General features: G+C 47.8%; 1 protein-coding gene across 1 annotated transcript; it reads right to left on the bottom strand.

Annotated features, from left to right (window-relative positions):
• Positions 1–23,485: 23,485 nt before the first annotated feature.
• LOC132816244 (vasoactive intestinal polypeptide receptor 1-like) lies at positions 23,486–85,094 on the bottom strand. Its single transcript, XM_060825740.1, has 12 exons — positions 85,009–85,094; positions 82,980–83,062; positions 82,377–82,495; positions 73,377–73,474; positions 73,160–73,292; positions 60,284–60,437; positions 52,759–52,819; positions 50,577–50,646; positions 44,217–44,308; positions 43,533–43,662; positions 32,855–32,896; positions 23,486–23,677 (listed from the first exon to the last, which is right to left on the bottom strand). Exons 1-12 carry the CDS (start codon positions 85,092–85,094, stop codon positions 23,486–23,488), a joined length of 1,260 nt encoding a protein of 419 aa, XP_060681723.1.
• Positions 85,095–144,179: the final 59,085 nt, after the last annotated feature.

Raw genomic sequence — 144,179 nt, 5'->3', positions numbered from 1 at the left:
CACTCCCTCATTGCTGACCCCCTGACAGTGCGACACTCCCTCAGCACTGACCCTCCGATAGCGTAACACTTGCTCAGCACTGACCTTCTGACAGTGTAGCACTCCCTCAGTCCTCACCCTCTGACAGTACGGCATTCCCTCAGCACTGACCCTCCAACAGTGCAGCACTCCTTCAGTACTGACACTCTGACAGTGCAACACATCCTTAGCACTGACCCTCTGACAATGTGGCACTCCCTTAGTACTGTCCCTCCAACAGCACCTGCACCCTCAGCACTGGCCCTCTGACAGTGCTGCACTCCCTCAGAACTGACCCTCTGATAGTTTGGCACTCCCTTAGTATTGTCCCTCCGATAGCGCCTGCTCCCTCAGCACTGACCCTCCAACAGTGCTGCGTTCCCTCAGCACTGACCCTCTGACAGTGCGGCACTCCCTCAGTACTGACCCCCTGATAGTGCGGCACTCCCTCAGTACTGACCCTCTGACAGTGCGGCACTCCCTCAGTACTGACCCTCTGATGATATGGCACTCCCTCAGCACTGACCCTCCAACAGTGCAGCACTCCCTCAGCACTGACCCTCCGACAGTGCGGTGCTCCTTCAGCACTGACCCTCCCACAGTGAGGTGCTCCCTCAGCACTGATCCTCTGACAGTGCGACACTCCCTCAGTACCGACCCTCTGACAATGCGACACTCCCTCAGCACTGACCCTCTGACAGTGCGACACTCCCTCAGTACCAACCCTCTGACAGTGCGACACTCCCTCAGCACTGCACTGGTGCCTCCCTTCACGGGGGATTTGTATGTGGAACCTTGCAGTTCCAAGGTAACATCAGATAAGCCCCAAGATGGCACCCTGTTAGATAGCATGTGGACAGCTGGATAACCATGGGGATAAGATTTAGCTTCAGGGAATGGACGCCAACTCTGTCTCCCACCCTCTTGAGGGGAAACCCAGTCCCAGATCTCTGGGAGTCTGAGCCTTAACTCTCTATCTGAACAGGCAAAAGCCCTGCCATAAATGTTTAATGCAAGTAAATGCAACTTTCTGATGAGCCCAGCAGAAATAAGAAAGGCTTATTATCTGGATATTAAAAGACAGTTACTGAAGAGGCTTTCAACACTCTGTTTGCAGCCCAGTGACTCAGTACACAGATAGCACTTAGCATTTCATTGTATAAACAGTGCTACCTTATAAATAATACTGTTTAGTCAGAACATGCAAGGTTTTCTTTAACTTTTTAAGCTGTCTCCAACCTGCTGCCAAAGTTCTCTAAATGGAACTTGGGAGATAAATCTCTGGTGATTATGGCAAACCAAGTCTATTTTCTTTAAAAGGTCAGCTGAAAGTGAGTGATTCGGGATGGTCCTCTAAATTCATCTTCTGATGGAACTAGAGCATTTTTTTTGTCTTTCCCCTCCCTCTATGCTTATTCTGGTGAAGTACGCCCCCTTCAGACAAACCCAGAAAGGACGGTCTTCAAATTAAACATCAAATTTCTCTGCAACTGAACCTCGGGAGTCTGACCATTTTTAGCCTCATCCATGAGGAGTCTGGATAGGGTGAATAGTCAAGGTCTCTTTTTTTTTCCCCCACACAGGTTAGGGGTGTCCAGAACTAGAGGGGCATCGGTTTAAGGTGAAAGGGGGGGGAGGTTTAAAAGGGACCTAAGGGGCACACAGAGGGTAGTATGTGCATGGAATGAGCTACAAGAAGATATGGTGGAGGACAACATTTAAAAGGCATCTGGATGGGTATATGAACAGGAAGGGTTTGGAGGGATATGGGCCAACTGCTGGCAAATGGGACTAGATTGGGTGAGATATCTGAGCGGCGTGGAAGAGTTGGACCAAAGGGTCTGTTTCCATCCCATCTGACTCTATGACTCGATGAGTTTAGTGCTCACTGCCTGTAAATGGTGTAGAGGCAGAAATCCTCACAATATTTAAGAAGTACGGTCAGCATGGACAAGTTGGACTGAAGGGTCTGTTTCCGTGCTGTACACCTCTCTGACTCTATGACTCGAAGTATTTAGATGGGCCATGGTACATTGGGATTTGAATAGTTAAGTGGTTGCTTTTGACCAGCACATACTTGATGGGCCAAAGGTCCTTTCTTTGTGCTGTAGGCCTCTCTGACTCTACAACACCATCTATAATTAAGGGGAAAGTGGGCAGGAGGCTCATGCTAGTGGTGAGCCCAATTTTTGCCAAAGCCCAGTTGAGTGAGTTAGGTCAGAATTGATCCCTCAGAATCCTGTGTTAATGGGGATCAAAGAATCCTACAGGACAGAGGAGGCTCTTCAGGCTATGAGTCTGTCCCACCAAACGTACGTGCCTACCTGCACTAGCCCCACTTTCCCACATTAAGCATATAGCCCTGAATGTTTTGGCACCTCAAGTGCTCATCTCAAGTACTTTTTGTACAGTTTCCCTCCCCAACTCCCCTCCCGGGCCGTGCATTCCACCCTCTTGGTGAAAAACTTTCTCCTTCTTAACCTCCTGCCTTTCATTTTAAAATTATAACCCCCTCCTCAACTAAGCTGCTTTCTATCCACCCTGTCCAAGTTACTCATGATCTTGCACACCTCTCTACCAGGGCCCCCCATCCTCAACCTTCTCTGCTCTGTAGAAAACATCCCAAGCTTATCCAGCCTCTGTTCATCGCTGAAATGCTCCATCCCAGGCAGCATCCTGGTGAATCCCCCCTGTACCCCCTCCAGTACACTCACATCCTTCCTACTGTGTGGGGACCAGAACTGCACACAGTCTTCCAGCCATAGCCTCACCAGAGTCCTGTACAGCCCCAACATACCTTCCCAGCTCTGACAGTCAATGCTACACCTTCAGGGATCTGTGGACCAACACCCCAAGGTCCCTTTGTCTCTGTGAGCTTCCTCATGTCTTGCCCTTCATTGAATATTCAGAGAGGTGCTTCATTTCAGTATTAACCCAGAATGCCCATGAACCTTTATATTCAATCCTCTGTCCTTACCAAACTCATTAAGGTTAAGTTGTGGAGTATGAGGTCAATTGTCACGACAGCAAGGCTAGCCTGCCCTCTTTCTCCTCTGGGTAGCAGTCACCCCAACGTGACATTCGTAAAGAACATCCGAGTGACTGGACATGGCACTCTCTATGAAGTTGGCAGCATTTAATTGAGGTGGGGGAGGGGGCAAGGACAGGTGGTGACAAAGCTGGCCCTGAACGTTGATGGGTTGCATCTCTCCCAGACCCCAAAGGGGAGTATTAATGGGAAGCACTCACTTGTGAATCCTCTCTCTCTGTCCCTTCTTGACAATCAGTATGAAATTTTGTACAAATTCGGGTCCAGACAGAAACCGTTGTCGGAGGATGAGTTATTCGGAATCCTACTCATCACATTCCCTGTTGAGTCGCTAAATGGCTGTTGGTGTCCTGTCCTTTCTCTTGGTCCTAAGGTCTGAGTAACAAAGTTATTTTTTTACACCTGAAGGTTTATAACACAAATACATAAGTGTTGCAGTGGTTATTCTATATGAAATCCAGTCTCTTTACAGAAAAGCCAACATGAGCTGAAGTGATTAAATGTAATGTGTATGTAGAGCCTGTTTATTAGCCCTTAACTATTCTCAGTGTGTTAGCTATGCTAATGATGTAAATGTGACTCTCAAAGTGCTATCAATCTATGAAGCCAAATGATGCCTTGGAATGAGTGGGCAGGCATTAATGGGGGTGGATTATGTATCAGAGGTGATCTGTTGCATTGATTATTGAGTGAAAAAAGAACACCAAAGGCCTTTGAGGGGCCAGAGGGATTGACGGGGGTGGATGCTGAGAGACTGCTTCCTGTCTCTGGACAGTCTAGAGCTTGGGCTTGCAGTCTCAGGATTAGGGGTCAGCCATCTTGGGACGAGGCAAGGGCCGGTTCCTCCAAGTCTTTCCAATTCCCATTCCCACCAAGCTCAGCTTTTGGGGAGTGATATTGGTCGATTTTTAAGAGATGGGAGAGAGAAGGCAGCAAGATGATGCCAAGACAGGACATATTTTTTTTCTCTCGCATTCACGCGACTTGGGCGTCGCTGGCTAGGGGCCAGAATTTGTCAGCCGTCCCTAGTTGCCCCCTTGAGAAGATGGTGGTGAGCTGTCTTCTTGAACCGCTGCAGTTCACCCACTGTGGGGTAGACCCACAATGCCCTGAGGGAGGGAATTCCAGGATTCTGATCCAGCGAAGGGAGACAATCATCAGTGATCTTGCAAAAATGTAGAATGGATGGCTTGGGGGGGCTGAATGGCCTCATTTATGTCCTCTCTCTTGCGTTCGTATGAAATATGATCGCTTTAAAACTGAACCATCCACTGACTAGGCCGGGTAACAGACCATCAAGATTACAATGAGGTGGGGTCATGTATGGTTAGGTGACAACAAACATGAGTTTCCTAAGGCTGTAGGTTCGAAGAGGTAGGGAACTTGGGAGGAGGTTATTAACAGCACCTTCTGTAGGGTTGAAGCCTTGTGAAGGGAAGAATGAAGGATTTCTTGGTTTCCTCACCCACACCCCCTAACTTAACCCAGGGGTACATTTGGGCATATTTCACACTCCGAGGGGAGAATGAGGACTGCAGATGCTGGAGATCAGAGTCAAGAGAGTGGTGCTGGAAAAGCACAGCAGATCAGGTAGCGTTTGAGGACCAGGAGAATCATCATTTTGGGCATAAGCCCTTCATCAGGAATGGTGTATGAATGTCCTGATGAAAGGCTTACACCCAAAATGTTGATTCTCCTGCTCCTCGGACACTGCCTGACCGGCTGTGTTTTTCCAGCGCCACACCCTAAACATTTCACCCTCCTGTTCAGATACAGGTCCACACACCACCAGATGGATAGTCTCTGATTAGCCTACTCAGTATGGTGTTGACCCAACTCAGGAGCAGGGGAGACTTGAAGCCGGTCTCCTGGCTCAGAGACTGGGACACTGCCACTGCATGGCAAGAAACCTCAAACCACCAAACCTATCGGGATTGAATTGTATACCTTGGAATGATGACATTGAAATTTCAAGTTGGATTTAAATAGCAGCATGTTCAGTAGAAATTTCAGATAGTTGTCCAAAAGAGAGGGGGAGGGAAAGGGTGTTGTGGAGGCGAAATGTTTGCACAGGGAATTCTTGTGAAATCACACTTTCTAAAACAGGCAGTGGATATAAGTTCAACAACAGCAGCCAAACCAACTTTGTGTTTGTATAGTGCCTTTCAGACAATGACATTATCTTTCATTATTGATTCATAAGATGAGGATGTCACTGGCTAGGCCAGCATTTATTTATTGGCCGTCCCCAGTTGCCCCTTAAGTGACTTTTAGATCTTTCCCCTCTCACCTTTAACCCAAGGCATATGTTCTGCTGTTGGTCTAACAATGCTCTAAATTGAGCTGCAGGAATCGACTTTTGAATCCTGAGAAAATCCTTGCAAATACAAGAGTTTGCTAAGAATCTTTTTTATTTGCTCACAGGATGAGGACATCGCTGGCTAGACCCAGCATTTATTGCCCCATCCCTAATTACCCAGAGGGCAGTTTGAGTCAATATGGCTGTGCATCTGAAGTCACATGTAGGCCCGACCTGGTAAAGATGGCAGTTTCCATCCCTCAAGGACATGAGTGAACCAGATGGGTTTTTCCCACAATGGATTCATGGTCATCGTGAGATCCTTAATTCCAGATTTTTATTGAATTCCAATTCCAGGCAGGATTTGAACCCCAGTTCCCAGAACATTGCCCGAGTCTCTAGATTAACAGTCCAGTGATAATAACGCAAGGCCATTGTGTATCCCAAGGTGCTTCATAGAGACATTATGAAACAAGGTATGATAGCAAGCCACGCAAGGAGACATTAGGCACAAGCACATTAGATTAGGTTACTTACAGTGTTGAAACAGGCCCTTCGGCCCAACAAGTCCACACCAACCTGCTGAAGCTTAACCCACCCAGACCCGTCCTCCTACATTTACTCCTTTACCCTAACACTACTGGCAATTTATCACGGTCAATCCACCTAACCTGCACGTTTTTTTGGATCGTGGGAGGAAACCAGAGCACCCGGAGGAAACCCACGCAGACACGGAGAGAATGTGCAAACTCCACACAGAGAGTCACCTGAGGTGGGAATTGAACCCGGGTCTCATGGCGCTGTGAGGCAGCAGTGCTAACCACTGTGCCACCGTCAAGAGTGTGTTGTAAAGGAAGTGAGGGAATTCTGGGTAGTACAGCCACTAATGGCATAACAACCAAAATCAGAAATAAGAGGCCAGGTTTAAGGCAGTTTCGATGTCTCTGAGGGCTATGGGACAGGTTGTGACTTCCTAGATAAGGATGAAGAGAAGGGCGAGGGTTTTATGAGTAAGTCATGGTTTGACTGGAAGCCTACATCTATCCACATCCCGGTATGCAATGGAAGAGTCCAGGCCTTGCTGTGCATTCAAACACGGGCAGCAGAGTTTCGGTGAACCTCGAGTTCATGAAGGTTAGGAACCCGAGAGCAAATTTCAGGAAGGAATCCGACAGATTGGAAAGGGAAAAGCGATGGGCGGGTGGGACATCCAATCAGAATGCTTTTTTCAAAGACAGGCAATGTGAGTGGAACTGTGCTATACACTCAATGGGAACCACCAACTCTGCGAGGTGCTCATTGTGATGGGCAATGAAAAGAGGCTATATAGATTGATACTCATGGTAATGATATTGTTCTGTGATGTGGACAGTGGTCCTGATTACTCCTGAGGGAAATGGTGACTCTCAGGGTAATGAAGACCACCGTGAACTCTGTTGTTGTGATATTCTTAACTATCGGGAACTTTTTTAAGCTGTTAGTTATTTGCTGTTTACAAGGGGGTGGGACATAATCAATGTGCATAGATGTACATATTAGAGTTTTTTTAATGGTGATGAGATGATGTGCTGAAATTCATTAAACATTCTCTGTGTTGATGTATTTGGCTGTTGCATGTAATTCCTGATGAAGGGCTTATGCCCGAAGCATTGACACTCCTGCTCCTCGGATGCTGCCCGTCCTGCTGTGCTTTTCCAGCATCCGCACTCTTGACTGTTGATTGACCAACAAGAGGGTCATCTCCAGGCGGTCAGTCAGCACAGTTATCCTGGGATGACATTGCGAATCATCGCTGTAATGATCTGAACAGCTCAATCATTCACCCCCGCACTCCCGCAGCTGAAACATCACCCCAGCTTTGGAACATTCCGAAACAAACAAAGAGGAAACCACGTCTTTATCCCTTTTTTCCTTTTTCATTTGTGGGAAGTGGACATCGCTGGTGGAACCAGTGTTCATTCCACATAATTGCCCAGAGGGCAGTTAAGAGCCTTTGCTGTGGGTCTGGAGTCATATATAGAGTCATAGAATCCCTATGGTGCAGAAGTTGGCCATTCAGCCCATCCCCAGTCTGCACTGAAACTCTGAAGTGCGTCCCGACTATACCCATAACCCGACATGGGTTTTGTTTTTCACAGCCATGGCTACTACCATCCCAGGGCAACTCTTAGCATTTCACAGAGTTTCTCAAGAAGGCTTAAGATCATATCCTAGAATCCCTGCAGTGTGGAAACAGGCCATTCGGCCCATATTCACCCCCCCCCCAAAACCCCATCCCTGTACCACCGCATTTCCCACGGCCAATCCAGCCAAACCTGGACCTTGAGATGGGGGTACTCAGAATGTGCAGACTCTACACAGACAGTCGCTGGAGGGGGGGGATTCGAACCCAGATCCCTGGCGCTGTGAGTCCCAGTGTGCTGCCCATAGCCCAGACCAGGTAAAGATGGCAGCTTCATCCCCTGAGGGACATTTGTGAACCAGGTGGGTTATTCTGACAATCATCAATGGTTTCATGGTCATCATTAGACTCTTAATTCCAGAGTTCTCTCCTTCACTTGATGCTCACAGTGTATTTTTAAAATTTTATTAAACAATACACATTTTTTAAAACAATTAGCATTAGCAGCTGTATCTGGAGAAACAGCAATTCTACACGGGAGAGGAAGGGCAAAGTCAAGCCCCAAACCCTCACCTTCAACCAGCTTTCAGGGAAATGAAGACAAACCTCAAATCCCAGTTTCAATCGTTACAAAACAGTAAGTACATATAAGACAGTCCAATTACATTAAAAAGTGCATAAAATATAGACCCCTAGCAACCCAGAAAACCCCCTGTCCCTCCCACCTTCCGGCTACTCTAAGGCAGCTCACCCCAGCACCCCTTCCATCTCTCGGTCCACCCCATGCCCCTGTCAGTTCTCAGTCCACCCTGACACACCTTCCGACCACCTGCAGGACAGCCCATCCTGCTTCACTCACAGGGCATTTTTTTTCTCTTTTTTTTTGTTCCCTTTAATTTTACCCCCACATTACCGCCTACTTGCTTATTTTTCCCCTGCACCCAGGCTGTGTGTGTGTGCAGGTGTGAGACACAGAGAAAGACACAAGGTGCACAAATCTTTATTCAGTTTCGGATTTGGAGGTGCCGGTGTTGGACTGAGGTGTGCAAAGGTAAAAATCACACAACACCAGGTTATAGTCCAACAGGTTTAATTGGAAGCATAGCTTTCGGAGTGATGCTCCTTCATCCCCCTGATGAAGGGGCAGGACTCCGAAAGCTAGTGTGCTTCCAATTAAACCTGTTGGACTATAACCTGGTGTTGTGTGATTTTTAACTTTACTCAGTTTCCACCACCAGGAAGAAAGGAAACACCCGAGTGGCCAGGGACAAGCAGTACCCTTCACATCAAAGGGCAATGCTGTGTGATCAAAACAGTGAAGGGGAGGGCAGGGATTAAATAGAGTTGGAGGGGGAAATGATGCACTCCACTCCCTGCGGCCTCCAGTGTATTGCACATCTTTGTCCGACTCTGATTGGCCACCCCTCTTGTTGGTCAATCGTGTTCAGCTTAAATTGATGTTTCCAAATCTATTCTGAAGTTGCTGTTTTATTCTCAATCCTTCAGTCTGCATCCTGGAGTTGAACCAGATTCTAGTACTGCAGCAATAATATCTCAAGGGCCCCTTTTGAGCTTTATCCCTCTAAGTTAATCGAGAGCTTAATTGCAATAAAATAACTTTTGCTAGCTCTGATTTCCTTTTGACTTTGACAGGGCTGTCCAATTTATACATGCCCCCCTGTTCAAACAGATCTGCAGTCCCAATGAGTCAGACCTTTTCCATCAAAATTCGATCCCAGGCAGCCAATATCTCACTGCATTCATCATCCTGAGGGATTGTGATCATTGTCTCTTTAATCCAATTATCCTGCTTGTTTTATTGACCTGTCATGATAATAATTCCATAACTGTTAATTAGAGTATAAATGTCCCAATTGAATTTGTATGCCAGATATTTGAGCCCTTTGGCTTGTAAAATTAGATTACTTCATCAGCCACTGTGAAACTGCAAACAGATTTCAGAAATCTATCTGAATCCCTCGTACAAATACTCAGCTTGCTGCTGGGTCATGGGCTGGATATTTTGTCGCACTTAACTCCGAACTGACTCTAGCCTCTTGCAAGAGTGTGACGGAATACCCCCCCCCTTGCCTGTCTGAGGGCAGCCCCAACAACACTCAAGAAGCTCAAACCCATCCAAGGCAAGCAGTCCAGTTGATTGGCACCCCGATCCATTCCCTCCAATACCCACCCCCTCCACCACTGATGATCAGGAGCAGCGTGGCAGACCAAAGAAACTCACCAAAGACCCTCCGATAGCACCTTCTAAACCCACGACCACTTCTGTCTGGAAGGACAAGGGCAGCAGATATAATTTCCCCTCCAAGCCACTCACCATCCTGACTTGGAAATATCCCCACCCCTCCCCTCCCACCCTATATTCCAAGACCTACCACGAAGGCCTGAAATCAGGGATAGTTGAGGATCCTATCATTCAAATGGGAAATTTACCACCCGGCCGCCCCCTGGAGTTATTTCTGGAATGTTCCATGTAATACTTTCGCTAATCCACGGATAACTGAAGCTGCAGAAACCGCATCCGTGGATATGGGGTTTCTACTGTATATCACCGTTCCGTCCCTGTCGCTGGGTCACAATCCTGGAATTCCCTCCCTCAGGGCATCGTGGGTCAACCCACAGCAGGTGGACTGCAGCGGTTCAAGAAGGCAGCTCACCCTCACCTTCTCAAGGAGGCAACTAGGGACAGGCAATAAATGCTGGGCTCAGCCAGTGACATCTGTATCCCACAGAAGAATAAGAAAAAATTAAAATTTCCCTTTTCTCATCTAAACAACTTCAAGATCAAAGACACAAATGAATCTTCAATTAGCGTCATAGAGTCATAGAGATATACAGCATGGAAACAGACCCTTCAGTCCAACTTGTCCATGCTGACCAGATATCCCAACCCAATCTAGTCCCATTTGCCAGCACCCGGTCTATATCCCTCTAAATCCTTTCTATTCATAAACCCATCCAGATGTCTTTTAAATATTATAATTATACCAGCCTCCACCAGTTCCTCCATATACGTACCACTCTCTACATGAAACAGTTGTCCCTTAGGTCCCTTTTAAATCTTTCCCCTTTCACCTTAAACCTATGCCCTCTAGTTCTGAACTCCCCCACCCCAGGGAAAAGACCTTGTCCATTCCTGATGAAGGGCTTTTGCCCAAAACGTTGACTCTCCTGCTCCTCAGATGCTGTCTGACCTGCTGTGGTTTTCCAGCACCACACTCTTGACTCTAATCTTCAACATCTGCAGTCCTCACTTTCCCCTTGTCTATTTCCCCTATCCGTGTCCCTCATGAATTTATAAACCTCTATGAGGTCACGCCTCAGCCTCCGATGTTCCAGGGAAAACAGCCCCAGCCTGTTCAGCCCCTCCCTTGAACTCAAACCTTCAACATCCTTGTAAATCTTTTCTGAACACTTTCAAGTTTCACAGCATCCTTCCCATAGCAGAGAGACCAGAAGTGAATGCAATATTCCAGTAGAGGCCTAACCAATGTCCTACACCACCTCCCAACATGTACTTGAGGAAAGAAGGGGTAAAAAGGAACTGATTTATCTGCAAAGGTTAGCATTATAAGGAAAGTACTTTAGTCAATAGGTTATTCTTGAAGATAAATGGAGAAAAGCAGAGGAAATTCTTTTTATTGTGTTCTGGCTTGTGTGTCCCTGTTAGAATTCTCACACCATTGTTCCTAAAGTCTTGCAAACGCAGCTGGCTCGGCAAAACAATCCTGAGCTGTTTCTTTAATCAATCGCTCTTCCAAGAGGACATATAAGTTTCATCCTGGGACAGAGGTAGAAGGTTTTACATTCAGACACTGGAGGCTCCAGAGGACAGCTCCTCCCCAGCAGGCTTTCCTCTGACTGAACTAAACTAAATCTTCAAAGCCCACGGTAAACGTACCGTGACCTCTTTTTAAATAGGAGAAAGTGAGGTCTGCAGATGCTGGAGATCAGAGCTGAAAATGTGTTGCTGGAAAAGCGCAGCAGGTCAGGCAGCATCCGAGGATCAGGAAATTTGATGTTTCGGGCATAAGCCCTTCATCAAGAATCCTGAAGAAGGGCTTATGCCCGAAACGTCGAATTTCCTGTTCCTTGGATGCTGCCTGACCTGCTGCGCTTTTCCAGCAACACATTTTCACCTCTTATTAAATAAACTACTTCAAGTATTTCTGCAAAACTCAAAATAAATTCCCTTTTTCCACAGCCCTTCAAAAGTTAAGGCCTCCAGACAATATGGAGTGTAACGTGTCATCATAATCAAGAAGGCTCATGGGATGTTGGCCTGTATTCCAAGGGGGTTGGAGTATGAGAAGTACAAGGTGCTGGGGAGACCACATCTGGAGCAGCTTTGTTCCCTTATTTAAGGAAAGATATCATTTCATTGGATGCAGGAGGTTCACTAAGATGGTCCCAGTTTGGAGGGATTGTCTTATGAACAAAAGCTGAACAGTTTGGGATTCTATACACTGCGGTTTAGAAGAATGAGAGAGGTGATCTCCTTGAAACATATCGGATTCTTAAAGGACTTGACAGGGTCAATGCTGAGAGAATGTTTCCCCTCGTGGGAGAGTCCAGTACCAGATGGACTCTGGTACTGGAGGATATAACAGCGCAAAGGTAAGACTGAGATGAGGGGAAGTTTCTTTGGAACATCTTGTCACTGAGAGGAGTGTGAGCAGTTCCCTGTATATTTAGGGCTGAGATGGAGAGATTCTTGATCAGTCAGGCAATCAAGGGTTTTTTTTTCATTTATTCATGGGGTGTGAGTGTCACTGTCTCGGCCAGCCATTTATTGCCCATCCCTCATTGCCCAGAGAGTAGTTAAGAGTCATCCCCATTACTGTAGGTCTGGAGTCATGTGTAGGCCAGACAAGGTAAAGATGGTGGTTTCTTCCCTAAAGGACATTAGTGAACCAGATGGGATTTTCCGACAATCGTCAATGGATTCCTGGTCATCTTTAAACCCTTTAATTCCTTTTTTTTTCATGAATTCAAATTACGGGGGAAAGGTCAGGAAAGTGGACATGAGGATTGTCAGAACAGCCATGATCCTATTGAGTGTTAGAGTAGCCCTGAGGGGCCGAATGGCCTACTCTAGTTCCTGGATCCTCAGCTTATTACTAGAATCAACTCACTGTAGCCTTTCCATTTTTTTTATTTGCCTCCATGTTACTTTAAGAATATTGAGGCACTGGAGAACATGGAGAAATTTGCAAAAATGTTAACGAGGGACAAGAGATGTGAAATATTAGAAAGAAATAAGGCAGACTGAAGTTGTTTACAGAAAAGCTGTTTGTGCAGATACCTAATTGAAGTCTCGGAAATTATGAACAGATAGATGTTTTATGTTCACTCGCTTACCAGAAGCAGTGGCAATAAACACAAAAAGGTCACGACTGCACTGAAGAAATAATTCAGGAGTAACGTCTGATCTCAGTGAGCTGGGGATTTGTCAGTATCAGCTTTTAATCACACTCAAGGTGAAAGCAGGCAAGTGTATGGGGGAGCGAGGACACAAATACACAAGTGTATGGGGGAGCGAGGACACAAATACACAAGTGTATGGGGGAAGCGAGGACACAAATGGATTTAGACTTGAGAGTAACTGCAAGGGAAATGTCAGTATTGACCAGATTAGAGCCATAGAGTCATAGAGATGTACAGCACAGAAACAGACCCTTCGGTCCAACCTGTCCATGCCGACCAGATATCCCTACCCAATCTAGTCCCACCTGCCAGCACCCGGCCCATATCCCTCCAAACCCTTCCTATTCATATACCCATCCAAATGCCTCTTAAATGTTGTAATTGTACCAGCCTCCACCACTTCCTCTGGCAACTCATTCCACACCCGTACCACCCTCCATGTGAAAAAGTTGCCCCTTGCGTACCGTTTATATCTTTCCCCTCTCACCCTAAACCTATGCCCTCTAGTTTTGGACTCCTCGATCCCCAGGAAAAGACTTTGTCTATTTATCTTATCCATGCACCTCATAATTTTTTATACTTCTATACGGTCACCTCTCAGCCTTTGACGCTCCAGGGAAAACAGCCCCAGCCTATTCAGCCTCTCCCTATAGCTCAAATCCTCCAACGCTTGTAAATCTTTTCTGAACCCTTTCAAGTTTCACATCATCTTTCTGATAGGAAGGAGACCAGAATTGCACATAATATTCCAACAGTGGCCTAACCAATGTCCAGTACAGCCGCAACATGACCTCCCAATTCCTGTACTCAATACTCTGACCAATAAAGGAAAGCATATCAAACGCCTTCTTCACTATCCTATCTACCTGCGACTCCACTTTCAAGGAGCTATCAACCTGCACTCCAAGGTCTCTTTGTCCATCAACACTCCCCAAGACCTTACCACTAAGGCCCTCCATTTTGCCAGAGCAGCGAGCAGAGAAGGAGGAGTGAAGCGAGGGCTGCCGGGAAGGTAAGGGCTTAATTTATATTTGGGCAGTGGCTAAACCCGAAATACTACACGGGTAGTATCTCCCTCCCGGCCCCCTCCTCTGAACAGAAGAAAAACTCCCTATTTCTTATCTTTCTTTTTCCTTTATGGAGTGCATTGTTTGGTTTTAGTTAGTTGATGTAAAACTAAGGCCTACAATGACAAGGGGCTGCGTGGAGTTTGCACGTTCTCCCCGTGTCTGCGTGGGTTTCCTCCGGGTGCTCCGGTTTCCTCCCACAGTCCAAAGATGTGCGGGTCAGGTGAATTGGTCATGCTAAATTGCCCGTAGTGTTAGGTAATGGGGTAAATGTAGGGGTATGGGTGGGTTGCGCTTCGGCGGGTTGGTGTGGACTTGTTGGGCCGAAGGGCTTGTTTCCACACTGTAAGTCTAACCTAAAAAACCTCAGACCGGTGACATGTGCCTCTTGCCTTATGTGGGAGCTCAGGGACGTGGCTGACGTTCCTGACTCTTACACTAGGAAGAAGTGTGTCCAGCAGCAGCTCTTGTTTGACCTCATGACGGCTCTGGAGCTGCGGACGGACTCACTGTGGAGCATCCGCGATGCTGACGAGGTCGTGGATAGTACGTCTGGCAAACTGGTCACACCGCAGGTTAGAGTTGCTGAGGGAAACAGCGAATGGGTGACCAAAAAGCAGAGATAAAGTAGGAAGGCGATGCAGGTATCCCCTGTGGTTATCTCCCTCTGAAACAGGTATACCGTTTTGGATACTATTGGGGGAGATGGCTCACCAGGGGAGGGCAGCAGTTGTCAAGATCATGGCACCGTGGTGGGCACTGCTGTTTGGAAGGGCGGGAAAAAGACTAGTAGGGCCATAATCATAGGGGATTCTATTGTGAGGGGATTCTGTTGTGAGGGGAGTAGATAGGCGGTTCTGTGGCTGAAACGGGACTCCCGGATGGTATGTTGCCTCCCAGGAGCTCAGGTCCGGGATGACACCGATTGGCTGCAGAGCATTCGAATAGGGGAGGGTGAACAGCCAGTTGTCATGGTGCTTATAGGCACCAATGATATAAGTCAAAAAGGAGATGAGGTCCTGAAGAAGACTTCAGGGAGCTAGGAAAGAAGTTAAAGGGGAGGACCTCAAAGCTGGTGATCTCAGGATGACTACCAGTGCCATGTGCTAGTCAGTGTAGAAATGAAACAAAATAGGCAGGATGAACACGTGGCTTGAGAGATGGTGTAGGAGGGAGGGGTTCAGATTTGTTGGACATTGGGACCAGTTCTGGGGAAGGTGGGGCTATTACAAAAGGGACTGTCTACATCTGAACCAGACCTGAACCAATGTCCTTGGGGGAGTTTTTGCTACTGCTGTTGGGGAGGGTTTAAAACTAATGTGGCAGGGGACTGGGAACCGGTAGAGAAAACAAGTCGGCAGCGAGTTGGAGATGGGAGACTAAGAATCATGAAGATAGCATTAATAAAGGGAAGACTAGGCAGAGAGCAGGTGAGTGCAAAAGAATTGGTGGCCTGAAATGCATCTACTTTAATGCAAGGAGTATAGTGTGTCAGGCAGATGAACTTAGGGCTTGGATTGGTGCCTGGGCGTATGATGTTATTGCCATCACAGAGACTTGATTGAAGGAAGGACATGATGATTGGCAACTGAATGTTCCAGGATATAGACACTTCAGACAGGAAAGGGAGGGAAGTAAAAGAGGGGGTGGAGTTGCATTGCTGGTCAGGGACGATATCACAGCTGTGCTAAAGGAGGACACTATGGAGGGCTGGAGCAGTGAGGCATTATGGGTGGAGCTGAGAAATAAGAAGGGTGCAGTTACATTATTGAGGCTGTATTACAGACCTCCCAACAGCGAGCATGAGGTAGAAGAACAAATAGGTAAACCGATTATGAATAGATGTAGAGGCAATAGGGAAGTGGGGATGGGAGATTTTAATTTTCCCAATATTGACTGGGATACACTTGGTGTCAGAGGTCTGGATTGAGTAGAATTTGTACGATGCGTCCAGGAGAGTTTTCTAGAGCAGCAGGTCAATAGCCCGATGAGGGAAGAGGCCATATTGGACCTGGTACTAGGAACGAGACAGGACAGGTGGTAGAAGTTGCAGTGGGGGATTTCTTTGGGAACAGTAACCACAATTCTGTAAGTTTTAGAATACTCATAAATAAAGGAGAGAGTGGTCCTAAGGGAAGAGTACTAAACTGGGCCAAGGTCAATTATATCAAAATTAGGCAGGAGCTGGGAAATGTAGATTGGACACAGCTATTTGAAGAGAAGTCCACATTTGAGATGTGGGAGGCTTTCAAAGATAGATTAAAGGTAGTGCAGGATAGGCATGTCCTGTTGAAGGCAAAGGTTAGGAAGGGCAAGATTCGTGAACCGTGGATGACAGGGAAAATTGTGTGACTAGCCAAGAGGGAAGGGAAGCATACATAAGGTCTAGGCAGCTGAGAACAGAACAGGCCCTGGAGGAATATCGGAAGAGTAAGACAAGTCTTAAACAAGGAATCAAGCGGGCTAAAAGGGGTGATGGAATAGCTTTAGTTAGCAGAATTAAGGTGAATCCCAAAGCATTTTATTTTTATATAAGAAGCGGGTAACTAGAGAAAGGATTGGTCCACTAAAGGATAATGAAGGAAGGCTGTGTGTTGAACCTGAGAGAATGAGTGAGATTCTGAACGATTACTTTGCATCAGTGTTCACGGAGGAGAGGAACATGATGAATCTTGAGATAAGGGGTGGCATGGTGACACAGTGGTTAGCACTGCTGCCTCACAGCGCCAGAGACCCGGGTTCAATTCCCAACTCAGGCAACTGACTGTGTGGAGTTTGCACATTCTCCCCGTGTCTGCGTGCTCCGGTTTCCTCCCAAAGATGTGCAGGTTAGGTGAATTGGCCATGCTAAATTGCCCGTAGTGTTGGGTGAAGGGGTAAATGTAGGGTGGTGGGTTGCTCTTTGGAGGGTTGGTGTGGACTTGTTGGGCTGAAGGGCCTGTTTCCACACTGTAACTAATCTAATTAAATGTATAAGTCCTGCCCTAATTTGATTTTCCAAAATGCAGCACCTCGCATCTATTGAAATTAAACTCCATTTGCAAATCCGACAAAGATCAATCCAATTGGAAAAGCAAAAACCACCTTGGAGCCATTCCGTATTGCTAATTAACAAAGTCACAAAACATAAGGGGTCACCCATTTAAGACTGGAAGGTGAAGTCATCAGATCAACCATGATCCTATTTGCTATAAATTCTGTGCCTTACAATTGTGTCCTCCACAACCACCTGATGAAGGAGTGGCGCTCCCAAAGCTAGTGCTTCCAATTAAACCTGTTGGACTATAACCTGCTAGTTGTGTGATTTTTTAACTTTGTCCGCCCCAGTCCAACACCGCCATCTCCAAACCAAGATCCTATTGAATAGTGGAACAGGCTTGAGGGGCTGAATGGCCTCCTAATTTGTATGTTACATGCAAAGAAGAGGAAATAAAGCAAGGCAAGGATTACTGTCTGAAATTGTTGAACTCAGTTTTGAATCCGGATGGTTGGGGAGTGTCCAATTGTGTTCGGGAACATCCCAAAAGTAGAGAGGTTACATGAAGAACGAGGTGGAGGTTTAGAATGACAGGTATTTATTTCAGATTTATGTTTATTTAGCCGCGAACAAATTAATCTTGGAAACAATTGGAATGATACAATAACAACTATTTACAGCAGGTTAAATAAACATTCACGCAGGTAGGTGTAGGCTCGACAAATACCGTTCAAAGATTCAGTGCTTGCTTTTATACACATGGCATTATTTACAGTGTCGGCATTCCCAAGCCACTCTGGCTTGTTGCTTTTCCTCACAACATTCCTGAACCACAACAGACCCTGGGATGACAGCACTCCCGAGAATGCCGCGTTGTGGGGAGTTCGCCAAAATTCGCAGCGTTGTCTGACCACAAAGGAAAGTAAAGCAGCACGCATTCCGTCGCCAAGGGCTTTTGCAGCGAGCGGAACACTACTGAGGAGCAGTCACAAAGCACAAAGAACCTTCCAGGACAGGAACAGGCCCTTCGGCCCTCCGAGCCTGTGCCGAATCAAATCCTCTATCAAAACCTGTCACCTTATTCTGAAGGATTTGTATCCCTCTGCTCCCTGTCCATTCATGTATCTGGCTAGGTACATCTTAAATGACACAAATTGTGTGTCGAACCTATTTCGGCCGATGTGACTAAGAGCCAGGGATAGAAGACATGGATACACCTCCAAACAGTATAATGTTGGAGGATATGTTATAAATGACTAAATCATAGCAGCATATAAAAGGAATAGAGTCAGGGTGACTTTAATTTTTATGTTAATTGGGTCAATCAAGTTGGAAAGGATTGGAATGAATTCATAGACAATATGAGTGATTATCACCGAGACCTCTATGACATGGAGCCAACCAGGGGAACAGGCTTACTTGGATCTGGCAAGAGGGGATGAGGTAAATTTAACCAATGAACTGACAGCAGAAGATCCGTTAGGAAGTAGTTATCATAACATAACAGGATTTAATATTCAGCTTGAGTGTGAGAAAATGCTGCTGCACAGGACATTTGTGAGGCCACGATTGGAATATTGCATGTGATTCTGGTCTCCCCCCAACAGAAAGGATGTTGTGAAACTTGAAAAGGGTTGGAGGGTTTGAGCTATAGGGAGAGGCTGAACAGGCTGGGGCTGTTTTCCCTGGAGCATCGGAGGCTGAGGCGTGACCTTACAGAGGTTTATAAAATTATGAGAGACACGGATAGGATAAATAGACAAGGTTTTTTTTTCCCCTGGATGGGGGAGTCCAGAACTAGAGGGCATAGGTTTACGGTGAGAGGGGAAAGATATAAAAGGGACCTAAGGGGCAACGTTTTCACACAGTGGGTGATACGTGTATGGAATGAGCTGCCAGAGGAAGTGGTGGAGACTGGTACAATTACAACATTTAAGAGGCATCTGGATGGGTATATGAATAGGAAGGGTTTGGAGGGATATGGGCCGGGTGCTGGCAGGTGGGACTAGACTGGGTTGAGATATCTGGTCGGTTTGGAAGGGTTGGACCAAAGGGTCTGTTTCTGTGCTGTACATCTCTATGACTCTATGACTGGGTGAGAAGCAACTGTGTTTAACTTAAACAAAAGGAATTACAGTGAAATGAGGATGGAGTTAGCGAAAGTGGTCTTGGAGGCTGGATTAGCAGGAATGACAGTAAGCAAGCAGCGAAGCACTCTCAGTGAAAATATCTCACTAAGGAGGAAAGATGCAAAGGGAGGGATAAACCAATCATGGCTCACCAAGGAAATTAAGGAAGGAGTCACATTGAAAGACAAGGCATAAGTGAGTGACAGTCCCTTGGACTGGAATAAATGCAGAATCTCAAAAAGAAGGATGGGAAAACTAATAAAGAGAGGGGAAATAAACCAAGAGACCAAACTTGTGAGGGAGATAAAAGCTGACAGTCAGAGCTTCTTTAACTACAGAGGAACCTCGATTATCTGAACACCAATTATCCAAAAATTGGATTTTCCGAAGGACATCTCGAGATCCCGACAGACACATTACATCAAAGACGTGTGTCCGACACTGATCGTGCCATTTGTTTACCGTGATTAAAAGTGTTGCTGGGACAATCCGGGGTTGGGGGCGCGGGGGCAGTGTTGGTGGGGGGGGGGGGGGCTGTGTTGGACAGGGTTAGGGGCTGTGTTGAGGGCGGGGGAGGTGTTGGACAGGGTTGGGGGGTGGGGACAGTGTTAGGGGGCAGGGGGAGGTGTTGGACAGGGTTAGGGGGTGGAGGTGGTGTTGGGGGGCAGGGGGAGGTGTTGGACAGGGTTGGGGGTGGGGACAGTGTTAGGGGGCAGGGGGAGGTGTTGGACAGGGTTAGGGGGGTGGAGGTGGTGTTGGGGGCAGGGGGAGGTGTTGGACAGGGTTGGGGGGTGGAGGTGGTGTTGGGGGGCAGGGGGAGGTGTTGGACAGGGTTGGGGAGTGGGGACAGTGTTTGGGGGCAGGGGGAGGTGTTGGACAGGGTTGGGGGGTGGGGACAGTGTTAGGGGGCAGGGGGAGGTGTTGGACAGGGTTAGGGGGGTGGAGGTGGTGTTGGGGGGCAGGGGGAGGTGTTGGACAGGGTTGGGGGGTGGGGACAGTGTTAGGGGGCAGGGGGAGGTGTTGGACAGGGTTGGGGGGTGGAGGTGGTGTTGGACAGGTTTGGGGGAGTGGGGGTGGAGTTGGGGGCAGGGGGAGGTGTTGGACATGGTTGTGGAGGTGGGGGCATGTTGGGTGGTGGGAGGAGGTGTTGGGGGTGGGGGCATTGTTGGGGACGGGGTGGTGTTGGGGCGGGGGTAGTGCTGGGGCGGGGCAGTGTTGGGGCGGGGATGGTGTTGGGGGCAGGGCGATGTTGGGGGCGGGGGCAGTGCTGGAGGCGGGGGCGGTTTTCTGGATGGGGGAGGTGTTGGGGGTGGGGGGGTGTTGGGGGGCAGTGTTGGGGTGGGGCATTGTTGGGGTGGGGGGCGGTGTTGGGGGTGGGGGAGGTGTTGGACAGGGTTGGGGGGGCGGGGGCAATGTTGGGGTTGGGGGTGGTGGTGTTGTACGGCATTGGGGGTTGGTATTGGACAGGAGTGGGGGTGGTGTTGGGGGTGTGGGGAAATGTTGGGGGCGAGGGTGCTGTGTGCTGCTGAACGGGGAACACACTTTAAAAACTCTGAGCCCCAGCATTGAATCGATCATCTAAACGAAATACTGTCCAACCATCTCCTTCAGATAACTGAGATTCCTCTGTACATCAAAAGGAAGGGAGAGGTCAAAGTGAAGATGAATCTGGGGAGATGGGGGTTTTGGGAGCAAGCAAACAGCAGAGAAATTAAACAGATATCTTCAATCAGTCTTCACAGTGGAACATACTTTGAACATCCCATTAATACAAAAGAATACAGGGGAGGAATTAATACCATCACCACCACTCTGAACCCTCCAGACCAGTGGTTATGTAAATGCTCTGTTCAGAGTACATTAATGGCTGCCACAGAGATCTGGGCTCGAGGGGATCCAGGAATTAGACAGCAAAGTACAGACAGGATCGGGTTGAATTGCTGAGTAGATCAGAGAGGGTCCTGCTCCCAACTCTTATGTAAGTCTCAAAGTGAATGTCTGCAACTCTGCCCCAGTAACACCGTCTCGCAAAGTCACTTCCAAATTGTCAACAAAGCACTGGCACACTGACAGTGCGGCACTCCCTCAGCACTGACCCTCTGACAATGCTGCACTCCCTCAGCACTGACCCTCTGACAGTGCAGCACTCCCTCAGTACTGACCCTCTGACAGTGCCGCACTCCCTCAGCACTGACTCTCTGACAGTGCCGCACTCCCTCAGCACTGACCCTATGACAATGCTGCACTCCCTCAGCACTGACCCTCTGACAGTGCGGCATTCCCTCAGCACTGATCCTCTGAATGTGCAGCACTCCCTCAGCACTAACACTCTAACAGTGCAGCACTCCCTCAGCACTGATCCTCTGACAGTGCAGCACTCCCTCAGCACTGACCCTCTGACAGTGCAGCACTCCCTCAGCACTGATCCTCTGACAGTGCAGCACTCCCTCAGCACTGACCCTCTGACAGTGCAGCACTCCCTCAGTACTGTCCCTCTGACAGTGTGGTACTCCCTCAGTACTGTCCCTCTAATAGTGCTGCATTCCCCCAGTGCTGTCCCTCTGACAGTGCAGCACGCCCTCTGCACAGACACTGTGACAGTGCAGCACTCCCTCAGCACCTACCCTGTGACAGTGCGGCACTCCCTCAGCACTCACCCTCTGACAGTGCCACACTACCTCAGCACTGACCCTCTGATAGTGCAGCACTCCCACAGCACTGACCCTCTGACAGTGTGGTACTCCCACAGTACTGTCCCTCTGACAGTGCAGCACTCCCTCAGCACTGACCCTCTGAATGTGCAGCACTCCCTCAGCACTGACCCTCTGACAGTGCAGCACTCCCTCAGCACCTACCCTGTGACAGTGCGGCATTCCCTCAGCACTGACCCTCTGACAGTGCAGCACTCCCTCAGCACTTACCCTCTGACAGTGCGGCACTCCCTCAGTAATGACCCTCTGACAGTGCGGCATTCCCTTAGCACTGACCCTCTGACAGTGCCGCACCCCCTCAGCATAGACCCTCTGACAGTGTGGTACTCCCTCAGCACTGACCCTGTGACAGTGCAGCACTCCCTCAGTACTGTCCCTCTGACAGTGTGGTACTCCCTCAGTACTGTCCCTCTGATAGTGCTGCATTCCCCCAGTGCTGTCCCTCTGACAGTGCAGCACGCCCTCTGCACAGACACTATGACAGTACAGCACTCCCTCAGCACCTACCCTGTGACAGTGCGGCACTCCCTCAGCACTCACCCTCTGACAGTGCCACACTACCCCAGCACTGACCCTCTGATAGTGCAGCACTCCCACAGCACTGACCCTCTGACAGTGTGGTACTCCCTCAGCACTGACCCTATGACAGTGCAGCACTCCCTCAGTTCTGTCCCTCTAACTGTGCGTTACTCCCACAGTGCTGTCCCTCTGACAGTGCAGCACTCCCTCTGCACTGACCCTATGACAGTGCTGCACTCCCTCAGCACCTACCCTGTGACAGTGTGGCACTCCCTCAGCACTGACCCTCTGACAGTGCCACACTACCCCAGCACTGACCCTCTGATAGTGCAGCACTCCCACAGCACTGACCCTGTGACAGTGTGGCACTCCCTCAGCACTGACCCTCTGACAGTGCTGCACTCCCTCAGCACTGACCCTCTGACAGTGTAGCACTCCCACAGCACTGACCCTCTGACAGTGCGGCACTCCTTCAGTACTGTCCCTCTAACAGTGCGGTACTCCCTCAGTACTGTCCCTCTAACAGTGCGGTACTCCCTCAGTGCTGACCCTATGACAGTGCGGTACTCCCTCAGTGCTGACCCTATGACAGTGCAGCACTCCCTCAGTACTGATCCTCTGACGGTGCTGCACTCCCTCAGCACTGACCCTCTGACAGTGCTGCACTCCCTCAGCACTGACCCTCTGACAGTGCAGCACTCCCTCAGCACTGACCTTCTGATAATGCTGCACTCCCTCAGCCCTGACCCTCTGACAGTGCAGCACTCCCTCAGCACTGACCTTCTGATAATGCTGCACTCCCTCAGCCCTGACCCTATGACAGTGCAGCACTCCCTCAGCACTGCCCTGGAACATCAACCCAAATGTGGTCCTGGGTCTCCAGAATGGGACATGACTGTTCCTACTCAGGAGAAGCTCAGTCCATTGCGACACCTTTGGAGCAACAGAAACATCTTAAGAATGGTTTGGGTATTGTCCCACTGAGACCCTTGATGGACAGACCACCTGGTACGTTACCAACAGCTTTGAAACCAGGAAGATTGAATATAAACCAAAGAAGTCACTTTACAGGAAGAAATGTAACATGCATTATTTCATCTTCATCATTTACAAATCGCTTCTCAAATGTAGCGTGTGAACCCCTCCTTTTCAGAACGGGTGGAGGCTGTTTTCCCTGTCTGATGTTTTCCGTTTTGGACTGAACCTGTCCAGCAAGGAGATCTGTGTGGCGTAGGCTATCCCACTGCTCTCTGTCGACAAGTTCCGTTTACGCCTTGTCTTGAAGGGTATTTCCCTCTCAGGCCATTGCCGTCTCCAACACTTCCTCAGCTCGGCCAGAACCTAACAGGGCAAGAAGGCAGTGGTAAGACGCATCTCCGTAACGCGAGCTCCCTGTGCTGGAGATCTAAACCACAATCAGAAATGGCTGCAGAAACACTCAACAGGTCTGGCAGCGTCTGTGGCGAAGGCGGGTTCTGCAGATGCTGGAGATCAGAGTCAAGATTAGAGTGGTGCTGGAAAAGCACAGCAGGTCAGGCAGCATCCGAGGAACAGGAAAATCGACCTTTCTGGCAAAAACCCTTCATCAAGAAGGGCTCCTGCCCAAAATGACGATTTTCCTGCTCCTCAGATGCTGCCTGACCCGCTGTGCTTTTCCAGCACCACTCTAATCCTGGCAGCATCTGTGGAGAGTCGCAGAGATGTACAGCACAGAAACAGACTCGTCGGCCCAACTCATCCATGCTGATCAGATATCCTAAATTAATCTAGTCCCATTTGCCAGCACCAGACCCATATCCCTCCAAACCCTTCCTATTCATATACCCATCCAAATGCCTCTTAAATGTTGCAATTGTACCAGCCTCCACCACTTCCTCTGGCAGCTCATTCCATACGCATACCACCCTCTGTGTGAAAAAGTTGCCCTTTAGGTCTCTTTTGTATCTTTCCCCTCTCACCCTAAACCTATGCCCTCAAGTTCTGGACTCCCCGACCCCAGGGAAAAGACCTTGCCTATTTATCCTATCCATGCCCCTCATGATTTTATAAACCTCTATAAGGTCACCCCTCAGCCTCCGACGCTCCAGGGAAAACAGCCCCAGCCTGTTCGGCCTCTCCGTATAGCTCAAACCCTCCAACCCTGGCAACATTCTTGTAAATTTTTCCTGAACCCTTTCAAGCTTCACGACACCTTTCTGATAGGAGGGAGACGAGAATTGCACGCATTAGTGCAGAAGCGTACTATCATCCATCCCACAGCGCCCCTCACTGTTGTTCTCTCTCTCTCTGGGCTCCATCTCCATCTGTCTGCTCACTCCTCCCTCCTCCCCACCACTCCTTCGCCTTCTGCCTTCAGCAGAGTTAACATTTTGAGAGAGCAAATTACTTGGATGCTGGAATCTGTACTGGAATAAAATAATACTGGAAATCTCAACAGACCGGGCAGCACCCGCGCAGACAGAGCGAGCCAATGCCTTCCGTCTAGATGAGCATTTTGCATTCACATCTTGAGTTCAGTGGCCCTTCTTCAGAGCTGATAGTTGCTAGGAAAAAGTGGGAGAGAAGCTGGAGACGATAGGTTAAGGTGTGCTGGGTTGGCAGGAGTGAGCGGACAGGCAAAGGTGGAGCCCAGAGTGAGAAAGAACGACAGTGAGACAGACAAAGGGGATGGATGAAAGTAAGCCCAAGGAGAAAGCAAAGGGGCAGATATTGGGGACCCCCATTAGTGAGAGAAAATGGATTGGCTGTGTTGAAAGCAGGTAGACAAAAGTGAGGACTGCAGATGCTGGACATCAGAGTCAAGCGGGTGGTGCTGGAAAAGCACAGCTGGTCAGGCAGCATCTGAGGAGCAGGAGAATCGACGTTTCGATGAAGGGTTTTTGCCCGGCTCGTCGATTTTCCTGCTCCTCGGATGCTGCCTGACCAGCTGTGCTTTTCCAGCGCCACTCTAATCCTGATTGTGCTGAAAGCAATCTATGTCATGTCACATGGGGTGACTAAAGGGCCTAGAGAAAGGTGTTCACATTCGAAAAGTATCGATATTGAGACCTGAAGGCTGCAGGGTCCCGGAGGGGAAATTGAGATGCTGTTCTTCCAGATTGTGCTGAGATTCACTGGAGCACTGCAGCAAGCCTAAGACAGGGAACAGGACGGGATGTGAAAGTGGTGGGCCATTGGAAGCTGAGTTTTCTTGGACAGAACTTTTTTTTGCAAGCAGAACATTTTCACCCCTTCTTTCTGTATTCAGACTGAGCTATGAATGAATTGGTTAAACCGCCAGTCATTTCCAACAATGACTTTGTTCCAGTATTGTTGATTTATTTTTGTGCTTTGTTTAAGAAAGGTTGCACATGTGGAAGCATGCATCTAAAAAAAATACAATTGCAGAGAGAATTAAATTGCCCAGGAGACAGGCAGAAGCCTGCATTGTATTTTGTCCTGATTTACGTCATAACAAACTCAACCTGACATTGAAAGTGTCCATGCCTTCCATTGAACAGCAGTACAGAACGTATTCCTGTGGTAAACAAGCGTTCCATAAACACCCCTTGCGGCACAGGAAGCAATGAGCAACAAACTGGCTCACAAATACGATTACAACAGAGGCTCAGAATTATTTACAATTTGAGCCAGGCTTTACGAGGTAGAAGCTGGAGGATAAAGGAACGCAGTGAGGGGAAAGATGAAAGAAAGCTTGAATTCTTCACACTGGGTTAAAATAAGCACAGCATCACAGCAAGAGACCCATCAGCCCATTTACACTCTACTGGCTTTGTACTGCAGCTCGTAATTAGATCAAATGGAATGACCTCACCAGAAGGTAGATTATACAACGCTGCATTATGTACAGCTTAGGTCAGAAACCTTAGCCTAACCCAAGCCCTAACCCTAACCCAAATCCTAACCGAAACCCAAACCCGAACCCAACCCTAACCCTATCCTTAACCCTAATCCTAACCCTAACCCTAAACCTAGCCCTAACCCTAACCCAAATCCAAACCCTAACCCTATCCCTAACCCTAACCCTAACCCTAACCCAACCCTAACCCTAACCCTAACACTATAATGCACGGCTTAGGTCAGAAACCTAACCCTAACCCTAACCCTAACCGAAGCCCAAACCCTAACCGCAACTCTAACCCTAACCCTAACCCTAAACCAAACCTGAACACAAACCCTAACTCCAACTCTAACCTAGACCCTAACTCTAACCCAAATCCTAACCCTAACCCTGAACCATTCCCTAACCCTAACCATGACCCCGACTGCAAACCCGATCTTGACCCTAACTCCAACCCTAACGCGACCCTAACCCAAACCTTGACCTTAACCTTAACCCTAATGCTGATCCTAATCCTAACAAGGACATTGACTCCAACCCTGACCTTAACACTAACACTAACCCTAACCCTAACCTGAACCCTAACCCTAACCTTAACCCTGATCCTGACCCTGACCATCAACCTAACCCTGACCCTAAACCTGACCCTAACCCTAACCCTGACCCTAACTCTAACCCTAACACTGATCCTAACCCTGACCCTAACCCAAACCCTAACTGGAACCCTAACCGGAACCCAAACCCTAACCCCAACTCTAAACCTAATCCTAACCTAAACCGAACCTGAACACAAACCCAACCCCAACTCTAACCTAGACCCTAACTCTAACCCAAATCCTAACCCTAACCCTGAACCATTCCCTAACCCTAACCATGACCCTGACTGCAAACCCGATCTTGACCCTAACTCCAACTCTAACGCGACCCTAACCCAAACCCTGACCTTAACCTTAACCCTAATGCTGCTCCTAATCCTAACAAGGACTTTGACTCCAACCCTGACCTTAACACTAACACTAACCCTAACCCTAACCTGAACCCTAATCCTAACCTTAACCCTGATCCTGACCCTGACCATTAACCTAACACTGACCCTAACCCTTACCCTGACCCTAACCCTAATCCTATCCCTGACCCTAACCCTCACCCTAACACTGACCCTGACCCGAACCCTTATCTTAACCTTGATCCTGACCCTGACCCTGACCCTAACCCTAACCATGACCCAAACCCTAACCCTGACCCTAACCCTAACCCTAACCCTGACCGTGACTCTAACTATAACCCTAACTCTGATCCTGACCCAAATTATAACTCTAACTCAGACCCTAACTCTAACCCTGATCCTGACCCTAACCCTAACCATGACCCTGATCCTAAATATAACCCTAACCATGATCCTGACCCTAACTATAACCCTAACCCTGGCACTAATCCTAACCTTGACCCTAACCCTAACCCTGATCCTGACCTTAACCCTGATCCTGACACTAACTATAAACCTAACCCTGACCCTAAACCTAACCCCAACCCTAACCCTGACCTTGACCCTAACATTAACCCAGATTCTGACCCTGATCATAACTCTAATTCTAACTCTGACCTTAACTCTAAACCTGTCCCTGACCCAAACCCTGACTCTAACCCTGAACCTAATCCTAACCCTGACCCTGATCCTGATGCTAACCCTAACTCTAACCCTAACCCTGACTCTGACCCTAACTATAACCCTGACCCTAACTATAAGCCTAACCCTGACACTAACAACCCTAACCCTGACCCTGACCCTAACTATAACCCTGACCAACCCTAACCCTGAACCTGACCCTAACTATAACCCTAACCCTGGCACTAATCCTAACCTTGACCCTAACCCTAACCCTGATCCGGACCCTAACCCTGATCCTGACACTGACTATAAACCTAACCCTGACCCTAAACCTAACCCCAACCCTAACCCTAACCCTAAGCCTAACCCTAACCCTGAATCTGACCCTGAAATTAACCCAGATCCTGACGCTGATCATAACTCTAATTCTAACTCTGACCTTAACTCTAAGCCTGACCCTGACCCTGACCCAAACCCTGACTCTAACCCTGAACCTAATCCTAAACCTGACCCTGACCATGACGCTAACCCTAGCACTAACCCTAAACCAAATCCTAATCCAAACACTGACCTGACCTGAACACTAACCCTAATCCTACCATAAGACTAACCCCAACCCTACACATAAGTCTGATTCTAAACCTAAACCTGACCCTAACCCTGACACTGATCTTAATATTAACCCTAACCATGACTCTGACCCTAACCTTAACCTTAACCTTGAAACTAACGCTAATCCTAACCCTGACCAAAACTCCAAAGCTGGTCCTAACCCTAATCCTGACCCTAATCCTATCCTTAAATCTATCCTGACCCTAATCCTGACCCTAACCCTGACCTAAACTCCAAAGCTGGTCCTAAACCTAACCCGGACCCTAACCCTATCCTTCAACCTATCCTGACCCTAACCCTGACATAAACTCTAACCCTAACCCTAACCCTAACCGTAATCTAAATTCTAAACCCAACCCTAACTTCAATCCTAACCCTAACCCTAAGCCTAAACCGAAACCTAACATTAAATCAAACCCTAACCCAAACCTTAATCCTATCTCTGATCCTAACTCTGACCCTCACCCCAACCCTGACCATAACCCTGACCATAACCCAAACCCTAACCCAACTCTAACCCTGACCCTAGCGCTAACCTTGACCCCAATCCTGACCCTAATCATAACCCTAATCCTGACCCTAAACCTGACCCCAACCGTGACCCTAATCATGACCCAGACATTAATGCTGACCCTGATCCTGACCCCAACCCTGACTTTTACCCTAACCCTAATTCTGACTCTAACCCTAACCCTATTGCGACCCAAACCCTGACCCCAACTGTGACCCTAATCATGACCCAGACCTTAATGCTTGACCCTGATCCTGACCCCAAACCTGGCCTTGACCTGACCTTAATCCTTAACCTAACTCTAACATGAACCTGACCCTAACCCTAATGCTGACGATATCCGAATCCTATCCCTGACCTTAACCCTAAGCTGAAAAATGATCTTAACCCTAATCCTGACCGTCACCGAAACCCTGACTCTAACTCTAACCCTGACCTTGACTCTAACCCTGGCCTAAACTCTAACCTGACCTTAACCTTAATACTGACCCTAGCTCTAATCCTGATCTTGATATTAGCCCTGATCCTAACCCTGACCCTAACCCTAACCCTAATCCCCACTCTAACTTTGAACCTAACCCTAACTCAGAATCTAACCCTAAACCTGACCCTAAACCCAACCCTAACCCTAACCCTGTCCCTAACCCAACCCTAACCCTCCCTTGACGAAGCTGTGCTGACTCTGCCCTATTTTACCACGCACTTGCAAGTACTCCACAGTCCCATCTTTAATAATGGACTCTAAACTCTAACCAACAACTAAGCTCAGGTTAACCAGCCAATAATTTCCTGTCTTCTGCCCCCTCTCCCTTCTTAAACAGGGATGTTGCATTAGCCATTTTCCATCCTCTGGGACTCTCCCTGACTCCAGTTATCCCTGGAAGATCACCACTGATGTCTCTACAATTCGTTCGCAACTCTGGGATACAGTCCATTCTCTGATCTTACAGCTTCCCCATCACCTGCTCCTTAGTGATGGCCACTACATTCACCTCTACCTCCTGACTCTCTTGAATTTCGGGTATGCTGCTGGTGTCTTTAATTGTGAAAACTGATGCAAAGTTCCACTGCCATTTCTTTGTTCCCCATTATTTCTTCGCCAATCTCAATTTCCAACAGGTCAATGACCACGCTTGCATCTCTCCTAGCATTTATATATCTAAAAATAATCCTCTTGCAATCTTTTTCGATATAATAACTAGCTTACCATCATATTTCAACTTCTCCAGCCTTAATGCTATCTTTGGTTGTCCTCTTAATTTTTGAAGGTGTTCCAATCCCCTGGCATCTCACTAATCATCACCACATTGTATGCTTTGTCGTTTGCATATTTTTGACTTTTAACAGCCATTAGGGTTGGGCAGTAAATGCTGGCCAAGCTAAGGACATCCATGTCCCGTGAGTGAACAAACAAAACACAGAATAACTGAGCTTAAAAATGTGTTGCTGGAAAAGCGCAGCAGGTCAGGCAGCATCACAGGAACAGGAGAATCGACATTTCGGGCATAAGCCCTTATCAAGAATGAGGAGGGTGTGCCAAGCAGGCTAAGATAAAAGGTAGGGAGGAGGGACTTGGGGGAAGGGCGCCAGGAATACGATAGGTAGAAGGAGGTTAAGGTGAGGGTGACAGGCCGGAGAGGGGGTGGGGGTGTGGATCTGATGAGGGAGTCATGGAGGAACTGATAGGGGTGGGGAGGGAAATATATCCTTGGTGGTGGGGTCTGTTTGGAGGAGGCAGCCATGCGCAGCTACCTACATTCATCCTTCATCATTTCCGCCACCTCCAAACAGACCCCACCACCAGGGATATATTTCCCTCCCCTCCCCATCAGCGTTCCAGAAAGACCACTCCCTCCACGACTCCCTCGTCAGATCCACACCCCCCACCAACCCAACCTCCACTCCCGGCACCTTCCCCTGCAACCACAAGAAGTTCAATACTTGCGCCCACACCTCCCTCCTCACCTCCCTCCAAGGCCGCAAGGGTTCCTTCCATATCCATCACAAATTCCCCTGCACCTCTACACACATCATTTAATGCATCCGCTGCACCCGATGTGGCCTCCTCTGTATTGGGGAGACAGGCCGCCTACTTGCGGAACGTTTCAGAGAACACCTCTGGGACACCCGCACCAACCAACCCAACCACCCCGTGGCTGAACACTTTAACTCCCCCTCCCACTCCACCAAGGACATGCAGGTCCTTGGCCTCCTCCATCGCCAGACCATGGCAACACAACGCCTGGAAGAAGAGTGCCTCATCTTCCGCCTAGGAACCCTCCAACCACAAGGGATGAATGCAGACTTCTCCAGCTTCCTCATTTCCACCCCCCTCCCCACATTATCTCAGTCCCAACCCTCAGACTCAGCACCGCCCTCTTGACCTGCAATCTTCTTCCCGACCTCTCCGCCCCCACCCCCCTCTCCGGCCTATCACCCTCACCTTAACCTCCTTCCACCTATCGTATTTCCAACGCCCCTCTCCCAAGTCCCTCCTCCCTACCTTTTATCTTAGCCTGCTTGGCATACCCTCCTCATTCCTGAAGTAGGGTTTATGACTGAAATGTCGATTCTCCTGTTTCTTTGATGCTGCCTGACCTGCTGTGCTTTTCCAGCAACACATTTTAAGCTCTGATTTGCAGTATCTGGAGTCCTCACTTCCTCCACAGAATAACTGATACAGGGACTGAGATAGAGACTGGAATCGTACCGAGGGATTCAGAATGTTTTATATTCAGAATAACAGATACAGGGACTGAGATACAGACTGGAATCGTATCAAGGGTTCAGTGTGGGTTGTATATAGAATAACAGATACCCTGAGAGTGAGTTACAGACTGGAATCTAACTGAGGGGTTCAGAGGATTTATATAATGAATAACAGATACTGGGAGTGAGTTACAAACTGGAATCGAATCAAGGGCTCAGGGTGGGTTGTACATAGATATCCTAGAGTGAGTTACAGACTGGAATTGAATTGAGGGGTTCAGAGTGTTTTATATATAGAATAACCGATACCCTAGAGTGAGTTACAGACAGGAATCGAATCGAGGGGTTCAGCGTGGGTTATATCTTGAATAACAGAGACCCTGGGATGAGTTATAGTTTGAAATCAAATAGAGGGGTTCAGGGTGGGTTGTACATAAAAAGCAGAAACCCTAGAATGAATTACAGACTGGAATCTAATCAAGTGGTTCAGAGGGGTTTACATAATGAATAACAGATACCCGAGAGTGAGTTACAAACTGGAATCTAATCGAAGGATTCAGAGTGTTGTATATATAGAATAACAGAATAACAGAGTGAGTTACAGACTGAAATCTAATTGAGGGATTCAGGATGTTGTATATATAGAATAACAGAAACAGGGAGTGAGTTACAGACTGAAATCTGATCAAGGAGTTCAGAGTGATTTATATACAGAATAACAGATACAGGGAGTGTGTTACAGACTGGAATCTAATCAAAGGTTTCAGAGTGTCTTATTTACAGAATAACAAATACCTTAGAGTGAGTTACAGATTGGAATGTAATCGTGGGATTCAGAATGTTTTATACACAGAATAACAGATACCCTAGAGCGAGTTACAGACTGGAATCTAATCGAAGGTTCAGGTTGGTTTATATATGGAATAACAGACACCCTGGAGTGAGTTACAGACTGGAATTGAATCGTGGGTTTCAGGGTGGGTTGTGTATAGAACAATAGATACCTGGGAGTGAGTTATAGGCTTGAGGTGTTTATTTGCAAAATTTGTGGTATTAACTAGAGACTGTTTTAATTAAAGTTCTTAGGGGTGCTTTTATCAACCATTTTCCTCTGCTTCCTCCTGAAGCCACTGTGGGTGAATTTTGATAGAGTCCAAGGGAAATTTCCAAACATTTCCACACCCCTTGATTATTTCCATCTCTGATACTGTCATCTAGCAGTAAATCATTCCTTACCTCTCCATTCAAGAAACAGTATAGTAAAGCCACGATAAAGCCCTGTATAAAACAGAAAGATTTAGAAACCATTAGTTAAAAGTGTGCAATTTGATTAGTTTTCAATATTAATAAGGTGCGTCTATTACCAGTAACACTGAGCTCCTTGGAGAATAAGCAGCATGCTGTCGTAGTAACAGTGAGGTGGGTGATCTGAAGGGAGATTACAGCCTTGGGCAATGCTTTGAATGTAGAAAATGGAGTAAGGAAGTTGCTGGAACTCCCTCATTAAGGGCATTGTGGGTCAATTTACAATACAGCAGTTCGAGAAGGCAGCTCACCCCCACACTCTTGAGGGGCAACTGGGGATGCTGGCCAAGCCAGTGATGCCTATGTTCCATGATTGGTTTTAATAAAGAGAGCTGCAGACTAGATACATGTTAGACTGGCCTGAAAGCTGTTGAGTTGGATTTTACAAGGGGGTGGGTTCCTCCTAATGTGGTATCACTGATGTCTTGTATAACATAGCAACAGGAGTAGGCCATTCAGCCCTTTGAGCCTGTTCCACCATTCATTGAGATTGTGGATGATCTGCGGCCTAACTCCATATATCTGCCTTTAATACCTTTGCTTAACAAAACATTATCCATTCCAGATTCAAAGTTACAACTGATACTGCCCCCATTGCCATTTGTGGAAGAGAGTCCCAAAAAGCTTCCTAACATCTCTCCTGAACGGTTTGGCCTCAATCCTGAGACTATGCCTCTCGCTCTAACCAGTGGAATGACAACTCTCCTACTAATATTAGATTTGATTAGATTCCCTACAGTGTGGGAACAGGCCCTTCAGCCCAACAAATCCACACCGACCCTCCGAAGGGCAACCCACCCAGACCCATTCCCCTACATTAACCCCTGACTAATGCATCTAACTTTCTGTTAGCTTTCCTGATTACCTCTCCCCGGCCACCTCCTCCAAGCTAAAAGCCGTGAGACCCTGACTATCCTGCAGCAATAACACACTGGGAGTGGGATGGGGCATTAATTAGACGTTGACTCTGACTGGGCCCAAGTTGCCTTGGCTGGAGGTTCAGTGGTACACCAGAGCTAGAAGAGACTAGTGGTCACTTCTGGTACTACAAGCATCCCAAAGAAGTGAGAGAAAAACCATGGATTGCAGACTTATTAAATCTGAGTTACCTCTGCACGGGTTCTACTTGGAAAGCCCAGAGGGGGGGTAGACCCAACCTCAAGGAACCATGTGCGGGGGGGAGGGGGGATGGTGTGGAGGGATAGTCACGGGCAAGGGAAAGGAGCCGTTCCCCTTGGGCGCAGGAACCCCTCACAAAGGAGGTGAGCTCCCCTTGGTGCCCACCAGCTGCCCAGGAGACGGACACTGCCTTCCTGTCAATCCCCTCCTGCAGATCGGTACGGTGTCCGATTTTGTCTATCATTTATACAAACGATTCGGATGGGAATATAGAAAACATGGTTAGTAAGTTTGCAGATGACACCAAAGTTGTTGGCACAGTGAAGAAGGTTATCTAAGATTACAAAGAGATCTTGATCAATTGAGTCAATGCGCTGAGGAGTGGCAGACAGAGTTTAATTTGGATAAACGTTAGGTATTGCATTTTAGTAAAATAACAAGGAGCAGGGCCTATACAATTAATGGTAGGGCCCTGGGTAGTGAACAGAGACACCTTGGGGATCAGGTAAGTAATTCTTTTAAATTCGTGTCACAGGTAGACAGGGTGGTTATGGCCGCATTAAGCATGCTTGCCTTCACTGCTCAACCTTTTGAATATAGGAGTTGGGACGTCATTTTTAAATTGTATAGAACATGTGAGGCTTCTTCTGGTCACCCTGTTAGAGAATGGTTATTGTTAAATTGGAGGGGTTCAGAAAAGATCTACAAGGATGTTGCCAGGAATGGAAGGTTTGAGTTATAGGCTGGGACTCTTTTCACTGGAACCTAGCAGGTTGAAGGATGACCTCAGTAAGGTTTATAAAATCATGAGGGGCACAGATAATGTGAATATCAAGGGTATTTTCTCAAAGGTGAGGGAGTTAAAAACTAGGAGCATATTTTTAAAATGACAGGAGAAAGATTTAAAAAGGACATGAGGGGTAACTTTTTACACAGAATGGTTAGTGATTGGAATAAACTGCCAGAGAAAATTGGAGACGCAGGTACAGTTAAAATGTTTAGATGACATTTGGATAATGTTGCAAAGCTAGTCCCTTTTCTTCCAAAATCTTTTCTCAAGGAGACTATGTCCTTGGTTTTTTTCAGTGGGGTCGAAAATTGCTCCCAGTTCTGATTAGACCAGTTTGGTACTGAGATTAAAGGGAATTGAGAGGCCTTTTTGTTTACATGTAATCAGACCAAAGTGGTCATGTTTTAGAAGTGACCTGTATAATGAAAGGGGAGTGGTCAGCTCTCTAGCTGAGCAGTTCAGTCCAGAACTAGTTAGGAGTTCAGCTGTGTGGAACCTCTTCCTCCCTCCTTCTGCCCTTCTAATGTCAACCTGTAAACATGTGCTCCTTTTTTTTAAGATGGTTTGCTTATTGGGGCTGTTGTGCATATTTGGAATAGCTTAATTAAGTCTAGTTTGGATAGACCAAGTTCTGAGAGGTTCTTTATTCTGTTCTTTGTGTTTCATTGTGTAATTTTGTAAATACATTTTTGTCTGTTTTAAAACATGGTAGACAACCTCCCACCCCTGAAACAAATTGCAAAGTTATGATCTGGTCTGCCTGCATAAGAATCTTTTGAGTGGTCTGGCCTAGTCCATAACAGATTGGGGGCTCTCTGTAGGATTTTAAACAGCCAGTGGTAGGTGCCAGTGTCTTTATTTCGGGTGCTAGTTTGATTGGGGAGACAAAGCTTGGGATAGTAATGGCTCTTTCAGTCACCAAAAGTTTTCTGGAAGTGGATGCAGTGACTTTGGAAGTTTTGCAAAAGGTGAATAAAACTAAGCTGCTGGAATTAGCAGACAAACAGGAATTGGAACTGCCTGCTTCCGTGAGGAAAGGAGAGATAATTACAGCAGTAGCTCAGCATTTAAACTTGCCAGAGAAACCATCAGAATCTATAGAGATGGCAAGGATTCAATTGCAAATGAAGCAGCTTCAGGTAGAGGCAAGAGATAAGGAACGAGAAGCTGAAATGCAGCAGTTACGATTAAAAGCAGAAGAGAGAGAAAAAGAGAGAGCAGCAGAACAGAGGAAAAAGAGAAAGAGCTTTTGAACTTCAGAAATTGACACTTAAAAAGGAAAGTCAGCTTAAAAGGCTGGAGATAAAGTCTGAAGGTAACCTTAGCAAGGAAGTAGTGCGAACGCATGTGGAAGAGCGAGTGTTAAAACAGCAAGGTTTGCAGCTGAGGTGGCTGATGATTATGAGCTGATCCATAAAACACGGTTTGGCGTCCAGAATCAACTTCAGTCCATGAGGGATAGAAACTGGGGCAAAAAGAATTCCTCACATAGCAAGGGAAAGGTAGATCTCAGTGAAGATCAAAAGGAGAACTTACCACAGGGTAAAAATCAAACCCTTGAGGGGGACAAAGAAGTTAAAAGCTCCAGTATTTTCATTGTAATAAAGTGAGCCACACGAAATCACAGTGGTGGTGGGCTAGGAGAAAGCCAGATGTAGGAAAACTGGACAAGCCTGGGAGTTTTGTTGGACTGAGTGTGCCTCAGAGTGTACAAGATGTTCAGAGGTTGGTTAAGGTGGAAGTGCCAGATCTGCTTAAAAGAAATGTAAATGCAAGGGTAAAGTTTATTCACATAGGCCAGGAATAGCAGGTAAAGAGGTTACAATATTAAGGGACACAGAATCCTCTTAGTCTGTGACCCTGAAGGATGAGGAGATATATACTCCTAAGGGACTATTGCCAGAAATGGTACTGGTAACAGGAATTCATGGTGAGACAAAAAGTGTTCAATTATGTAAAGTGAGGCTAGAGAGCCCAGAGAAGAATGAAGAATTTGTGGTAGAAATCTTGGACAACTCTCAGATCCAGGAATGTAATCTGTCCTTGCAAATGATATAGCTGATTTACCGGTAGGCATGCTGCCTACTCTAGTTGAAAGGAGAAAGTGAAGACTGCAGATGCTGGAGATCGGAGCTGAAAATGTGTTGCTGGAAAGGTGCAGCAGGTCAGGCAGCATCCAAGGAGCAGGAGAATCGATGTTTTGGGTATGAGCCCTTCTTCAGGAATGAGGAAAGTGTGCCAAGCAGGCTAAGATAAAAGGTAGGGAGGAGGGACTTGGGGGAGGGATGTTGGAAATGCGATAGGTGGAAGGAGGTTAAGGTGAGGGTGATAGGCTGGAGTGGGGGTGGGGACGGAGAGGTCAGGAAGAAGATTGCAGGTTAGGAAGGTGGTGCTGAGTTCGAGGGTTGGGACTGAGACAAGGTGGGGGGAGGAGAAATGAGGAAACTGGAGAAGTCTGAGTTCATCCCTTGTGGTTGGAGGGTTCCTAGGCAGAAGATGAGGCGCTCTTCCTCCAGCCATCGTGTTGCTATGGTCTGGCGATAGAGGAGTCTAAGGACCTGTCCTTGGTGGAGTGTTGAGCCACGGGGTGGTTGGGTTGGTTGGTCCGGGTGTCCCAGAGGTGTTCTCTGAAACGTTCCGCAAGTAGGCGGCCTGTCTCCCCAATATAGAGGAAGCCACATCGGGTGCAGCGGATTCAGTAAATGATGTGTGTGGAGATGCAGGTGAATTTGTGGTGGATATGGAAGGATCCCTTGGGGCCTTGGAGGGAAGAAAGGGAGGAGGTGTGGGCACAAGTTTTGCATTTCTTGTGGTTGCAGGGGAAGGTGCCGTGAGTGGAGGTTGGGTTATGGGGGGGTGTGGACCTGACGAGGGAGTCACAGAGGGAGTGATCTTTTCGAAACACTGATAGGGGAGGGGAGGGGAGGGAAATATATCCCTGGTGGTGAGATCCGTTTGGAGGTGGCGGTTGAAAAGCTAGTGGAGATGCAGGCAACTGAAGAAATGAAGGATGCTTATCCAGGAATTCTGAGCTGAAAATGTGTTGCTGGTTAAAGCGCAGCAGGTCAGGCAACATCCAAGGAACAGGAAATTCGACGTTTCGGGCATAAGCCATCCTGATGAAGGGCTTATGCCCGAAACGTCGAATTTCCTGTTCCTTGGATGCTGCCTAACCTGCTGTGCTTTAACCAGCAACACATTTTCAGCTTTGCCTGTAGTGTTAGGTAAGGGAGAAATGTAGGGGTATGGGTGGGTGGCGGGTCGGTGTGGACTTGTAGGGCCGAAGGGCCTGTTTCCACACTGTAAGTAATCCAATCTAATCTAATGGTTCATTGAATTCCTGAAGGAAGGAAATATTCATCCTTAGCTGGGCTGGCTTATGTGTGACATCAGACCCACAGCAATGTGGTTGATTCCGAACTGCTCTCTGGGCAATAAATGCTAGCCCAGCCAGTGACGCCCCCATCCTGTGAACGAATTGAAATAAAGCTGTCTAATCTTCTTTAGGGAAGGAAATCTGCCATCACGATCGAAATAGTGAGTGTTCTGGCGTGCAGAAAGATTTGGGTGCAAGAATTGCAAAACGTTAGTGTGCAGATTAAACACGTAATCAGAAAAGCTAACAGAGCGCTCTACATTGTGAGGGGACATTGCAAACAAACACGGGGAGGTTATGCTTTAATTACGCTGATCTGAGCACACATCTTAGGGTGGATATATTGGTCTTGGCAGTGTATGTTTCAGGAATGATACCTGGACTTTCAGGGGTTAAGTTATGAAGAGAGGATGAAACAAATTTGGCCTATTTTCTGTGAGAATTTAGAAGGTTATGGGAGTGATTTGCTTGAAGTCTTCAAGATATTAAGATATTCAATTTCCACTGGCTTGGGATTCCAGAGCTAGGGACATAATTAGGGCCAGACCTTGTTTGGAAGTATTTCTATACACAAAAGGGTGGGAGAGGTCTGGAGCTCTCTTCCAGGCACAGCAGTGGGTGCACCGTCAGTTGTAATTTTAAATCTACAACAGATAATTTAATGTACAGGAAAGAGATATGCAGATATATGGGGATAGGCCACTGATCAGCTATGATCTCATTTAATGGTGGAATGGGCTCAAGGGGCTGAATGGCCTACTCCTGATGGATGATCAGTGCTCCGAAAGTTAGTGCTTCCAAATAAACCTGTTGGACTATCACCTGGTGTTGTGTGATTTTTAACTCGGTCTGTCCCAGTCCAACACCAGCTCCTCCACATCATGGCTAGCTTATGCAAGGCTTCAGTGAGACCGCATCAGCAACATTATGCACTGTATTTGTCACCTTCCTAAAGGAAGGATGTAAGTGGGTGGTACACAGTTCAGAGAAGATTTATCAGACTAATACCTGGAAAGACTGGGCTGCCTTATTTGAAACATTAGACCGGCTGGATTTGTGTCCACTGGAGTTTCAAAGAGGGAATAGCAACTGGACTGGAACATGTCAGATGTGAGTGGCCTTGACAGGGTAAATATAGAAGGCTGGTTTTGGTGATGGGTGGAGTTCCCGTGTGGCTGGGAGGGAGGGGGGCGCGGTGACGAGGCAGGGAGCAGTCAGACAGGCCCACGCATCCTCAGGCCTCTGGGAGTCCCAAAGTGAGCAAGTATCTGCCATTTCCCTCAATGTTACCGTCTGCAGGAGGGGATTGAGCTTCAGCTGTGATCTCCAGACCTCATTTTTCACCCTAACACTACAGGCAATTTAGCATGGCCAATTCACCTGACCCGCACATCTTTGTGACTGTGGGAGGAAACCAGAGCACCCGGAGGAAACCCACGCAGACACAGGGAGAACGTGCAAACTCCACACAGTCAGTCGCCTGAGGTGGGAATTGAACCCGGGTCTCTAGCGCTGTGAGACAGCAGTGCTAACCACTGTGCCACCGTGCCGCTCACTGATGGGATTTTCCTTGACAATCAGCTTTGTAGCCACCATTAGACTGCTAGATATTTATTGAATTCAACTGCTATGGCAGCGTTTGAATCTAGAACATTCCCTGACTCTCTGGGTTAATGATCTAGCAGTTATTTCACCTCCTCTTAAACTGCAATGAGTGTTTGCAACAATCAATAATGGTAATATCATCACCACGGGACTGCCTTGTTTTAACTCTAGACTTAAAAAAAAATTCCGTTGCAACATTTGTGGGACCCAAATCCAAACCCCATCCCATCTGGAATGACGGGAAAGTTACTAACGTCCCATCTCATTAGAGAGAGAGAGAGCGAGAGAGAGTGAGAGACAGTGTGTGTGAGAGAGAGAGAGAGACCGAGGTGGTGATTTAACCTCAGGGTCCCCATGCCTCAGGTGAGGGGAGAGAGTGAGAAGGTGGGACCTGTATGCTGACCTGAGCCAATGTGGGATTTCAGCCAGTGCTGTTGGCACCACTCCACATTGTAAACAAACGATGTCCGGGTCGAGAATACCAGTCCAGCGGCATTCCCTGTCACCTGCTCTCCATGAAATAGTTTTAAGAATGAAATCTCATTGACAAACCCAGAAGACACAGGAGTAGAAATTAGGCCATTCAGCCCATTGTGTCTGCTCCACCATTCAATCCTGGCCGATACATTTCTCAATCCCATTCTCCTACTTTCTCCTCATAATCCTTGATCCACTTAATTCAAGAACCCATCTCAGTCTTAAATATACTCAGTGACCTGGCCTCCACAACCTTCTGTGGCAATGAATTCCATACATTTCCCACTCTCTGGCTGAAGAAGCTTCTCCTTATCTCTGTTCTAAAGGGTCTTCCCTTTACGCTAAAGGCTGGGCCCTTGGGTCTGAGGCTCTCCTACCAATAGAAACATCTTCCCAACATCCACTCTGTGCAGGCCATTCAGAATTCCGGGTGTTTCAATCAGATCCCCCTCCATCCTTCTAAACTCCATCGAATATAGACCCAGAGTCCTCAAAAATTCCTCATATGCTAAGCTGTTCATTCCTGGGACCATTCTCATGAACCTCCTCTGAGCACGCTCCGGGGTGAGTACATCCTTCCAGAGAAACGGGGCCCAAAACTGCTCACAATACTCCAAATGTGGCCTGACCAGTGCCTCAGAAGTACACCCCTGCTTTTATATTCAAGTCCTCTCAAAATAAATGCCATCATTGCATTTACCTTCTGAACTATTGACTCAACCTGCAAGGTTACCTTGAGAGAAACCTGGACCAGAACTCCCAAGTCTCTTTGCATTTCAGACTCCTGAATTTTCTCCCCATTTAGAAAATAGTCCATGCCTCTATTCTTCCTACCACAGTGCGTGACCTCACACTTTCCCACATTGTACTCCATCTGCCACTTCTTTGCCAACTCTCCTAAACTCCAAATCCTTCTGCAGCCTTCTCACCTCCTCAATGCTACCTGTCACTCTACCTATCTTTGTAGGGTCTGCAAACTTTGTCAGAACGCCCTCAGTTCCTTCATCTAGATCGTTAATGTACAATGTGAAAAGTTATGGCCACACGCTGACTCTTGTGGAACACCACTTGTCACCGGCTGCCATCCTGAGAAAGATCCTTTATCCCCACTCTGCTTTCTGCCAGACAGTCTAGTTTCTATCCATGCTAGCACCTTGCCTCTAACACCGTGGGCCTTTACCTTACTCAGTAGTCTCCTGTGCAGCACCTTGTCAAAGACCATCTGGACTCTAGGTAGATAACATCCATTGTCCTGATGAAGGGCTTTTGCCCGATATGTTGATTCTCCTGCTCCTCGGATGCTGCCTGACCTGCTGTGCTTTTCCAGCACCACTCTAATCTAGAATCTGATTTCCAGCATCTGCAGTCCTCACATTTGCCAAGATAACATCCATGGGCTCTCCTTGGTCTAATCTGCTTGTTACTTCCTCAAAGAGTTTGAGCAGATTTGTCAGGCATGACCTGCCCTTGATGAAACCATGCTGGCTTCACCCTATTTACCATTCACCTCCAAATATTCAGAAATCTCATCATTCACAATCGATTCCAGGATCTTACCCATGACTGGCAGTAGGCTAATCGGTCTGGAATTTTCCGTCTTTTGCCTTACTCCCTTTTTAAGCAGTTAGCGATTTTCCTGTCTTCTGGGACCCTCCCCAATACTAGCAATTTCTGAAAGATCACCACTAACACCTCCACTATCTTTTCAGCTATCTCCCTTAGAACTCTGGGGCGTAGTCCAGATGATTATCCACCTTCAGACCATTCAGTTTTTCCAGCACCTTCTCCTTGGTGACCACCACACTCAGCTTTGTCCCTCACTGTCTTGAATTTGTGGGATATTACTCATGTCTTCCACTGTGAAGACTGATGCGAAGTAATTAGTCAATTCCTCAGCCATTTCCTCGTTCCCCACTACTATCTTTGCAGTGCCAATTTCCAGCATCCCAATGTCCGCTTTTGCCTCTGTTTTGCTCTTTATATATCTAAAGATACTCTTACAGTCTTCCTTTATATTACTGGCTAGCTTACCCTCCTGTTTCATCTTCTCCTTCCTTATTTTTTTTTGCCCTCTTTTGGTCTTTGTAAGCTTCCCAATCCTCTGGTTTCCCACTGCCCTTTGCCACTCTCTCATTTGCTTTTATTTTATCCCTAACTTCCCTAGTGAGCAGTGATTGTCTCATCCTCCCAGTATCATGCTTTGTTTTCCTCGGGATGAATCCCTGCTGTGTCTCCTGAATTACTCCCAGAAACTCCTGCCTTTGCCATTCCACTGACTTTCCTGCTCCTCCCACAGCCAGTTCTACCCAGCTCCTCCCTCGTGTCTCAATAGTTGCCTTTATTCAGCTGTAATATCATTACCTCTGATTCTATCTTCTCCCTCTCAAATTGCAGAGTAAATTCAATCAATCAGTCTCATTGCACAACACTAAATCCAGTTTTGCCTGTTCCCTGGAGGGATCCACCACAAGCTGCTCCAAAATGCCATCTTGTAAACATGCCAAAAGATACTTTGCTTGCAGTCCACTTACATATTAAAGGTCCCCATGATCATTGTAACTTTGCCTTTCCTGCACATCTTTTCGATCTCCCGGTGTATCTTGCGCCCCAGCTCCTGACTCCTATTTGGAGGCCTTTCCTGCTCACTAACAAATACATTACGGCAAGGTGGTGTCCGAGTGGTATTATCACTGAACTGTTAATCCAGAGCCCTGATAATGTTCAGGGTAACTGGGTTTAAATCCCATCACAGCAATTGAATTCAATAAAAAAAATGGAATTAAGAGTCTAATGATGCCCATAAATCCATCCTCAATTGTCTGTAAAAACAAACCCCATCTGATTCACTAATGCCCTTTAGGGAAGGAAGCTACCATCCTTATTCAGCCTGGACTACATGTCACTCCAGACGCACAGCAACGTGGGTGACTCTTAACTGCCCTCTGGGCAATTAGGGGTGGGCAATAAATGCTGGCCTGGTCAGCGATGCCCTCTTTCTATGAATGAACAGAGAAAATCATCACTCTGGGAGCTATAATTAGCAAGGGGTGAATTGCTTGCCTGATGTTGACTCAGCATTCCAAAGGGTCAGTGAAGAGTAAGGGTTTCTTGAGTTGTGAGCTCCTGATCTTCACCCATCATAAGCCTTGCCTTTGTAAATGGCACCGATGAGCAGTCAGCTTTCGCGTGACATAGACGGCAGTGTGTGCTGAGTGTAGGTGGTGCGGTGGTGGGGTTGGTACCTGAAATGATCCGATGCCGAGTTCGATGAAGATCTTCAGATCTTCTGCAACGTTATCGGGAAAACATGCACACACTATATAATGGACCCCGAACAGCGGGATCAGCAGCAGCGTCGATTTTGTTAGTCTCCTGGAAAAGAAATTGGAAGTTTATTTTTTTTCAAAACACCTCCCTGGACGAAAGATATCAATTTGTCTTTACTTATTTGGTAGCACACAACTGAGGTGTTGCTGAAAAAAAAGACATCCATATTGACGCTTATTCAACTTGCACTGATCAGGACAGTTTACAAGAATATCAACACACAGGGGAAACAACCTTAATTTTGTACGAGAGGAGACTGTGGACTGTATATAAGAAGCTGCATGTACTGATGCACAGGGTATCATTCTTTACAAAAGAAAATACATTTTAAAACACTGAGTCTTTCTCACACAGCAAAATACATAAGAGTTATTGTTTGGTTCTGTGACCATGACGACGCCCTGGCTAATCTGAGTCAACATATCTGATTGAAACAAAGCAGTTAACTGCCAGTCGTCATTAACTGGTGAATTCTGTCTTTACTTAAAGAACACATTATGAAGGTGAATCTACATACATCATTCTCACAATGGTATTAGCCCCAATTAATAGCTTCTTCCCAAAGGGGAATCTCTAATCGTGTTCTATGTGGTACTTACATGAAATGGGAGGGGGAGTTCCCTCCAACATCTGGTGATCTCAGTTTCTGCATGAGAACACGAATGATGTTCAGGAATATTAGGAAGTTAATCTGAAATAACAACCAACAGAACATTTAGATGTGGAGGCGCCGGTGTTGGACTGGGGTGGATTTGAAGTCATACAATCGCTTGGAGCACTGCTCCTTCATCAGATGACATTCTCCATTTCATCTTCTTGCCTGGGAGAATCGTGAATTAGGAGACACAGTTGCAACTCAAATGATCAGGAGGGCAAAAATGGGACACAAAATAGCTTTGGCAAATAGGGTTAAGGAGAATCCAAAGTGATTTTATAAATACCTTAAGGACAAAAGGGTAACTAGGGAGAGAATGGGGCCTCTCAAAGATCACCAAAGCAACCTTTGGGTGGAGCTGTAGGAGATGGGGAAGACACTAAACAAGTATTTTGCATCAGTGTTTACTGTAGAAAAGGACATGGAAGATATAAACTGTAGGGAAATAGATGGTGACATCTTGCAAAATGTCCAGATTACAGAGGAGGAAGTGCTGGATGTCTTGAAATGTATAAAAGTAGATAAATCCCCAGGACCTGATCAAGTGTACCCTAGAACTCTGTGGGAAGCTAGAGAAGTGATTGCTGGGCTTCTTGCTGAGATATTTGTATCATCGATAGTCACAGGTGAGGTGGCGGAAGACTGGGAGTTGGCTAACGTGGTGCCACTGTTTAAGAAGGGTGGTAAAGACAAGCCAGGGAACTATAGACCGGTGAGCCTGACCACAATGGTGGGCAAGTTGTTGGAGGGAATCCTGAGGGACAGGATGTACATGTATTTGGAAAGGCAAGGACTTATTAGGGATAGTCAACATGGCTTTGTGCATGGGAAATCATGTCTCACAAAGTTGATCGAGTTTTTTTGAAGAAGTAACAAAGAGGATTGATGAAGGCAGAGCGGTAGCTGTGATTTATACGGACTTCAGTAAGGTGTTCGACAAGGTTCCTCACGGGAGACTGATTAGCAAGGTTAGATCTCATGGAATATATAGGGAGAACTAGCCATTTGGATACAGAACTGGCTCAAAGGTAGAAGACAGAGGGTGGTGGTGGAAGGTTGTTTTTCAGACTGGAGGCCTGTGACCAGTTGAGTGCCACAAGGATCGGTGCTGGGCCCTCTAGTTTTTGTCATTTACATAAATGATTTGGATGTGAGCATAAGAGGTACAGTTAGTAAGTTTGCAGATGGCACCAAAATTGGAGGTGTAGTGGACAGCAAAGAGGGTTACCTCAGATTACAACAGGATCTGGACCAGATGGGCTAATGGGCTGAGAAGTGGCAGATGGAGTTTAATTCAGATAAATGCGAGGTGCTGCATTTTGGGAAAGTAAATCTTAGCAGGACTTATACACTTCATGGAAAGGTCCTAGGGAGTGTTGCTGAACAAAGAGACCTTGGAGTGCAGGTTCATAGCTCCTTGAAAGTGGAGTCGCAGGTAGATAGGATAGTGAAGAAAGCATTTGGTATGCTTTCCTTTATTGGTCAGAGTATTGAGTACAGGAGTTGACAGGTTGAGGGGTGACCTTATAGAGGTTTATAAAATCATGAGGGGCATGGATAGGATAAATAGACAAAGTCTCTTCCCTGGGTGAGGGAGTCCAGAACTTGACGGCATAGGTTTAGAGTGGGAGGGGAAAAAAACCTAAGGGGCAACTTTTTCATACAGAGAGTGGTACTTGTATGGAATGAGCTTCCAGAGGAAGTGGTGGAGGCTGGTACAATTGCAACACTTAAAAGGCATCTGGATGGGTATATGAATAGGAAGAGTTTGGAGGGATATGGGCCAGGTGCTGGCAGGTGGGACTAGATTGGATTGGGATATCTGGTCGGCATGGACATGTTGGACCGAAGGGTCTGTTTCCGTGCTGTACATCTCTATGACTCTACGACTCGATATGTCAAAGCCATTCAGCAGAACACATAGCTCTGCCCGAATGTGTTAACCGAGTGATGTATGCTGTCCTTCAGGCTGTCCCCTGTTTGGTTGTCATGGTATTGACAAACATTGAAGGAGTGGAAAGTGAGGTCTGCAGATGCTGGAGATCAGAGCTGAAAATGTGTTGCTGGAAAAGCGCAGCAGGTCAGGCAGCATCCGAGGAACAGGAAATTCGAGGTTTCGTGCATAAGCCCTTCATCAGGAATCATCAGGAAACATTGCAGGATGCAATCTTTTTTAGGACGACCTTCTCTCTCACTGAAGTCAACAATCCAGCATGGCCAGCAAACTGCTCTGAAAACCCTGCCCTTATTTTGACGGCTGGGGCAAATTTTTGCTGAGGCAATCCACAACATTCTAATACAATTCTGAACATAGCAGCCCATCACCTTAACAGACACCTTAAAAATGTTGAAGCAGCAAGAAATGTAGAAACACAGAAAATTGCAGGAGGCCATTCAGCCCTTCAAGCCTGCATTTCCATTCCATCTGATCCTGGCTGACCATGCAACCTCTGTAGTTGAGAGTCCGATGCTAGAAAAGCACAGCAGGTCAGGCAGTGCCCAAGGAGCAGGAGAGTCGATATTTTGGGCATAAGCCCTTCATCAGGATTCATGATGAAAGGCTTATTCCCAAAACGTCGCTTCTCCTGCTCCTTGGATGCTGCCTGACCTGCTGCGCTTTTCCAGCATCGGACTCTCGTGCCTCGGATCTCCAACACCTACAGTCCTTACGCTCTCCATGTAGTCTCAGTGTCCCATTCCCGCCCTCTCCTCATACCCGTTGTTCCCTTTAGCTGGAACGGCCAACTCCATCTCCCACTTGAATATATTGAATGAACTGGCCCCAACAGCTTCCTGTGGGAGAGAATTCCACAGGGTCACAACTCTCGGAGTGAAGAAATTCTCCCTCATCCCGGTCCTGAAATGGCATCTCCTCTTATTCTTAGACTGTGATCCTAGTTCTGCACTTCCCCAACATTGGGAACATTCTTCCCGCATCTAGCCTGTTCAGTCCCATCAGGGTTTTCTATGTTTCTATGAGATCACCCGGACATTCCTATAAATTCCAACAGGTCCAAGCCCAGATGATCGGGTTTTTCCTCATATGTCAGTCCTGCCATCCCGGGAATCAGTCTGCTGAACCTTCGCTGGGCTCCCTCAATGTCCTTCCTCAGATGAGGAGACCAAAACTGCAGACAATACTCAAGGTGTGGCCTCACTAAGGCCCTGTATAACTGCAGCAAGAAAACCCTACTCCAATACCTGAATCCGCTCTCTATGAAGGACAGCATGCCATTAGCGTTCCTCGCTGCCTATATGGAGCCGGTCTGTCCAGGTCACCCTGCAGCTCTCTGACCACCCCCCTCTCAGCACACATGGCTAGATCTGGACTTCACCCAAAAACCGCTGACCCACCCTTCCTTGAGCTGTACACTATCTTCGTACAAAGTTTGATTGAAGATGGACCAAACATTTTGTGCAACATTGTTGTCAGGCAGACCACAGTCACACAGTGAAAAGCAATATGTGAAATATGACACTGTGCTGAGGATGGGACACCACACCCGAAACGTGAACTCTGATCACTCTCCACCTGCTGAGCATTTCAAGCCACTTCTGCATTTGTTTATAAGATATTATTTTAGATCCACATCAGTGGCAAATGTAGTAATTACAATTTGTTTTATACAGCCAATGGCTGGAGACTGACCCCAGTGGGGATGGTCAGTGGCTGGAGACTGACACGGAGTGAGGACAGTCAGTGGCTGGAGGGTCACGCAGCGCAGTGTCGGTCAGTGGCTGGAGACTGCCAGGGAGCGGGGACGGTCAGTGGCTGGAGGGTCACGCAGCGCGGTGTCGGACAGTGGCTGGAGACTGACAAGGAGCGGGGATGGTCAGTGGCTGGAGGGTCACATGGAGCGGGTACGGTCAGTGGCTGGAGACTGACATGGAGAGGGGATGGACAGTGGCTGGAGGGTCACGCAGAGCGGGGTCGGTCAGTAGCTGGAGACTGACACGGAGTGGGATGGACAGTGGCTGGAGGGTCACGCAGAGCGGGGTCGGTCAGTGGCTGGAGACTGAGACGGAGCGGGGACAGTCAGTGGCTGGAGGGTCATGCAGAGAGGGATCGGTCAGTGGCTGGAGACTGACCCAGAGCAGGGACGGTCAGTGGCTGGAGGGTCACGCAGAGAGGGATCGGTCAGTGGCTGGAGACTGACCAGGAGCGGGGACGGCCAGTGGCTGGAGATTGACACGGAGCGGGGATGGTCAGTGGCTGGAGACTGACATGGAGCGGGGATGGACAGTGGCTGGAGGGTCACATGGAGGGGGGACGGTCAGTGGCTGGAGACTGACCTGAGCAGGGACGATCAGCGGCTGGACACTGACACGGGGCGGGGATGGTCAGTGGCTGGAGACTGAGACGGAACGGGGACGGTCAGTGGCTGGAGACTGACATGGAGCGGGGATGGTCAGTGGCTGGAGACTGACTCAGAGCGGGGTCAGTCAGTGGCTGGAGCGTCACGCAGAGAGGGATCAGTCAGTGCCTGGAGACTGACCCAGAGTGGGGTCGGTCAGTGGCTGGAGACTGACACGGAGTGGGGATGGTCAGTGGCTGGAGACTGACACAGATTGGGGATGGTCAGTGGCTGGAGGGTCACACGGAGTGGGGTTGGTCAGTGGCTGGAGGGTCACACAGAGCGGTGACGGTCATTGGCTGGAGACTGACACAGAGTGGGGATGGTCAGTGGCTGGAGGGTCACATGGAGGGGGGACGGTCAGTGGCTGGAGACTGACCCGAGCAGGGACAATCAGCAGCTGGACACTGACACGGAGTGGGGATGGTCAGTGGCTGGAGGGTCACACAGAGCGGGGTCGGTCAGTGGCTGGAGACTGACACAGAGTGGGGACGGTCATTGGCTGGAGACTGACACTGAGCAGGGATGGTCAGTGGCTGGAGACTGACCCGGAGCGGGAACGGTCAGTGGCTGGAGACTGACATGGAGCAGGGACGGTCAGTGGTAGGAGGCTGGACCGGGGATGGGTGTTGGACTGGGTACCTGTGCCAGCGGTCAGCAGCCTGTGCGGCTGGTCTGACCACATGTTGAGCCCCGCCCTGCACTGATCTAATGCAGGATATCTCTGGGAATGCTGGGATGCTTGTCTTTTTAAGTTTAGTTTACGTGTTTGTCAGTTATTCTCTGAGTTACCATGAGTAATGTAACTTCTTTCCCTTCCCTTCCCTTTATTTCTCTGTCATGTGTCTGCGATCTGTACTTTGGTTGTACTCAGGATGGTACCATGTGTGATGGTATTGTAGCCTTCTCACTGTACTCCTGTACTTGAGTACAGGTAAAAAGTGAGGTCTGCAGATGCTGGAGATCTGAGCTGAAAATGTGTTGCTGGTTAAGGCGCAGCAGGTCAGGCAGGTGACAGGTGACAATAAAGGATCTTCCGTTCTATTCAGTTCTGCTCTGTTCACCCACAATATTTGGAACGCTCCTCACCGTGGGTGGCACGGTGGCACAGTGGTTAGCACTGCTGCCTCACAGCGCCAGGGACCTGGGTTCAATTCCCGCCTCAGGTGACTGACTGTGTGGAGTTTGCACGTTCTCCCCGTGTCTGCGTGGGTTTCCTCCGGGTGCTCCGGTTTCCTCCCACAGTCCAAAGATGTGCGGGTCAGGTGAATTGGCCATGCTAAATTGCCTGTAGTGTTAGGTAAGGGGTATGGGTGGGTTGCGCTTCGGCGGGTCGGTGGACTTGTTGGGCCAAAGGGCCTGTTTCCACACTGTAAGTAATCTAATCTAATCTAGTAATCTAATCTAATCTAGTCAAAACATTCCATTGAAAAACATTGAGTACATGAGCAAAATGCTGAGTATACGCAGTGTTGAGGGAGGGCTGCACGGTTGGAGATGAGATCTTCAACCAAGGCCTGACCTGCTGTCTCAAATGGGGGTAACCCCATTGGCCTGATGTTAGTTCAAGTCCTGGTATGTTGTCCCTGGAACTCTGAGCAGTAGTTGTCCTTCAACTGACCCACCAACTAGAACGGATTGTCCTGAAGGAGGCATAACATCAACCACTGTTTTATCAAAAGTGCAGGTTTATCAAAAGCTCTTTGAGATCCCTCTCCTCGCCAAAAGGCCTGCAACTATTTGTGGGATCTTTCTGGACAAGAAGGGGGCTGGTGTTTCCTACATTACAACACTGACACGATTTGATAACGGGCTTTGTGGCTCAGGGTGGTTTATCAGGAAGGTAAGCAAGGCTTCCTTTGTGCTGCATTGTGGTGTCAGACTACACCCCATTAATACGCTAGTTTGATCAGGCCTTTCGTGCATTCCACCCAATGGCTGTTACGTACCAGAACCGTGAGGAGGATGGCGCCTCTTAATATCCACCAGATGTATTCATTCGCATTGTCATCCCAACATCTAGCAGAGAATCAATCCGTTAATATTCGATAATCTTCCACAATGAATTACTGTCACTGTACAACGCTGCTTTCTACCATGAGGAGAGAGTGAGGGCTGCAGATGCTGGAGATCAGAGTCGGGAATGTGGTGCTGGGAAAGCTCAGCAGGTCAGGCAGCATCCGAGCAGCAGGAAAATCAATATTTCGGGCATTAGCCCTTCATTCCTGATGAAGGGCTTATGCCTGAAACATCGTCTCTACTATGCCTCAGATGCTGCCTGGCCTGTTGTGCTTTTCCAGCACCACCCTCTTTGACTGCAGTCCTCAGCTTCGCCCAGTCACCTTCTATCATGCACCCCATTTCGGGAATTTGCCTTTAAACTAGGTTCTATTTTGGTCAGAAAAGTGGGAAGGTGACCTATTATCTAAATAGGGAGAGACTTTGGGGTGCTCCGGTGCAGAGGGATCTGGGTGTCCTTCACCATGAGTCACAGAAATCTAGCAATGTAGGTACAGCAGATAATAAAGACAGCGAATGGAATGTTGGGTTTTATCGCTAAAGGAATAGAGTATCGAGGTAAGGATGTATTGCTGCAACTATTCAAGGCAATGTTGAGACCGCACCTGGAGTGTTGGTCCCCTTATTTGAGGAAAGATGTAAGAGGGTTGGAGACAATTCAGGGGGAGTTCACTAGATTGCTCCCAGAGATGAGGGGATTGTCGTATGAAGAGAGATTGAACAGTTTAGGCCGATACTCTCTGGAATGAGGGGAGATCAAATTGAGGTATTCAAGGTGATAAAAGGTGAGGATAAAATAGACATGGAGTGGATGCTTCCTCTTGTGGGGCATTCTGGGACAAGAAGCCATAGTCGTAGGGTAAGGGGTAGCAGATTTAATACAGAGTTATGGAGGAACTACTTCTCCCAAAGGGTTGTGAATCTGTGGAATTCGCTACCCCAGAGTGTGGTGGATGCTGGGACAGTGAGTAAATTTAAGGAGGAGTTAGACAGATTGTTAATTGGTAATGGGTTGAAGCGATACAGGGAGAATGGGGGTGAGGAGCATATCAGCCATTATTGAATGGTGGAGCAGACTCAATGGGCCGAATGGCCTAATTCTACTCCTATATTTAATGACCTCATGAGTTCAATTTTCGCCTGTATATTGTCTTGAATGGAATGGTGCAGGGTTTGAGTTGTAAAGGGAGGCTGGAGCTGTTTTCCCAGGAGCCTCAGAGACTGAGGGGTGACCTTATAGAGGCTTATAAAATCATGAGGGGCATGGATAGGGTAAATAGACAAGGTCTTTTCCCGAGGGGAGGGGAATCTGAGAGTGGAGGGCAGAGGTTTAAGGTGAAAGGGGAAAGATGTCAAAGGGACCTGAAGGGCAACTTTTTCACACAGAGAGTGGTACGTGTGTGGAATGAGCTGCCAGAGGAAGTGGTGGAGGCTGGTACAATTACAACATTTAAAAGGTATTCAGACAGGTATGTGGATATGAAAGGTTCAGAGGGGTATGGGCCAAACATTGGCAAATGGAACATATTTAGCTTGGGAAAATGGACGAAGGGTCTGACTGTATGGGAGTGCATCCGCCTCTGAGCCAGAGAGATCTGGCTTCAGTCCCCACACACCCCAGATCTGTGTAAAAATGTGTCTAGGTAGGTTGGTTAAAAATACGGGTTGGTGTGATGGCAGGATTGCTGTTGAGGGTTGGTTAGCTCAGTTGATTGGACGGCTGGTTTCCAGCAGAATGACAGTGACAGAGTGGGTTCAGCTCTGACACCAGCTGAGGTTACCATGGCGATCCCACCTTCTCGACCTCTCCCCTCACCTGAAGGATGCGGTGACCCTCAGGTTAAACCCATCACCTGCTGTTTCTCCCTCATGAGACAGCAGCTCCAGGGGTTTGGTGGGACTATGAGGATGGACGAATTCCTCAGGGAGGGAGTGAAATAAGTGACGCCTTATGGGGCAGAAATTAGGAACAGGGCACTGAGTGGGGTGATCAGCCATGAGCACATTGCGGGAGTGGGCTGAGTGGCCTCCACCAGTTCCTAATTTCTGTGTTTCTACTCACACCCTGTGCATGCAGAGTTAAAGTCAGGCCCTGGTGTGATTTTAACTTACACTCTGTTATCCACATTCAGCTTCACAATAATCCAAATCACAATTACAATGGTTGGAGCCCCTGCGAGAGATGGGACAAAATAGTGTTTACAACTCAGCTCCTCAAACGCTTTGAGGTATTAGTTAACGTGCAAGTTATTCTGATTATATATCAAATATTCAAACTTTACCTCAACGGCATTGATACTACTCGACATCGATTAAAAATCAGAGGAGGTGAGCCGATCGTGTCGGATTTTAATCGCTGCGTTGACCCAGCCCTAAGTCACACGCACCCACCACATCCCTTGCCCATCTCGTTTCCCTCTTCTCTCAACCATGCCTCCTCAAACAAATCCTAGAGAAACTCAGCAGGTCTGGCGGCAAGCAGGAGAGAGAAAAACAGTTAACATTCAAGTCTGGTATGGCACCCCTTCACATCTGAAAAGGAGTTACACCGGACTCAAAACGTTACTCCTGTTCTGAAGAGGTCACTACGTAGGTAAGACAGAAGACAGTTAAGAGTTGACCACATGGCTGTGAGTCTGGACTCACATGTCGGTCAGACCAGGTTAATTGGTATTCTTATTTATTCACTTGTGGAACACAGGTGTCGCTGGCTGAGCCCAGCATTTATTGCCCGTCCCTGGTTGCCCCCTTGAGAAGGTGGGGTTGAGCTGCCTTCTTGAACCGCTGCAGTCCACCTGCTGTGGGTTGACCCACAATGCCCTGAGGGAGGGAGTTCCAGGATTTTTGACCCAGTGACAGTGAAGGAATGGCGATATATTTCCAAGTCAGGATGGTGAGTGTCTTGGAGGGGAACTTGCAGGGGGTGGTGTTCCCATGTACCTGCTGCCCCTTGTCCTTCCAGATGGAAGTGGTCGTTGGTTTGGAAGATGCTGTCTGAGGATTTTTGATGAATTTCTTGTAGATAGTACACACTGCTGCTACTGAGTGTCGGTGGGGGAGGGAGTGGATGCTTATGCATGTGGTGGCAATCAAGTGGGAGCTGCTTTGTTCTGGATGGTGTCAAACTTCTTGAGTGTTGTTGGGGCTGCCCCTATCCAGGCAAGGGGGGAGTAATCCATCACCCTCCTGACTTGTGCCTTGTAGATGGTGGACAGGCTCTGGGAGCAGCCACAATGTTGATGTGGAAAGTCCAGTTGAGTTTTAGGTAACGTACCTTTCACTTCATTTTAAGAATGATCAATGGTAATGCTCAGTGTTGTCCATATTGAGATGAATTTTCAATCCCAGATTTATTCAATCAATGAGATCTATATTCTACCAGTCGCTGTGAGATTTGAACCCCTTCCTCCTCGGTCAGTAACCATACCACCTTTCTACCATTGCCTTTCCCACATGTTATGAGGGTTTCTGCCTTGAGTCATACAATTCCTACAGCGTGGAAGCAAGCCATTCAGTCCATCAAGACCACACTGACCCTTTGAAGAGCATCCCACCCAGACCCACCCCAGCCCTGTATTTAATTAATCAAAACCTGCATACCCATTCTAAGTGATTGAAGAGATTAGATTAGATTACTTACAGTGTGGAAACAGGCCCTTCGGCCCAACAAGTCCACACCGACCCGCCGAAGCGCAACCCACCCATACCCCTACATTTACTCCTTACCTAACACTACGGACAATTTAGCATGGCCAATTCACCTGACCCGCACATCTTTGGACTGTGGGAGGAAACCGGAGCACCCAGAGGAAACCCACGCAGACACGGGGAGAACGTGCAAACTCCACACAGTCAGTCGCCTGAGTCGGGAATTGAACCTGGGTCTCTGGCGCTGTGAGGCAGCAGTGCTAACCACTGTGCCACCGTGCCGCCCAGAGATGAAAGGTTTAGATGGATATGGGCCAAACATTGGCAAAGGGAACGAGTTTAGTTTGGGAAATGGGTTGGCATGAATGAAGGGTCTGTTTCCATGATGAATGACCCTATGGTAGTGCATTCACTTCTCAGCCAGAGAGATCCGGCATGGCACGGTGGCACAGTGGTTAGCACTGCTGCCTCACAGCGCCAGAGACCCGGGTTCAATCCCCACCTCAGGCGACTCTCTGTGTGGAGTTTGCACATTCTCCCCGTGTCTGCGTGGGTTTCCTCCGGGTGCTCCGGTTTCCTCCCACAGTCCAAAGATGTGCGGGTCAGGGTGAATTGGCCATGCTAAATTGCCCATAGTGTTAGGTGAAGGGGTAAATGTAGGGGGATGGGTCTGGGTGGGTTGCTCTTTGGTGGGTCGGTGTGGACTTGTTGGGCTGAAGGGCCTGTTTCCACACTGTAAGTAATCTAATCTAATCTGGCTTCAGTCCCCACGCACCCCGGACCGGTGTCAATATGTGTCTAGGTAGGCTGGTTAAAAATACCCATTGATGTGATGGCAGGATTGCTGTTGGGGGTTGGTTAGCTCAGTTGATTGGATGGCTGGTTTCCAATTTCTGGATCAGTGGTGCTGGAAGAGCACAGCAGTTCAGGCAGCATCCAAGGAGCAGCGAAATCGACGTTTCGGGCAAAAGTCCTTCATCAGGAATAAAGGCAGTGAGCCTGAAGCGTGGAGAGATAAGCTAGAGGAGGGTGGGGGTGGGGAGAAAGTAGCATAGAGTACAATGGGAGAGTGGGGGAGGGGATGAAGGTGATAGGTCAGGGAGGAGAGGGTGGAGTGGATAGGTGGAAAAGGAGATAGGCAGGTCGGACAAGTCCGGACAAGTCACGGGGACAGTCCTGAGCTGGAAGTTTGGAACTAGGATGAGGTGGGGGAAGGGGAAATGAGGAAACTGTTGAAGTCCACATTGATGCCTGGGGTTGAAGTGTTCTGAGGCAGAAGATGAGGCGTTCTTCCTCCAGGCGTCTGGTGGTGAGGGAGTGGTGGTGAAGGAGGCCCAGGACCTCCATGTCCTTGGCAGAGTGGGAGGGGGAGTTGAAATGTTGGGCCACGGGGCGTTGTGGTTGATTGGTGCGGGTGTCCCGGAGATGTTCCCTAAAGCACTCTGCGAGGAGGCGCCCAGTCTCCCCAATGTAGAGGAGACCGCATCGGGAGCAACGAATACAATAAATGATATTAGTGGATGTGCAGGTAAAACTTTGATGGATGTGGAAGGCTCCTTTAGGGCCTTGGATAGAGGTGAGGGAGGAGGTGTGGGCACAGGTTTTACAGTTCCTACGGGGGCAGGGGAAAGTGCCAGGATGGGAGGGTGGGTTGTAAGGTGCGTGGACCTGACCAGATAGTCATGGAGGGAACGGTCTTTGCGGAAGGTGGAAAGGGGTGGGGAGGGAAATATATCCCTGGTGGTGGGGTCTTTTTGGAGTGGCGGAAATGTCGGCGGATGATTTGGTTTATGCGAAGGTTTGTAGGGTTGAAGGTGAGCACCAGGGCCGATCTGTCCTTGTTACGGTTGGAGGGATGGGGTCTGAGGGCGGAGGTGCGGGATGTGGACGGGATGCGTTGGAGGGCATCTTTAACCACATGGGAAGGGAAATTGTGGTCTCTAAAGAAGGAGGCCATCTGGTGTGTTCTGTGGTGGAACTGGTCCTCCTGGGAGCAGATATGGTGGAGGCAGAGGAATTGGGAATACGGGATGGCATTTTTGCAAGAGGTAGGGTGGGAAGAAGTGTCATCCAGGTAGCTGTGGGAATCGGTGGGTTTGTAAAAAATGTCAGTGTCAAGTCGGTCATCATTAATGGAGATGGAAAGGTCCAGGAAGGGGAGGGAGGTGTCAGAATTGGTCCAGGTCAATTTAAGGTCAGGGTGGAATGTGTTGATGAAGTTGATGAATTGCTCAACCTCCTCGCGGGAGCATGAGGTGGCGCCAATGCAGTCATCAATGTAGCAGAGGAAGAGGTGGGGAGTGGTGCTGGTGTAACTACGGAAGATCAACTGTTCTACGTAGCCAACAAAGAGACAGGCATAGCTGGGGCCCATACGTGTGCCCATGGCTACCCCTTTGGTCTGGAGGAAGTGGGAGGACTCAAAGGAGAAATTGTTAAGGGCGAGGACCAGTTCGGCCAAACGAATGAGAGTGTCAGTGGAAGGGTACTGTTGGGGACGTCTGGAGAGGAAAAAATGGAGGGCCTGGAGGCCCTGGTCATGGCGGATGGAGGTGTAGAGGGATTGGATATCCATGGTGAAGATGAGGCGTTGGGGACCAGGGAAACAGAAGTCTTGGAGGAGGTGGAGGGCGTGGGTGGTGTCTCGAACGTATGTGGGGAGTTCCTGGACTAGGGGGGATAGGACAGTGTTGAGGTAGGTAGAGATGAGTTCAGTGGGGCAGAAGCATGCTGAGAGAATGGGTCGGCCAGGGTGGTCAGGCTTGTGGATCTTGGGAAGGAGGTAGAACCGGGCAGTGCGGGGTTCCCGGACTATGAGGTTGAAAGCTGTGGGTGGGAGATCCCCTGAGGTGATGAGGTTCTGTATGGTCTGGGAGATGATGGTTTGGTGATGGGGTGTGGGGTCATGGTCAAGGGGGCAGTAAGAAGAGGTGTCCTCGAGTTGGCGTTTGGCTTCAGTGATGTAGAGGTCAATGCGCCACACTACCATTGCGCCCCCTTTATCTGCTGGCTTGATGGTGAGGTTGGGATTGGAGCAGAGGGAGTGGAGGGCTGTGCGTTGTGAGGGTGAGAGGTTGGAGTGGGGGAAGGGGGTAGACAGGTTGAGGTGGTTAATGTCCCAGCGGCAGTTGGAAATGAAGAGGTCGAGGGTGGGTGGTCGGCCAGCGCAGGGTGTCCAGGTGGATGCAGTGTGTCGGAGGTGGGTGAAGGGGTCCTCGGAAGGTGGGCGGGAGTCCTGATTGTGAAAGTAAGCTCGGAGGCGGAGGCGACGGAAGAATTGTTCAACGTCACAGCATGTATTAAATTCATTGATGCGTGGACGGAGGGGGATGGAGGTGAGTCCTTTGCTGAGGATTGATCGTTCGTCCTCAGTGAGGGGGAGGTCTGGAGGGATGGTGAAAACTCGGCAGGGCTGGGAGCTGGGATCTGGTGTGGGTGTGGAGCTGGGAGTGGGAGCAGGCCAGGAACCGGAGTGGGTGTGGTGGGGGAGGAATGGGGGTGGAGTCATGAGCAGGGGTAGTGTTCCCCTCAGGGTTCGGGGGGTGGGTATAGTGACAGTTGGGTCTGTGGGGGGCGTGTCAGCAGAATGCAGGTGAGTGGCGCTGGTGGGAGCGGAAGTGGTGGTGACCACGGCAGTAGGGGTGGCGGAAGTCACTGTGCGTGTGGCATCAGCGATGATGTGAGGGGCGGAAGTGATGTCACGTGTGAAGCATGAGGAATTGTGAGGGGCGGAAGTGGTTGTGGAAGCGGCCATGATGGGGGGCGGAAGTGATATTATCAATCAGCGTGGGGATGGTACCTGCATCAGCCAGGTTTCCAATACTGAATGATAGTGACAGCGTGGGTTCAATTCTCATGTCAGCTGAGGTTACCAGGGAGATCCCAGCTCCCCTTGAGATTACCAGGGAGATCCCAGCTCCCCTTGAGATTACCAGGGAGATCCCAGCTCCCCTTGAGGTTACCAGGGAGATCCCAGCTCCCCTTGAGATTTCCAGGGAGATCCCAGCTCCCCTTACCTGAGGAACCTTCTAGGTTTGTTTAATATATTGTATGATACTTTGATCTCCTACTATAAATTCTGTGTCCTATGATCCTGTCCCATGAGTTACCTGATGAAGGAGCAGCGCTCTGAAAGCTAGTGCTTCCAAATAAACCTGTTGGACTGTAACCTGCTGTTGTGTGATATTTAACTTTTCCATGAAGGGCTCGCCTAACCTGAACATCCCTGCACACTACATGCAAATTCCTGCGGCCAATCCACCCTAACCTGCCCATCTTTGGATTGTGGGAGGATATGGAGAATGTGCAAACTCCACGCAGACAGTTGCCCGAGGCTAGGATCCCTGGCGCATTGAGGTAGTAGGAGAGAGTGAGGACTGCAGACGCTGGAGATCAGAGTCGAGAGCGTGGCGCTGGAAAAGCACAGCAGGTCAGGCAGCATCCGAGGAGCAGGAGAATCAACGTTTCAGGCATAAGCCCTTCTTCAGGAATGAGGCTGGTGGGCCAAGGGGGCTGAGAGACAAATAGGAGGAGGAGCGGGGTAGGGCTGAGAGGAAGGTAGCTAAGAATGTGATATGTCTATAAAGATGGCGGAGAAGGTGACAGGTCAGAGAGGAGGGTGCAGTGGATAGCTGGGAAAGTTGATGGACAGGTAGGACAAGTCAAGGCGGGGACGATGCTGAGTTGGAGGGTTGGAACTGGGATAAGGCACGGGGAGGGGAATGAGGAAACTTACCTTCCCCTGTCACTGGAGGATGTGTCAAACCTGCCCCCTCCCCTCCATCCAAGGCTCCAAGGGATCCTTCCACATCCATCAGAAATTTACCTGTACCTCTGCCAATGTCATCTCCTGCATCCGTTGTACCTGGTGTGGTGTCCTCTACATCGGGGAGACAGGATGCCTTCTTGCGGTTCGTTTCAGAGAACATCTCTGGAACACCCACACTCACCAACCCCACCGCCCTGTGGCTGAACACATCAACACGCCCCCCTCCCCACCCCAATCTGTCAAGGATATGCAGGTCCTGGGCCTCCTCCATCACCAAACTGTTACCACCCGAGGCCTGAAGGAGGAACGGTTCATATACAGCCTTGGGACCCTGCAACCACACGGAATAGATGTGGATTTCAACAGCTTCCTCATCTCCCCTCCCCCTACATTATCCCAGATCCAACCTTCCAACTCGGCACCGCCTTCTGCGCCTGTCCTTCCTGTCCATCTTCCTTCTCATCTATCAGCTCTACGCTCTTCTCTGACCTATCACCTTCTCCCTCACCTTCACCCACCTATCACATTCTCAGCTCCCTTCTCCCCCAGCCCCCGCCCATTTATCTCTCAGCCCTCGGCCCACAAGCCTCATTCCTGATGAAGGGCTTTTGCCCAAAACATTGATCCTCCTGCTCCTCGGATGCCGCCTGACCTGTTGTGCTTTTCCAGCCCCACACTGAGGTAGTAGTGCCAACCACTGGTCCAATGTGCCAACCCAAATCCTTTCAGACAAGATGTTGCACACCCTAGCCATGACTCATGGGCCGAACATCGTACCTGCTCTGAAGGAATGGCTGAGACTGAACGAAATGAGGAAAACCAGGCGACGGATGTATTATTGAAGGCTCACTCAGTCATGTAAGCTGGTCTTGAGTGAGGGAGGCTGAGTTTTATGGGGATGCAATTAACTGAAATGAAGGTCCTGCTAAACTTGTGGACTTGGACTCTGTTTGAGTGAAGTTAACATTTGGAGTCAAGGCTGGGCAGGAGAAATATCCCTTCGACCATCAGATCATCCCTCCACTCTGAGCCTCGAGCCCCTCTTCCAGAATTGCCAACAGAGTGAGCCACCAACGGTCATGCCCCGCACGCTCCACAACCCCGCTCCCCCGTCACATCCCCACACTGGCCCAACGACCGATACCAGCTCCCCACCTCCAAACCCGCTCCCCCACCACCTCAACCCAATCCCCAGCCCTCCACAAAATGTGAAATACTGACCCCAACCGATGAAACAGTACGACCAGAAGTACTTTTTGTTGGATACAAAGGCGAGGCTGAGCAGGGTCTGGAGGTACAACCCTTCGACCATCAGCCACGTGAAGTTGGCCAGGGTGCAGAAGTGGAAGAAGGTGACTGCAGCTTTACAGGTCGCCTGGGGAACGTGAAAAAGAGGAAATGAAATCGATCCACCCAGAAATAGGGAGGGTTTTAGATTAGATTATTTACAGTGTGGAAACAAGCCCTTCGGCCCAACAAGTCCACACCGACCCACAACCCACCCAGACCCCTACATTTACCCCTTACCTAACACTACGGGCAATTTAGCATAGCTGGTACATTCCCTCACGGGCTGGTACATCTTTGGACTGTGGGAGGAAACTGGAGCAAACCCACGCAGACACGGGGAGAACGTGCAAACTCCACACAGTCTGTCGCCTGAGTCGGAAACTGAACCCAGGTTTCAGGCGCTGTGAGGCAGCAGTGCTGACCACTGTGCCACCGTGCCGCCCACTTTGAGCCAAAGGGTCTCCAAACTCCACAATGAACCTCTACGTAGTCTTGAATCCTCCATCAGCCTCCCTTTTTTTCCTATTCAGCGGAAATGCATTCCCGCACTCCACTCACGCGCTGGTACATTCCCGCACTCTCCACTGACGGGCTGGTACATTCCCACACTCTCCACCCACGGGCTGGTACATTCCCTCACTCTCCACCCACGGGCTGGTACATTCCCACACTCTCCACCCACGGGCTGGTACATTCCCGCACTCTCCACCCACGGGCTGGTACATTCCCACACTCTCCACCCACGGGCTGGTACATTCCCGTACTCTCCACCCACGGGCTGATACATTCCCACACTCTCCACCCACGGGCTGGTCCATTCCCACACTCTCCACCCACGGGCTGGTACATTCCCGCACCCTCCACACACGGGCTGGTACATTCCCACACTCTCCACTCACACGCTGGAACATTCCCACACTCTCCACCCACGGGCTGGTACATTCCCGCACTCTCCACCCACGGGCTGGTACATTCCCGTACTCTCCACTGACGGGCTGGTACATTCCCTCACTCTCAACCCACGGGCTGGTACATTCCCGCACTCTCCACCCACGGGCTGGTACATTCCCGCACTCTCCACCCACGGGCTGGTACATTCCTGCACCCTCCACACACGGGCTGGTACATTCCCACACTCTCCACCCACGGGCTGGTACATTCCCACACTCTCCACCCACGGGCTGGTACATTCCCAAACTCTCCACTCACGGGCTGGTACATTCCCGTACTCTCCACCCACGGGCTGGTACATTCCCGTACTCTCCACCCACGGGCTGGTACATTCCCACACTCTCCACTCACACGCTGGTACATTCCCACACTCTCCACCCACGGGCTGGTACATTCCCGTACTCTCCACCCACGGGCTGGTACATTCCCACACTCTCCACTCACACGCTGGTTCATTCCCACACCCTCCACCCACGGGCTGGTACATTCCCGCACCCTCCACCCACGGGCTGATACATTCCCACACTCTCCACCCACGGGCTGGTACATTCCCGCACCCTCCACTCACGGGCTGGTACATTCCCACACTCTCCACCCACGGGCTGGTACATTCCCAAACTCTCCACCCACGGGCTGGTACATTCCCGCACTCTCCACTCACGGGCTGGTACATTCCCACACTCTCCACCCACGGGCTGGTACATTCCCGCACTCTCCACTCACACGCTGGTACATTCCCACACTCTCCACTCACGGGCTGGTACATTCCCACACTCTCCACCCACGGGCTGGTACATTCCCACACTCTCCACTCACACGCTGGTACATTCCCGCACTCTCCACTCACGGGCTGGTACATTCCCACACTATCCACTCACACGCTGGTACATTCCCACACTCTCCACTCACGGGCTGGTACATTCCCACACTCTCCACCCACGGGCTGGTACATTCCCACACTCTCCACCCACGGGCTGGTACATTCCCACACTCTCCACTCACGGGCTGGTACATTCCCGTACTCTCCACCCACGGGCTGGTACATTCCCACACTCTCCACCCACGGGCTGGTTCATTCCCACACTCTCCACTCACACGCTGGTACATTCCCACACTCTCCACCCACGGGCTGGTACATTCCCGCACTCTCCACTCACACGCTGGTACATTCCCACACTCTCCACCCACGGGCTGGTACATTCCCACACTCTCCACTCACACGCTGGTACATTCCCGCACTCTCCACTCACACGCTGGTACATTCCCACACTCTCCACCCACGGGCTGGTACATTCCCGCACTCTCCACTCACGGGCTGGTACATTCCCGCACTCTCCACTCACACGCTGGTACATTCCCACACTCTCCACCCACGGGCTGGTACATTCCCACACTCTCCACCCACGGGCTGGTACATTCCCACACTCTCCACCCACGGGCTGGTACATTCCCACACTCTCCACTCACATGCTGGTACATTCCCGCACTCTCCACTCACACGCTGGTACATTCCCACACTCTCCACTCACACGCTGGTACATTCCCGCACTCTCCACTCACGGGCTGGTACATTCCCACACTCTCCACCCACGGGCTGGTACATTCCCGCACTCTCCACCCACGGGCTGGTACATTCCCACACTCTCCACCCACATGCTGGTACATTCCCGCACTCTCCACCCACGGGCTGGTACATTCCCGCACTCTCCACCCACGGGCTAGTACACTCCCACACTCTCCACTCACACGCTGGTACATTCCCGCACTCTCCACTCACGGGCTGGTACATTCCCACACTCTCCACCCACGGGCTGGTACATTCCCACACTCTCCACGCACGGGCTGGTACATTCCCACACCCTCCACTCACGTGCTGGTACATTCCCACAGCCTCCAACCACGGGCTGGTACATTCCCGCACCCTCCACCCACGGGCTGATACATTCCCACACTCTCCACCCACGGGCTGGTACATTCCCGCACCCTCCACTCACGGGCTGGTACATTCCCACACTCTCCACCCACGGGCTGGTACATTCCCAAACTCTCCACCCACGGGCTGGTACATTCCCGCACTCTCCACTCACGGGCTGGTACATTCCCACACTCTCCACCCACGGGCTGGTACATTCCCGCACTCTCCACTCACACGCTGGTACATTCCCACACTCTCCACCCACGGGCTGGTACATTCCCACACTCTCCACCCACGGGCTGGTACATTCCCACACTCTCCACTCACACGCTGGTACATTCCCACACCCTCCAACCACGGGCTGGTACATTCCCACACTCTCCACCCACGGGCTGGTACATTCCCACACTCTCCACTCACGGGCTGGTACATTCCCACACTCTCCACCCACGGGCTGGTACATTCCCACACTCTCCACTCACACGCTGGTACATTCCCACACCCTCCACTCACACGCTGGTACATTCCCACACTCTCCACTCACACGCTGGTACATTCCCACACTCTCCACTCACACGCTGGTACATTCCCACACCCTCCACTCACACGCTGGTACATTCCCACACTCTCCACTCACACGCTGGTACATTCCCGCACCCTCCACTCACACGCTGGTACATTCCCGCACTCTCCACTCACACGCTGGTACATTCCCACACTCTCCACTCACACGCTGGTACATTCCCGCACTCTCCACTCACACGCTGGTACATTCCCACACTCTCCACTCACACGCTGGTACATTCCCGCACTCTCCACTCACGGGCTGGTACATTCCCACACTATCCACTCACGGGCTGGTACATTCCCGCACTCTCCACTCACGGGCTGGTACATTCCCACACTATCCACCCACGGGCTGGTACATTCCCACACTCTCCACTCACGGGCTGGTACATTCCCGCACTCTCCACTCACACGCTGGTACATTCCCACACTCTCCACTCACACGCTGGTACATTCCCGCACTCTCCACTCACGGGCTGGTACATTCCCACACTATCCACTCACGGGCTGGTACATTCCCGCACTCTCCACTCACGGGCTGGTACATTCCCACACTATCCACCCACGGGCTGGTACATTCCCACACTCTCCACTCACGGGCTGGTACATTCCCGCACTCTCCACTCACACGCTGGTACATTCCCACACTCTCCACTCACACGCTGGTACATTCCCGCACTCTCCACTCACGGGCTGGTACATTCCCACACTATCCACTCACGGGCTGGTACATTCCCGCACTCTCCACTCACGGGCTGGTACATTCCCACACTATCCACCCACGGGCTGGTACATTCCCACACTCTCCACTCACGGGCTGGTACATTCCCGCACTCTCCACTCACGGGCTGGTACATTCCCACACTCTCCACCCACGGGCTGGTACATTCCCTCACTCTCCACTCACACGCTGGTACATTCCCACACTCTCCACCCACGGGCTGGTACATTCCCACACTCTCCACTCACACGCTGGTACATTCCCGCACTCTCCACTCACACGCTGGTACATTCCCGTACTCTCCACCCACGGGCTGGTACATTCCCACACTCTCCACTCACACGCTGGTACATTCCCGCACTCTCCACTCACGGGCTGGTACATTCCCACACTATCCACTCACACGCTGGTACATTCCCACACTCTCCACTCACGGGCTGGTACATTCCCACACTCTCCACCCACGGGCTGGTACATTCCCACACTCTCCACCCACGGGCTGGTTCATTCCCACACTCTCCACTCACACGCTGGTACATTCCCACACTCTCCACCCACGGGCTGGTACATTCCCGCACTCTCCACTCACACGCTGGTACATTCCCACACTCTCCACCCACGGGCTGGTACATTCCCACACTCTCCACTCACACGCTGGTACATTCCCGCACTCTCCACTCACACGCTGGTACATTCCCACACTCTCCACCCACGGGCTGGTACATTCCCGCACTCTCCACTCACGGGCTGGTACATTCCCGCACTCTCCACTCACACGCTGGTACATTCCCGCACTCTCCACCCACGGGCTGGTACATTCCCACACTCTCCACTCACGGGCTGGTACATTCCCACACTCTCCACCCACGGGCTGGTACATTCCCACACTCTCCACTCACATGCTGGTACATTCCCGCACTCTCCACTCACACGCTGGTACATTCCCACACTCTCCACTCACACGCTGGTACATTCCCGCACTCTCCACTCACGGGCTGGTACATTCCCACACTCTCCACCCACGGGCTGGTACATTCCCGCACTCTCCACCCACGGGCTGGTACATTCCCACACTCTCCACCCACATGCTGGTACATTCCCGCACTCTCCACCCACGGGCTGGTACATTCCCGCACTCTCCACCCACGGGCTGGTACACTCCCGCACTCTCCACTCACACGCTGGTACATTCCCGCACTCTCCACTCACGGGCTAGTACATTCCCACACTCTCCACCCACGGGCTGGTACATTCCCGTACTCTCCGCGCACGGGCTGGTACATTCCCACACCCTCCACTCACGGGCTGGTACATTCCCACACCCTCCACCCACGGGCTGGTACATTCCCACACCCTCCACCTACGGGCTGGTACATTCCCGTACTCTCCAATCACGGGCTGGTCCATTCCCACACCCTCCACTCACGGGCTGGTACATTCCCGCACTCTCCAATCACGGGCTGGTCCATTCCCACACCCTCCACCCACGGGCTGGTACATTCCCACACCCTCCACCCACGGGCTGGTACATTCCCGCATTCTCCACTGACGGGCTGGTACATTCCCACACCCTCCACTCACGGGCTGGTACATTCCCACACTCTCCACGCACGGGCTGGTACATTCCCAATCTCTGAGCGAGGAATGGAGGTTTCTACTAAATCCCCCACCAGATCGATTGCTAACATGAGACCACAACAAATCGCACAAGTGCTACAGTGCAGAAAGAGGCCATTTGGCCCATTGTTCCTGTTCTGAGGGTTCTATACTATTCCCCTTTGCACCAAACAACCACCCAACCCCCCTCTTCCTTATATTGAATCTGTCCTCCACCATCTTTCCAGCCAGTACATTCCATCCTCTTACCACTCACCCAGTGAAATAAACTTCCTTATCACTTTGTTATAGAGTAATTCTTTCATGAGCTATGGTTGGGGGGGTCAAAGATAAAGCCTGTGTTTGTTGCCCATCCCTAGCTGACCCTTGAACTGAGTGTCTTGCTCAGGCCCTTACAGAGGGCAGATAGGACCCAACCACGTTGCTGTGGGTCTGGAGTCACATGGAGGGCCAGATCGGGTTTGGATGGCAGATCTCCTTCCCTGAAGGACATTAGTGACCCAGATGGAGTTTTTCCAGCAATTGATGACTATCTCGGTCATTATCAATGGACCAGCTTTTCAACTGCAGATTTATGAATAGGATTTAATTTCCACCTGATGCCACAGTGGGATTTGAACCCATGAGCCCCTTGGTTATACGAGAGAGGATTTATAGGCATCTCAAAAAGGGATTAGGGATAGTCAGCACGGTTTTGTGAAGGGTAGGTCATGCCTTACAAACCTTATTGAGCTCTTTGAGAAGGTGACCAAACAGGTAGATGAGAGTAAACCGGTCGATGTGGTGTATATGGATTTCAGCAAGGCGTTCGATAAGGTTCCCCACAGTAGGCTATTGTACAAAATGCGGAAGAATGGGATTGTGGGAGATATAGCAGTCTAGATCAATAATTGGCTTGCTGAAAGAAGACAGAGGGTGGTGGTTGATGGGAAATGTCCATCCTGGAGTCCAGTTACCAGTGGTGTACCGCAAGGGTCAGTGTTGGGTCCACTGCTGTTCGTCATTTTTATAAATGGCCTGGATGAGGGCATAGAAGGTGTGGGTTAGTAAATTTGCAGACGACACTAAGGTCGGTGGAGTTGTGGATAGTGACGAAGGATGCTGTAGGTTACAGAGAGATATAGATAAGCTGCAGAGCTGAGCTGAGAGGTGGCAAATGGAGTTTAATGTGGACAAGTGTGAGGTGATTCACTTTGGTCGGAGGAATCGGAATGCCAAGTACTGGGCTAATGGTAATATTCTTGGTAGTGTAGATGAGCAGAGAGATCTCGGTGTCCAGGTACACAGATCCTTGAAAGTTGCTATCCAGGTTGACAGGGTTGTGAAGAAAGCATACAATGCTTTAGCTTTTATTAATAGAGGGATCGAGTTCCGGAACCATGAGGTCATGCTGCAGCTGTACAAAACTCTGGTGCGGCCGCACTTGGAGTATTGTGTACAGTTCTGGTCACTGCATTATAAGAATCATGTGGAAGCTTTGAAAAGGGTGCAGAGGAGATTTACTAGGATGTTGCCTGGTATAGAGGGAAGGTCTTACAAGGAAAGGCTGAGGGACTTGAGGCTGTTTTCGTTGGAGAGAAGAAGGTTGAGAGGTGACTTAATACAGACATATAAGATAATCAGAGGGTTAGATAGGGTGGACAGGGAGAGCCTTTTTCCAAATATGGTGACAGTGAGCACGAGGGGGAATAGCTTTCAATTGAGGGGTGATAGATATAGGACAGATGTCAGAGGTAATTTCTTGACTCAGAGAGTAGTAAGGGTATGGAATGCTTTGCCTGTAACGGTAGTAGATCCGCCAACTTTAAGTACATTTAAGTCGTCATTGGACAAGCATATGGACGTACATGGAATAGTGTAGGTTAGATGGGCTTCAGGTTGGTATGACAGGTCAGTGCAACATCGAGGGCCGAAGGGCCTGTACTGCGCTGTAATGTTCGATGTTACTCGTCTAGTGACATTCACAGAAACGTAGATAATAGGAGCAGGAGTAGGCCATTCAGCCCTTCAAGCCTGCTGCACCATTCAACATGATCATCTAACTCAGTGTCCTCTTCCTGTTTTTTTTCCCCCACATCCCTTTAGCCCTGGGAGATATATCTAACTCCCTCTTGAAACCATTCAGTGCCTTGGCCTCAACCACCTTCTACGGCAGAGAATTCCACAGGCTCACCTCTCTCTAGCTGAAGGTGTTTCTCCTCATCTCGGTCCTAAACGGTCTACTCCAGTTATCCTTAGGCTGTGACTCCCTGGTTCAGGACTCTCCCCGGCCATTGGGAACATCCTTCCTGCATTTGCTCTGTCGAGCCCTGATGGAACTATTTTCCCACTTTACCTCCATTTTCCTCCACTTTCTTCATACTTGCCTCTTGTGTAAGTGTCTTCGTATCTGAGCCTTGTGCTCGCAATCCTTTCACAAGTGGGAATATGCCCTCCATATTAGTAGGAGCAGCCATTTTGACTCCTGAATCTACTGCACTGTTCAATAATGAACAAAAGAGAAGCACAGCACAGAAACAGGCCCTTCGGCCACCCAAGGCTGTGCCGACCATCATGCCCTAACTAAACTAAAAAACAAACCTTCGTCCCTTATTCGGTCCATATCTCCTTATTGCCTCCCTATTCATGTCACCATCCAGATGCCTCTGAAACCTGCCTGTTTCCACCACCTCTTCTGGTAGTGCTGTTCAGGCTCCAACCACTCTCTGTGTGAAAAATTTACTTCGCACATCTCCCTTAAATTGGCGGCACGGTGGCACAGCGGTTAGCACTGCTGCCTCACAGCGCCAGGGACCTGGGTTCAATTCCTGCCTCAGGCGACTCTCTGTGTAGAGTTTGCACATTCTCCCCGTGTCTGCGTGGGTTTCCTCCCACAATCCAAAAATGTGCAGGTTAGGGTGAATTGGCCACGATAAATTGCCCAGAGTGCTCGGTGCAATTTTCAGGGGTAAATCTAGGATAGTAGGGGAATGGGTCTGGGTGGGTTACTCTTTGGAGGGTTGGTGTGGACTTGTTGGGCCGAAGGGCCTGTTTCAATGTGTAGGGAATCTAATCTCAACACTCCCCCTGTAATTGAAACTTCAACTCTGGGGGGAAAAAGCCTCTCATAACTTTGTCAATGTCTATCAGGTCTCCTCTCAGCCGCTGTTTTCCCAGCCAGAACAATCCTCGTCTTTTTAACCTTTCCTCATAGTCAATACCCTTGAAACCCGGCAACATCCTGGTGAACCTTCCCCACACTTTCTCCAAAGCCTCCACATCCTCTGGTAGTGTGGTGACCAAAACTGCACACAATACTCCAGTATGGCTGACAGATAGAGATTCCGTTGCGCTGTACGTTCCAATATCTATCAATAATCTGATTCTGAATTGAACATGTTCTGACCCAGCCCCCAGTGCTCACTGGGAATAACAGTCCAGACCCTTGTGACCCTCTGATAGAAAATAAATCATCATCCTCTCAGTTATTAACAGCGATCTCTTATTTTTTAAGTGTCCCCTTCGTTCTACGTTCCCTCCCAAGGGGAAAATGTCTTTGCGTATCTGCTCTGTGATGCTCCCTCCGAATCAATCAGGTCACCTCTCATTCTGCTAAACTCCATTGAGTACAGAGCCAGCCTACACACCCTTAGTTCATAATATTTTCTTACATCGTTTATCTCATATTAATGTTGCTGACCAAAGGGAGGTGACCATCTCTAGCAATCCCTCTTTCATTCAGTTAGACCTTTTACGTATGACATTCAGCCCATCGAATCAGCTCCACCATGACTGATCTGATAACCCTCAACTCCACTTGCTTGCCTTTTCCCCAAAACTCTTGACTCCCTTACTGGTTAAACATCTGTCTTAGCCCTGAGCAAATTTAATGACCTTTCTCTAAAACCCTCTGAGATAAAGAATTCCAGACTCACTTCCCTCCGACAGAAGAAAGTCCTCCTCATTTCTGTCTTAAACGCACACCACCTTATTCTGAGATTGTACCCTCTGTCCCAGACTCTCCCACAAGGGGAAACAGCCTCTCTACATCTACCCTATCCAGTCTCCTAGGATTCTTGTGTGTTTCAATAAGGTCTCTTCTCATTCTGCCACACTCCGAGTCTGACCCCAGCCTATTCCGTCTCTCAAGATAAGGCAGTCCCTCCAAACTCGGAGTCAACCTGATCACGTTAATACTAATGGCACTGAAGGGACCGGGTGAAAGCTTATTCCCAATAATTCCGCTTAAACAAACCCCAGTTTGACTCGGACAATTTGAGTCGGACTTTGTGACAAGGAGTTGCATTTGTATGGCACCTTCCTTGACCTCAGAGCATCCCAAAGCTTTTCACAGAGTGTAGTACTTACTGAAATGCAACAATTTGTTGTCATGTAGGTGATAGGATGTGCACAGAATGCAGTATTGCACAATTATGTGCTTCTGAGACTTTATAAAGCTCTAGTTAGGCCCAATTTAGAATACTGTGTCCATTAATGGGCCCCACACCTCAGGAAGGACATACTGGCAGTGAAGCATGCCCAGTGGAGATTCACACGGGTGATCCCCGGAATGGTAGGCCTAACATACGATGAATGGCTGAGGATCCTGGGATTGTATTCATTAGAGTTTAGAAGGTTGAGGGGAGATCTAATAGAAACTTACAAGATAATGCACTGCTTAGAGAGGGTGGACACTGGCAAGTTGTTTCCCCGCGGGGAGACTAGGGCCCGTGGAGACAGCCTTAGAATTAGAGGGGGTCAATTAGGAACGGAAATGAGGAGACATTTCTTCATCCAGAGAGTGGTGGGCCTGTGGGATTCATTGCCACGGAGTGCAGTGGAGGCCGGGACGTTAAATGTCTTCAAGGCAGAGATTGATAAATTCTTGATCTTGCAAGGAATTAAGGCACACGGGGAGAGAGTGGGTAAGTGGAGTTGAAATACCCATCAGCCATGATTAAATGGCCTTACTTCTACCCCTCTGTCTTATGGTCTTAGGGCCCAGATGTCCAGGAGGTGGTGCTGCAGTGATAACATAACCGGGCTCATACAATCCCCTACAGTGTGGAAAGAGGCCATATGGCCCACTGAGCCAGCACCAATCCCTCCAAAGAGCAGTCCATGCAAGTCCAGCCCGACCATAAGACCATAGGAGCAGAAATTAGGCCATTCAGCCGCTCGAGTCTGCTCCACCATTCAATCCTGGGCTGATACGTTTCTCACCCCCATTCTCTTACTTTCTCCCCATAACCCTAGATCCCCTTGCTACTCAAGAACCTATCTATCTCAATCTTAAACATATCCAATGACCTGGCCTCCAGGGCCTTCTGTGCCAATGAATTACACAGATTCCCCACTCTCTGACTGAAGAAGTTTCTCCTTATCTCCATTTTGAAGGGTCTTCCCTTTACTCTAAGTTTATATCCTCAAGTCCTAGTCTCTCCTACCAATAGAAACATCTTCCCAACATCCACTCCATCCAGGCCATTCAGCATTCTGTTTGTTTCAATTACCTCCACACACCTCCACACACCTCCACACACATCATCTATTGCATCCGCTGCACCCGATGTGGCCTCCTCTATGTTGGGGAGACAGGCCGCTTACTTGCGGAACGCTTCAGAGAACACCTCTGGGCCGCCCGGACCAACCAACCCAACCACCCCGTGGCTCAACACTTTAACTCCCCCTCCCACTCCACCGAGGGCATGCAGGTCCTTGGACTCCTCCACCGGCAGAACATTAAGTAAGGCTACTCTCTCTCATTCCTGATGAAGGGCTTATGCTCGAAACGTCGAATTCCCTATTCCTGAGATGCTGCCTAACCTGCTGTGCTTTAACCAGCAACACATTTTCAGCTGTGATCTCCAGCATCTGCAGACCTCATTTTTTACTCAATTAGATTCCCCTCCTCATCCTTTTAAACTCCATCGAGTATGAACTCCAGACTTCTCAAACATTCCTCACATGTTAAGCCTAACATTCCTGGGACCATTCTTGTGAACCTCCTCTGAACACACCCCAGGGCCAGTATGTCCTTCCTGGGATGTGGGGCCCAAAACTGCACTCAATACTCCAAAGGTGGTCTGGCCAGAACCTTATAGAAGTACACTCCTGTTTTTATATTCAAGTCCTCACGGAATAAATGCCATCATTGCATTTGCCTTCCTAAATACTGACTCAACCTGCAAGTTTACTGTGAGAGAGTCCTGGATTAGAACACCTAAGTCTATTTGTACTTCAGACTTCTCTCCCCATTAAGAAAATAATTCTTTTGTCTATTCTTCCTACCAAAGTGCATAACCTCACACTTTCCCACGTTGTACTCCATCCTTCTTTGCCCACTCTCTGAACCTGTCCAAATCCTTCCACAGCCTCCCCAATGCTACCTGGCCCTCCACCTGCACATCCTTGAACATTGCAGACAACTTCCCATGGCTAACCCACTCTAACCTGCACAGGCTGGAATCGAACCTGGGTCCCTGGTACTGAGAGGCAGCAGTGCTAACCACTGAGCCACTGTACTTCACTCTAGTAACCCAGAGGCTCCCCATACTCTGAGGACATCAGTCGGAATCCCACCAGGGAAAATGGTGAGATTTGAACTTAATGGTTAGCCCTATGTAAGAGGTATTGTAGGAATTTTGTATGTTCCATCTGGTTCATGAATGCCCTTTAGGGAAGTGAATCGATTGTTTTTAACTGGTCTGGCCTACATGTGACTGCAGAGTGACCTAGTTTACCCTTAACTATTCTCTGAATTGACCCCTGGCAAGACACTCAGAACAAGGGGTAATTTGACAATAAAGGCTGCTCCAGCTAATGACACCCACATCCCATGAATAAACCAAAAAAAAAGAGAAAAAAAGCTTTGAAGTACTCGGCTTTGGGGCTTACTTCAGCTAGGACCCCAGCAAAAGCCAACCCCCAGCATCCCCCTTCCACTGGGATTGTTTATAACAGACTGAGGGAGACAGGATAACGTCCTCCATTTTCAGGGTTCGATCAAGAAGCGTATCATTCGTTGCCAATTAGAACTAACATAAGAATGTCCTACCGTTGAGATGGAGCAATGGTCTATTGCGTTGCTCGAGAAAAAGATGGCATCCTTGGTCAAGACTGAAGCAGCGCGGAGGACGAAGGAGACAAAGAGATTCAAGTGGATGTAATTGCGAGTGCAGTGAAATTTCCTGGGTGAGGTGATAGTCAATTTGTTAGACACACGCAAAACAATGGCCGAATGAGCAAAATCTGTAATCGATCGAATCTCATACCTGAAGGCTGTGAATATGATGATGGCAATTACCAAGGCGATCATGGATGTAATATATCCGACTGTGTACCCATTTTTAATGTTGATATAATAAGTCTTCTGATATAGGTTTTTAAAAAAGAGAAACATTTTAAATTGTGCACACTTGATTGTACCAACTAAAAGCCGAGCATGTCAATTTTAGCTCAAGTTCACTCTTCAGAAAGCTTTAAGGGAATAGGTCGTTAACTTCCCAAGCCTGATCCATCACTGAGCAAGATCATAGAGTCGTAGAGATGTACAGCACAGAAAGAGACCTTTCGGTCCAACCCGTCCATGCTGGCCAGATATCCTCACCTAATCTAGTTCCATTTGCCAGCACTTGGCCCATATCCTTCCAAACCCTTCCTATTCATATACCCATCCAGATGCCTTTTAAATGCTGTAATTGTACCAGCCTCCACCACTTCCTCTGGCAGCTCATTCCATACACACACTACCCTCTGTGTGAAAGATTTGCCCCTTAGGTCCCTTTTAAATCTTTCCCCTCTAACCCTAAACCTATGCCCTCTAGTTCTGGACTCTCCCACCCCAGGGCAAATACTTCGTTTATTTACCCTATCCATGCCCTTCATGATTTTATAAACCACTATAAGGTCACCCCTCAGCCTCCAACACTCCAGGGAAAATAGCCCCAGCCTATTCAGCCTCTCCCTATTCAACCCTCCAACCCTGGCAACTTCCTTGTAAATCTTTTCTGAACTCTTTTCAAATTTCATAACATTCTCCCTAAAGGAGGGAGACCAGAATTGAACGCAGTATTCCAAAAGTGTCCTAACCAATGTCCTTACAGCCACAACATGACCTCCCAACTCCTGTACTCAATGCATTGATCAGTAAAACCAAACATACCAAACGCCTTCTTCACTATCCTATCTATCTGCAACTCTACTTTCAAGGAACTATGAGCCTGCACTCCAAGGTCTCTTTGTTCAGCAACACACCCCCGGACCTTACCATTAAGTGTATAAGTCCTGCCCTGATTTGTCTTACCAATATGCAGCACCTCACATTTATCTGAATTAAACTCCATCTGCTGCACCTCGGCCCATTTGGCCCATTTGATTGAAATTCCGTTGTACTCTGAGGTAATCCTTTTTGGCCGTAGTCGATCTGTAACACACCTCCATCCCCTCATTTTTCCATTTTCCTCTTCCAGATAAATATCATTTTTTGAAATTGTTAACTGTTTGGAATCTCTTTAAATGGATTGGGCAGATAGATTAGTTTATTCACAGGATGAGGGTGTCGCTGGCTAGGCCAACAGTTATTGCCCATCCCTAATTACCCAGAGTGCAGTTCAGAGTCAACCACATTGCTATGGGTCTGGAATCACATGTAGGCCAGACCAGATAAAGATGGCAGTTTCCTTCCCTCAAAGGCATTAGTGAACCAGATGGATTTTCACAATGGACAAGGGATTCATAGTCATCATCAGACTCTGAATTCCAGATTTGTTTAGAATTGAAATCACATTCCACTATTTGCTGTGATGGGATTCGATCTCAGTTCCTCAAGAACATTCTCTGGGTCTCTGGAGTAACATTCCAGCAACGATACCACCGGGTCACTGGAATGACAGTAAGCAAGCACTGGCAGACATTTAACATGGCAACTCACGATTTCCAATGAAACAACACCCCCAGGGACAAAGAACATGTCTAACCTATGGCTAACCCAGGAAGTTAAAGTTAAAAGAAAAAGCGTGTGAAGAGGTGAAAGTCAATGATAATCCTAAAACCTGGGATTAATTCAGCAAAGGAGGACTAAGAAGATAATAAAGGCAGAGAAATTAAACAACGTGTGTAAACCATTTGAGGAATCTACAAACTGACAATGAGTTTTTTTTTAAATACATGAAAAGGAAGAGAGTTATCAAAGTGAACATTCTTTCATGAATCTGGAAGGATGGTTATGGGGAATGAAGAAACGGCAGAGAAGTTAAAGAGGTCTTTTGCATCAGTCCCTTTGGTAGTTAGATCAAACATTGCATTAATACTGAAGAATACAGGCATTAAGTACTTGTGGCAAAGATGGATATGTTCTCTGGCCCAGATGGCTTGCACCCTTGGATTCTGAAAGAGGTAGCTACAGAGATGGTGAATGCATTGGTTGGAATTTTTCTTGAATGTCATTGGATTCTAGAGAAGTACCAGAGGATTGTGAAACTGTTAATGGAGTTATCCATATTCAAAACGCAGGTAACTACAGGCCAGATAACCAAACACTGTTGGAAAATTACTGGGATCAATTAATAAGGAAGCAATGACAGACCATTTAGAAAATCATAATCTGAGCAAGCAGAGTCAGCACGGCTTTGGAAAAGGGAAATTATATCTGACTAATTTCAAGGAAGTCTCAACCAGAATGAATAGAGGGGAACCAGTCAATGTGTTGCATTTGGACTTCTAAAAGGCATTTAACACGGTATTTCGCAAAACACTGTTGTAACCACAGTGTTGACGGGAGGATATTGGCATGGAATGAGAATTGGCTTATGGGTAAGAAACAGCGAGTGGGGATCAGAGGTTTCTTTTTCAGGTTGGTGACCTGTGGCCAGTGGAGATCAGTGCTGGGACCATTTATAAGATGATCAGAGGATTAGGTAGGGTAGACAGTGAAAGTCTTTTTCCCAGGATGATGACGTCAGCGTGTACGCAGGGACATAACTACAAATTGAGGGGTGATGGATTTAAGACAGATGTCAGAGGCAGGTTCTTTATGCAGAGAGTGGTAAGGGCGTGGAATGCCCTACCTGATAATGTAGTCAACTCAGCCACATTAGGGAGATTTAAACAATCCTTAGATAAGCACATGGATTATGATAGGATCGTGTAGGGGGAATAGCTGAGAATAGTTCACAGGTCAGCGCAACATCGAGGACCGAAGGGCCTGTTCCGCACTGTATTGTTCTATGTTCTATCATATATATTAACAACTTGGATGAAGGAAGCAAATGTATTTTAGACAAACTTAAAGATGATACAAAAATCGGTGGAAAGGCAGGTTGCAAGTGGGAGACAGTTTACAGAGAGATACTGTTAAGTTTAAGTAAGTGGCTAAAAATAATGGAAAATGGAGTATAATGTGGGCAAATATTGCTCATTTTGGAGGGGAGACTAAAAGAACAGAATATCATTTAAATGGGAGAAAACTGCAGGAAGGCTGCAACACAAACGGACTTGGGTATACTTGTAAATGAAACACACAGAGCTAGCACATCGGTGCAGCAGGTAATCAGGAAGGGTCATGGAGTGTTGGCCCTTATTTCAAGAGGGTTGGAGTATAAGAGTAGGGACGTTGGGAGGTCACGTTGTGGCTGTACAGGACATTGGTTAGACCACTGTTGGAACATTGCGTGCAACTCTGGTCTCCCTGCTATAGGAAGGATGTTGTGAAACTTGAAAGGGTTCAGAAAAGATTTACAAGGATGTTGCCAGGGTTGGCGGATCTGAGCTACAGTGAGAGGCTGAACAGGCTGGGGCTGTTTTCCCTGGAGCGTCGGAGGCTGAGGGGTGACCTTATAGAGGTTTACAAAATTATGAGGGGCACGGATAGGATAAATAGGCAAAGTCTTTTCCCTGGGATCGGGGAGTCCAGAACTAGAGGGCATAGGTTTAGGGTGAGAGGGGAAAGATATAAAAGAGACCTAAGGGGCAACTTTTTCTCACAGAGGGTGGTACGTGTATGGAATGAGCTACCAGAGAAAGTGGTGGAGGCTGGTACAATTACAACATTTAAAAGGCACCTGGATGGGTATATGAATAGGAAGGGTTTGGAGGGATATGGGCCAGGTGCTGGCAGGTGGGACTAGATTGGGTTGGGATATCTGGTTGGTATGGACGGGTTGGACCGAAGGGTCTGTTTCTGTGCTGTACTTCTCTATGACTCTAAGTCTTACTGAAACTGTACAAGGTGCTGGGGAGACCACATCTGGAACACTGTGAGCAGCTCGGTTCCCCGGATTCAAGTAAAGCTATTATTTCATTGGAGGCAAATACGCATTTGAATCCCACGGTGGCAAATAGTGAAATTTGAATCAAGGAAAACCTGGAGTTAAACCTGAGATTAATGGTGACCATGTAACCCCAACTGTCTACTGTTGTTCAAAATATTAAAAAAAAATCTGGTTCACTTAATATCCTTTGGAGAGGGAAATCTGCCATCCTTACCCAGTTTGCAGAATATGTGACTCCAGACCCACAGCCTGATGGTTGGATACCCCTCACTTGCCCAGTTCAAGGGGCAATTAGGTATGGCTAACTAATTTCAGCCCAGCCAGTGATGCCCACCTCCCATGACTGAACGAAAATCTAGGTGTAGCTGGGTCACATAGGGTGGCAGGAGAGTCAAAATGTCATCCTTTTGAGGAACAGGCCACTCAGCTGGAGGATAGGGGCATTTTCTGCATTGAGAGGAGAGACAGGAATCTTATATGAGGCCAGTAGGTGACCTTGCAGTTTCCCGTTCTCACACGCACTCATTATCACTTCCTCACAGGAGGATGACATCTCTATATAGTAACTCTTTTAAATCTTTCCCCTCTCACCTTAAACCTTCATCCTCTAGTTCTGAACTCCCCCCACCCCAGGGTGTATTCAGGCAAAAGAGAGGACTGCAGATGCAGGAGATCAGAGTCTAGGGTTTCCTGATGAAGGGCTTTTGTCCAAAACATCGATTTTTCTGCTCCCCGGCTGCTGCCTGTCCTGCCTACTTTTCCAGCCCCACTCTAATCTAGACCTTGTCTATTCACCCTATCCATGCCCCCCCATGATTTTATAAACCTCTATAAGGTCACCCCTCAGCCTCCGACGTTCCAGGGAAAACAGCCCCAGCCTGTTCAGCTTTTCCCTAAAGCTCGAACCCTGTGCAGGAATATTCTGCGCACGGTGTGCCCACACAGATTGCCGCACTGGGAGTCTGGTTCTGCCTGATTTGTTCAGTTCCCGCAATAGAGAATCAGTCATTCTTTTGAAAGATTGTAAGATGATTTGCGTCAGCCGGTGACTGGGAGCAAATTGGCACAGAGTTAGCTCAAAGACGAGAAACATAGAAGGGGGGAGTGATTGAATAATGTGTTTATGTAAAGGATTGTTAATCTAAGTGATCACAACTGCTGAAGTCACCCAACAAAGTGCTACTGACAATTTCTTCCGTAAACAAATGAAAGTGGGCCGGAGAAGTACGGTAAATACAATTATGGTGCACAGGCAAAGAAGCCAAACAGTGGATAGCCATCACGAGAATGCAAGCAAGTGGGAATGAGTCCAAACTGTCAAAGGAATTGCAGTAAATTGTGAAACTGAATGAGTTTATTTTTAAAAAAGCATATTCAATGATAATGGGGAGGCTGTGGTCTCCTTGTATTTTTCTCAAACTACTAATCCAGAGACCCGCTGCGTGACCTGGTCAGGGAGGACACAGGTTCCTATTCCCACCACAACACCAGGGATAATTTCAATTCAATTCATTAAATCAATGGTTAGCCTCAATAATAGTGACTGTTGGCTTTTTGGAGAAAAATTCCTCGACTTCACCCATGTCGTTTGCTGAAGGAAATTTGCCACCTTTCGCCAGTCTGACCTCCATGTGACCCCAGACCCACAGCAATGCTATAGAGTCTTAATGCCCGAAAGTATTACGGGGTGGACACAATCCACTGCGCCTGCATCTGCCCGATGGTCTGCTCTGGTTGTATTGTACAGCGCTGATATCCTGCCCTTTCCCCTTATCCTTCTGCAACGATTCTATCCAAAGCATCATCCAATGCCCCTCTTGAATGCCTCAGTTGAAACTGCCTCCACCACATTTTCAGGCAGTGTATTCCACACCCTCACTACGTGCTGGGTGAGAAAGGGGTTTTTCCCTCCCGCTGTCCTTGCTTTGTTTGCACAGCATTTTAAATCTGTGTCCTCTTGGGTTTTTTTCACCTTTCATGAGAGGGGAGTTTAAGCGTATCTACTGTACAGCGTGAGAGAATCACGCAGCATGTTTCCCAAACTTAACTAGTTCCACTTGCCTGCCCCTTGGGGCCATACCCCTTTTTACCCTCATGTACTTGTCATGTACCTGCATCTATCGCTTCCTCCGACAGGTCACTCCACACACGAACCAGCCTCTGTGTGAAAAAGTTTCCTTTCTAAATCTTTCTCCTCTCACATTTAAACCTATGCCCTCTAGTTCTGAACTCGCCTCTTCCCCAAGGAAAAGACCTTTGCTGTTCACCTTATCTTTGTTCCTCACCATTTCATAAACCTCTATCAGGTCACTTCCTGGTGCTCCAATGAAAGAAATCCCAGCCTCTCCTTATCACTCCAACGCCAACCCTCCAGTCCCGTTAACAACCCTGGTAACCTTGCTTACATCCTTTCCAAATCAAAATACCCCTCATCACAGGGTGACTACCACTCACCATTTTGAAAACCCCGCTGAGATCTTTCCCCAATGTTCTTCTTTTCAGGAAGTCCAGTGCCAACCTCTTCAATCTATCCTCAGCACTGAAGCTTCTCATCTCCAGAGCCGCTTCCTCCAATGTATTCAAATCTTTTCTCGATGGTGCCCACAAGTGTATACAATATTTCAGTCAAGGTCTTTTCAAGTATCATTGCACTTGTACACTATTTCCCTCTCAATAAACCTGAGGACACATAGGGTCATAAGAAATAGGAACAAGAATAGACCATCTAGTCCCTCAAGGAGAAAGTGAGGTCTGCAGATGCTGGAGATCAGAGCTGAAAAGGTGTTGCTGGAAAAGCGCAGCAGGTCAGGCAGCATCCAAGGAACAGGAGATTCGACGTTTCGGGCATAAGCCTGATGAAGGGCTTATGCCCGAAATGTCTAATTTCCTGTTCCTTGGATGCTGCCTGACCTGCTGCACTTTTCCATCTAGTCCCTCAAGCCTGCTCCACCATTCAATAGGATCGAGATGTAGGTTTGCTCACTGAGCTGGAAGGTACATATGTTTTGTCAGCTACTAGGTAACTAGTATCCAAACACTTGGAAATGAACCTTCCAGCTCAGCGAGCAAACCCGCATCCAGAATCTCAACCTGAGCTACAAATCTTCTCAAAACTCCCTAATTCAACAGGATCATGGTTGATCCAACATTCCTCATGTTCACTCTCTCCCATCCTTTCCCCGTAACTCCTGATTCCCCGACGGATCAACAATCTCTCCGTCTCAGCCTTGAATATACGCAAGGACTCTGCCCCCATAGCTCTCTGTTAGACAAACAGGAGACTGGAAGAACACAGCAAGCCAGGGCAGCGTCAGGAGGTGGAGGACTCAACTACCAGTCCTGAAGAAGGGTTAATACCCAAAATGTTGAGTTACCCACCTCCTGATGCTGCCTGGCTTGCTGTGTTCTTCCAGCCTCCTGCTTGTCCATTTTGGATTCCAGTATCTACAGTGTTTTAATTTGTCTTCTGTGGCAAGATATCCAAGACTCAGTTGGGCGTCATATTGGAGCTGTATGGGACATTGATGAGGCCATTTTTAGAATACTGCATTCAATTCTGGTCTTCCTGCTATCGAACTTGAAAGGGTTCAGAAAAGATATACAAGGATGTTGCCAGGGTTGGAGGGTTTGAGCTACAGGGAGAGGCTGAACAGGCTGGGGCTGTTTTCCCTGGAGCGTTGGAGTCTGAGGGGTGACCTTATAGAGGTTTATAAAATCATGAGGGGCATGGACAGGATAAATAGACAAGGTCTTTTCCCTGTCGTGGGGGAGTCCAGAACTAGAGGGCATAGGTTTAGGGTGAGAGGGGAAAGATATAACAGAGACCTAAGAGGCAACTTTATCGCACTGAGGTGTGTGAATAGAATGAGCTGCCAGACGAAGTGGTGAGGGCCTGTGAGCTGAGGGAGTAGTGAGATAAATGGGAGGGGGCCCCCTCGGCTCCCAGCCTCATTCCTGAGGAAGGGCTTTTGCCCAAAATGTCGATTCTCCTGCTCCTCGGACGCTGCCTGACCTGCCATGCTTTTCCAGCATCACACTCTCAACTCTGACGCTCCAGCATCCGCAGTCCTCACGTCTGCCTAGAGGGAGTGGTGGAGGCTGTTACAATTACAACACTTAAAAGGCATCTGGATGGGTATATGATTAGGAAGGGTTTGGAGGGATATGGGCCGGATGCTGGCAAATGGAACGAGGTCAGATTGGGACATCTGGTCAGCACTGGGAAGTTGGACCAAAGGGTCTGTTTCTGTGCCGTATGACTCTATAACTCGAAGAAATTCCTCCTCATCTCAGTCTTCGATTGCTGCCCCTTTATTCTGAGACTACTCCCTCTGCTCCTACACTCTCCCGTGGGGAGAAACGTCCTCTCAGCATTTACCCTGTCGAGCTCTGAAGTAGGAGAAAGTGAGGTCTGCAGATGCTGGAGATCAGAGCTTGAAAATGTGTTGCTGGAAAAGCGCAGCAGGTCAGGCAGCATCCAAAGAACAGGAGATTCGACGTTTCAGGCATAAGCCCTTCATCAGGAATATTCCTGATGAAGGGCTTATGCCTGAAACGTCGAATTGCTTGTTCCTTGGATGCTGCCTGACCTGCTGCGCTTTTCCAGCAACACATTTTGAGCTCTGAAGTATCCCATGTGTTTTAATGAGATCACCTCTCACGCTCCTGAACTCCAGTGAGTGGAGTGCCAACCCTACTGCCCTCTCCCCATCCTGCCACCTTTAATAATCCATGCACATATCCACCCAACTCCCTCTGCTCTTGCTTCTTCCTAACTGTCCTCTGAAATGGGCGGGCAATCCATTCAATTTGAGTCATTCAGGCATGGGCAACAAGCAACCCCCTCGCCACACTTCATTAAAAAAAAATAACGATGAGCCTCAGAGAATAATCAACCCTTCTGGGACTAAATTTGTAAGGGTCTTCTGATGTTCGGAATTCACGTGCTGTAACCGTGCAATAAAGGCTGCGAACAAGAACTGCCTAAACACCATATGCACACACCAGGTTACTACTGAATTCATTCGAGAGTTCTTTCGGAAGTTCACAAGTCTCATTGAAGTCCGGGATAAATTTGCTCCAGCCATGTTCTGTGCACTTGCGGTATATCACGCCAGTGAAATCTAAACAAAAGAAAAACCAAATGGATGAAGGCTGAAGTAACAGTGAGGTTGAATTTAATGCTGGCAAGGTAAAACGTACGGAATGAAGATAATATGGAGGCATCAAGCTTTTTTATTTTCATAAGATAACCCTGCCTTTAGATTAGATTCCCTACAGTGTGGAAACAGGCCCCTTTAGCCCAACAAGTCCACACTGACCCTCCGAAGAGCAACCCACCCAGACCCATTCCCCTACATTTACCACTTCACCTAACACTACAGGCAATTTAGCCAATTCACCTAACCTGCACATTTTTGGATTGTGGGAGGAAACCCATACAGACACAGGGAGAATGTGCAAACTCCACACAGATAGTTGCCTGAGGTGGGAATTGAACCCTGAGTCTCTGGCGCTGTGAGGCAGCACTGCTAACAACCGTGCCACCTTTATGTTGTTGTCAAAGCGATTTGTGACTGGGTCATAAGTGGCCACGAGCTCCCTTACACTTTGGAGTCCGTGGTGAGACAGTATTGTGGACAGAGATCCCCTCTGGTCCCTGTACTATGTCCTTGGGCAGATTCATTGTTCTATTTTCAAAGAGAAACAAAACTCTGTTACAGAGTTTTAACATGAGCGGTGCAGGTAACTGCAGCTAAAATAAAGCATGTAAGAGAAAATAAAGAAGGATTTGGTTTTATAAAGTGTTTCATAAAACCACCAGCTATCACAGAACAAAATACAGTCAATTCAGAATGGAGTAAAGTACTTCAAACCATTTTACCGCCATGAAACCTCGAGATTAGATTACTTACAGTGTGGAAACAGGCCCTTCGGCCCAACAAGTCCACACCGACCCGCCGAAGCGGAACCCACCCATACCCCTACACCTAACACTACAGGCAATTTAGCATGGCCAATTCACCTGACCCACACATCTTTGTGACTGTGGGAGGAAACCAGAGCACCCAGAGGAAACCCACGCAGACATGGAAAGAACATGCAAACACTGAACCCGGGTCTCAGGCGCTGTGAGGCAGCAGTGCTAACCACTGTGCCACCGTGCCACCCACAGCATTGTGGGTCCACCGACAGCAGGTGGACTGCAGAAGGTAAGTCAAGATAAGTCAATCTTGTGTCTTCACCGATATTTAGTTTTAACATCCCAGAATACAGCAGCCCACTTGATTGGCACCTTATCCATCACCTTAAACATCCACTCCCTCCACCACTGACACTCAGTAGCAGCAGTGTGGACCATCTACAAGATGCACTGCAGGGATTCACCAAAGATCCTGAGACAGCTGCTTCCAAACTCATGACCATTTCCATCTCGAAGAACAAGGATAGCAACACATGGGAACACCACCAGCTGCAAATCCCCCTCTAAGCAACACTCCTTTCTGACTTAGAAATACATCAGCTGTTGCTGGGTCAAAGTTTTGGAATTCCCTCCATAATGGTGTTGTGGGTCTACCTACAGCAGGTGGACTGCAGAAGGTAGCTCACCCCCACCTTCTCAAGGCCAATTAGTGATGGATAATAAATATTGGCCAGTTAGTGATGTGCATGTCCCATCAGTGAATTATAAAGAATATTCTGCTCATTATAACATACATTCTTATTATTATCCGCAATAGCAACATGTTAATACTCTCTCTGTCCATAGAACCATCACTAAATCCTACTGAATCATAGTTAAGTGCCTCATTAATAAGACAAATTACCATACCACCACCATTAGTTTCAGGCTATTTCCCACAATCCACTAAACACTGAACAGTTTTCGTGATATTTGGAATAGCAGTTTGGCTTCCATCAGACTAACCTGGTTCTAATTCTACTCTCACAGCACATTCCAAACCCTCGATTACTTCCATGTGTAAGCACAAGGGCAGTAGATACATGGGAACACCAGCATCTGCAAGTTCCCCTCCAAGTCACACATCCTGACTTGGAAATATATCAGAGCTGAAAATGTGTTGCTGGAAAAGAGCAGCAGGTCAGGCAGCATCCAAGGAGCAGGAAAATCGACATTTCAGGCATGAGCCCTTCTTCAGGATTCTCCTGCTCCTTGGATGCTGCCTGACCTGCTGCGCCTTTCCAGCAACACATTTTCAGCTCTGATCTCCAGCATCTGCAGTCCTCACTTTCTCCTTGGAAATATATCACCGTTCCTTCAGTGTCTCTGGGTCAGAATCTTGGAACTCCCTCCCTCAGGGCATTGTGGGTCAACCCACAGCAGGTGGACTGCAGCGGTTCAAGAAGGCAGCTCACCCCCACCTTCTCAAGGGGGCAACTAGGGATGGGTAATAAATGCTGGGCCCAGCCAGTGACCCCTAGATGAACGAGGAAAGGAAGAAAGAACACAAACTGGGGCCATCACCAGCTTTACAGGATCTCACTGGCCAGCAAGTGACTGCTTAACTCTCACTATGACAGTTCTTTCAAAAGATCTGCCCAGAGTTGGATCACTGTTCTGCTGCTCATTGAAATGAAGGATTAGGACATGTTACCAACAGAAGAAAATGCTTACTTTTCTTCACTGAAAGAAAGTTCGGACAGGGCCTGCTGACCACTTCCCCGATCGCAGCTGAGGGCCAACAGATCAAAGTTCTCCATTGCCAAAGGCAACCTGCAGAGAGGGAAGCCACAGAAACGTCAGAGCCTCAAGGTAAGTGTCATTCCTCCAATGTTACCTCAAGCGCATTTACAGACTCCCCTTTACCATAGGCAGGTAACGGCCTAGTGGTATTATCACTGCGTTGTTAATCACAAGGCCTCCAGTAACATTCTGGGGACCTGAGTTTGAATCTTGCCAGGGCAGGTGGTGGAATTTGAATTGAGTACAAATCTGGAATTCAGAATCAGTTAATGGAAAAAAAACCCCATCTGGTTCGCTCATGTCGTTTAGGGAAGGTAACTGCCATCTTTACCAGGTCTGGCCTACATGTGACTCCAGACCCACAGCAATGTGGCTGATCCTTAACTGCCCTCTGGGCAATAAATGCTAGTCCACCCAATGTGGTCCTCATCCTGTGAACAAATAAAAAAAAATTGCTAATACCTCATACAAAGTCAAACCTTCTAAAGAAAGCTCCCTGACCTGATACTCTTTACCCACCTTTCTTTGACCATATGAATTTGAGTTATCATTGTCACATGTACTGAGATACAGTGGAAAGTATTGTTTTGCATGCTATTATACCTTACACAAGCCCATCGGGGCACTAGAACAGATACAGAGAAGATGCAGAGAAAGATTAATGATGAGAGGTCCGTTCAAAACTCTGGTGTTCTGTCACGTTCATTACAGTGAATCCTCAGCTCAGAATAGTCAGAGTTGAGCCATTTTGCTGACAAACTGCGCAGTGATGTTTCAGTGATGGAAGCTCAGTGCTGTCACCGGAGAACTGAACCCATTTCAAAATAACATTTTCGTTCACGCATCCCGTTGGGAATTTGTCAAGGAATATTTTTGCTTTTTAGGATGAGGCTTTGGTTTTCAAGGACTCCCTTTCCACTCAAATGGACTCCTTCGTCCTTTACAATGCACCCACCTAATAATAAAGCCATCTGCATTGCATTGAGGTAATGGGATATTTAGACTCATTGTTGTAGTTCTGTTCACTGAGCTGGGAATTTGTGTTGCAGACGTTTCGTCCCCTGTCTAGGTGACATCCTCAGTGCTTGGGAGCCTCCTGTGAAGTGCTTCTGTGATGTTTCCTCCGGCATTTATAGTGGTTTGTCTCTGCCACTTCCGGTTGTCAGTTCCAGCTGTCCGCTGCAGTGGCCGGTATATTGGGTCCAGGTCGATGTGCTTATTGATTGAATCTGTGGATGAGTGCCATACCTCTAGGAATTCCCCGGCTGTTCTCTGTTTGGCTTGTCCTATGATAGTAGTGTTGTCCCAGTCGAACTCATGTTGCTTGTCATCTGAGTATGTGACTACTAAGGATAGCTGGTCGTGTCATTTCGTGGCTAGTTGGTGTTCATGGATGCGGATCGTTAGCTGTCTTCCTGTTTGTCCTATGTAGTGTTACACTACGTTGGTTCTACTCATGCTGAGTATCGGGTCCTTTGTCCTCGTGAGTTATTGTCTGAGAGTGGTCGTTGGTTTGTGTGCTGTTATGAGTCCTAGTGGTCGTAGTAGCCTGGCTGTCAGTTCAGAAATGCTCCTGATGTATGGTAGTGTGGCTAGTCCTTTGGGTTGCGGCATGTCTTCATTCCGTTGTCTTTCCCTTAGGCATCTGTTGATGGAATTGCGCGGGTATCCGTTTTTGGCGAATGCATTGTAGAGATGTTCTTCTTCCTCTTTTTGCAGTTCTGGTGTACTGCAGTGTGTTGTGGCCCTTTTGAATAGTGTTTTGATGCAACTTCATTTGTGCGTATTGGGGTGGTTGCTTTCATAGTTTAGGACTTGGTCTGTGTGGGTGGCTTTCCTGTGGTGAATTCTCCGTTCGGTGTTCTCTGTACCATCACGTCTAGGAATGGGAGTTGGTTGTCCTTTTCTTTCTCTCTAGTGAATCGGATTCCTGTGAGTGTGGCGTTGTCTGTGACCCCCCATGTACCCTCCCCATGAACCCCCATGTACCCTCCCCATGACCTCCCTGTGACCCCCATACCCTCCCATGATCTCCCCATGACCCCCCTGTATACCCTCCCCATGATCTCCCCATGACCCCCTGTGTACCCTCCCCATGATCTCCCGTAGCCTCCCCATGATCTCCTCATGACCCTTCCATGTACCCTCCCCATGATCCCATTGTGTACCCTTCCCATGATCTCCCCATGAACCCTCCCATGTACCCTCCCCATGGTCTCCCCATGACGCCACTGTGTACCCTCCCTATGATCTACCCATGACCCCTCCCGTGTACCCACCCCATGATCTCCCCGTGACCCCCCCGTGTACCCTCCCCATGACCCCCGTGTACCCTCCCCATGATCTCCCCGTGACCCCCCGTGTACCCACCCCATGATCTCCCCGTGACCCCCCCGTGTACCCTCCCCATGATCTCCCCGTGACCCCCCGTGTACCCTCCCCATGATCTCCCCATGACCCCCCCGTGTACCCTCCCCATGATCTCCCCATGACCCCCTGTAGCCTCCCCATGTACCCTCCCCATGACCCCCCAGTGTACCTTCCCCATGATCTACCCATGACCCCGCCCGTGTACCCACCCCATGATCTCCCCGTGACCCCCTTGTACCGCCCCCATGATCTCCCCATGACCCCTCCCGCGTACCCTCCCCATGATCTCCCCGTGACCCCCCTGTGTACCCTCCCCATGCTCTCCCCATGATCCTCTGTGTACTCCTCCATGATCTCCCCATGACCCCCCTGTGTACCCTCCCCCTGATCTCCCCATGACTCCCCGTGTGCCCAACCCGTGACCCCCGTGTACCCTCCCCATGACCTCCCTGCGACCCCTGTATACACTCCCCATGACCTCCCTGTGACCCCTCTGTAGACCTCCTTCTGTGTCTGTCCCACATCTCTCTTTGTGACCTCCCTCACAGCCTTCCCCCGTGACTTCCCCTCTGACCAAGTGAACTTTTTGGACCAATTGCATGAGAACAGGTGCCAACACTCGATGGACACACCTATGAGCATTTATATCTCGGGGAAACTCGGGGAAATTTGTCATAATCTGTTTGTGTCAACTGAAATCCTCTGAATTTTAAACCTGTTACAGATAGTGTGAATGGGAATTGACAATATGCCTCATTCCTGATGAAGGGCGTTTCCTGATGAAAGGCTGCCAACATCATCACCGATCCCTTCCCACTCCGGGAATGATCTCCTACAGCCTCTTCCATCAGGCAGAGGGTGCAGAAACCTGAGCACAGGCACCAGCAGGTTCAGGAATAGCTTCTTCCCATCGGTTATTCGACTGATGAATGGACCCTCTAACTTCAAATAATGCTGACCTTGTCAATGTTGATCTTATCCAGTGCACGTCCTGTGCACTGTAATTTGGATGTCTTACCGTGTCCAAGTTACTTTTCACCCTATGCGCTGTATGTCCTTGCTTACTACGATCTGTCCGTACCTGCTCGCTAACAGAACTTTTCACTGTACTTCGGGACATGTGACGGTCAATCAAATCAGGTCAAACCGAAGGGTTTGTTTCCGTGCCCTCCACCTCCATGTCTCTATGACAGAGCAACTTAAAAATAGGAACATTTCTCATTTGAGAATTATGCAACTTGGTGGTGGGGCAATTGTCTTTCCACAGAGTGCGCACGCTGGGACAGAAAAGAAGCAAAGTCACATACCAGGTGACTCGGCAGTGGCATTGTTTAAGTCTCTCGATTGGTTAGCATTGAGCTGTGTGCAGCTGGCCTTACTCTCTAGGATGCGTTGAAGAATTCCGCATATTGGGTGGATAGCGTTTGCCTGTGACCGTAAAACACAAACACACATTATTATTCATAACAACGGTTAATCACTCCAGCAACCAAAAGAGGATTGTAAGCATGAAATTAACATCAGGCATTTCGCAGCATTTTAATGACTACAGTCACCCAGGCAATTGAAAACTTCTTAAAACATTGTAAGGCCCAAGATGCCCAAATACCACGGAGCGGCACGGTGGCTCAGTGGTTAGCACTGCTGCCTCACAGCACCAGGGACCTGGGTTTGATTCCCGCTTATGCCCGAAACATTGACTCTCCTGCTCCTCAGATGCTGCCTGACCTACTGTACTTTTCCAGGACCACAATCTTGACTCTGATCTCCAGCATCTGCAGTCCTCACTTTCCACTACTACCTCATCGCGCCAGGGACCAGGGTTCGATCCCAGCCTCGGGCGACTGTCTGTGTGGAGTTTGCACATTCTCCCCGCGTCTGCGTAGGGTTTCCTCTCACAGTCGGCACGGGGCACAGTGGTTAGCACTGCTGCCTCAGCACCAGGGACCTGGGTTTGATTCCCACCTCAGGTGACTCACTGTGTGGACTTTGCACATTCTCCCCGTGTCTGCGTGGGTCTGCTCCGGTTTCCTCCCACAGTCCAATGATGTGCAGGTCAGGGTAAATTGGCCATGCTAAATTGCCTGTAGTGTTAGGTGAAGGGGTAAGTGTAGGGGTATGGGTGGGTTGCGCTTCGGCGGGTCGGTGTGGACTTGTTGGGCCAAAGGGCCTGTTTCCACACTGTAGAGAATCTAATCTAAATCCAAAAACCCGCAGGTCAGGGGAATTGGCAGTGCTAAATTGCCCGTAATGTAGGTGCATTAGTTAGGCGTAAATATAGGGGAATGGGTCTGGGTGGGTTACTCTTTGGAGGGTCAGTGTGGACTTGTTGGGCCGAAGGGCCTGTTTCCACACTGTAGAGAATCTAATCTAAATAGCTATGTGGGCGGCACGGTGGCACAGTGGTTAGCACTGCTGCCTCACAGCGCCTGTAGACCCGGGTTCAATTCCCGACTCAGGCGACTGACTGTGTGGAGTTTGCACGTTCTCCCCGTGTCTGCGTGGGTTTCCTCCGGGTGCTCCGGTTTCCTCCCACAGTCCAAAGATGTGCGGCTCAGGTGAATTGGCCATGCTAAATTGCCCCTAGTGTTAGGTAAGGGGTAAATGGGTGGGTTGCACTTCGGCGGGTCGGTGTGGACTTGTTTCCACACTGTAAGTCTAATCTAATCTAATCCCTGCCCCCCCCCCAAAAACAACAATGTACCAATCACTTTTACTGACATTGAGAGATACGTATGGGAGTAAGTCACTGGGGATAACTCACACATATTAGGGGGTTGCAATCACAGTTACCTCACGCAGGCAGTCAAAGGTTTATTGTAATTTTCTGACAGTTCATTGAATTTATTAAGAGCATGTGAACTAGAAGTAGCAGGAGACTATTCTGATGAAGAGACACCAGACTCGAAATATTAACTCTGCTTTCTCTCCACTGCCAGACCTGCTGAGTTTCTCCAGCGATATTGTTGTTGTGAAGAAATGAGCAAGTCGGTTTTTTTGATCACTGATGGCAAAGAGTAAGATCCAAACTGACCAATCGAGTTGAAGGTCCCATGAGGCCATTCCAAATGGGAAATCCATGAATCCTCGTCCTGACATTGGCCCCCCCCCCCCCCCCCCCACAAGTCTAGGGTGAGGAGTGGCATTTGGGAGGGGGGGGGGCAGTGGCTGTGGAGTAGTGGGTGAGGTTGGATGGCGAGACCAAGACAGAACCACCCGCTAAAGTGACGGGGGGAGAAGGAGGGGTAGGCTTTGGGCTGTGGGTAATGATGGCACCCCTCTGTGAGTATGCCAACATCACCCACTAGATGATGGCATCAGACACTCCAGAGATTGTCACAGTACACTCAGTGGAACCACACAGCAAGTCACCTAGGCTTGAACCCTGGCTGACAAGTACATTTCTCTAATCTCACATTATTATGTTATTTGACCTAACCTTCATTTGCTGTAGGTGTATCTGTCCATGACAGTATCGGTAAGAGTGACCACCACACAGTCCTAGTGTTGACACAGTCCCACCTTCACATTGAGATAGTGTTGTGTAGCACCATCACTGTGTTAAATGGGTCAGACTTCAAACAGATCCAGTAACTCAAGCCTGGGCATCCATGAGGCGCTGTGGGCCAGCAACAGCAGCAGAACTGTACTCCAGCACAATCTGTAACCTCACGGCCCGGCATATCCCCCACTCACCCATTACCATCACGCCAGGGGATCAACCCTGGTTCAATGGAGAGTGCAGGATGGCATGCCAGGAGCAGCACCAGGTATCCCTGAAGATGAGGTGTCAAACCTGGTGAAGCTACAAACCTGAAAATGTGTTGCTGGAAAAGCGCAGCAGGTCAGGCAACATCCAAGGAACAGGAGATTCGACGTTTCGGGCATAAGCTTTCCTGAAGAAGGGCTTGTGCCCGAAATGTCGAATCTCCTGTTCCTTGGATGCTGCCTGACCTGCTGTGCTTTTCCAGCAACACATTTTCAGCTCTGATCTCCAGCATCTGCAGTCCTCACTTTTTCCTCGAAGCTACAAACCTGCCAAACAGCAGAAGCAGCAAGTGATCAGATCTAAGCTCTGCAGTCCTGCCACATCCAGTTGTGAATGGTGGTGGGCATTTAAACAACTCCCTGGAGGAGGAGGCTCCACAAATATCCCCCTCCTCAATGATGGAAGGGCCCAGCACATCGGAGCAAAACATAAGGGTGAAGCTTTCCCAGCAATCTTCAGCCAGAAGTGCTGAGGAGATGGTCCATCTCGGCCTCCCCCAGTGGTCCCCAGCATCACAGATCCCAGTCTTCAGCCAATTCCATTCACTCCACGTGATATCAAGGAACGGTTGGAGACACTGCATACTGCAAAGGCTATGGGCCCTGACAACATTCCAGCAATGGTACTGAAGGCTTGTGCTCCAGAACTTGCCGTACCCCTAACCAAGCTGTTCCAGTACAGTTACAACACAGGCACCTACCCCACAATGTGGAACATCGCCCAGGTATGTCCTGTACATAAAAAGCAGGATAAACCCAACCCAGCCACTTACCGCCCCATCAGTCTACTCTTGATCATCAGTAAAGTGATGGAAGGTGTCACCAACAGTGCTATCAAGCAGCACCTGCTCAGCAATGACCTGCTCAGTGACCCCCCAGTTTGGGTTCCACCAGGGTCACTCAGCTCCTGGCCTCATTACAGCCTTGGGTCAAACATGGACAAAAGAGCTGGATTCCAGAAGGTGAGGGCAGAGGGACAGCCATTGACATCAAGGCTGCATTCGACCGAGTGTGGCATCATTTTAGCCCTGGCAAAACTGGAATCAATGGGTATCGGGGGGCAAACTCTCCACTGGGTGGAGTCATACCTGGCACACAGGAAGATGGTCATGGTTGTTGGAGGTCAGTCATCTCAGCTCCAGGACATTTCTGCAGGAGCTCCTCAGGGGTGTGTCCTAGACCCAACCATCTTCAGCTGCTTCATCAATGACCTTCCCTCCGTCATAAGGTTGCATTGCACAATGTTCAGCACCATTCATGACTCCTCAGATACCAACAGTAAATGTCCAAATGCAACAAGATTTGGGCATATATGTCCAGGCTTGGGCTAAGAAATACCATGTAACATCTGCATCACATCAATGCCAGGTATAAAACAGAGATACCTTGGGCTTCAGGTACATAATTCTTTGAAATTTCTGTCACAGGTTTTCAGGATGGTCAAGAAGGTCTTTAACACACTGCTTCATTGCTGAGATCTTTGAGTACAGGAGTTGGAATGCCATGTTGAGGTTGTACAGGATGTTGGTGAGGCCTGTTCTGGAATATTGTATCCAGTTCTGGTCACCCTGTTATAAGAAGGCGACTATTAACGTGGAGAGGGTTTGAAAACGACTAACCAGGATGTTGCTGCAACTGGAGCGTTTGAGTTATAATGAGGTGCTGGACAGGCTGGGACTTTTTTCACTGGAACGTCGGGAGTTGACAGGTAACCTTTATAAAATCATGAGGGGTATAGATAAGGTGACTAGCAAAGGCGTTTTCCCTAAGGTTGGGGATTTCAAAACTTAGGGGCCCATTATTTAAGGTGAGAGGTGGAAAAATTGAAAAGGACAAGAGGGGCAACTTTTTTTTACCTAGAGGGTGGTTCGTGTGTGGAATGAACTGCCCGAGGAAGTGTTGGATTCAGGTACAGTTACAACATTTAAAAAGCATTTGGGTAAGTCCATGAATAGGAAAGATTTGGAGGGATATGGGCCAAATGCAAGCCAGTGGGACTAGTTCAACTTGGGAACATGTTTGGCATGGGCTAGTAGGACCAAAGGGCCTGTTTCCGTGTTGCATGACTCTATAACAAGAGAGAATCTAACTACTGCCCCTTGATATTCAATGGCATGACTGAATACCCTACTATCAACATGCTGGGGTCTACCACTGTGCAGAGGAGCCTGGGTGTCCTGCTGGTAGACAGGGTGGTGAAGAAGGCAAAAGGAATGCTTGCCTTCATTAGCATGGAATACAGGAGCAAGGACACCTTACTACAACCTCATAAAACCCTGGTTAGGCCGCAGGTGAAGTCCTATGCTCTGTTCACTACACTATCAGGAGATGGTAGAGAGGGTGGAGAAGAGATTCATCAGGGTATTTTCTTTTTCTCTTTTTTTCTCTTCTTCACATCAAAAGGCCAACAATCCTGTTTTTTGTCCCCCCCCCGCACTACTGCCTAACTGCGGTAGTGCTTATTTTTTCCCCCAGCACCCATAGTGTGTGTGTGCAGGTGTGAGACGCAGTGAGAGACACAAAGTGCACAAAGCTTTATTCAATTTTTCATCAGGATATTGCCTGAAATGAGGAGAGACTGGATAGGCTGGATTTGTAAATGGAATGAATCTAGTTTGGAGTTTGCTGGTCAGTACAGATGTAGTGGGCTGAAGGGCCTGTTCCTATGCTGTATGACTCTGTGACTTAAATGCCTTACCGTGTTAATGGTGTTGTAGAAATGCTAGTGTTTTTGACCGGGATGTCGAACTGTAGCTAGCCTGCCTGGTTAGTGTTGGCGCTGAAGGACAGTCCGAATTTCACACAAAGCGCTGGACAGTAATGGTTTGGATCTAATCTCTTAAATTAACCTTCGATCAGAAACATGAAAACTTCCAGGTGCTGAACAGCTGACACATTCCCTTCCAAAGATATTAAACAGGCTGTAAGTCAGCAAATCAATAATTCACTTTGCAAGTTTAAGCTAATAAACGTCTCATATCTGTTTGCAGCAAGATACATCTTCCCCAAGCACATTAGGACCAGCCATGGTCAGGGGTTGGGATGGTGTTTCACCATGAGGGGTATATGACTCAATGCCCCTCCTAAGTTACCCCTATGCCCCACACCCCTCTGGGTGCTCAGAGATTTGTGCGTGTCAGTCTCAAGGCCCCAGAAGATGCTGGTATGGAGGGGGTGCAGGAGGAGGTCCACTCCGACAGGAGGTGAGGGAATGAAACAGAGGTGGGGGCATTGCGTGATCCCCCAAGAGCAGGATGGGAAGGCTGGGGTTCCAGACACATTACCCTCTAATCCATCCCAGACCCCAGACACATTACACCCCCAACCATACCCGACCCCAACATGTTACCCCCCCAATCCATCACAGACCCAAACACATTATCCCCAATCCATCCCAGACCCAACACGTTACCCCCCCAATCAATCCCTAACCCCAACACGTTATCCCCAATCCATCCCAATCCCAACACGTTACCCCAATCAATCCCTAACCCCAATACGTTACCCCCAATCCATCTCAGACCCAACACGTTACCCCCAATCAATCCCTAACCCCAACACGTTACCCCCAATCCATCCCAGACCCAACACGTTACCCCCAATCAATCCCCAACTGCAACATGTTACCCCGCAATCCATCCCAGACCCAACATGTTATACCCCAATCCATCCCCAACCCCAGACATGTTACCCCCAATCCATCCCAACCCCAACACATAACCAGCCAATCTATCCCAGAGCCAACACATTATACCCCAATCCATCCCAGATCCTTGACATGTTACCTCAATCCATCCCAGACCCCAACACGTTACCCCCAATCCATCCCAGACCCCAGACACGTTACCCCAATCCATCCCAGACCCCAACATGTTACCCCAATCCATCCCAGACCCAACATGTTACCCCAATCCATCCCAGACCCAACACACTACCCCCAATCAATCCCCAACCACAACACATTACCCCGCAATCCATCCCAAACCCCAGACGCGTTAACCCCCAGTCTATCCCAGACCCAACACACTACCCCCAATCAATCCCCAACTGCAACACATTACCCCCAATCCATCCCACACCCCAACACGTTACTCCCCAATCCATCCCAGACCCCAGACACATTACCCCCAATCCATCCCAGACCCCAGACACGTTACCCCAAATCCATCCCAGACCCCAACACGTTACCCCAATCCATCCCAGACCCCAGACACATTACCCCCCAATCCATCCCAGACCCAACACATTACCCCAATCCATCCCTGATCCAACACGTTACCCCAATCCATCCCTGACCCCAGACAAGTTACCCCCAATCTATCTCAGATGCAACATGTTACTCCCCCAATCCATCCCCAACCCCATCATGCTATACCCCAATCCATCCCAGACCCAGCACATTATACCCCAATCCATCCCAGACCCAACACATTACCCCCAAATCCATCCCAGATCCCACACGTTATACCCAATCCATTCCAGACCAAACACGTTACCCCTCAATCCATTCCAGACCAAACATGTTACATCCCAATCCATCCCAGATCCAACATGTTACCCCCACACTCTATCCCAGACCCAACACATTGCCCGCAATCCATCCCAGACCCATCACATTACCCCCAATCCATCCCAGAACCCGGGCACATTACCCTCCACTCCATCCCGGTCCCAACATGTTATCCCCCAATCCATCCCAGACCCATCACATTACCCCCAATCCATCCCAGAACCCGGGCACATTACCCTCCAATCCATCCCGGTCCCAACATGTTATCCCCCAATCCATCCCAGACCCAACACGTTACTCCCCAATCCATCCCACACCCCAACACGTTACTCCCCAATCCATCCCAGACCCCAGACACATTACCCCCAATCCATCCCAGACCCCAGACACGTTACCCCAAATCCATCCCAGACCCCAACACGTTACCCCAATCCATCCCTGACCCCAGACAAGTTACCCCCAATCTATCTCAGACGCAACATGTCACTCCCCCAATCCATTCCCAACCCCATCATGCTATACCCCAATCCATCCCAGACCCAGCACATTATACCGCAATCCATCCCAGACCCAACACATTACCCCCAATCCATCCCAGAACCCAGGCACATTACCCTCCAATCCATCCCAATCCCAACATGTTATCCCCCAATCCATCCCAGACCCCAACATGTTACCCTCAACCCATCCCAGACCACATACACATTAATCCCCCAATCCATCCCAGACCCCAGGCGCATTATCCCAAGCCACTAAGCCCCCTGGGTGAGGATCAATGTAATAGCTCCTCTTCCTTATCCCCTTGAGGAGAAAGTGAGGACTGCTGGAGATCAGATTGGAAGGTGTGGCACTGGAAAAGCACAGCAGGTCAGGCAGCATCCAAGGAGCAGGAGAATCGACGTTTCCGGTATAAATCCTTCATCAGGAATGTGGAGGGATTCCAAGAATTCAGGAATTCCTGATGAAGAGCTTATGTTTGAAACGTCGACTGTCCTGCTCCTCGGATGCTGCCTGACCAGCTGTGCTTTCCCAGCACCATAATGTTTGACTGTAGACTTCCTTAACCCCCGGTTTGGTTGCAATAAGGTCAAGTTGAAAGCGAATTCCTGCACTTGTTGCTGGACCTAAACGAGGTCACGTTCTAGAAACAGGAGGAGGCCATTCAGCCCCTCAAGCTTGCTGCATCATTCAATAAGATCATGGCGGATCTATCGCCCTAACCCCACATAGATCTTGGGCCCATATCCCTTCATACTCTTTGTTTAATGAGAAAATGTATTTCTCTCAGATTTAAAATAAACTCCTGCTCCAGCATCCACTGCAGTTTGTGGAAGAGAATTCCAAACCTCTCCCACCCTTTGTGTGTCGAAGTGCTTCCTGCCATCTCTCCCTGAACGGTCTGGCCCTAATTCTCAGACTATGCCCCTGGTTTTAAAATCCCCAAACAGTGGAAATAGTTTGCCTTTACCTACCCTGTCTTTCCCTGTTAACATCCTGGATACTTCAATCAGATCACCCCTTAACCTTCTAAACACTGAAGAAAACAGACAACATTTGTATAATCTCTCCTCGAAACGTAACCCCTGAAGTCCAGGTCTCATCCTTCGTGAGCCTGTGAAAGGCCATAACCGCTTTCCTAAGGTGTGGCGCCTCTACCAGGAGTCCAACTGGAGCATAATGTCTGCTTCCTTATACTCCAGCCCTTTAGCTATGAAGGCCATTGAAATTGAGAGGATAGGAGCAGGAGGAGGCCATTCAGCCCTTCGAGATTGGTCTGCCATTCATCACCATCATGGCTGACCATCCAACTCAATAGATTAATCCTCCTTTCTCCCCAGAACCGAAAGTCCCATTCCCCCCCAAGTGTTGTATCCAGCCACTTCTTGATACATTCAATGTTTCGGCATCAACTCCTTCCTGTGGGAATGAATCCCACAGGCTCACCGCTCTCTGGGTGTAGAAATGTCTCCTCATCTCCGTCCTAAATGGTCCACCCCAAATCTTCAGACTGTGACCCCTGGACACACCCACCATCGGGAACGCCCTCCCTGCATCCACCATGTCTAGTCCTGTTAGAATTTTCCATCTGGACTATTTTTCTGCATCTGTTCATGGCATTAGTAACATCAATAGTCACAGGTGAGGAACCCAAAGACTGGAGGTTGGCTGAAAGGTGTCATTGTTTAAGAAGGGTGGAAAGGTTAAGCCAGGGAACTATAGACCAGTGAGCCTGACATCAGTGGTGGGCAAGTTATTGGAGGGAATCCTGAGGGAAAGGCAAGGACTGATTAGGGATAGTCAACATGGCTTTGTGCATGGGAAATCATGTCTCACAAACTTGATTGAGTTTTTTGAAGAAGTAACAAAGAGGATTGATGAGGGCAGAGCGGTAGATGCGATCTATATGGACTTCAGTAAGGCGTTCGACAAAGTTCCTCGTGGTAGACCGGTTAACAAGGTTAGCTCTCATAGAAAACAGGGAGGACTAGCCATTTGGATACAGAAACGGCTCAAAGGTAGAAGACAGAGGGTAGTGGTGGAGAGTTGTTTTTCAGACTGGAGGCCTGTGACCAGTGGAGTGCCACAAGGATCGGTGCTGGGTCCACTGCTTTTCATCATTTATACAAATGATTTGGATGTGAATACAGTAGGCATAGTTAGCAAGTTTGCAGATGACACCTAAATTGGAGGTATAGTGGCCAGCGAAGAAGATTACCTCAGAGTACAATGGGATTTTGATCAGATGGGCCAATGGGCTGAGAAGTGGCAGATGGAGTTTAATTCAGATAAATGTGAGGTGTTGCATTTTGGGAAAACAAATCTTAGCAGGACTTATACACTTAATGGAAAGGTCCTCGGGAGTGTTGCTGAACAAAGAGACCTTGGAGTGCAGGTTGATAGCTCCTTGAGAGTGGAGTTGCAGGTAGACAGGATAGTGAAGAAGGCATTTGGTATGCTTTTCTTTATTGGTCAGAGTATTGAGTACAGGAGTTGGGAGGTCATGTTGCAGCTGTACAAGACATTGGTTAGGCCACTGTTGGAATATTGAGTGCAATTCTGGTCTCCTTCCTATCTGAAGGATGTTGTGAAACTTGAAAGGGTTCAGAAAAGATTTACAAGGATGTTGCCAGGATTGGAGGATTTGAGCTAGAGGGAGAGGTTGGATAGGCTGGGGCTGTTTTCCCTGGAGCGTTGGAGGTTGAGGAGTGACCTTAAAGTGGTTCAAAAAATCATGAGGGGCATGATTAGGGTAAATAGACAAGGTCTTTTCCCTGGGGTGGGGTGTCCAGAACTAGAGGGCATAACTTTGGGGTGTAAGGTGAAAGATTTTAAAGGGACCTAAGGGGCACCTTTTTCACACAGGGGGTAGTGTGTGTATGGAATGAGCTGCCAGAGGAAGTGGTGGAGGCTGGTACAATTACAGCATTTAAAAGGCATCTGGATGGGTACATGAATAGGAAGGGTTTGGAGGGACATGGGCCAAGTGCTGGCAGGTGGGACTAGATTGGATTGGGATATCTGGTCGGCATGGACGGGTTGGACCGAGAGGTCTGTTTCCGTGGTGTACATCTCTATGACTCTCTGACCAAGAGCTAAATACCTGAAGGCCCCAAATCTCATTGGACATGCACTGTATTTAACTTTGTGTCTTTTAAAAATACCCCGATCGATCCATCCTCAGTCTGAAATGCACAGCCTCACACTTGCTGATGTTAAAACTATCTGCTGCATGTTTGCTATCTCATCTATCCATGTCCTGTTGTGATTTTATCCTATTGTCAACACTGTCTACAGTGCTGTCCAATTTGTATGTTGTTTAAGATTATCCAGGTTAACTGGGCTTTCCCAAGTTAACACGAAGAATGAGTTTATTCATTGCTAAGTGTAAAATACGATGGTACAGCGACTCGGTGGTTAGCACTGCTGCAACACAACATTTATGTAGATTTTAGATTTCATTGCCACATGTACTCAAGTACAGGAGTACAGTCGAAAGTGTCTAATGTCACCCCACATGGCACCATCTCAGGTACCTTGGTACAAATGAACCCAGAGAATCTGGGTTCGATTCCCGCCTCGGACACCAGATTAAAGGTAAACGCCACAGGGCTCTGGACATAGAATGTCCAGAACAGGACGAGCCTGAGTGTTCTGGGGTGGCTCAGTGGTCAGCGCTGCTGCCTCACAGCGCCAGGGTCCTGGGCTTGATTCCAGCCTCGGGTGACTGTCTGTGTGGAGTTTGCATGTTCTCCCTGTGTCTGGTCCCCTCCCACAGTCCAAAGATGGACTGATGAGGTGGATTAGCCACGGGAAGTACAGGGTTACAGGGATAGAGTGCTGGCCTGAGCTAGGGTGGGATGGTCTTCACTGGGCTACTGAAGCCTCAATGGACCAAATGACCTCTTTGCCACACAGTGTAGGGATTCTATCCTCAGATACAGGAGCGGAAATAGCATGTACACTTGAGTGGAGGTTTGAAGGGTGCTTCTGGCTAAGATGCTGGCAGAGTAGACGCCTCCACCTGCAGCTCCTGCACTCCTCCTGTTTCTTCCCTGTGCCCCTCTGGTCTCTTGGATGGTTCCACCCTGGTCTCATGATGGTGTGTGAGTGGATCCTCCTCGGACATGTTCCCGAGACTCTGGGGGAGATTGGAGAGGAGGGGGTTTCAGCAGCGATAGTATCCGGGATGGGCAGCAGCATCGAGGTCAGGCAGCAGAGCGAGAGGACTCACCAAAGACAGTTATATTCCTTTATTTTCCCAGTTTAAACTATGAAAGACTTTAAGGTAAACTATTACTGCTTCCTTTATTTTTCTACTATTCTGTGAGGTAATGCTTAACTTTTAACATGCACTAGGGCAGCACGGTGGCTCAGTGGTTAGCACGGCTGCCTCACAGCACCAGGGACCCAGGTTTGATTCCAGCCTCGGGCAAATGTCCGTGTGGAGTTTGTATGTTCTCCCCGTCTGCGTGGGTTTCCTCTGGGTGCTCCAGTTTCCGCCCAAAGACCTGTAGGTCAAGTGAACTGGTCATGTTAAATTGTCCCATTGTTTTGGGAGGGGGGTGGGGTTGCTCTTTGGAGGGTTGGTGTGGACTTGTTGGGCTAAAGGACATGTTTCCACACTGTATGGAATCTAATCTTTGAAAAAAATGACTTTGTACCTAAGCTTTTTTTGTACCGAGATACCTAAGATGGTGCCGTGTGGGGTAACATTAGACACTTTCCACTGTACTCCTGTACTTGAGTACTCGTGGCAATGAAATCTAAAATCTAAAAAAAATTCTAAATCTAAGATGACAAGAGACAGAGATAGCTCTGAGTGTGATGGTGGCAGATTCAGTTGTACCTTTCAAAAGGGCATTATTGTGAGAAAATCGCAAGTATACAGGGGAAAACGGCACTAGCTGTGTTGCTTTTAGACAGCAGGGGTGAACAGGATGGGCTGAATAGCCACCTTTTGCACTGTGACCATTCTATGGTTCTGCATAAATTTATCGAATTAATATCGGGACAGGATGGTATATTCATATAAAATGAAATAAAGAACTGCACATGCTGGAAATCTGAAATAAGAATCAGAAATTGCTGGAGAAACTCAGCAGCATTCGTGGAGAGAAAGCCGAGTCAACGTTTTGGGGTCCCTTCTCCAGAATTGTGCTGAACCAGTTATTTGGAATGCTGTAAAGGAAGAACATGGTGTAGATCAGGGGGAGCCTGTTGATGTACTGTATATGGATTTCCATATCAGGTCCAACGGAAAAAGTTATTGAGCAAAGTTGGAACTCATGGTGTTGGGGTAACACACCAGCCTGAATAGAAGACTGGCTGGCTGGCAGAAAACAGAGAGTTGGTATAGATGTGTCTTTACTGTGGAGGGCTGTCGAGGCTAGGTCATTTAGTATTTTCAACGCTGAGGTAGATTTTTAATCAGTCAGAGAGTGTCTTTTTCAGGATTGACAGAAGGCCATAAGATATAGCAGCAAGAGGAGGCCATTCAGTCCATTAAGAGAAAGTGAGGACTGCAGATGCTGTCGAAAAGTGTGATGCTGGAAAAGCACTGCAGGTCAGGCAGCAAGTGAGGAGCAGGACAGTTGATGTTTCAGGCAGAAACCCTTCATCAGTCCATTAAGTCTACTCTACCATTCAACAAGATCGTGGCTGATCTGATCATCTTCAAATCCACTTTCCTGCCTTTTCCCAACAACTCTGAACTCTCTGATTGACTAAAAAGCTATCGTAGCCTTGAATATACTTAATGACCCAGCCTCTGCAGCCCTCTGGGGTAAAGAATTCCTGCTGAGAGATAAATAATTCCAGCTGAGAGATGAAATTTCTCCTTATCTCTGTCTTAAACATGTGACCTCCTATTCTGAGATTATGCCCCCACTGGTCCTGAACTCTCCCACAAGGGGAAACTTCCTCCCCACATCTACCCTGCCAAGTCTGCTAAGAATCTTGTGTGTTTCAACTCACCAGAGTCCGAGGTTTTGGGAAAAAGGGATACAGAGGGAATACGAGGATGGGTGTTTTTCCATGTGACTAAGAATGGCTTGGAATATTTTGCTGGGCAGAGGTGAGTACTGCAGATGCTGGAGATTAGAGTCAAGGTTAGATGTTTCGGGCAAAAGCCCTTCATCAGGAAGGGCCCTAATGAAGGGCTTTTGCCCGAAACGTCGATTTCTCTGCTCCTTGGATGCTGCCTGACCTGCTGTGCTATTCCAGCACCACTCTAATCTTGACTGGAATTTTCTGCTTGCAAGAGGTGGGGACTGAGAATGACAGTCAGTGTCACTTTGAGTGAATGTGATGAATTCTGTGTACCACAAGCCGATTAATTCTAACGTTCCGTGATTAAAGGTGCCCATGAAGAATTCATTCACTGAATACAATATGTCACATTGATTTAATCTGCATTACTGGTGATTCTCTTTGTTTTATATTTCAAAATGGTGCCCATCTACACAAACACTGGTGCCTTAGAATTCATGCTCAGTGACGGCCTAGTGATATTACCACTGGACTGTTAATCTAGAGAAAGTGAGGACTGCAGATGCTGGAGATCAGAGTTGAGAGTGGGGTGCTGGAAAAACACAGCAGGTCATCCAAGGAGCAGGAAAATTAACGCTTTGGGCATGAGCCATTCATCAGGAAGGAAGGGCACTGGCCCGAAACGTCGATTCTCCTGCTCCTCGGATGCTGCCTGACCGGCTGTGCTTTTCCAGCAACATGTTCTCAACTGTTAATCAAGAGACCCAGATCAAATTCTGATGACCCAGGTTCAAATCTTGCCACGGGCAGATGGTGGAATTTGAATTAAGAGTCTATTGATGTCCATGAGTTCATTGTTGGAAGAAAAACTTGTCTTGTTCACTAATGCATGCTAGGGAAGGAAACTGCCGTCCTTACCTGGTCTGGTCTACGTGTGACTCCAGACACACAGCAGTGTGGGTGACTCTAACTGCCCTCTGGGCAATTAGGGATGGGTAATAATTTCTGGCCTGGCCAGCGATGCCCTCATCCCATGAACCAACAAAAAAGATTTTTAGCAGTGGAAGCTAGGGAAGTGATTGCTGGACCTCTTACTGAGATATTTGCATCATTGATACTTACAGGTGAGGTGCTGGAAGATTGGAGGTTGGCGAACGTGATGCCACTGTTTAAGAAATATGGTAAGGACAAGCCAGGGAACTATAGACCGGTGAGCCTGATGTCAGTGATCCGCAAGTTGTTGGGGGGAATCCTGAGGGACAGGATATACATGTATTTGGAAAGGCAAGGACTGATTCGGGATAGTCAACATGGCTGTGTGTGTGGGAAATCATGTCTCACAAACTTGATTGAGTTTTTTGAAGAGGCAACAAAGAGGATTGAAGAGGACAGAGCAGTAGATGTGATCTATATGGACTTCAGTAAGGTGTTCGACAAGGTTCCACATGGGAGACTGGTTAGCAAGGTTAGATCCCATGGAATACAGGGAGAACTAGCCATTTGGAAACAGAACTGGTTCAAAGGTAGAAGACAGAGGGTGGTGGTGGAGCGTTGTTTTTCAGACTGGAGGCCTGTGACCAGTGGAGTGTGTGAGGACTGCAGATGCTGGAGATCAGAGCTGAAAATGTGTTGCTGGAAAAGCGCAGCAGGTCAGGCAGCATCCAAGGAACAGGAGAATCGATGCTTCGGGCATAAGGATCGGTGCTGGGCCCTCTACTTTTTGTCATTTACATAAATGATATGGATGTGAGCATAAGAGGTACAGTTAGTACGTTTACGGATGACACCAAAATTGGAGGTGTAGTGGACAGTGAAGAGAGTTACCTCACATTACACTATGATCTTGACCAGATGGGCCAATGGGCTGAGGAGTGTCAGATGGAGTTTAATTCAGATAAATGTGAGGTGCTGCATTTTGGGAAAGCAAATCTTAGCAGGACTTATACACTTAATGGTAAGGTCCTAGGGAGTGTTGCTGAACAAAGAGACCTTGGAGTGCAGGTTCATAGCTCCTTGAAAGTGGAGTCGCAGGTAGATAGGATAGTGAAGAAGGTGTTTGGTATGCTTTCCTTTATTGGTCAGAGTATTGAGTACAGGAGTTGGGAGGTCATGTTGCGGCTGTACAGGACATTGGTTAGGCCACTGTTGGAATATTGCGTGCAATTCTGGTCTCCATCCTATTGGAAAGATGTTGTGAAACTTGAAAGGGTTCAGAAAAGACTTACAAGAATGTTGCTAGGGTTGGAGGATTTGAGCTATGGGCAGAGGCTGAACAGGCTGGGGCTGTTTTCCCTGGAACGTCGGAGGCTGAGGGGTGACCTCATAGAGGTTTATAAAATCAGGAGGGACATGGATAGGGTAAATAGGCAAGGTCTTTTCCCTGGGGTGTAGGAGTCCAGAAGTAGAGGGCATAGGTTTAGGGTGAGAGGGGAAAGATATAAAAGAGACCTAAGGGGTAACGTTTTCATGCAGAGGGTGGTACGTGTATGAAATGAGCTGCCAGAGGATGTGGTGGAGGCTGGTACAATTGCAACATTTAAAAGGCATTTGGATGGGTATATGAATAGGAAGGGTTTGGAGGGATATGAGTCGGGTGCTGGCAAATGGGACTAGATTAGGTTGGGATATCTAGTTGGCATGGACGGGTTAGACCGAAGGGTTTGTTTCTGTGCTGGACATCTCTATGACTCTATGACTCTTGTTGATCAAATTTCTGTCTCAGTCAGCCTTGACAACTCATTCTAATTCAGATTCCATTCTCTTTGGCTTGGAACATTGAAAGGATTGATGACCCTATGAGTCAAGGAATTTGCCCTCACAAACACACAGCATGCTGTCCTTTATCTTTGCAGGGGAAGACCACACCTCAAGTATTGTGCATAGTTTTGGATCCTTATTTGAGGAAAGATGTAAGAGGGTTGGAGACAATTCAGGGGGAGTTCACTAGATGGCTCCCAGAGATGAGGAGATTGTCGTATGAAGAGAGATTGAACAGGTAAGGCCGATACTCTCTGGAATGAGGGGAGATCAAATTGAGGTATTCAAGATGATAAAAGGTGAGGATAAAATAGACATGGAGTGGATGCTTCCTCCTGTGGGGCATTCTGGGACAAGAAGCCATCGTTGTAGGGTAAGGGGTAGCAAATTTAATACAGAGTTATGGAGAAACTACTTCTCCCAAAGGATTGTGAATCTGTGGAATTCGCTATCCCAGAGTGTGGTGGATGCTGGGACAGTGAGTAAATTTAAGGAGGAATTAGACAGATTGTTCATTGGTAATGGGTTGAAGCGATACAGGGAGAATGGGGGTGAGGAGCATATCAGCCATTATTGAATGGTGGAGCAGACTCAATGGGCCGAATGGCCTAATTCTACTCCTATATTTAATGACCTCATTAAATATAGGAGTAGAATAAGGGGTAGCAAATTTAAAACAGAGTTATGGAGAAACTACTTCTCCCAAAGGGTTGTGAATCTGTGGAATCCGTTACCCCAGAGTGTGGTGGTGGGACAGTGAGTAAGTTTAAGGAGGAGTTAGACAGATTGTTAATTGGTAATGGGTTGAAGCGATACAGGGAGAATGGGGGTGAGAAACATATCAGCCATTATCGAATGGTGGAGCAGACTCGATGGGCCGAATGACCAAATTCTGCTCTTATGTCTTATGAACTTATGAAATCATGAGCCATGTCCAACAATTGCTTTCACCATCATGTTTCACAGCTGCCATTATCACCAGCAAAGTCAACTTCTCAAAAATTATTGTTTCACCCAGAGGTTGGCGGAAGTTTGGAACTCGCTGTCTATAAACGTGGTCCAGGCAGAAGCTATCAAAACATTTAAGAAGTGGGTATTTAAGATGGGTGGAACAGTGGTTAACAGAGCCAAGGACTGGGGTGTGATTCCACCCTCAGACGAACGTCTGTGTCACATTCAGGCTGTGGGTTTCCTCCAGATGCCTCTGGTTTTCTCCCACAGACCAAAGATGTGCAGGTCAGGGTGGATTGATTAGATTCCTTACAGTGTGGAAACAGGCCCTTCAGCCCAACAAGTCCACACCGACCCTCCAAAACCCATTTCTCTCTGACTAATGCACCTAATACTATGGACAATTTAGCATGGTCAATTCACCTAACCTACACATTTTTGGATTGGTGGGAGGAAACCGGAGCACCCGGAGGAAACCCACACGGGGAGAATGTGCAAACTCCACACAGACAGCCACCCGAGGCTAGAATCGAACCTGGGACCTTGGTGTTGTGAGGCAGCAGTGCTAACCACTGAGCCACCATGCCACCCAAGGAAGCAGCCATGGGAAATTGCCCCATAGTGTCCAGGGATGACAGGCTAGGTGGGTTAGCCATGGGAAAGGGGAAAGTGAGGACTGCAGATGCTGGAGATCAGAGCTGAAAATGTGTTGCTGGAAAAGCACAGCAGGTCAGGCAGCATCCAAGGAGCAGGAGAATCGACGTTTCGGGCATGAGCCCTTCCTGTCGATTCTCCTGCTCCTTGGATGCTGCCTGACCTGCTGCGCTTTTCCAGCAACACATTTTCAGCTTAGCCATGTGAAATACAGGGTTACAGGGATAGGTTAGTGAAGGGGGTTGCAACGCTCTTCAGAGGGTCAGTGTGGACTTGATGGGCTGAATGGCCTATCTCCACAAAGTAGGGATTCTATGAAGTATTCGGATGATGCTAAGGTGTACAGGGCTATGGACCATGTGCTGAAAAATGGGATTAGAAATTGTCAAGTGTTTGCTTTAGACCAGCCTGGACGCAATGGGTCAAAGGGCCTGTTTCGGCATTGACCCTATGACTCTTTTAACAAGTTATTCCTGACACTTCCTCTGACTGATGACTCATCTTTCCAATCATGAGGGCTGACTAGTTGTGGTTTGAGGTTTAAGTGCTGCATTGTAGATTGGCTGAGGCACTCTAAATTCTAAACACAATACTCAGCAATTTGATGAGCTCCCACTTTGTTGTCTGCTCAGGCCTGTTTCAGGCCTTAAGACTCACTCTGTTTCCCAGGACAAGCCACAGTCTCAGAACCTCCCACTGGTGTTGAGGCTGGGCCAGGGCAGTTCAAAGGTTTTAAATTATTCCACTGTTAAATACACAACCTCCTGTAGACCGCCAAACTGAAGTGTTTTTTCCTGCAAAGTATTACTTCCAAAACAAAGATTTTTCTGAAGCCAAATGCCTGTATAACACGTTCCTCTTCAAAACCGGTCGAACAGATCGAACAGCATGCCCATCTTAACCTTTACCGTTCAGGGATCACTGCTCCTGAATGAAAACAGAAGTTGCTGGAAAAGCTCAGCAGGTCTGGCAGCATCTGTGGAGAGAAATCAGAGTTAACGTTTCGGGTCCGATGACCCTTCCTCAGAACCGATGGTGGCTTGGAAAATATTGGTTTATATGCAGAAGATAGGGTGGGTAAGGAATAGGCAATAGGTGGGGATAGAGGCTAAAGAGGACGAAGAGTTGAACAAAGAGTGGACAGAGGCCCTTCAGCCCAAACTGACCCATGCTGACCATGGTGCCCACTCAGCTAGTCCTAATGTCCTGCATTTGGTCCATATCCCTCTAAACCCTTCCCATTCACATACCTAACCAAATGTTTTTTAAATGTTGCTATTGTACCTGCCTTAACCACTTTCTCTGGCAGCCCACTCCATACCCGCACCACTCTCTGTGTGAAGAAGTTGCCCCTCAGGTCCCTCCTAAACCTTTCCCCTCTCACCTATCCCTCATATTTTCAATTTCCCATCCCTGGGACTATATACATAGATCCTATCTATGCCCGTCATGATTGTACACGCCTCAATAAGGTCACCCCTCATTCTCCTCCGTTCTAAGGAATAAAGTCAGATCCTGGCCAACCTCTCCCCATAACTCAGGCCTACCCGTCCTGGCAACATCTTTGTAAATCTTCTTCACCCTCTTTCCAGTTTACCTGAGCCTTTCCTTTACAGTGTGACCAAAACAGTACACAATACTCAAGTGGGGCCTCACCAACAACTTATAACGTCCCAACTCCTATACTCAATGCCTCGACTGATGAAGGCCAGCATGGTAAACACCTTCTTCACCACTCTGTCTACCTGTGACACCGCTTTCAAAGAACTACGTACCTGTACTCCTAGGTCCCTCTGTTCCACAACACAGCTCAGCACCTTACCATTTACTGTACAAGTCTTACCTTGGTTTGATTTTCCAAGGTGCAACACCTCACACTTATCTGTATTAACGTGCATTTGTCAGTCCTCAGCCCACTTCCCCATCTGATTCAGGTCCATCTGTAATTTTCGATAACCATCCTCACTATCAATGATAGTATCATCTACAAACTTACTAATCATGCTTTGTACACTCACATCCAGATTATTTATGTAAATAACAAATGTCCCAGCACCGACTCCTGTGGGACACTACCAGTCACAGGCCTCCAGGCTGAGAAACAACCTTCAACCATCACCTAACTTCGAGCCAATTTTGAATCCAATTAGCGAACTCTCCCTGGCTCCCATGTGGCCTAACCCTCATGATTAGCCTGTCATGCGGGGCCTTGTCAAAGGCCTTACTATCATCCATACAAACAACATCCACCGCCTCACCCTCATCTATCCTCTTCGTTACCTCTTTGAAAACTCGAAAAGTTTTGTCAAACAGGACTTCCTACCTGTGGCTAACAATAGGTAGTGTGTAATGGCAGACACACAATAGGTAGTGTGTAATGGCAGACACACAATAGGTAGTGTGTAATGGCAGACTATGTGGCAACAAGGCCTGGTGTGTGGAGTTGGGGGCTAGGACATGGAAGAGTTCTGGTCATAAAATTATTGAACTTGACTATTAGATTCCTTAAAAAGTAAGGAATGAGTCTGCGATCTTTTTCAAATATCCAAATGTATTTCTTTTGAGATGTTGACCAGATGGTTGACACCTCTGCAGTAATAGCTCTGTCCCTGTTTTTCATACATTTCTTTTGAATCTACTTACGAGTTAGCTGTTCACCACATCCTAACCACAACATCCAGGCAGCAACATGTTTGTCACTTATGCTCCTTTCAACCAATTTTAAACCTATTTGCAAGTCAATGTCTTGCATTAATATTTCCAAATCTAACTCTTGTTATGCAGTAACAATGATGTGGAGGTTGGTTTTGGATTGGACAAAGTTGAAAATCACACAACACCAGTTTGGTTTGGAAGGGTCGAGAGTGTGGTACTGGTCGGGCAGCATCTGAGGAGCAGGAGAGTCGACGTTTCAGGCATAAGCAACATCTGCAGTCCTCACTTTCTCCAGATTAATTTGAAAGTATAAGCTTATGGAAGTAGCTACCTGATGAAGGAGCAGCGCAACAAAAGCTTGTACTTTCGAATAAACCTGTTGGGCTGTAATCGGGTGTTGTGAGATTTTTGTGTTGTGGTTTAAATCATACAATTTTCAGTGTACTCCACAACTCCGCCCCCTTTGATTCTTTCCACACAGAATCACACAAGCTAACAATAATAATTAGTCATGGTTTGGAGATGTCGGTGTTGGACTGGGGTGTACAAAGTTAAAAATCACACAACACCAGGTTATAGTCCAACAGGTTTAATTGGAGGCACACTAGCTTTCGGAGCGACGCTCCTTCATCAGGTGATTATCAGCTGATGAAGGAGCGTTGCTCCGAAAGCTAGTGTGCTTCCAATTAAACCTGTTGGACTATAACCTGGTGTTGTGTGATTTTTAACTTAATAATAATTAGGGCGCTGAGAGAGTTAAACAGCAGTAAAGTCCCGAACTTTAAGCTTCAGCTTTTACTGAATACAACAGTTAAGCAACGCAGACAAGAAATACAGAATAAAAATCACGACAATAAGAAGTAATACGATCAACCTGCCCCCTTTGGGCTATTATAACAGTTCTTATTAAGCCTCAAGTTCAGTCACTGGTTGCTCATTAACATCACACATGGACTCGGAATTCCCCAGTTCTCATTTTTGAGACATCAGCTTTCACTACAGCTCACAATCACTGCTTTGCAACGCTGCAAGTTGCAGAAAATTTCAGAAGTTCATACTATTATTCGCAAAAACAAAACGTATCCATCCATTCCACTCCAAGGGGAATGAATTAATTAGATGTGGTTTAATGGTTGGGGTGAAACTGCTGGGAATAATTATGTTGACCGTGTGTGTCTCTTCCTCCTGGACAGAAAATGAGTATGTGATAACTAACAAGGGAAAGCACCCCCCCCCCCCTCCTTCATTAGGTTGTTGTCTCCTTTTTAAAACTCCTTGCTATCAGTTTCCTAATTTTGGATGCTTTCACACCAACGTACACTTACAACGAGCCAATCTCATCACCCACAATTAAAGATTCACTAATGTCATAGAGTCATAGAGATGTGCAGCACGGAAACAGACCCTTCAGTCCAACCCGTCCATGCTGACCAGATATCCCAACCCAACCAAGTCCCACCTGCCAGCACCCGGCCCATATCCCTCCACACCCTTCCTATTCATGTACCCATCCAGATGCCTTTTAAATGTTGCAATTGTACCAGCCTCCACCACTTCCTCTGGCAGCTCATTCCATACACGTACCACCCTCTGTGTGAAAAAGTTGCCTCTTAGGTCTCTTTTATATCTTTCCCCTCTCACCCTAAACCTATGCCCTCTAGTTCTGGACTCACCCGCCCCAGGGATGCCTATTTATCCTATGCATGCCCCTCATAATTTTATAAACTTTTATAAGGTCACCCCTCAGCCTCCAACGCTCCAGGGAAATCAGCCTGAGCTCATTCAGCCTCTCCCTGTAGCTCAAATCCTCCAACCCTGGCGACATCCAATTCACTCTGGCCAGAAAATGAAATTCCAAACGTGACCATTTCCAAATCCAAGGAGGTTTTGTTTTTAACCAAGCTTCACGCCCTAATTTTTAAATCAACATTTTGTTGCAGATTGTTGTTTTACACTACTACATATGTTGCCTTAAAAGGATGTAACCACATGTTCCACATTGATACAGGCTCACATCACACTATCAAATCACCACGCCTTCCCAAAATGCAAACTGAGTTCAAAGCATTCCTGGGTCTCGAAATGCAAACATAAATATTACACCACCAATGAACAAAGGTGCATTCAAACCAGACCACAAAGAGTTAACACTTAGTTCAGTGAACGCAGCATCAAAAGCTGGTCTCTCTGTCCCTCTCTCTCGGTTTTGTTTTTCTTCATATCCGTACCAGCCGCTCCCAGGTCTTTCCTTTTCCCCCTATTCTGATTGCAGTCTGCCGCTCACCATCAAAGAGCAGATTATGTCTATCAAAAGGTAAGCAAGGTCAGTTCCAAAATTCCAGTGTCCAAAGGACAATATATCCAGGAGTGCCTTCTGCTGTCCTGGGGACATGCCCTCAATGTGTTCCAGTTAGGCCCATTCAGTCACAGAGTGCCCTGTTTCAGTGCAGGCTTTGGTCCACCTACAGCCATCTTCTTAACCGTACAGATCTTCGCCCAATGTCCACCTTGCTCACAGTTGTGACATTTACCCAGAGGTCTATGTAAGTTGTTACCACAGCCTGCGTGGTTCTAAGTTTAGATTCCATACCCCTTTCCATCCTCTTCAATGATTTCACAATCTAGTCTCCCAATCGGGGACCGTCACCTTTAACGTTTTTGCCAGCTCGCGTTTTGACCCTGCGACAAAGGCCGCTTTCAGCGACGCCAGGCAACTACTGCCAATTTCTGCCACGTCTGTGTCCTAATGCCAGGCCGGAATGTTCTATCCAGTTGGCCACAAACCTTTCTGCGTAGTCCCATAATTCATCATTGCTTTTTTGCTGAGATGCTGTGGTTTGACTCCAACCTCTCTTAAGTGGTGGACCATTAACCTTCAGTCAATCCCTAATAGCTTTCTATTCATCATCAAGGTCTTGACCATTGTCACCTAGTCCCTCTCTAACTTCCTTCTCCAGTTTCCTGCTTGCATTGCCTCCTACCATGACAGACAACCCTTGTACTCCATCCACAGGGTGGATATTCTTAACCTTTTGCGTGTCTCCCGTTTTTTTTGGGTGAGGCAGCTCTTTGGAACATCTTTCTACCTGTTTGGGATTGGGAGGTTTGAGAGTTGCCCATATTTAACTACACCTTTGTCGTAGAACGTAGAACCTAGAAAAGCACAGTACAGGCCCTTCAGCCCACGATGTTGTGTCAAGCATTTATCTCAATCTAAGATCAAGCTAACCTACACACCCCTCAATTTACTGCCATCCATGTTTATGTTCAGCAGTCGCTTAAACTAAAACCCTACTGTGTGGAAACAGACCCAACGGCCCAACAAGTACACACCAACTCTTTGAAGAGTAACCCGCCCAGATCCATTCCCCTCTGACTAATAACCTACACTACAGGCAATTTAGCACAGCCAATTCACCTAACCTGCACATCTTTGGATTGTGGGAGGAAACCCACGCAGACACGGGGGAGAATGTGCAAACTCCACACAGACAGCCACTTGAGGCTGGAATCAAATCCCGGTTCCTGGCGCTGTAAGGCATTGGTGTTAACCACTGAGCCACCGTGAAGGGCTTTTGCCCGAAACATCGATTTTCCTGCTCTTTGGAAGCTACCTGACCTGTTGTGCTTTTCCAGCACCACTCTAATCTTGAATCTGATCTCCAGCATCTGCAGAATGATTCCCGATGAAGGGCTTTTGCCCGAAACGTGGATTTTGCTGCTCCTCGGATGCTCCCTGACCTGCTGTGCTTTTCCAGCACCACTCTGATCTAGACTCTGATCTCCAGCATCTGCAGTCCTCACTTTCGCCCGATGTTGCTGACTCTAATATCATCCTTTACGCTTCCCTTCTTGTGGGTCCTGGTCTGTACCAGGCTGTAAATTAAATGGTTGGTCCTCTTCTTCAGACTGACTAGAGCTGGGACCATGTTGTTCGCTCCCATTTCCCAGAACCTGCACTTTACCCACGTCTCAGGGTATCCCAGAGTCAGGGGAGTACTCGGATAGGGTGAGGGTGGAGGATTTTTCATGAGTGAAGCTTCTCGCTTCTCAGCCAATTTTTATTTTGTCATTTCCCAAGCAGCTTCCAGTTGTTCCTTTAGATTATTACTTTCACAATCAAGATTAGATTTATCGATGTTTTCTTTTGTCGCTGTTTAATTTGTCACACCGCATACAGAGACCAGCGAATCTGTTTTTTAAAATTTTTTAGTCGAGTGGTTTTACCCCAAATATGTTTCACATCATCCAGGGACCATTGTCACATGGAGGCTCTACACTTCTGAAGGATCTCAGTCAAAGTTTTCAAGAGGTCGAATTGTTGTTCGATGTATTCCTTCATGTTTTGGGGAACTTTGTCTTCAATAGTATCAGGTGGGGTCTGTCTTCCTTTCACTGTTGTAGGTTATTCAGACTTGGACACTGTTTCTGGTTATTTATATGGACTTGGAGCTGATGAGACTTGATGAGCCATAGGCCAGGGTTCACACTCTTTCTCTGCCAGTTACAGACGTCTGTACATAATATGGGCTCAAGTCGGAGATCGTGGACTGAATACGGATGACGGTAGATGAAGTAGGCCTCACTATCACTCGAGAAGTTTTAGAATTGAGGAGTCCTTACCTCGCTGATAGGGTGTAGGGAGTCGTCAGTGTCCCAACATTCATCTTTGCAATCCTGCCGACTACAAGTCCGCAAGGGTTTTCAAATAATTGGCTTCATTTCTTTTCAGATGCTGACCAGATGTTGACATGTTGCGTCCTCCACAACAATAGTTTTCCTGTTTTGGATTTTTTTTTAGCTTATTTATGAGTTAGCTGTTCACCACATTCTAACCACAACATCGAGGCAACAACCTGTATGTCCCTTTCTGCTTCAAGCCAATGTTAACCGCATTTGCAAGTCAATATCTTGCACTAGCATTAGCATTTGCAAATCTAACCCCTGTTATACTGTAGCTTAATCTCACAAGTTTTAATATGCTCCACATCAATATTGGGTTCCAAAGGCTGCAGGGGAAATTGAGATGCTGTTCTTCCAGCTTGTGCTGAGCTTCACTGGAGCATTGCAGCAAGCCAGAGACAGAGACATTGGACAGGAAACACAGTGGGATGTTAAAGCTACCCCACACACCAGGCCTTTTTATCACATAGTCTAACATTACACACTCACAGCACCAGGGTCCCAGGTTCGATTCCAGCCTCGGGTGACTGTTTATGTGGAGTTTGCGCATTCTTCCCGTGTCCGCGTGGGTTTCCTCCGGGCGCTCCAGTTTCCTCCCACAGTCCAAAGGTGTGCAGGTCAGGTGAATTGGCCATGCTAAATTGCCCATAGTGTTAGGTGCATCAGTTCGAGGGAAGTGGGTCTGGGTGGGTTACTCTTCGGAGGGTCAGTGTGGACTGGTTGGGCCGAAGGGCCTGTTTCCACATTGTAGGGAATCTAATCTAATCTACCTATTGTTAGCCACTAACATTTCCCATTAACAGCTATTCACCCTCCCCTGTGTCTGTCCAACTGTTCTTCTTTACCTTAGGGCTCTATCCCCACCTACCATTTATTCCTTACTCCCTACCCCCCAACCCTACCTGCTGCCTGCTACCTAGTTACCATCAGTTCTGAGGAAGGGTCACCGGACCTGAAAGGTTAACTCTGATTCCTCTTCACAGATGCTGCCAGACCTTGCCAGCCACTCCATCATTCTGATGACGGGCTTATGCCTGAATCAGCAACTTTCCTGATGCTGCCTGACCTACTGTGCTTCTCCAGCGCCACACCTTTCGACTCGAGAAACATACTGATGCAGAAACGTTTCCTGAATACGCTCTGCCCTTCACACAGCTACTATCCCAGTCTATACATTGGTAGTTGGAATTTCCCATTACAAACACCTTACAAATTTTAGACCGCTCTGCATTTCCCTTCCAAATGTGCTCCTCTCCATCCTTCTTGTTAGTTATTGGCATTAAGTTTACACAAAGCGATGGGACTACGATGTGCATCCTTTCTTTAATCTGGACAAATTAATTCTATCCTTAATCCCAGTGGGACATTTGCTTTCTCTGTTACTACAGTGCTCTCCTGAATCAATGAAATCTCGACAGGAGGAGACTCTTTGGCCCACCAAGTCCACACTGACCCTCCAAAGAGCGTCCTATCCAGACCCATCCTGTCCCCATTTGCCATGGACAATCCACCTGCATATTGTTGGACTGTGGGAGGAAACCCACGCAGACACGGGGAGAATGGGGAAAATCCCCACAGACAGTCACCCAGTGGTGGAATGGAACCCTGGCGCTGTGAGGCAGCAGTACTTATCACTGAGCCACCGTGCTTTGTAATTTAACTCTCCCTCCTTCCTGAAACACCTTGAATCCAAAAAGTGCTGGAGAAATTCAGCAAATTTGGCAACATCTGCAGAGAGAACCAGAGTTAACGTTTCGAGTCATGTCTTGAAGTAACAATGTTAACTCTGTTTCTCTCTCCACAGATGCTGCCAGACCTGCTGTGTTTCTCCAGCATTTGTCTTTCAGTTTCTAGTCCTTTCCATGCATTCACATACAGAATGGCTTACAGGCAAGACAAAATAAGCAGTAGGTCATAGAGTTATAGAGACATACAGCACAGAAACAGACCCTTTGATTCAACACGCCCTTGCTGATCAGATATCCTAAATTAACCTAGTCCCATTTGCCAGCATTTGGCCCATACCTCTCCAAACCCTTCCTATTCATTCACCCATCCAAATGCCTTTAAATGTTGTAATTGTACCAGCCTCCACCACTTCCTCTGGCAGCTCATTCCATACACACACCACCCTCTGCGTGAAAAAGTCGTCTCTTGAAATTTTTCCCCTCTCACCCTAAACCTATGCCCTCTAGTTCTGGACTCACCCACCCCAGGGAAAAGACTTTGTCTATTTACCCTATCCATGGCCCTCATGATTTTACAAACCTCAGCCTCTGACGCTCCAGGGAAAACAGCCCCACCCTATCACTCAAACCCTCTAACCCTGACAACATCCTTGTAAATCTTTTCTGAACCCTTTTACATTTCACAACATCATTTCTATAGCAGGGAGACCAGAACTGTATGCAATATTCCAAAAGTGGCCTAACCAACATCCTGTACAGCCACAACATGACCTCCCAACTCCTATACTCGATACTCTGGCCAATAAAGGAAAGTATACCAAACGCCTTCTTCACTATCCTATCGGCCTGCGACTCCACTTTCAAGGAGCTATGAACCTGCACTCCAAGGTCTCTTTGTTCAGCAACACTCCAGAGGATGTTACCATTAAGTGTATAAGTCCGACCTTAATTTGCTTTTCCAAAATGCAGCACCTCACATTTATCGAAATTAAACTCCATCTGCCACTCCTCAGCCCATTGCCCAGCTGATCAAGATCCCATTGGACTCTGAGGCCAGAGCAACGTGATTCCACAACCAAACACTGTGAATGCTGGTGCAGAATTGAACAGCTCACTCAAGGAGGAGGCTCCACAAAAGTCCCCATCCTTAGCGATAGGAGGGCCTTAGAACTTCAGTCAAAAGATAAGGCTGAAGCTTTCCCAGCAATCTTCAGCCAGAAGTGCTGAGGGGATGGTCCATCTCGGCCTCCCCCAGTGGTCCCCAGCATCACAGATCCCAGTCTTCAGCCAATTCCATTCACTCCACGTGATATCAAGGAATGGTTGGAGACACTGGATACTTCAAAAGCTATGGGCCCTGACAACATTCCAGCAATGGTACTGAAGGCTTGTGCTCCAGAACTTGCCTCTCCCCTAACCAAGCTGTTCCAGTACAGTTACAACACTGGCATCTACCCCACAATGTAGAACATCGCCCAGGTATGTCCTGTACACAGAAAGCAGAACAATTCAACCCAGCCAATTACCACCCCATCACATGAATCAGGTTTGATTCTAGCCTCAGGTGACTGTCTGTTTGGAGTTTGCACATTCTCCCCGTGTCTGCGTCGCTTTCCTCTGCGTGCCCCGGTTTCCTCCCACAGTCCAAAGATGTGCAGGTCAGGGTGGATTGGCCATGCTGAACTGGCCATAGTGTTCAGGGATGTGTAGGGGAGGTGGATTAGCCATGGGAGGGTGCAGGGTTACAAGGATAGAGTGCGGGGGCGGGGGTGAGTCTGGATGAGATCCTCTTCAGAGGGTAGGTGTTGTGGACTTGATGGGCTGAATGGCTTGCTTCCACACTGTAGAGGTCTCTATGATTCTAACCCATCATCACCCTGTTGTCATTTGTTATAACCTTTCACTTTAAATTGGTATTCTTATGAATAGTCCTGATCAGTGCAAGGCAAAAAGGTTTCAAACAAAAAGTGTCTTTATCAGCAGTTCTATACTAAATGACTTTTTAAAAAGAGGCTCAGTGGTTAGCACTGCTGCCTCACAGCACCAGGATCCTAGGTTTGATTCCTCCATTAGGCGACTGTCTGTGTGGGGTTTGCACGTTCTCCCCATGTCTGTGTGGGTTTCCTCCGGGTGCTCCGGTTACCTCCCACAGTCCAAAGACATGCAGGTTTGGTGAATTGGCCATGCTAAATTGCTCACAGTGTTAGGTGCATTAGTCAGAGGGAAATGGGTCTGGGTGGGTTACTCTTCAGAGGGTCGGTGTCGACTTGTTGGGCCGAAGGGCCTGTTTCCACACTGTAGGGAACCTAATCGAATCTAATCTAGAACTCCAGAAATGACTAATTTTAAGATCCTCCTTATCCAAGTAATCCCTTCCTGAGCCCTCTCTTTAACTAATTATCTGGTCGACAGAACAACAACTTGAAGTTCTCCAGTCGTTCAGTGTCACTGGAGTCCTTCAGCTCTGGCAGTTCTCCAAGCCCTTGACAACTTCCTAAAGGGTGGGGTCCAGAAAGGAACGTAGCATTCCAGTTGAAGATTAACCAGGTTGTAAATCTTGAGCAGAACTTCCTTGTCTCAGTACACTGCTACTCTATTTATAAATCCTGAGGAGTTTCCTCAACTTGGGTTGCCACTTGCAAACACTTCTCTTGCAAACAGCTGTGGCTGACCCTGCCCCTTGTTGTAAAAACTGTCTCATTTTGAACGCCTTTCCTCTTGTCTCCCTCGAAAATGAATCACTATTTGGTTTTGCTGAAGGATATCTGGTTATGGAGAGTTTTAATGAGGGGGATTTTGAGCAGGACTGTTGGCCTGAAGCCACTGTAATCATATGGACATTCTCCAAGTTACCGTGAGGAGTCGCGGGAGCAATACTTTCATGCAAAGCAGCTTACTACTTGATCTATTGGAAATAATGGAGGCACAGGGAGGCAGAGTTGACCACATCTTTGGAAAGGGCAGTGGGTCAATATTTTAAAGGGAGGGGGATTGGGAGCAAATGGGGAGTCTTTCGAAAACCCAGCACAGACTCTGCTGGCAGAATGGCCTGCTTCCTGTGCTGGGGAATGCAATAGTCACACTGTTGTCCGGTTCTCTTAAATCTATTTGTGGCGCGTGGGATTTCAAGACTTTCTTAAGGTGAGAGGAGAAAGATTTAAAAAGGATACAAGAGGATGAACTTCTTTTACACAGGGAGTGGCTCACATGTGTGGACTGAATCTCCTGAGGAAGTGGTGGATGCAGGTACAGTTATAATGTTTAAAAGACACTTGGATAGGTATATGAATAGGAAAGGGTTGGAGGGATATGGGCCAGGAACAGGCAGCCACGTTCAGTTTGGGTTGGCATGGACTGGTTCGACGAAAGGGCCTATCTCTTGCTGGATGACTCTATGTGGGTGTTGCCGGCTGGTCCCGGAATATATTGTCCAACCCTTTGGGGCCTTGAGTAGGTGGGGGTGAGCTGACTTCTTGAACTGCTGCATGTAGGTGACCCCCTAGGGAGGGACTTCCAGGATTTTGACCCAGCAACACTGAAGGAACACCAATATATTTCCAAATCAGGATGGTGAATGTCTTGGAGGGATCTTCCAGGGGGTGTATCTGCTGCCCTTGTCCTTCTGTTTGGAAATGGTCATGGGTTTGGAAGGATCTTTGGCGGATTTCTGCGTGCGTCTTGTGGATAGTACTCACTGGCTTGTAACTACAGAAAGCAGATCCTAATTATATTTTTCAGTGAACAGTCATCATGTGCAGCAAGCAACTTGGATTCGATCCCCCAGACATTAATCAGGTTACAGATTGCAGTCTGACTGAGTGTATAGAACCTCACCCCCCCACCGACCCCATCCTCCGTCTCTCAGCCAGCACCTTCGGGTTGAAGTCCCACTCTCGGGTTTTCGGACTATGGAAGTTTAAATAAGTTGACAATCGGCCAGCTCATCCGTGCTATTTCCCAAAGAGCAAGGAAAATGTGCATGTGAAGAAGATACAAAACAAACAGAAATGTCTATTAGAATTAATCGGCAAGCTTATATGAAAAGGCATCAACCTTACTGGGTGACATGGTGGCTCAGTGGTTAGCACTGCTGCCTCACAGCACCACGGACCTGGGTTGGGTCCCGGCCTTGGGTGGCTGTCTGTGTGGAGTTTGCACATTCTCCCAGTGCCTGTAGTTTCCTCCCACTGTCCAATGATGTGCAGGTTAGAGTGGATGGGCCATGCCAAGTTGCTCATAGAGTTCAGGGATGTGTAGGTTAGATGCATGTGTAGGTTAGTCAGGGGGTAAAAAGTGAGGTCTGCAGATGCTGGAGATCAGAGCTGAAAATGTGTTGCTGGTTAAAGCGCAGCAGGTCAGGCAGCATCCAAGGAACAGGAAATTCGACGTTTTGGGCATAAGCCCTTCATCAGGATCCTTGTGAAGGGCTTATGCCCAAAACGTCGAATTTCCTGTTCCTTGGATGCTGCCTGACCTGCTGCGCTTTAACCAGCAACACATTTTCAGCTAGGTTAGTCAGGGGTAAATGTACAGTAATAGGGTAGGGGAATAGGTCTGGGTGGATTACACTTCAAAGGGTCGGTATGGGCTTGTTGAGCCGAAGGGCCCGTTTCCACACTTGGGATTCTATTCTATGATTCATTGTGTAGAAGGTTCTTGGGTCTGTGCCCAGTCTGATCCCAGATTAAAGGGAAATGGGTCTGTGACTCTAATTTCATAGAATGCCAAGAACAGGGAGGACCTGAGTGGTTAGCACTGCAGCCTCACAGCACCAGGGACCCAGGTTCAATTCCAGCCACGGGGGACTGTCTGTGTGGAGTTTACACATTCTCCCTGTGTCTGCGCGGGTTTCCTCCGGGTGTTCGGTTTCCTCCCTCAGCACAGAGATGAGCAGGTTAGGTGAATTGGTCATGGGTAATTGCCCATGGTGTCTAGGAATGTGTAGGCTTGGTGGATTAGCCATGGGAAATTTAGGGTTAAAACAGTAGGGTAGGAGTGTGGGTCTGAGGGTTAGTGTAGGCTGACAATCTGTGCTGAAAATGTGTTGCTGGCTAAAGCGCAGCAGGTCAGGCAGCATCCGAGGAACAGGAAATTCGACGTTTCGGGCATAAGCCCTTCCTGTTCCCATACTGTAGGGATTCTATGGTCTGAATAAAATTTGCCAGGGCTTGCATTTTTTAATTTCATAGAGGTAGTAAGAAATATCATTGCTGATGCTCTGGTGCAGTGCTGAGATCAAAGTTATCCCTCACAGGGAAATTAAAAAGATTCAAATATAGAAGGTATATTATACCAGAGTAACAGTGGAGAGAGAGAAAGACAGAGATAATGACCTGTATGAGGCTCCTTTGACTAACGGTCACACCAGATTCAGAACATTAACTCTGTTTCTATCTTCATCAGACCTGCTGAATTTCTCCAGCTTTTTCAATGTTTTTGTTTCAGATTTCCAGCATCCGTAGTCTCTCATTTTTATGTATGACGTTATGCTGGTGGCCTTTGTGATATTGATAGTTATCTCCGCGCTGTTTGTGGGATTTTGCTGTGCATGGGGGCTGCTTCTGCCTGTACAACGGTAACTACATTACAGTCTGTCAAAATAAAGTTAATGGGAGTTGGAGAGTGGAAGTTACAGTTAACAGCAGTCCCTGGGTAAATGCAAGTTAATTCTGCCTTTTAAATAAATAAATGCAATTAATAAATGGATGAAAAAGTGTTGACTGGTAATCACTTTGGAAGGAAATGTCTGTAATTTCAGACCACCGTGTTTGAGCTGTCTCTATGCGAATCAAACATTTGTAGCTTTACACTTTCTCATGGGGTGGTGCAGTGGCTCAGTGGTTAGCACTGCTGCCTCACAGCGCCAGGAACCTAGGTTCGATTCCAGCCTCTGACGACTGTCTGTGTGGTGTTTGCACGTCCCCCCTGTGGGGTTTACTCCAGGTGCTTTGGTTTCCAGACAACCTCCACATTACATTCAGACAAGATGCAAGGCACAGAAATCATGGGGCAATCCGTAACCCTCTATTCACGTATCTGTCAAGGTGCTCCTTAAGAGTTGCTATTATCTGCGTCCACTACCACCTCTAGCAGTGCATTCCAGGCACTTAGCATCCTCTGTGCAAAAAAAAACTTACCCCTTTTAATCTTAAACCCATATCCTCTAGTTAATGACATTCCTATCCTGGGAAAAAGACTCCGACTATCCATTCTATCCGTGCCTCTCATTATTTTGTACAATTCGATCAGGTCACCCCCTCATCCTCTGATGTTCAAGTGAAAGTAAACCAAGTTTGTCCAATCTCTCCTCATGGCTAATAACTTCCAAACCAGGCAACATCCTGCTAAATCATTTCTGTTCCCTCTGCATCCTTCTGGTAGGATGGCAACTAGAACTGTACACCATATTCCAACGTGGCCTCACTGTAATTCTACACAGTTGAAACATGACTTGCCCATTTTTATACTCTATGCCCTGAGTCACGAAGTGGGTTACGGCAATTTGTAGATTGGGAGACAGGAAGTTAGAATTTGGTGGTTGTAAAACTGTAATATTGTAGAGTGTTGGGAATGGGTGGGGGGGGGGGGGGGGGTGGTAGTGGTGGTGGAGCATTGTATGGTCCCTTTAAAAGACCGTGTGCTTTTTCTGCATTTAGGGATTTAAAATGGATGTTTCTGAGCAGCAGCTTGGAAGTTTGCAAGTACACAGAGTGCCCGAACTGAAACATTTATATCGAAAGCAGCAGTTTTTTTGTTTAACAACAGGCTTTTGAATTTAGCCAGTCAATATGAACCTCGTACTTAGATACCAAAAACCTATTAAATCTAAATCTGGTGGTTTTGACAACATATTATATGAAATATTGATATGTCATCAAGAATATAAAAGAAGGGGGCAGGCAGACAAAGACCCCAGAGCTAGCTGCCACCTGCAAGAGCTAACAGCCCTCACAATCACTGGCTCTCACAATCTCCTCTAATTGTTAGAAAAAGCACCATCCAAATAACAACAGTACCATCGATGGCAAAGACATTCCTGACAGAAAAATCTCCGGAGAAGCCACAGAACAGGTAAATAGTGCTGTGAAGAAGGCATATGGCGTACTGGCTTTTATTGGTAGAGGAAATGAGTTCCGGAGTCCTGAGGTCATGTTGCAGTTGTATAAGACTCTGGTGCGGCCGCATCTGGAGTATTGTGTACAGTTTTGATCGCCATACTATAGGAAGGATGTGGAGGCACTGGAACGGGTGCAGAGGAGGTTTACCAGGATGTTGCCTGGTATGGTAGGAAGATCGTATGAGGAAAGGCTGAGGCACTTGGGGCTGTTCTCATTGGAGAAGAGAAGGTTTAGGGGTGACTTGATAGAGGTGTACAAGATGATTAGGGGTTTAGATAGGGTTGACCATGAGAACCTTTTTCCACGTATGGAGTCAGCTATTACGAGGGGGCATAGCTTTAAATTAAGGGGTGGTAGGTATAGGACAGATGTTAGGGGTAGATTCTTTACTCAGCGAGTCGTGAGTTCATGGAATGCCCTGCCAGTAGCAGTGGTGGACTCTCCCTCTTTATGGGCATTGGATAGGCATATGGAGGATAGTGGGCTAGTGTAGGTTAGGTGGGCTTGGATCGGCGCAACATCGAGGGCCAAAGGGCCTGTACTACACTGTATTTTTCTATGTTCTATAACATTCTGCAAGACACGTAACCTGGCTTTAATTTTAAGATAATAAATGTTATTTTCTCTACATATGAATGGGATTTGTATTTATTGAAACAGCAGACGATTAGAATCTTGCTTTATTCGTGGATAGTTACAAGTTAGAAGGGATTTATTCGGTGTGTTATTAGTTTTGTCAATTGGTTTACTGTTAGAGTTAGATAAATACATTGTTACTTGTTGATTTTAAAGTGAGTGTCAGGGGTTTAATTTATCTAACCACTAGAAGTTGCTGAAAAGCAGGTCACAACACTTTGCACACTCCTTATCCAGGTTATAGGGAGAGGTGCTCGTCTTTCGGTCTTTCAGTTTGAGTTCTTGGGGGGGGAGGGGGGGGGGGGTGCCCCCTGCTTTCTAACGCCGGACTGATTAAGCCAAGCTTGAAAAGTAGTGAAGGGAATGTATAAACCTCCCCTGGAATAGTCGTAATCCTGCAGATTAGATTATGTTACTTCTAAGTCCACACTGACCCACCGAAGCGCAACCCACCCACACCCTACATTTACCCCTTCACCTAACACTATGGGCAATTTAGCATGGCCAATTCACCTGACCCGCACATCTTTGGATTGTGGGAGGAAATTGGAGCACCCAGAGGAAACCCACGCAGACACGGGGAGACATGCAAACTACACACAGTCAGTCACCTGAGGTGGGAACTGAACCCGGGTCTCTGGCGCCGTGAGGCAGCAGTGCTAGCCACTGTACCACTGTGCCACCCAGATATAAGCAAACTCTGTGAAACCTGCACTTTGGATTTGCACAAGAGAATACGTCAGTTCCTGAGAATTAAATCTAACGCTGATCGAATTTTCCAGTAAATTGGAGTGCTTTACAACAAGCGTTTTGGACACTCTCTCCAAACCACTACAAAATTATAATTTATCATTTTGTTCATAGCTGCACAAGACTGCAAGTTTCAGAGAATTCTCTGTGCAGATGCTGCCAGCCCACAGTGAGTCATTCAGCATTGAAGCAGAACTCCTCGGTCCAGCCAGTCCATGCTGACCGAGTTCCCCAAACTAAACTGGCCCCACCTGCCTATGCTTAGCCCATATCCCTCTAAACCTTTCCTAGTCACGTACCTGTCAAAATGTTTCTTCAATGCTGTAACTGTACCTGCATCTACCACTCCCCCAGGCAGTTCATATACAAACCTCCCTCGATGTGAAAAAGTTGCCTCTTGGGTCCTTTCAATTCTTTCTCCTCTCACCTTAAAAATAATGCCCTCTAGTTTTGAATGCTGCGAAAAAGACATTTATTATTCACCTTATTTCTGCCCCTCATTCTCCAGTCCTGGTAACAGCCTGCTAAATCTTTTCTGCACCTGTTCCAATTTAATAGTAACTTTCCTATAGCATGGTGACCAGAACTGGATACAGCATTCCCAACGAGAGGGACTTCCTGATGAAGGGCATTTGCCCGAAACGTCGATTCTCCTGCTCCTCGGATGCTGCCTGACCTGCTGTGCTTTTCCAGCAGTAAAAAATGAGGTCTGCAGATGCTGGAGATCACAGCTGCAAATGTGTTGCTGGTCAAAGCACAGCAGGCCAGGCAGCATCTCAGGAATAGAGAATTCGACGTTTCGAGCATAAGCCCTTCATCAGGAATAAGAGCTCTTATTCCTGATGAAGGGCTTATGCTCGAAACGTCGAATTCTCTATTCCTGAGATGCTGCCTGGCCTGCTGTGCTTTGACCAGCAACACATTTGCAGCTGTGCTTTTCCAGCACTCCACTATTGACAGTATTCCAACACTGAGTTTATCCAGCACTTTTAAGACAGTAGTTTATGGCTTGTTGTTATGTGATGAAACTAACAGAACATTTTGGATATGTTTGCTGAGCAACTCACCTGATCCAAGCTGATCAGAGAGAATGAGCTCAGCTATACTTGAGATAACAGCAGCTTCAGTAACCCAGCTGAATTCTTGGATGAGGGTATTGATGAAAGAGGGAAAGGCATTCCTTATCCATTAGAACCACGGATGTAAGGCTCCCCAGAAAAGATTGTTGGAAAAAAAATGAATGAGCATAGAATGAGAGATAGCCCAGGGACAAACACGAGTAATTGTTGGCTGTGACAGAGATAGCCTTTTACATAAGGGAGTCTTGGATTGACCGCATGTGGTATGTGTCACTCCCTGGGGATCTGAACTAGGGGTCTCGAAACTCCAAAACATTTACTAATGGCTTGGACAAATGTGGAGAGAGCTGCTTTCTCCAAAGACACTAATGCAAGTATTTGGGATGTTGCCAGAGCTGGGGAATTGTAGCCACAAGGAGGGGATGGAGAGGCTGTGGTTGTTTTCCTCGCACCAGACTTGGCTGAGGTGGGGGGGAGGAGGAGATGTGATTGAGGTATGCAAAATTGTGAGGAGTACAAATAGAGTAGACAGGAGGAAGCCATTTCTCTTGGCAGAGACTTCATAACCCAGGGGTCATGGATTCGAGCTCAGTGGCAGAGGGATGAGAGGGGATGCGCAGAAACACCTTGTTTGCAGAGAACGTGGTGGGGGTCTGGAATTCGCTGCCTGAGTTGGGGGTGGAGGCAGAAAGCTAAACTCTTTTAGCAATGTCCTGCAGCTGCACGTTAAGGACTTTAAGCTGCAGGACCACAGGGACGTATGCAGCAAGATGGGGCTAAAAAGGGGAGGCTGGGTATCTTTGGATCAGCATGGACCAAACGGGCCGAACGATCCCCTTCTGTGCTCTATCACTTCTCTGGTTCTAAAAGGGACAGTACATTGTGAGATGAGAGCAGAACCTCAGGCAGAGACCTTGACAGATTGACTGAGTTGGCAAATTGTATCGGGTGGGCTTCAATATGGCCGATTCTGGACCCCCGACCGATAAATCAGAATATTGACAAGGCATGGAGAAGGAATGGAAACGTGGAGGACTGCAAGATACAAGTGCAGAATCCATTTCAAAACAACAGGCTGGTGGTTTGCAGTTCACTCAGAGAGTCTAGGTGTCAGTGACCAGATACGCAGTAGAGCCGGTTCACTCAGCTGATGCTGGGCACGGAGGGACCCGGTTAGGACAAGAGGTGGAGTAGGTCAGGCCAGTGGTGACATTGCTCAATCAGACAAGACTGTGACAGAGCGGGTGCAGAGAGATTGTCGCCCTGTATGGGAGAGACTCGGACCACAGTCACTGAGCCATACAGCACAGAAACAGACCCTTCGGTCCAACACATCCATGCTGACCAGGCTTCCTAACCTGAACTCCTCCCATTTGCCAGCAATTGGTTCATATCCCTCCAAACCCTTCTCAGTCATGGACCTGCCCAAATATCTTTGAAATGTTGTACCAGCCTCCAACACTTCCTCTGACAGCTCATTCCATCCTCTGTGTGAATAAGTTACTCCTCGGGTCCCTTTTATATATTTCCCCTCCCAAACATGCCCTCTAGTTCTGGACTCCCCCACCCCAGGGAAGAGACTTTGTCTATTTACCCTATCCATGACCCTCATGATTTTATAAACCTCTATAAGGTCACCCCTCAGCCTCCGACACTCCAGGGAAAACAGCCCCAGCCTGTTCAGCCTCTCCCTGTAGCTCAGATCCTCCAACCCTGGCAACATCCTTGTAAATCTTTTCTGCACCCCTTTCAAGTTTCACAACATCTTTCCGATAGCAGGGAGACCTAACGTCAGTGGGATTCAGAGGGTTGGACCGAGAGATACACTCGCCTCTGACACAGGCATTTAGAACCCTCGACTTTGGAATTGAGGGGCGAGGCGGTTCAGGGGAGAAATGGGGACTTGTTCACCTCAAATCACCTTCACTAAAAGGTACAGCTTTCAGCCCTGGTTCTGACAGGGGGATGGAGGTCAGACACAGTTCAGGCTGGGCTGGTCATTCAAAATCGAGCAACAACTGAGCACAAAAGCATCTGGGTTACTGACCCCGTCAGTTCCAAAAATCCCTAAACTTCAGCTCTATCTTTTTGAAGTCCTCACTCCCCTTGGGTCACAACACACTCAGCGGGAGAGTACAGAATATATAAAGACAGGAGGAGGCTCGAGTGTCCACAGTCCCAACTCCAGAAGCAGCCAGAGAGTGCATTAACCCCGTTTACAGTGTGCATCACAGTGTTCAATCTGTCTGTAGAGTTCTGGGAAGATCAGACTTACCAGTGGGGGCAAGAGTAGACACAAGGCGAGCTGGAGAAAGGGTCGGTCCATTTCAGAGAGTCTGGCAGCTCCAGTGGACAGGCGGAAAATCTGGCGGTAATTGTCTGCTCCAGGGCGCAGAGCGCGGTGTGTGTGTGTCTGCTTCGTCTGACAGCTACTTCTATAGTGGGAAGGCTGCTCAGGGAACCCGACCCGAAATTGGATCGTTTGAACAGAAGGGGGAGGGAGTAGGATGGAGTGTGTGTGTGAGAGAGAGAGAGCGAATGAGTAAGAAACTGAATGAGTGAGAGAGTGAATGAGTGAGAGAGAGTGAATGAGTAAGAACGTGAGTGAGAGAATGAATGAGTGAGAGAGGGAGAGAGAGTGAGTGAATGAGTAAGAAACTGAGTGAGAGAGTGAATGAGTAAGAGAGAGGGAGAGAGTGAATGAGTAAGAAACTGAGTGAGTGAGAGAGTGAATGAGTAAGAGAGAGAGGGAGAGAGAATGAGAGAGTGAATGAGTAAGAAACTGAGTGAGTGAGAGAGTGAATGAGTAAGAGAGAGAGGGAGAGAGAATGAGAGAGTGAATGAGTAAGAAACTGAGTGAGTGAGAGAGTGAATGAGTAAGAGAGAGAGAGGGAGAGAGAATGAGAGAGTGAATGAGTAAGAAACTGAGTGAGTGAGAGAGTGAATGAGTAAGAGAGAGTGAGAGAGTGAATGAGTAAGAAACTGTGAGTGAGAGAGTGAATGAATAAGAGAGAGAGTGAGAGAGGGAGAGAGTGACTGAGGGAGAGAGAGTGAGAGAGTGAATGAGTAAGAGAGAGTGAATGAGTGAATGAGTAAGAGAGAGAGAGGGAGGGAGAGAGAGTGAGAGAGAGTGACTGAGGGAGAGAGAGAGTGAGAGAGAGAGGGAAAGTAACTGAGAGAAAGAATGAGAGAGAGTGTGAGAGAGAGTGAGCCAGTGAGAGAGAGCGCGAGGGAACTGTCATGTGGGACACATGAAGGCAGAGACATCGCAGGAGTTCCAACACGTTAAATGCAGACTCTTTCAGCACCTGGTTATCCCTGACCTTGGGGTTTTTAATTGAATGGGTCAGGGGGTTCTACCTTCAGAAATGATGGCTCAGGAACACCTTGAGGAGTTTGAAAGTTTTAATGTTGGAGATGTTGTCATCTGAAACTGATTGTTATAAATTTATGACCCGTTAATTAGTGCTGTACCTGTAGCAGACAGAGACAGGCAGTCAGCAGTTCATGTAGGAGTGGGAGAGAGGAGATACTGATGCAGGCAGTCAGCAACACTCAGGATTAAAGTCAAAGAGTCATGGATGTACAGCATGGAAACAGACTCTTCACTCCAACCTGTCCATACCAACCAGATATCCCAACCCAACCTAGTCCCACCTGCCAGCACCCGGCCCATATCCCTCCAAACCCTTCCTATTCATATACCCATCCAGATGCCTCTTAAATGTTGCAATTACTCTGATATCCTTTTGCCTCTCGTGGTGATATCAATTTGACCGTCTTGTTGCCAGCACTGCATGTATTCTGTTTTTGATTCTGCCGTCTTGAGACAGTTCTGTAATTTGATCCTGATTCATTCTAGGATTTGTTTCCAATGCTTTCTCCTTCTGTTCTGAGCTCCCTCATAACCAGCTTTATTTGCTTATTCCAGCAACGCACTCTCAGCTCTGATCTCTAGCATCTGCAGACCTCACTGTCTCCCTACATTCCCTGTGGCCAATCCACCTAGCCTGCATATCCCTGGACTCTATAGGCAATTTCCCACGGCCAATCCACTAACCTGCACATTCCTGAACATTACAGGCAATTTCCCATTGCCAATCCCCCTAACCTGCACATTCCTGAACATTACAGGCAATTTCCCATGGCCAATCCCCCTAACCTGCACATTCCTGAACATTACAGGCAATTTCCCATGGCCAATCCCCCTAACCTGCACATTCCTGAACATTACAGGCAATTTCCCATGGCCAATCCCCCTAACCTGCACATTCTGGACACAATAGGCAATTTGGCACAGCCAATCCACCCAACCTGCTCATCCCTGGACACTACAGGCAATTTCCCATAGCCAATTCACCCTAATCTGCACAGCCTTGGACTTTGGGAAGAAACTGGACCACCCGGAGGAAACCCACACAGACACAGAGAGAATTGCAAACTCCACACAGACAAATGTCCGAAGGTAGACTCAAACTCAGGTCCCTGGCGCTGTGAGACAGCAGTGCCAAATACTGAGCCACTGTGTTGCCCCAACTGATCTCTCTCTGTCCCAGAAATCTAAAGACTTCTCTCCTGCATTACTTCTCCAGCCATACCTTCACTCATTCACTCCTCCTCTTTTTAAACTCACGAGCACTTGAGCCTGGAAGCACTCCTGCTATTACTACCTTGAAGGTCCTGGATTTCAGTCCCTTGCCTAACTCCCTAAATGCTACTTGCAGGATGTCCTCCCTCTTTCTACCCATATTATTGATGCCAAAGTGACTCAGCTCCAATCTCAGGGTCTTTGAGTTGCCCCCAAAGGGATGTTGTGCAGCTGCTATGTGATATCCTTGACCCTAGCACCAAGGACATACCATCCTGGAGTCACATGGGGTTTCAAAGATGCCTATCAAATCATCCACGAGAGTCATAGGAGATGTATAGCATGACCCTTCAGTCCAACCTGTCCATGTCAACCATATATCCCAACCCAATCTAGTCCCATCTGCCAGCACCCGGCCCATATCCCTCCAAACCCTTCCTATTCATATACCCATCCAAATGCCTTTTAAATGTTGCAATTGTACCAGCCTCCACCACTTCCTCTGGCAGCTCATTCCATACACGTACCACCCTCTGCGTGAAAAAGTTGCCCCTTAGGTTTCTTTTAAATCTTTCCCTCTCACCCTAAACCTATGCCCTTTAGTTCTGGGCTCCCCCACCCCAGGGAAGATATTTTGTCTATTTACCCTATCCATGCCCTTCATGAGTTTACTATTTCCTTTGCCCCTCTTCTTCCCGGTCATCTTTGCTGCTGAACCAGTTGCGATGCCACAAACCTGGCTCTTACAACATTCCTCTGATGAACCATCTCCCTCCACGATATCCAACACAGAAACCAGCTTCCAATTCAAAAAAGAAACGCACATTGCTTGAAGGTAATACTATTCGACAGGAAGAGTAGGAGAGTGAAGGCTAACAAGATGTGTTTGTCACTTTAAAAGATTCTTTTGTCCTGGGTTTTGTCTTTGACCAGAGGTTGTAAGGCAGAGGCACCAAGTTGACTCCTGAAGATGTCTTCCATAAACAACTACGGAGGCCTTCAGGTTTTATTTTTAAACTTGGAACATTGGACACAACCTGAATGGGTTCTCAAAATCCAGATTTCTGGGTTTTGTTTTTTTTTCAGTAACATCAGAAGTTGTTCAGAGTCTCAAAAGAAGCTTCAGTGGATGTGCTCTAGCTTCCACACTCTCTGAATAAAATCAAGTCATTTGGGATTGAGATGAGGAGGAATCCTTCCCTGAGAGGGGCCGTGACTCTTTGGTATCCTCCAGCCCAGGTGCTGCTGGAACCATAGTCATTATAAAATTCCAGGAATTGAATATTGTATTCAGGTCTGGTCTCCCTGTTACAGGTGAGATGTTAAACCTGAAAGGATGCAGAAAAGATTCTGTCTTGATGTTGTTTCCTCCTGGATTAGAGAACTGCATCTGACAATCTGTGTCTGAATTTGCCTTTTTGCCAAGGGCTGTGTTTACTAGATGTTACTATATCAGAACAGTTATTTAGTAATAGGTACCGTATCTATTATTTGTTTAAATGTTCTAATAGTTGTTGTTCTAAATTATTCTTTGTTTTGTTTGTAATTATAGTGTTTAAATAAATTGTGTTTTTCTTAGCATCGAGTACAGAGGAACCTTGATTATCTGGCATTCAATTATCCGAATTATGGATTATCCAGACAAGACCGCAAAGTCGCAATGCTTGGCAAAATTTTATTATCCAGCATTCGATTATCCGGACATTTGATTATCCAAACAAAATACTTGTGTCATTTGGATAATTGAGGTCCCTCTGTAGTTTGACCAGTTGCGTCGCATCCATACCACAGCACTTCACACCTCCCTTAAAATAAGAAAAGTTAGGCTAAATTATTCAAATATTTTGAGTAGGCCTGGCCTGGTCCATAAGTTGTATTAAAAAAATCCAGGAGGTTTATTAAATTTCCAGAAAAAAAGTCAGGCTGTGGATCGAGAGAATTCTGGAATTTCCATGAAACTGATAACGAAAGAGAGAGTAGATTGTGAATCGAAACTAGCAAGAAACATAAAAGCAGAGAGTAAAAGTTTTTATGGGTTTGTGAAAAGTAAAATTAAAACAACAACAAAGACAAATGTATATCCTTTACAGACAGTGACAGGAAACAGAAAAATAGAAGAGAAGCTGAATCATTTTACATTCATTTGCAGGATGTTGGCATGGCTGGCTGGGCCAGCAGTTATTGCCTGTCCCCAGTTGTCCTTGAGAAGGCACATTGTGTTTGCCTTTGCAGAAGAAGTGTCAGATAATCATCAAGTCTCACAGCATAGAAACAGGCCCTTCGTCCCACCATGTCTGTGCTGACCAACAACCACCAAACTGCACTAATCCCATTTACCTGCATTTGGTCTGTAACCGGTGGTGCCCTGGGGCATTTTAAGTGTTCATCCTGATGCTTCTTAAATGCTGCAAGTGTATTTGGCTCCACCACCCTCTCAGGCAACATCTTCCATATTTCTTCCACCCTATGGGTGTGAAAAATTCTTTCCTCAGACACTTACTCCTCACCTTAAACGTGACACAATTAAAATCCAAGAGCCTGGAGAGAGTGTGGAGCTGAAATAAATCAGTCTTTTTTTTTAAACAAAAGGGAGCACTGGAGAAATGAATGGTACCGATAGTTCTCCAACAGCTGATGACCTTCACCATGGGGTGAGAAATTGTGGTTGTCTCTCAATCTTCAATTAATTGTGCAAAAACGTGCTGGCAGTGTGAAGGGTTGGAAATTTAATCCCCTCTTTCAAGCAAAGCCATGTCAGAAAACAGGAAACCACACTTGCTGTTGGCCGGTGTCAGGGAAAATACTATTACTATGGATGTGCTTACCGGATACTTAGGAGTCAAATCTCAGATTTAGGTGGAACCAGCAAGGATTTATGGAGAAGAAATTGTGTTTGACAAACATAATCATGTTTTTAGAGGACATCATAGAAACGACTAGCATGGATAGGCAGTGTAGATGTAGAAGGGGTGGTTTCCCCCAGCTGTCTGGTCTAGAACAAGGGACAAAGTCTCCAAAACAAAATCCTGTCATTCAGGATTGAGATGAGGAGGACTCCTTCCCTGAGAGGGACCATGAGTCTTTGGTATCCTCCAGCCCAGATGCTGCTGAAACCACAGTCGTTATGAAATTGGCAGATAGGAATCGAGCTGAAAACGTGTTGCTAGAAAAGCGCAGCAGGTCAGGCAGCATCCAAGGAGCAAGAGAATCGACATTTCGAGCAAGAGCCCTTCTTTGGGAATCCCCGAAACCTCTATTCTCCTGCTTCTTGGATGCTGCCCGACCTGCTGCGCTTTTCCAGCAACACATTTTCAGCTCTGATCTCCAGCATCTGCAGTCCTCATTTTCTCCTAGACAGGAATCCAACACTGCATTCAGGTCTGGTCACCCTGCTATAAGTAAGATGTTGTTAAACTTGAAAGGTTTTAGAAAAGATGCTGCCAGGCTTGGAGGGTTTGAGCTATGGGGAGACGCTGAATAGGCTGGGGCTGTTTTCCCTGGAAAGGGGAGGCTGAGGGGTGACCTTATAGAGGTTTATAAAATAGGGACATGGATAAGGTAAATAGACGAGGTTTTTTTTCCCCAGAGTAGGGGAGTCCAAAACTAGAGGGCATGGGTTTAAGGTGAGAGGGGAAAGATTTAAAAGGGACTTAAGGGACAACTTTTTCATGCAGAGGGTGGTGCATGTATGGAATGAGCTGCCAGAGGAAGTGGTGGAGGCTGGTACAATGACAACATTTAAAAGGCATCTGGTTAGGTATATGAATAAGAAGGGTTTGGAGAGATATGGGCCGGGTGCTGGCAAATGGGACCAGATTGAGTTGGGATATCTGTTCGGCATGGATGAGTTGGACCGAAGAGTCTGTTTCCGTGCTGTGCATCTCTATGACTCTGTAATGCATGACTAGAGACTAATTAGATTGAGGAATATGGGATTGAGGTAAGTGACCAGCCCTGAGCAATAACGACAGATCAGGCTTGAGGGGCCAGACAGAGTTCTCCTGCTCCTATGTTTCAGTGTACTTTCACCCAACGATGAAGACAGAGTGAGAATGTACAAGGAGAAAGCTAGACCCACATGAGGGAGACTGAATGGAAGAGAAGCTGATAATGAGGGGGGTGGGAGGAGGCTCATTTGGAACAAAAGACCATAAGACATAGGAACAGAAGTAGGCCATTCGGCCTATCGAGTCTGCTTAGCCATTAAAGAAGTCATGGCTGATCTCATCTGCTAAACACAGACGTAGCTCTGATGAAGTTCTTACAGCACAAATTAGGCCTTTTAGCCCATTGTGTCACCAAATATCTGTCTATTCTCATCCCATTTTCCAGCTCTTGGCCCATAACCTTGTATTCTGTGGTGCTTCAAGTGCTCATCGACATGACTTGAGGGTTCCTACCTGTCTCACCCTTTTCAGCAGTGACCTCCCACTAACCTTCAGGTGATTGTTTTTTTCCCTTCAAATCCCCTCTAAACCCCCTGCTCCTTATCTTAAAACTGTGGCCCCTGGTTATTGACCCCTGTACTGAAGGAGAAAGGTTTCTTCTGATTTACCTTGTCTCTACTGGTGGAGTAGCAGAAAGCATAAGGGACTGTCAGAGAATACAGGCGGATATATAGATAGATTGGAGAGTTGGGCGGAAAAGTGGCAGATGGTTCTCAATCCAGACAAATGTGAGGTGATGCATTTAGGCAAGTCTAATTCTAGAGTGAATTATACAATGAATGGAAGAGCCTTGGGAAAGGTTGATGGGCAGAGAGATCTGGGAGTGCAGGCCCATTGTACCCTGAAGGTTGCTGCACACGTCGATAGAGTGGTCAAGAAGACATATAGTATACCTGCCTTCATCGGACAGGGTATTGAGTATAAGAGCTGGCAGGTCATTTAAAATTGTACAAGACATTGGTTCAGCCGCATTTAGAATACTGTATACTGTTCTGGGTGCCACATTACCAAAAGGATGTGGACAATTTGGAGAGGATGCAGAGAAGGTTTACGAGGATGTTGCCTGGGATGGAAGGTGCTAGCTATGAAGAGAGGTTAAGTAGGTTAGGTTTATTTTCACTAGAAAAAAGGAGATTGAGGGGGGACCTGATTGAGGTTTACAAAATCATGAAGAGTATAGACAGGGTGGATAGAGACAAGCTTTTTCCCCAAAGTGAAGGATTCAATAACGAGAGGTCATGCTTTCAAGGTGACAGGTGGAAAGTTTAAGGGGGATACACGCGGCAAGTACTTCACACAGAGAGTGGTGGGCATCTGGAACATGTTGCCAGCAGAGTGGTAGAGGCAGGCAAGGGAGATTCATTTAAGATGCGTCTGGACATATGCATGAGTAGGTGGGGAGCAGAGGGATACAAATGCTTAGGAATTGACTGACAGGTTTAGACAGTGGATTTGGATCAGCTCAGCCTTAGAGGGCCGAAGGGCCTGTTCCTCGGCTGTAAATTTTCTTTGGTTTTTTTTTGTACCTTCTATGGATATTGTACACCTCAGAGCTGAAAATGTGTTGCTGGAAAAGCGCAACAGGTCAGGCAGCATCCAAGGAGCAGGAAATTCGACGTTTCGGGCATTAGGAATGAGGAGAGGGTACCAGGCAGGCTAAGATAAAAGGTAGGGAGGAGGGACTTGGGGGACGGGCGATGGAGATGTGATAGGTGGAAGGAGGTCAAGGTGAGGGTGATAGGCCGGAGTGGGGTGGGGGCGGAGAGGTCAGGAAGAAGATTGCAGGTTAGGAGGGCGGTGCTGAGTTCGAGGGATTTGACTGAGACAAGGTGGGGGGAGGGGAAATGAGGAAACTGGAGAAATCTGAGTTCATCCCTTGTGGTTGGAGGGTTCCCAGGCGGAAGATGAGGCGCTCTTCCTCCAACTGTCGTGTTGTTATGGTCTGGCGATGGAGGAGTCCAAGGACCTGCATGTCCTTGGTGGAGTGGGAGGGAGAGTTAAAGTGTTGAGCCACGGGGTGGTTGGCTTGGTTGGTCCGGGCGTCCCAGAGGTGTTCCCTGAAATGTTCCGCAAGTAGGCGGCCCGTCTCCCCTATATAGAGGAGGCCACATCGGGTGCAGCAGATGCAATAGATGATGTGTGTGGAGGTGCAGGTGAATTTGTGGCGGATATGGAAGGATCCCTTGGGGCTTTGGCGAGAAGTAAGGGAGGAGGTGTGGGCGCAAGTTTTGCATTTCTTGCGGTTGCAGGGGAAGGTGCCGGGAGTGGATGTTGGGTTGGTGGGGGGTGTAGACCTGACGAGGGAGTCACGGAGGGAGTGGCCTTTTCGGAACGCTGATAGGGGAGGGGAGGGAAATATATCCCTGGTGGTGGGGTCCGTTTGGAGGTGGCGGAAATGACGGCGGATGATACGTTGTATGCGGAGGTTGGTGGGGTGGTAGGTGAGAACCAGTGGGGTTCTGTCCTGGTGGTGGTTGGAGGGGCGGGGCTCAAGGGCGGAGGAGCGGGAAGTGGAGGAAATGCGGTGGAGGGCATCGTCGATCACGTCTGGGGGGCATCTGCGGTCCTTGAAGAAGGAGGCCATCTGGGCTGTACGGTATTGGAACTGGTCCTCCTGGGAGCAGATGCGGCGGAGACAAAGGGACGGCGTTTTTACAGGGGGCAGGGTGGGAGGAGGTGTAGTCCAGGTAGCTGTGGGAGTCAGTCGGTTTATAATAGATGTCTGTGTTGATTCGGTCGCCCGAGGTAGAAATGGAAAGGTCTGGGAAGGGGAGGGAGGAGTCTGAGACAGTCCAGGTGAATTTGAGGTCGGGGTGGAAGGTGTTGGTAAAGTGGATGAACTGCTCAACCTCCTCGTGGGAGCACGAGGCAGCGCCGATACAGTCATCGATGTAGCGGAGGAAAAGGTGGGGGGGTGGTGCCAGTGTAGTTGCGGAAGATGGACTGTTCCACATATCCTACGAAGAGGCAGGCATAGCTGGGGCCCATGCGGGTGCCCATGGCAACTCCTTTGGTTTGGAGGAAGTGGGAGGATTGGAAAGAGAAGTTGTTCAGGTTGAGGACCAGTTCAGTCGAAGGAGGGTGTCAGTGGAAGGGTACTGGTTGGTACGGCGGGAAAGGAAGAAGCGGAGGGCTTTGAGTCCTTCGTGATGGGGGATGGAGGTGCACAGGGACTGGATGGATCCTATTTTACACCTCAATCAAGTTTCCCCCTCCTCTTCATCCTCTGGTGAAAGGAAAGCCATCCCAGCTTATCCTGTGTCTCTTTATAGTTGAATTGCTCCAACCACATGCAACATCCTAATAAAGTAAACACAGACAATAGCAGATACTGGAAATAAAGTCATAGAGTCATACAGAATGGAAACACATCGTTTGGTCCAACCGGTGCACGCTGACTGTAATCCCAAGTTAAATGCGCCCCACCTCACTGCACTTGGCCCATACGCCTCTAAACAGTTCTTATCCAAATAGCTTTTAAAAGTTGTAACTGTATCTGCACCCACAACTTCATCTAGAAGTTCATTCTACACACTAACCACTCCCTGTGTAAAAAAAATTGCCCCTCATGTCTTTTTAAAATCTTTCTCCACACGCCTTAAAAATATGCCCGCCAGTCTTGAAATCCCCCCCCCCTTCCAATCACCTTACCTGTGCTCCTTATGATCATCCCTCAACCTCCTACACTCCAGTCAATGAAAAGTCCCAGCCTATTTAGCCTGTCTTTATAGCTCAAACTCTCCAGACCATGCAACATCCCGATAAATCTTTTCTGAACCCTCTCCAGTTTAACGGTCTCCTTCCTGTAACAGGGCGACCAGAACTGGAGACATTATTCCAGGAGAGGCCTGACCGATGTCCTGTACAACCTCAACCTGACGTCCCAACTCCAGTCTGACACAAAACCGGCGAAGGACTGGAGAGTGTCAGCTCTGATGAACGATCACAGGAGCTGGAACCTTAATTCTGGCTTCTCTTGCTATAAATGAAGCCAGACCTGTGGCATTTCTCTGCTTTTCTTTCAAACGTCTGTGTTTAATCTCTTCTGCACTCTCTCAGATGCAACCACATCCTTTCCAAAATGAGCACGTAGCACACCTTTGGCTGAACTAACGTTGTATGATCTACGGAATGCCTTGTTCTGTGTGTATATATATTCAATGAATCTCAGTATAAATCAAGTCACAGTCAAAATTTTGGAATTACCTTAGTTGACAAGTGACTGTTGGAGCTGTGCCTGGAATTATAATGATTTGCTTAGAGCAGGGATCCATCTGGATTTTGTAGTGTACACATGAAGTGAGACACTTTACTCATTCTAGAGTTTCGGATCTGGATTCAGTCTGGGCCAGGAGTCTGCAGAGCTGGGGGGAGATTAGATTAGCAGGCCAGCTTAGCAGATCAGAGACACCAGTTTTCAGTTCCTTATTCCAGGGTGGGTAACGTCAGAGAGCCTGCCCCCTCACCCTGCCAGTAGGAAACATTTCGCTGCATTTCGTTGAGAGAAGAATCCGGTTTTGACTCGAGACGTTATTTTCGTTTGTTTTCCCAGAGACGCTGCCAGACCTGTTGAGTTTCTCCAGAACTTTCTATCCCAACCCACCTCCCCCGCCCTCCACAAGAACCTGTCGTTGGGTGTGGACCTGAAAATGGACAATCAAACGTCTGTCCCCCTTGCTCAGTTTACAATGAAATATCTGAGGTTCAGTAGTCAGATCGAAGAATCTTGTAGAGTGCTGTGAGCAGTCTAAAGGCACATTATTGTCTCACATTCAGAAACCATTAACTGCATGGATTGTAGTTCAAATTCCAACTCTGGTTTCAGCAGTGGGTCCCTGAGTGGTGTGGGTGGGGATAATTTGTCCCCTCTTTATGGAACCTTGCTGTGTTTCTGTGTTTCAATCAATAAATTCCAAAGCTGTCAACACTCTTGTGGGTTTGTGAAAAATATTCTGGCACATTGTGAGAATGCTCTCCACAGAACCTTCTAGAGTCTTCCAGGTTAGGCGACTTGTCGATGAGGTAGGCCCGAAGGGGTCTCATGGTGGGTGGCGGAGTTGGGTTCAGGTGGGTGCGGTACCCAATGGCATCAGTGGAATCTGCATCGATGAGATCCAGTGAAGACTGGGCCCCAGCTATGCCTGTCTCTTTGTCAGCTACGTGGAACAGTCCACCTTCCATAATTACACCAGCACCACTCCCCACCTCTTCCTCCGCTACATTGATGACTGCATTGGCGCCACCTCGTGCTCCCGCGAGGTGGTTGAGTAATTCATCAACTTCACCAACACATTCCACCCTGACCTTAAATTCACCTGGACCATCTCTGACATCTCCCTCCCCTTCCTGGACCTCTCCATCTCCATTAATGACGACCGACTTGACACTGACATTTTTAACAAACCCACCAACTCCCACAGCTACCTGGATTACACCTCTTCCCACCCTACCTCTTGCAAAAATGTCATCCCATATTCCCAATTCCTCTGCCTCTGCCGTATCTGCTTCCAGGAGGACCAGTTCCATCACAGAACACACCAGATGGCCTCCTTCTTGAGAGACCACAATTTCCCTTCCCACGTGGCTAAAGATGCCCTCCAAAGCATCTCGCCCCTGGTGCTCACCTTCCACCTTACAAACCTTCGCATAAACCAAATCATCCACCCACATTTCTGCCACCTACAAATAGACCCCACCACCAGGGATATATTTCCCTCCCCACCCTTTTCCGCCTTCCGCAAAGACCGTTCCCTCCGTGGCTACCTAGTCAGGTCCACGCCCCCCTACAACCCACCCTCCCATCCTGGCACCTTCCCCTGCCACTGCAGGAACTGTAAAACCTGTGCCCACACCTCCCCCCTCACCTCCATCCAAGGCCCTAAAGGAGCCTTCCACATCCATCAAAGTTTTACCTGCACATCCACTAATATCATTTATTGTATCCATTGCTCCCGATGCAGTCTCCTTTACATTGGGGAGACTGGACGCCTCCTAGCTGAGCACTTTAGGAAACATCTCTGGGACACCCACACCAATCAACCACACTGCTCTGTGGCCCAACATTTTAACTCCCCCTCCCACTCTGCCTGGGCCTCCTTCACCGCTGCTCCCTCACCACCAGACGCCTGGAAGAAGAATGCCTCATCTTCCGCCTCAAAACACTTCAACCCGAGGGCATCAATGTGGGCTTCACCAGTTTCCTCATTTCCCATTCCCTCACCTTACCCCAGTTCCAACCTTCCAGCTCAGCATCATCCTCATGACCTGTCCTACCTGCTAATCTTCCTTCCCATCTATCCGCTCCACCCTCCTATCCGACCTATCACCTTCATCCCCACCCCCATCCACCTATTGTACTCTTAGCTACCTTCTCCCCAGCCCCAACCCCTCCTATTTATCTCTTCATCCCGCAGGTCCCAGTCTCTATTCCTGATGAAGGGCCTTTGCCCGAAACATAGATTTTCCTGCTCCTCAGAAGCTGCCTGACCTGCTGTGCTTTTCCAGCACCACTCTAATCTTGACTCCGATCTCCAACATCTGCAGTCCTCACTTTTGCCTACTCAGAATGGTGAGAGCGTTGGCAGAGGCAAGATGGTGCAAAAGGGTGAAGACTTTCATTCGAGCAATGGTGGTGAGGCACAGGAGACTCGCACCTGACCGCTAGGCCCAGGGCCCATGGCGGAGCACTTAACAAGAAGTAGAATAAGAATTAGAATTAGAATTAGTGTTAAAGTTAGAGTTAGAATTAGGGTTAGAACTATTGTTAAAGTTAGAATTAGAATTAGAGTTAGAGATGGAATTGGAGTTAGAGTGAGAAATAGAATTAGACTAAGAGTTAGAATTAGAATTAGAACCAAAATTGGAGGCGTAGTGGACAGCGAAGAGGGTTACCTCAGATTACAACAGGATCTGGACCAGATGGGCCAATGGGCTGAGACGTGGCAGATGGAGTTAAATTCAGATTAATGCGAGGTGCTGCATTTTGGGAAAGCAAATCTTAGCAGGACTTGTACACCTAATGGTAAGGTCTTTGAGAGTGCTGCTGAACAAAGAGACCTTGGAGTGCAGGTTCATAGCTCCTTGAAGGTGGAGTCGCAGGTAGATAGGATAGTGAAGAAGGTGTTTGGTATGCTTTCCTTTATTGGTCAGAGTATTGAGTACAGGAGTTGGGAGGTCATGTTGCAGCTGTACAGGACATTGGTTAGGCCACTGTTGGAATGTTGCATGCAATTCTGGTCTCCTTCCTATCGGAAAGATGTTGTGAAACTTGAAAGGGTTCAGAAAAGATTTACAAGGATGTTGCCAGGGTTGGAGGATTTGAGTTATAGGGAGAGGCTGAACAGGCTGGGGCTGTTTTCCCTGGAGCGTTGGAAGCTGAGGGGTGACCTTATAGAGGTTTACAAAATTATGAGCGACATGGATAGGATAAATAGGGCAAGGTCTTTTCTCTGGGGTCGGGGAGTCCAGAACTAGAGGGCATAGGTTTAGGGTGAGAGGGGAAAGATTTCAAAGTTACCTAAGGGACAACTTTTTCACGCAGAGGGTGGTCCAGTATGGAATGAGCTGCCAGAGGAAGTGGTGGAGGCTGGTACAATTACAACATTTAAAAGGCATGTGGATGGGTATATGAATAGGAAGGGTTTGGAGGGATATGGGCCGGGTGCTGGCAACTGGGGCTAGATTGGGTTGGGATATCTGGTCGGCATGGACGGGTTGGACCGAAGGGTCTGTTTCCGTGCTGTACATCTCTATGACTAATTAGAGTTTGAATTAGAATTAGTGTTAGAAATAGAGTTAGAATTAGAATTAGAGTTAGAGTTAGAACTATAGTGAGAATTAGTGTTAGAGTTAGAATTAGAGTTAGAGTGAGAATTGGTGACAGAGTTAGAATTAGAGTTATAATTAGAATTAGTTGGAATTAGAGTTAGAATTAGGTTTAGAATTACAGTTAGTGTTAGAATTAGAATCAGAATTTGAATTAGCATTGGAATTAGAATTGGAGTTCGAATTAGAGTTAAATTTCAAATAATAGTTAATATTAGAGTTAGAATTAGAGTCAGCATGAGAGTTAGAATTAGAATTACATTGGAATTAGAGTTAGAGTTAGAGTTAGAATTGGAGTTAGAATTGGCGTTAGAGTTGGTATTAAAACTAGAGTTAGTGCTAGAGTTAGATTTAGCATTAGAGTTAGTATTAGAGTTAGAGATAAAGTTAGAATTAGAATCAGAATTAGAATTAGTGTTAGAATCAGAGTGAGAGTTAGATTTAGAATTAGTGTTAGTGTTAGAGTTAGAATTAGTGTTAGAATCAGAGTGAGAGTTAGAATTAGAATTAGAGTTATAATTAGACTTAGTATTAGAGTTAGTTAGAATTAGAGATAGAGTTAGAATTAGAGATAGAATTAGAGTTAGTATTAGAGTTAGAATTAGAATTAGAGTTAGAATTAGAGCTGGTATTAAAGTAAGAGTTCGAATTAGAGTTAGAGTTAGAATTAATTAGAATTAGAATTAGATTTAGAATAAGAGTTAGTGTTAGAATTAGAGTGAGAATTAGAGTTAGAATTAGATTTAGAATAAGAGTTAGTGTTAGAATTAGAGTGAGAATTAGTGTTAGAGTTAGAATTAGAGTGAGAATTAGTGTTAGAATTAGAGTGAGAATTAGTGTTAGAGTTAGAATTAGAGTGAGAATTAGTGTTAGAATTAGAGTGAGAATTAGAGTGAGAATTAGTGTTAGAATTAGAGTTAGAATTAGTGTTAGAGTTAGAATTAGAATTAGAGTGAGAATTAGTGTTAGAATTAGAGTGAGAATTAGTGTTAGAGTTAGAGTGAGAATTAGATTGAGAATTAGTGTTAGAATTAGAGTTAGAATTAGTGTTAGAATTAGAATTAGAGTGAGAATTAGTGTTAGAATTAAAGTGAGAATTAGAGTGAGAATTAGTGTTAGAGTTAGAGTGAGAATTAGAGTGAGAATTAGTGTTAGAATTAGAGTTAGAATTAGTGTTAGAATTAGAATTAGAGTGAGAATTAGTGTTAGAATTAGAGTGAGAATTAGAGTGAGAATTAGTGTTAGAGTTAGAGTGAGAATTAGAGTGAGAATTAGTGTTAGAGTTAGAATTAGAATTAGAGTGAGAATTAGTGTTAGAATTAGAGTTAGAATTAGTGTTAGAGTTAGAATTAGAGTGAGAATTAGTGTTAGAATTAGAGTGAGAATTAGAGTGAGAATTAGTGTTAGAATTAGAGTTAGAATTAGTGTTAGAGTTAGAATTAGAGTGAGAATTAGAGTGAGAATTAGTGTTAGAATTAGAGTTAGAATTAGTGTTAGAGTTAGAATTAGAGTGAGAATTAGTGTTAGAATTAGAGTTAGAATTAGAGTGAGAATTAGTGTTAGAATTAGAGTTAGAATTAGTGTTAGAGTTAGAGTTAGAATTGGATTTAGAATTAGAGTTAGAGTTTTGATTAGAGTTAGAGTTAGAGTTAGAATTAGAGTTTGTGTTAGAGTCAGAGTTGGAATTAGAATAAGAGTTAGAATTAGTGTTCGTATTAAAGTAACAATTAGAATTGGAATTAGAGTTAGAATTAGAATTAGAATGCGAGTGAGAGTTAGGTTTACTATGACGTGTACTCAAATTACAGAAGAACAGGAGTCCAGTGAAAAGTGTACAAGGTGAGAACATAAGACACTATCCCAGGTACAAATCTTAGTCACAAAAAACTGAGGGACTGTAAAGTTAAACACTATGTTTCTTCATTTTCATGCCTTGAATTCTTGGTTTATTTTTCTTTGTTTTAAGATGGCACTGGAGAGTGGTGACACTATGCAACACTTTTAACCATCTTTTGTAACAAGATCCACGTGACAATAAACAAATCAAGTCAAATGTAACCCTTTTAGCCTGAGTGCCAGTTAGTTGAGCTTCTCCCAAGATCACCGTATCTTACCGAAGGGGCAGTGCCCAGAACTAAATTGAACTCAGTTCTCAAGACGGCCTGTAACCAGGTTTTTGTGATAACGCTGCCCTGACCATGTTTGGCATCTAATCTGGTGTTACAGCCAGTAGGTGACTTTGGGTCTGTTAGCCCAATCAACTGGTGTGTGGAATGTAGAACACGGAACATTCCAGCGTAGTACAGGCCGTTCAGCCTTCAGTCTAGGTTCAGTTCCTGGACTAACCGAGGTTACCATGAAGGAGTCTTCTTCGCAACCTTTCCCCTCATAAAAGCAGGAGTGGGCCATTCAGCCCCTCAGTCCTATTCTGCCTTTCAATGAGATCATGGCTGATGATGGCCTAACTCCATACGCCTGCCTTTTCCCTGTACCCTTTGCTGAATGAAAATGTATCTATCTAGGATTTTGGCCTGAGGTATTGTGAACCCAGGTTAAGCCACCCCCAGTGTCTCTGTCTAAAGGGCGAATGGGACTTTATCAACTTGCCCAGTTTATGTCCTTGGATGCTGCCTGA

Source organism: Hemiscyllium ocellatum, chromosome 5, assembly GCF_020745735.1.
Source record: "Hemiscyllium ocellatum isolate sHemOce1 chromosome 5, sHemOce1.pat.X.cur, whole genome shotgun sequence".
NCBI lineage: Eukaryota > Metazoa > Chordata > Chondrichthyes > Orectolobiformes > Hemiscylliidae > Hemiscyllium > Hemiscyllium ocellatum.
The sequence above is the reverse complement of the archived record's forward strand: the minus strand, read 5'-3'. Positions and strand labels throughout refer to the sequence as shown.

Bases quoted from the DNA above. Each gene is read 5' to 3' on its own strand.
- LOC132816244 (XM_060825740.1), bottom strand. From the start codon at position 85,094: ATGGAGAACTTTGATCTGTTGGCCCTCAGCTGCGATCGGGGAAGTGGT. The intron at 82,496-82,979 runs GTAAGGGAGCTC...TCTTTTGTTTAG, and splicing joins CTCACCACGGACTCCAAAGT to ATTTCACTGGCGTGATATAC. The intron at 52,820-60,283 runs GTCAGTATTTCA...CATCTCTCGCAG, and splicing joins GTACTGTTTCATCGGTTGGG to GGGCTCCAACCATTGTAATT.